Raw genomic sequence first — 121,896 nt, forward strand, 5'->3', positions numbered from 1 at the left:
CATTTGAAACCTGCATCTAAACCCTGCTTTGGAGAGGAATTCAAAGTTTTATTAAAGATCTGTTTGGTGCTCTTTGTCAGCACATACTCTAGGCAGAAGTCTGAGATTACCATCATGCTGAAGTAAGCAGACTAGTCATTTAAAAGGGACCAGATGCCTATCTTCAGAGACAAACGCTAAGGAAGTTTCCCAAATATATTTTCAGCAGAAACAAACCCAGATTACACTAGTAAAGTGATGGATTAATTTCATCTTCTTCAATTGGAATCACCGTTAAGGATAATGTCCTTTAGTTTAGTTTGTATTTTTAAAAGTCATTTTCTTGGCTAGCAATAGCTCTCTGTACTCAGAAGTAAGGAGTTTTTTTTCTGATTTTGGGGTGGGCAGGGATTTTCATGCTAACTTTAAAAGTCATCATTCTTCAAGGACATGACAAACTAGGGCCTAATTTCCTACTTCTATCTATCTAATGAGGAGGAGTTTCATTAATTAAACCCCAAATGGAAAAGTATGGGTTATCACGAGAGAGATAAATAATAATATCCAGTGACCTGGTAGTGAATAAGAAACTCTGAATGAGATTTTTTTTTATCAACTCTGTGTTTGAAGTGTCATTCTATCCTAAAGTTAAACAGAAGGCAGGAACTTACAAAAATATGGAGATAAGCTTGAATTGTGTTTCAAATGGTTTTGTTCATATGTGATGCAGTGTTCCCAAATTTCTTATTAAGCCACTGTGGCATTGTTCCATTTGTTAGATTATTTTAAATTACTCAGAATAATTAAGTTTCTGGTGGAGTTATTTGGACTTGAAAGGCACCTTTATTTACCTCATTTATCATGTATGGCAGCATTCTGCTGAAGTGTGGAGGTAAACAATTTTAAATAGCTAGTCTTTGCAGCTTGGAATGCAGTCATCTTGTCTATCTTGAGCACAAGTTTTGGGAGGAAAAGCAGATTTAAGTGGTACCAATTACAGTTTTATCTGTATTTCAATCTGAATTAATAATTTACCATTAAGATCAGCAATAGAGAAATAGGGGGAAGATAATAAATATTCATTCCTCTTCAGTGGCTTGCAGGTTTTTAGCAAAAACATTAATAGAGATTACAAAAACAGAAAACAAAAATATAAATGATCCAGCCATCAGGAATGAAAAAAGCTGCCTTCCAAGTACATCTGACAAAACTGCACCCTCATTAGGCTTGTGTATTTACAGAAATTCTTACTGTGGAGAAAAATAATTTTTCTGGTGTTAAACAATAAATGTATAGCAATGCCTTCCAGAAACAAGTGTTTGCATACTACAATATTAAAAAAAAAAAGTCCTGGTCAGGTTCCCTCACTTTGCTACTCCAGTTTTAGGCTGGGGTAATTCCATTGATTTCAGTATATAGCTTTTCCTTAAAATACAGTCTGAGTGAAATTTCACTTTCATGCAGGCAGCAAACACAAGGCCTATGTGTAATTCACTGTTCAGGCACTTAGACACTAGGGTGATGGGTGGTAGTATCCTAAGGATTTTATACCACCACCTATCACGCTAGTATGAGTGTCTAATACAGTGAATGTTGCTGGTTCCCTTCTGTATAGAGCCAAGGCCTTTAGCTCAAACTGTAGAAACTCATGCTTCTAACTCCCAAGGTCCTTGGTTTCAACTCTCATCACTAGGGCTGGGTAGGCAAAACCAGATTTTCCATTGTGCAGGAAATTGTGCAATTTAGAAAAAAAACTCCATTCCAAAAGAAAACAAAAACATTTGAAATTTCTGACAGAATTAAATTCTGAAAAAAAGTTTCATTTTGAATCAATTGAAACATTTCATTAAAATTGAGATGTTTCATTCCAATTTCCACTTTTTTAAACTTTCACATTTTATACAAAACAATGAACTTAATTTCGAAAATTCATTTTGAAACAAAGATATGGAATTGTTCCATTCTGAAAATATCAAACTGGGGAGTTACGTGATTGCATACTGCACCTGGGGGCTTGTTCGAAATGAAACTGTCCAAATCAACATGGGTTTTAAATATTTCGATTCCAACAAAAATGACATTTTCATCAAAAAATTGTGTTATCAAAACATTTCCAACCAGATCTACTGGTCACAGCCTTTATGGTATGGTATGGTATGGTACAGCCACACTGCCATTTTATAAGCCCACTGCCAGAGCCTTATGAGCCTGAGTCTGCTGACCCAGGCCAGTCACAGGTCTTTTACTGCAGCCTACACAGACCCTAAGTCCTCACCTCTGATATCCAAGAACTGCCCTGTTCCATTTCTCTGCACAGGGCTGAATTTCACCTTCTTTGCTGCAATGTAGAAGGTGCTGCTAGAAGACACAGCTTTTTAAAACAAAAAAACAAATTTCCCCCCAAATAATCCATTTAACTGCATAATTACTGTTTGTGAGAAAACTGGCATTCATGTCAGAGGAGGACTAACTGGGACTAATGTTGCTATGAGTCGGGCACAAGGCTGGCTCACCTCCTTCCCCACAGTTCTACAATGCTCCTCAATCCCTCCTAGTCCAGGTCTGCCCTCCACACACTCAATCTACAGCATTCCCTGCTTCCCAGTCCTGTCCTTCACAAGTTGCCAAGGGCTCAGTTCTGAGTCTTGTTAGAATCATAGACTTTATGGTCAGAAGGGACCATTATGATCATCTAGTCTGACCTCCTGCACAACACAGGCCACAGAATCTCACCCACCCACTCCTGTATCAAACCTGTGTCTGAGCCATTGAAGTCCTCAAATTATGGTTTAAAGACTTCAAGATGCAGAGAATCTGGACCTCTCCTTAGGAGAAACTCAATCAAGCAATAGGGCTGCTGCCACTTCCTTTGAGAAGTCTAGATGATTTCACCATTAATAGTTCTTTCCTGATATTCAGCCTCTTCCTCACTTCCTTAAGTTTTATCCCATTAGTCATCTTTATAACCCCTTGCACCACTCTAGACAAGTTCCTCACCCAGTTTCCTTTCTGTACTCCTATTGCTTTTGGCACCTCCTTTCTACTCTCCAGGTTGCCCTCCTCCACCTGCACTTTTGTTTTTTTCCCCATACATGTTCTGGACCTGGTCCTGATTCAGTGCAGTACGGCTAGTTCTGGTTTTGGTCCTGAGAAGACACATGCTTCAGATGCTTATCTGAAAGATGGTGTGTTTATCTAAGGCAATGTTTCTCAGCCAGGGGTTTGTGTACCCTCCAGGTATGCAGAGGTCTTCCAGGTGGTACAGCAACTCATCTAGACATTTGTCTAGTTTTACAACAGGCTATATACAATGCACTAATGAAGTCAGTACAAAATACAATTTCATACAGAAAACAACTTGCTTATACCGCTCTATATACTATACACTAGTGGTGGGCAACCTGCGGCCCGTCAAGGTAATCCACTGGTGGGCCACAAGACAGTTTGTTTACATTGACCGTCCGCAGGCACGACCGCCTGCAGCTCCCAGTGGCCGTGGGAAGCGGCGTGGGCCACAGGGACATGCTGGCCTCTATATAAATCCATGGTATGCCTCTATATTGCTTCTATATATATCCATGGTGTGCCCACATCTTGAATACTGAGTGCATATCTGGTTGCCTTATCTCAAAAGATGATGTACTGGAATTGGGAAAGGTACAGAGAAGGGCAACAAAAATCATTAGGGGTATCCAACAGCTTCTGTACGAAGGGAGATTTAAAAGACTGGGACTTTTAAGCTTGGAAAAGAGATGACTAAGGGGGGATATGATAGAGGTCTATAAAATCATGAGTGGTGTGGAGAAAGTACATAAAGAAGTGTTATTTACTCCTTCTCATAACACAAGAACTAGGGGCCACCAAATGAAATTAATAGGCAGCAGGTTTAAAACAAACAAAAGAAAGTATTTTTCACACAACCCACAGTCAACCTGTGGAACTTCTTGCCAGAGGATGTTGTGAAGGCCAAGACTATTACAGAGTTAAAAAAAGAACTAGATACATTCATGGAGGATAGGTCCATCAATGGCTATTAGCCAGGATGGGCAGGGATGTTGTCCCTAGCCTCTGTTTGCCAGAAGCTGGGAATGCATGACGGGATTGATCACTTGATGATTACCTGTTCTGTTCATTCCCTCTGGGGCACCTGGCATTGGCCACTGTCAGAGGACAGGATACTGGGCTAGATGGACCTTTGGTCTGACCCAGGATGGCTGTTCTTATGCTCTTATGAATTCATCACTGTTGCCCTCGGTTGCATTTTTTTACTCACACACTCACTCACAGAGACATCCATCCTGCGCTAGCTGTTCTATCCCAGCAGTATTGCTTACTTTTTCGCACAGATTAGGTGTAGCTCATATCAGCCATCCCAACTGCTAGGGATGGACAGCTATCCATCATGCCTGCATGTTAAAGCTGGTCTGTACTAGTAGATGGTGGTGTTTATAGTAAGAGTTTGCAATTATTTCTGCAAGAAATAAAAGCTGTCTCTGGAAAGAAACACAGCAGATCTATAAAGGCAACCTGTGTGGATGAGTAGGGAGAAAGGAAAAGACACCAGCTACTCAGGACCACAGCTGAAAATCAAAGATGGTTGGGATAAATGAAAAATAACCTCCACTTCACCAGGGTAAAGTTTTCATAATGCCCCCTCAAAGGTCCCTGTTTACATCACATATGTTCATTTCTTCAACAGGGACCACCATCAGCACGGCATTATAATGGCTATCAGGCACTAAACTGAAGCTCAGACTTACTGCATTGCAGTGGATTTTAGGTACCGCACCTTTTCAAGGGCAGAGACGTAGGGTCAAGAACATAAAACTCACTGAACAGAAGTCTAATTCCGGAGCCGACAAAGGCACAGATCTCTCTCCCCTGCCCCAAAATAGATTCAGAAATGGAAATGAATCCCCTATTACAGCTCAGCTTCAGTCAAAGTGGAAACTCTAACCTTTTTATTACCACCTTATCAAGTGACTTCATGGTAAAAACAAAAACACATATATTCCTCTAAAACCCATTTATCCAGCTAAGATTCAATAGTTCTATGGAGTATGCTCATTTAATTGAAACTCGTTTCCAGCATATGATTCTACGACTGTCTACTAATCTGGTATATTCACACCACCACACTCAAGTGTGTCCTTTTATTAACATTGTCTACCTCCCACATTCATAGTCTTTGGTTCAGATAATGTTCAGGCACTTTCTTTTACACTTTTACAAGCTCAGGAAATTACTTTTCAGTTTGGGTTAGCTTCAAATTTTAAACTTTATTTTTTTAGGAAATGGTTGTCATCCTGCAGCAGAATGACACATATACCTCCAGTTATGTGTCTTTGCTTTTGAATATGCTATTTAGGCCTTTTCTGTACTAGGAAAAAATGTTGTGCTAACCAATACATTGTAAAATCCTAGTATAGACAAGGCAAGTTGTGGTTGTATCCTGGGTTCACCTCAGTCAGATACACTGAGGTCAAACTACAACTTGCCCTGTCTACAGGAGGATTTTATAATGTGTTAGCTATGACACTATAAAAATGCACCTTTCTCCCTAGTGCAGACACACCCTTGGATACATTGTACCAACAATGACTAGTATTTTGTTGCACCTTCCATCTGAGAATCTCAAAACACTTTACCAATATAAATTGGCTGATTAAAGAAGACACTCGGAGGCCTTCTGAGAGATGTTAGTAAATCCATCTAGAAGCGTAAATAGAAATATTCCATCAATCAAATTCTGAGTTACACTAGTGTAAATCTGGACTATCTCATCTGATCTTTGGGACCTGTTCAGGTCTCTTTGTGATGGTGACACAGCTTTATCCCAGACCCCGTCATCCTTCTCTGCAGTGGGTTGGCTGGAGGTAAAAACAAAGGAGGCAGAGCCAGAAGATAACACGCTCCACCGCTTCTCAGTGATGGAAGAGAAGGGAAACTGGTCTAGTGGACAGGACATTGAACTGGGACTCAAAAGATGTGGATTCAATTCACAGCTCAGGCACAGACTCCCTGTATGACTGGGAGCAACTCACTAGATCTTCCCTGTGCCTCAGTTTTCTATCTGTAATATGGGGATAGTACTTCCCTACCTCAAAGGGTTTTGTGAGGCTAAATCCATTAGTGAGTGGGAGATGCTCAGACAAGGGACACTCTAAGTACCCCTGGAGATAGAACAATGCCTAGAAAACCAGCCAAACCAGCGCAAGTTACAGCAGCTTTGACTTGCACTGACCACCTTTGCCTCCCCACCCCTCACAGTGCCAAGAAGTCAGCCCACTGAGGAACTGAAAGAGAAGACAGTTACCTTTTCCGTAACTGGTGTTCTTCGAGATGTGTTTCTCATGTCTATTGTTCGCCACGTGCACCGGTGCCGGAAGTTCTTCCTCTAGCAGTACCCGTAGGGGAACGCCCCAGCGACCCCTGGAGTGGTGCCTCCATGGGACGGTATAAGGAACACTGCACACTCCCCCCACCCTCCTTCTTGACAGACAACTCCAGAGGGGAAGGAAAGCGGGATGTGGAACAGACATGAGCAACACATCTTGAAGAACGCCAGTTACGGAAAAGGTAACTGTCTTTTCTTCTTCAAGTGATTGCTTCTGTGTATTCCACAATAGGTGATTCCAAGCTGTATCTCTTGGAGGTGGGAAGGAGTTCACAAACTCTCGGGACGGGGTACAGCCCTTCCGAACCTGGTGTCATCCCTAGTCTGGGAGACGATCGCATAGTGCGAGGTGAACGTGTGAAACTGAAGACCATGTGGCAGTCCTACAAATGTCCTGAATGGGGACATGAGCCAAAAAGGCAGCCGACGAGGCCTGCACCCGAGTCGAGTGCGTCTTCACAATTGGTGGCAGAGGGATTCCCGCCAGGTCATAACAGGTACGGATGCACGAGGTGATCCAGTAGGAGAGCCACTGAGTGGAGATTGGCCGATCTTCCATGCGCTTAGCTGAGGTGATGAACAGTTGCAAGGACTTTCTAAATGACTTAGTCCACTCCAGGTAAAACGCCAGAGCCCGTCTCACATCTAGTGTGTGGAGGCAGCGCTCCACACTGGACACATGGGGCTTGGGGCAGAGGACTGGCAGAAAAATGTCCTGACCCATGTGAGAGGCGAAGACCACCTTCAGGAGGAACGAAGAGTGGGCAGAACTGGACCTTATCTTTATGAAACACTGTGTACGGGGGCTCGGAGGTCAGGGCCCTGAGCTACAAGACCTGCCTAGCTGTTGTGATCGCAACCAGGAAGGCCACCTTCCACGAGAGGTGTGACCAGAAGCACATGGCTAGCAGCTCAAACGGGGGCTCCATGAGACGGGACAACACCAGGTTTAGGTCCCACTGCGGGACTGGGGACTTAACGTACGGGAACAGACGATCCAACCCCTTACGGAATCAACCATTCATAGCATGAGAGAATACCGTGTGGCCCTGCACTGGCAGATGGAAGGCCAATATGGCCGCCAGGTGCACCTTGACTGATGAGGGTGCCAGGCCATGGGCTCTATGGTGAAGGAGGTAGTCCACAATAAGCTGGATCGGGGTGGCCTCGGGGGAAATATCCCACTTGTCTGCCTATCTGGAAAATCGAGACCACTTTGCCAAATAGGCTCAGCGCATGGAGGGCTGCCAACTTTCTAGAAGGATGCGCTGAACCCCTCGGAGCATGTCGTTTCCTCCCGACCTAACCATTGAGCAGCCATGCCATGCCATGCCATGAAGTGCTGCTAGGTTGGGGTGGAGGCAGTGGCCCTGGTTCTGGGAGAGCAGGTCCGGCAGGATGGCAATGGCAACAGCCATGGCGGGGCAAACGCCAGGCCCAAGTGGGTCCCGTACCAATGCTGCCTGGGCCATGCCAGGGCAATCAGAATGACCCAGGCCTTGTCTGTCTTTATTTTTTCCAGGACCGTGCCAATCAGCGGGAACGGAGGAAAGGCATAGATTAACTGTCCTGACGAGGACAGGAGGAAGGCATAGGAGATAGCGCCCCGTCCCAGGCCCTCCCGGAGTAGAACTGGGGGCAGCGATGGTTCTGCCAAGTCGCAAGCAGGTTCACCTGGGGAGTTCCCCACACTTTGAAAAGTCTGTGCACCACCTCTGGTGGAGAGACCACTCATGCTGAGAGGAGAAGTCCCTGCTCAAGTGATCCACCCATGCATTCCAGGCACCTGGCAAATGGAAGACCTGTAGGCTGATGTCATGGGCTATACAAAATGCCACAAAGCCCTCATGCTATAGGATGAGGGCAGAGGATCGAGCCCTGCCTTGCCTGTTGATGTAGAACATTGAGGCCATGTCATCTATGAGGACCCTGACCACCCGGCCCTCTAGGTGCGAGCAGAAGGCCATGCACACCAGCTATACAGCCCTGAACTCCTTGACGTTTATGTGAAGAGTCAGATCCTGAGTCAACCACAGACCTTGGCTCTGAATGTTCTCCACATGGGCCCCCCATCCCAGGTCTGATGCATTGGACACCAGCTCCAGCGACAGGGCCCTGCCCCTGAACGGGGCCCTTTGGAGCATGTTTCTCAGGGAGGACCACTACAGTAGAGAGGTGATCACTGGCTTGGGTACTGTGAGGACTTTGTCCATCCTTTCCCTGGCCTGGGAGAACTCTGAGGCCAACCAGAGCTGGAGGGCCCTCATCCTGAGTGTGGTGTGACGGACCACATACGTGCATGCTGACATGTGACCCAAGAGCTGGAGGCACGCTCTGGCTGTTGTCACTGGAAACTTTGTGACCACGTCAATGAGCCCCTTCAGGATCCTGAACTTGTCCAGTGTGAGAGAGGCTCTGGCCAAAGAGGCATCCAGGACCGCCCCAACAAACTCTATGCATTGTACCGTGACTAACGTGGACTTGGTTTTGTTTACCAACAGGCCCAAAGTGGCACACATGGACAGAAGGAGCACCACATGATCCTGCACCTGTGATCAGGAGCTGCTCTTGACCGACCAATCATCCAGATAGGGGAAGATCTGGACCCCCCGGTGCCTGAGGTAGGCCACCACCACCAACATACATTTCGTGAACACCCTGGAGGCAGTGGACAGGCCAAACAGGAGGGCCGTAAATTGGTAGTGTTTCTGCCCCACCATGAAACAGAGGAAGCATCTGTGCCCCTTGAATATATGAATGTGGAAGTACATGTCCTACAGTTCGAGGGCGGCATACCAGTCCCCGGGATCCAGGGACAGGATGATGGAGGCCAGGGAGAACATGCAGAGTTGAGCTTCACTATGTACTGGTTCAGGGCTCACAGGTCCAAGATGAGCCTGAGCCCCACTTCGGCCTTTAGGATAAGGAAATAGCGGGAGTAGTATCACTTGCCCTTGAACTCCCTGGGTACTGCTTCCACCACTCCTAAGCCCAGAAGCCGCCCATCTCCTGCTCGAGGAGAGCCTCATGCGAGGGGTCCCTCAGGAGGGACAGGGGCGAGGCATGTTTGGGTGGGGAGGAACTAAACTGGAGGGTGTAGCCCCAGGAGATGGTGTTGAGGACCCACTGGTCTGAGGTCAGCTGCAGCCACTCCGGGAGGAAACCCCACAACTGATTGGAGAACAGAAGCTTTATTGAGGGTGGATCCCTGATGAGAACTGGCAGGGTGCCCCCAGGCATCCCATCAAAACTGCCTTTTCCCATTTCCTTCCTTTGGAGGACCCAGACTGGGGGGCAGGCTGAGACTGCCTCTGTGGGCGCCTCTTACAGTCCCATGACTTCTTATAAGCAGTCTCGCATTTTGGGTAGGTGGCCTGAGCAGGAGTCTGCTGCAGCTTGAATGTAGGTTTAGCCGGAGCCGGAACATAGAGACCCAGAGTCTGGAGAGTCATGCGGGAGTCTTTTGGGCCAGGCACCTTTGTATCCATTTGTTCCGTAAACAGAGCTTTGCCAGCAAATGGGAGGCCCTGCAGGGAAATCTGCACCTCGCTGGACAGCCCAGAGAGCAGGAGCCATGATGCTCTTCTCATGGACACCGCGGAGGCCATGGACCATGCGGACATGTCCGCTGCATCCGAAGCCACCTGCCAGGTTGCCTTGGCAGCCGCTGCACCCTTCTCCACCAGCACTTTGAACTCCTTCCTGTCATGTTCCTGGAGGGAGTCCTCAAACTTGGGCAGGGAGCCTCACAGATTGAACTCATACCAGCCCAGGAGAGCCTGGTGGTTTGCCACCCATAACTGGAAGCTTGGGGATGAATAGAGTCCAGGCTCCTTGAATCTTTATTTTTCGGGGTAGGGGCTGGCTGGCCCTGCCATTCCCTATGGTTGACCGACTCAACCGCAAGGGAGTTAGAAGCAGGGTGGATGTATAAGTATTCATGCCTCTTGGCAGGTACAAAATACTTGCGTTCCACTCTCTGAGAGATGGGGGCCAATGAGGCCAGGGTTTGCCACAAGGCATTAGAAATTTTCGCCACCCCTTCATGGAGAGGCAAGGCCACCCTGCCTGGTGCCAAAGAGGACAGCACGTTAAACAGGGAGTCCAAGGGCTCCTCCATCTCCTCTGCTTGGAGGTGGAGGCTTGATGCCTTTTTTAAGACTTCTTGGTGGACCCTAAAGTTCTACTACGAGGAGGGTGAGGAGGTGGCTCAGTACTTTGGTTGTCCACTGGCACCGGAGGGTCCACCACCTGTTCGGTCTCGGCACGGTGCCAAGGATGTACGTCCCACCGACTCCTTCCTCGAAGGTCTGGAGAGGGAGTACAATGCGTCGGGGGCCACAGTGCCCACTGGTACCATTGGGTCGGCCACGGGGCCCAGTGCCACTGGCATCAGCAGAGCTGGCTGTTCAGCCTGGCTGGCCTAACCCATTGATGGATGACTACATAGGAAGGCCAGGCTGACATATGACCTGCCACTGTCCCTGGACCAGGAGGAGCAGTGGTGTCAGGAGTGATGCTGACCACAGGACCGCAATCCCGACATGGAGGACTGATACCATCAGTAACAGCTACTCTGTGATTGGCTCTGGCAGGCGGACCCAAGACAGCAAGATGCCAGCGATCGATGTCCAGGGCTGCGGAGCCGGTGCCGTGGTGGGATCCTGGAGCGGGATGCCGAATGGGAACGACATCAACATTTGTGCCGTGATCAGCTGCGATAGCCCCTCCGAGATGAGGACCTTTGGCGACATCTGCCTCGGTCCTGTCGGTGTTCAGTCCTTGAGTCGAAGCGGTGCTGAGAGTCTCTTTCAGACAGAACCCAATCAGACAGCCTGGTGGGCATCTAGGGCAATCCATGTGGACTTTGCCCTGAATGGACGCTGGGTGGCAAATGGCGCTGGTAACATTCCCTCGACCAAGAATGGTACCGAGCCGGGGGTGACTGCAGAGATCCCAGTGGCAGCTTGCCTCTAGAGAGCAGGGCTGACATTGGCAGTGCTCCTGGTACCAGCATGGACAAAACATCCTGGGCCACCTGCCGGGCCTCCGGTGTGGAGGGCATCCAGACACTCAGGGAGGCCTGCTCCAAATGGGCCAGGCTACTCTGCTCAACTTGAGTCGGAGGCTTTAGAGGCCAGTGGGGATCGAGGACTGTCCGACGTGGGCCTAGCTCTACCTCGGGTTTCCTCTGATGCTACGGTGAAGAAGGCCTCTTCCTAGCCTTCTTGGCATGCCCCATGGATGGGGAGCAGTGCTGACTGTGCCACACACTGACACCACGGTGGCTGGTGCCAACTTGGAGCGGCGCACCAGAGCCAGGGTCAGCGCCGACTCCATCAGAATAGCCCCGAGCCTAATGTCCCTTTCTCTCTTGGTCCAAGGCTTAAACAACTTGCAAATCTTGTAGCAAATCGCTGAGATGGGTTTCCCCCAAACAGCACAGACAGTCCGCATGCAGATCACTCACTGGCATAGATCGCCTACAAGTGCTGCACGACTTAATACGTGAGGCATGGGGCATGCCCGGCCTGGGTGCTCTAGCTAAACTAAATTAACTAAATAACTAACTAACTACAGGTACCATACACTGAACAAACAAGCAGTTTTGGGGATGAGCTACAGCAAAGCTGGACCAGAGCAGTTCCAAAGCACCTTCACTGGCAGCAAGAAGGAATTTAGGGAGGGGGGAAGTGCGCAGCACCCCATATATCATGCCATGGAGTTGCCACTCCAGGGGTTGCTAGGGCGCTCCCCTACGGGTACTGCTAGGGGAAAAACTTCTGGCACCGGTGCACATGACGAGCATATACACCTATTGTGGAATACACATGAGCAATCACTCGAAGAAGAATTTAACATGACTTGCTCAAGATCATGTAGTGAGTCGGGGGCAGAACTGAGAACAGAACGCAACAGCTGTAACTTCCAATACCTGTTCTAACCGTGTCTACCTCCCCTATCCTTGTTGTTTCAAACATCAGAAACTGCAAGACATCCAGATTTGTGACAGGAACGTATTTATTGCATGCAATCAACATGCGCTAATTAGAGATTCTAAAAATCACACAAGTTAAGAAAGATCCTAAGGTAGATAAAATGAGGTTTTTATTAAAACCAAATCACAAATAAAGTTGCTGGCGCTTGTGCAAATCACTGAGCTGCTTTCCAGAAAACACTAGTCTCCAAAACATCTAGGGCACACATTTCACTTCTGAAAGCTAAGAAGCTTTAACTTTAGTGTCTTGTTCCCACAATATATTACTACTGTAAAGGATCTGATGTTTCACATGCGTGTCTTTGTCCACTTCCAATAGCAGTGCCAAGTGCATTTATTTGAAGGACATTATTTTAATGAAGTCATTTATGCCCTTAAAATTAATATGTCAGAGCAGTTAAAGTCTAGTGACTGTAACCAAACCAAATAATGTATAATGGAGAAATGTAATGAGATAGAAAAAAATATAGCCAGAAGTCAAGGTTAAATAGCTAACTTAAAAAGGAGAGAGAGAGAGAGAGAGCAAAGACAACTTCAGTGATACGTCCCCTTGACATAACATAAAAGAAAACTACTATACTGTCATCATTATCCTATATACCACAGTCAATTAGGATTTATAGCTGTCACTATACTGCACACTGGAGGCATCCAGGAGTTACAATGATATAAGTGTAGATAAAACTTTAGCTGTTTGCTTCTAGAAGCACAGTCCCCGAATGCTTGATCTGTAGAGAATCCCCTTTAGCAATGACAATATATCACTGACTCTTGCCTAGGTCTGACATTCTCTCCAGTAACTGGACATGGAACTCATCTAAAGCCAGCATGGTGCAAAGCTCATGCTTAACACCGAGTTGTGAAGGAAGAGTACATTCTACACACAAAGTCTATCAAGGTATTAATACTGCAGAAATGTTCACTCTTTAGCCAACTCGCTAAGGCAATTAGAGAAGGAACAACTCTTAATACACAGTGAGCGGAAGAAAAATATTTCATTCATCATAAAAGTAAATTCATTTTTGTTGTAAGTCAGTGAAGACTAGTCTTGCTGCAGTTTCTTAAGCTAGAAGAGTACTGGTTGAGCCAGTGTTTCCCAGCTTCTACTAATGGACTGCGTCTTTCCCTCCCCCCTCAGAAAAAATTAAATCAGTCATGCCCCCTCCAGCCCTAAATGGCAACACGAGTAACCAAAGTACATTGTGCAGATATTCATTGTGCTGTCCTCCCTTTTGCTTTGATAGCAGTGAAATAGTTAACCATGTTGACATTTAAAATCATCATCAACAGCACCTGAGTTAATCCCCAGTGAAATGAATGAAGTATTTCATGCTTCAAAGCTAGTGTTTCAGGCACTCTGCAAACTCAGGTCATGTTCTGAAGGGCTTCTTTGCTGCTATAACAGCTAAAGACTAACAACAACAAAAAGAAATCTGGGACCCTGGAGAACAACTGAAGGAACTGTTCATGCCCCCTATCTCTGCTCCAGCAAACCATGCAGTCAGACTTCTCCTTCAATATGTACAATAATAAATATATTACTGAGCCACTAGCTGTCTCCATGTGCTATGCAGAGCTCTAGGCTCGGCATGGACCCTGGTAAATAAAAGAGACAATGCTGAGACTAAAGCTTTGTAGAAACCTGTTCAGATCTAGAGTTGTATTTGTTTGGCTTTTAATAAATGCCCACCTGTTTAAGATTGATTCCACCTATCATGCCAGGACACAGCCCGACTATAGTCTATGATTTCTGTATATGTACATGATCTACTATCTATGAAAAACATGTAATAGGATTAGGCCCTATTCCTCTGTGCAGCTTATTTCCCTCTGTTTCTTGCAATTGTTCATATTAGACGATTTCTTCACCATTAACACAGGACCATGTTCATTTCATAAGCACTTCAAATAAAGATACATGTAGGGCTGTTTGCATTTGCTGAACTGAAGGCCTGACAGATTTTCACATGGTCTGTTCCTTGGAACGTAGAGTTCACTAGTGTGATCAACCTCATCTCCAATGCAATGTTACTGACACTCTCAGAGGTCTCTCTTCAAACTGGGCTATTGGCCTCCTGAGCATTCATGAGGCAAAGAAATGTAATTTAATTTGTGATTGCATAACCCAGTCACGGAGGCCAGCAAGTAGCCTGAGTTTTCATTTCTTTCATAGTAGACATTTAATTATATGATAATTACTTACAGCTTGCTGCTCAGCTCCTACTTTTATGAAATATAAATTGCACTTCACTCAAAAGTGCAAGATGAGCATTTAAAAGGCTTCATTAAGTAAGTTTTAAGATTTTTCTTATGACTTTCTCTAAGCTCTAGAATAGAAAGTAGATGTACCTGTAAACAGAAACTTGTTTCACAGAACAACAAAGCAGAATTCCTAATGAAACACTGAGACACGTGAGCTTTACAAGACCAAAAATTAACTTTTAACATACCCTTGCTTAACAAACAAAATATTGCTGTCAATCTGGTTTATGGAAAGGACAATAAGCAGGGAAGCCAATAATGCTAAATCACAATTTTATTACTCTGCTCAATATATTTGTTATTTTTCCTGAAGTCCCAGCTCCTGGAATCACATGTTTAAATTAGCCTATGCCCTTTTATTTTACAAAACCAAATCTCACTCATGGTTGCATACAAAAGTTTGAAAATGTGAACCCAAAAGACTCAAAAACAAAAGGCAAATAGGGAGAACTCAATGTGTTTGGAGTTTTATTGTTTTGAAAAAAACTCTTCATTTTTTGTGCTTGCCTTGTGATTTTTGCATGTTCGGGGTTGGCAGTGTTAGTACAGATTCCCTGTCAGATCTCTCCAGCTACTTAGGATTAGGTCAGATCATCAGTGTGTGGATCTGCAACCTCCAAGCGCTGCAGAAAGTTGCCTTGCTGATTAGTACAGGTGACACTCTTCCCTCTTGAGCTGGTATTAACCTCAGTAGGATGCTACGCAGGCACTGTGTTGCCACAGAAGCTGGCACAGATTGACAATCAAGCCATAAATATATCCAGAACCCCCTTTTACTGAAGCATTTCAGTACTTGTTATCCCAGACAGAACTGAGAAGTCCAGAGATGTGCCAAAGGAATTTATTATGGGGGAAATCTATATACAATATTCTGAAGATCAAACAGGGAGGATTTTTTAAAATTATATTTATTGCAAACTACTGCTGCATTCACTAAACATGAAAATACAATAATAAAGCTAATGCTCACAAGCGACATACAGAGTTTTTACAGATTCTGTTCCTTGGGAAAAGAAGATACTCAAATTTGCAATGTCTTCCTTTAATTGCATCAAGCTGCCATACGAAAGGCAATTAAGCCATCCTTCTAGAGTGCCTTGTCATTCTGAAGGTTTATGACAAACAATTTGTAAATACACTGACATTTAAGCCACACTTGGAGAGAAAGGCAACAAACAACAATGGCAAGTGGGAGCACTAACTCATATTGAGTCTGCAAAACATATCAGTGAAAACCCGGCCCAGTCAGGGCCAGATTCTAGTTCCCTATAGTAACATGAGGTGAAGTGACCTGGATTCATATCAGTGTAATCGGATCATAATCTGTTCCATGGTGTCTGTGGATGGGCGCATGTACACTGCAAAGTGACCATGTGATTGGAGCGTGAGCAGGTAGACCCATGCAAGCTTTTGTCTAGCTAGTGGGGGTAACAGTAGCAGTGAAGACTCAGTGGCAGGGCTGGCGCTACCATTTAGGCAGCCTAGGCGATCGCCTAGGGCGCCAGAATAAATGGTGGGTGCCGTTTTGCCAGAGGGGGTGGCAGGCGGCTCTGGTGGAGCTGCCGCTGTGGTGCCTGCAGAGGGTCCGTTGGTCCGCGGTTCCGGTGGAGCTGCCGTAGTTGTGCCTGCGGACGATCGGCTGCTCGCGCAGCTCCAGGGGACCGCCCGCAGGCATCACTGCGGCAGCTCCACCGGAGCCACGGAGCACTGGACCTTCCGCAGGCACCACTGCGGCAGCTCCAGCGGAGCCGCGGGACCAGCGCGCGGGGCGGCGAAATTGCTGTCCACCTAGGGCGCTCAAACCCCTAGCGCCGATCCTGCTCAGTGGCACAGGGTAGTCGCCCAAGTTCATCCCCAGCAGGCTTGCACTGTGGACACTAGCCCCCGCTGAAGCCTGTGCCACTATGTCCTCACTGCTATTGTTACCCACACTAGCTAGATTACTGCTAGCATGGAGATGCCTACCAGCACTACGATCACACCTTCTCTGGCAGTGTAGATAGGGTGACCAGACAGCAAGTGTGAAAAATCAGCACAGGGGGTGGAGGGTAATAGGAGCCTTTATAAGAAAAAGACCCAAAAATCAGGACTGTCTCTATAAAATCAGGACATCTGGTCACCCTAAGTGTAGCTGTACCCTTAGTCCAAGCACTTTGCAATAAGGAGCAGTATTCGTCCATCAGCTTATACTGTTTTTCCATCTTACACTGTCTCCATCAGCTAAAACAGATTGCGAGGCAAACTGAGCCTCTTATTTAGCTGAAGAGAATCACTTTCTCACTAAACATCACTCATTAGCAGCTGTTAATGACATTAGGTCCAGGCACAGAAATTTGCATAGAAATTGTTATAGGGCATAGCCACTCCCAATGATCATATTGATTTCCCAGTGCTTTTGCAGCAAATGCTGTGCCTCTAAATTGATTCCTTTGGAGATGGCTATAGATAACACAACTGTTCAACTGTAACACCAGAATATAAACAAACAGATTGAGATTCTATTGGCTCAGTTGACTTGGGAGATCTATAAATACGTACAGTCTTTCATGGTAGCAAAGTATGATAGTAGTGCTGATATTTTAAGCTTAATATTTAATACATTCTCAAAGTCAAGGTAGTTTTGCACTTTTCTATGTTCTACAGACCAGCCTGAATAATTGCTTAAAATATGTCATCCAACTTTTTCCACCTACCCAGTACACCTGAAGTTCAAATTAAAATGAAGGTCAAACACCAGTAATTTATTTCAAGAATTGTGGCTCAGCCATTATTTGCCACCTCCCTTTGAAGCTTCTGGCCTTATGTTACAATGGAGAAGAGAGACAGCATCTATGAAACAGCAGAGCACTTATAAAACCGCCATAGATTCAGGGTTTGTGGTGTGCACTATGCAGACAAGTGTGCCCCATTCAAAAAATTAATCTGCAGCTATTGCGGAAAGAGATTTTTTTTTTGTCCTTCATCCCGCTTCCTGTGCTAGCAGCGACAAGCAGACATTTCTGGAGATCACACAACTATAACTTCTGAGGCATGCCCATCATCTCATTCCCTGAGATCTGTAGCCATCTTCAGATAGTAAGTGAATTCAATTTAGTTTTTCACCATGACAGATTGTGGAGATACATTTTTCAAGGAGTCTCTAGCCAGTGGAGTGGCTGAGTTAAGCAAAACCACTCAAGTTAATATCTGGGTACAGTACAAGCACAACTCTCCCAATTTACTGTCATTTGAGGTCAGCAGTTAATCAAATCAGAAAAACAACAGCAGTGGGTGAGAGTAAATGTGATGAAAGTTCATCTTTATTTTACTGAGTGCAGGAATGGGCATGCCACGCCCTATCACTTCATTCTGAAGAGCGTCTTTCACAGTGGTTGCAACACAGAGCCCTTAACGCAGTTCTGTAACTGCAAAGGAGGAAATTAAGAGAAGAGAGAGGAATTATATTTTCAGTTGAATTTTAAATTAATTGGGAGGAAGTCCAAGGCTGTTCTAGATGGCAGTGATAGGGGAGCAGGCAAAGGAATAAAACAATTGAGGGCCTGATCCTGAAAATCCTTAACCATCTGTATATATTCTATGGGGCCACATTCTCATACTTTTACTTATGTTGATCAGTACCTTGCTCCATCTGTGGTCCCACTGAAATCAGCCTAATACAAGAACTACAGTTCCCAGTTAGCTACAAGTTTTTATTGTAAATGAGAAATTTCTAGAGGTTCGGTTTTCTTATATAACAGTCAGCTCTTGCAACTTTATCGTCTCCTCATCTCCCCAAAACATTTAAACAATTCAGAAAGCAATAAACTGCAGTTACCCAGACAAAAAATATCCCCTAGAAATCCTAAAAGTGCCCTGACCCAGGCTCTGGGAAGCAGGAAATGAGGATATCTGAAAGCCAATGGGGCTGGTCAACATTCTTCAAATTGGCAACATGCATTTTTGGTAGTATCTTGCATTTTGACCACCACTACAAAAAAAAAAGGGAAATAGTAAGACTATTTCTGTGACTATTTCCTCCTGCTTTGCACCCACATAGAGGGCTAGTTGAAATTTGGGGAATTCTGATGAAAATTGTCATCAAAATTCTAAATTTCAACCCAAAAAATGGGGGGGTAAGGGTTTTTAAATTTTCATAAAATTCTCCCCCCTCCCATTTTTCATCAGCTCTGAAGGACACCTGGAAGTCTCCACAGAAAGTGAGATAGCTAGATGGACAATCAGGATGCTAGAAGAGTTTTTTTTTAAAACTTGACCCTTGTGTTGTAGCATGAGGCACAAAGATACAGATATAGATGACCACCGTGATCAGGACATTCTCTTATCTGAATTCTAGACACCTGCGTGTTACTTCCTTGAGTATGACATTTGGTATAACTTTATCTTTGCTGCGTCTAATCATGAGCCATTACTTCTCATTATTAACCACAGAAGACTCTTCTGCGTAATTGTTTTTCAAGCTAAGACTGTATCCATGACCTGCAACCTATTAACCACCATTAATTACTGATCTATTATTTTTCTAATCTGCCAATGATTTCTGTACCTTCTAAAATAATTTGTGTGGTACTAGCTACACCATGCCATTCACAGCAGTGATCTGACACTGAACCCACATGGAAGGGTAAACATAACAGGAATAAGAATACTCACTGGCTTGGAAGAAAGAGATGCTGGTAGCAGGAACCGCTTGCAAAATGGCCACTTTAGGGCTGCAGCTGCTTTGGACTTCCAAATGTAATCCCCGTGGCCCCCTTTAAATCTTTTTCCTGAGGGGAGAGGTGTGGATTGTTCCAGAAGGAGGAAGTGCTGTTGGAGGAGGGGGAGCAGAGAGAGAAGGGAGAGGACATGGGGGCAGGGAGAGACAGAGGGTGTCTGGAGCTGCAGACAGAAGGGCTGCAGCAAGCACGCCCTCGCAGTGTGAAGCAGCCAAGAACCTTCCTGAAGCCTGGGAGGGACAGCACGGCTGATCGGGGACACCCCAGGACAGGAGTCAGGAGGAGCACCATGCCAGGGAGCAATCGCCTGAGAAGGACAAACGAGCTGGACCCAGTATCACTGCTGCTCAGAGCTGTATGGGCTTGGGGCCGTGAATTTGCTGGTGAGTTTGCACTGGGAGTAAGGAGGGATACTGTTAGCTGGTTAAGTGGGGAGGTGGTTGCGCTGTGTGGCTTTGCAGAAAGCGGCAGAAGAGGGCACCGGAGGGATTTGCTGGGAAAAGTTTACTGGTGCCAAAGATGACCAGGAACAGCCAAGACTCACCACTGGACTGGAACTTTGCCCAGGACCCCTCAACTCTGTGTGCAGACACATTGCTGGGTGCCTGCCTTTTCAGACTGTGGTTCCACCGGGCCTGTGATGCCTTGTGTTGAATGCAACCCTGTTGTACCACACCCCCATCTTTTCCCTCGTTTTTCTCCTTTCTTCCCCATTTGGTGATAACTGCAAGATTATGTGGTCTTTTCTCTCCTGGCTTCTCTCTAGCATACTGCTTCTCAAAGAGTAGTCCATGAATGAGTGTTCTGTGGAGTCCATCCTGCTGGTGTGAGAAATGAACCTTTGAGGACCAAGTAGCAAGGATGTTCAAATAAGATGAAAATCTTGCGAAGTGCATAAAAAGGCTGGAGAGCTGTTGCTCTAATGACACATGATACTGCAGTTCTATTGAATTCAGCTGGTGTTCTGTGTCCAGAACAACAGCCCAACCAGGACCTTAGAGGATAAGCTGTAATTTAAATCTGCAATTAAAATAAAACTCCTAAACTGCAAACTTTTTTATACCTCTCAATCTGTGCTTCTACCTTTCTGTCAGGCTGAGGCATTTTTAAAGCCCATTGCAAGACATAACACTGCTGTCCTCCCAGGAAGTTAAGTGATAAGACCTCTGATAACATCTGTGATCAGACAGGTGTACTTTGTGCTCCACTGAAGAATGTCCCATTTTTCATAGGAGGATACTGCTTGGGAACCTCATTAGAAACCAAATTACAACTTGCATCAGATTTACACTAATGTATTGACATCTACAGCACTTGTTAAATGAACCGTAAATCCAATACTCTAAAGTCATTTTCGACTGAATCAAATCAGGTTCCAGTCAAAAGAATTGCAATTGTGATATACTTAATGCCTGGCACTTTCATAGTGTCTCTAGCTAGAACATTTCAGACACAGAGAGAAAATTTTAAACCTAGGAGCAGTGTAAACTAAATTGGACACACTGCGTGCATACTAAAGATGGTGCCAGGAGTCTAAGGACAATAATTGACTCTAATTGACTAGTTGGTAAAGCAATCCAAGCATCCACAGGTCTCTATAGTAATCTGCTTTCAATATACTTTATTTCCTTCTCTCTTAGTTAATTTATACCTTATTGTAAATAACATTTGTTTTCATTTCCTAGAATCCATGCTAAGGGTAGGAATAAATGGTAAATTTTCAGAATGGAGAGGAGTAACTAGTGGTATTACCCAACGGTCAGTCCTAGACCAATCCTATTCAACTTATTCATAAATGATCTGGAGAAAGGGGTAAACAGTGAGGTGGCAAAGTTTGTAGACGATACTAAACTGCTCAAGATAGTTAAGACCAAAGCATACTGTGAAGAACTTCAAAAAGATCTCACAAAACTAAGGGATTGGACAACAAAATGGCAAATGAAATTTAACGTAGATAAATGTAAAGTAATGCACATTGGAAAAAAAATAACCCTGACTATACATACAATATGATGGGGCCTAATTTAGCTCAGGGGTTGGCAACCTCTGGCACGCGGCTTGCCAGGGTAAGCACCCAGTTTGTTTACCTGCCACATCCGCAGGTTCGACCAATCGCGTCTCCCACTGGCCGCGGTTCGCCATCCCATGCCAATGGAGGCTGCGGGAAGCGGCATGGGCTGAGGGATGTGCTGGCTGCGGCTTCCCACTGCCCCCATTGGGAGCCACGATAGGCTGAACCTGTGGACACGGCAGGTAAACAAACCAGCCTTGCCTGCCAGGCGAGCCACGTGCCAGAGGTTGCCGATTCCTGATTTAGCTACAACTAATCAGGAAAGAGATCTTAGAGTTATCATGGATAGTTCTCTGAAGACGTCCACGCAGTGTGCAGCAGCGGTCAAAAAAGCAAGCAGGATGTTAGGAATCATTTAAAAAGGGACAGAGAATAAGATGGAGAATATCTTATTGCCATTATATAAATCCATGGTACCCTCGCATCTTGAATACTGCATACAGATGTGGTCTCCTCATCTCAAAAAAGATATACTGGCATTAGAAAAGGTTCAGAGAAGGGCAACTAAAATGATTAGGGGTTTGGAATGAGTCTCATATGAAGAGAGATTAAAGAGGCTAGGACTTTTCAGCCTGGAAAAGAGGAGACTAAGGGGGGGATATGATAGAGATATATAAAATCATGAGTGGTGTGGAGAAAGTGAACAAGGAAAAGTTATTTACTTGTTCCCATAATATCAGAACTAGGGGTCACCAAATGAAATTAATGGGTAGCAGGTTTAAAACAAATAAAAGGAAGTTCTTCTTCATGCAGCGCACAGTCTACCTGTGGAACTCCTTACCTGAGGAGGTTGTGAAGGCTAGGACCGTAACAGGGTTTAAAAGAGAACTAGATAAATTCATGGAGGTTAAGTCCATTAATGATGTTCCTAGCCTCTGTTTGTTAGAGAGTGGAGATGGATGGCAGGAGAGAGATCACTTGATCATTACCTGTTAGGTTCATTCCCTCTGGGCCACCTGGCATTGGCCACTGTCAGCAGACAGGATACTGGGCTGGATGGACCTTTGGTCTGACCCTGTATGGCCATTCTTATGTTCAAGCCCTTTAACTCTCTATCCCTTCAAAGAAGTAAGAAATTGTATAACAAATGCAGCTCTAGTTGTGTGACTAAAAGGAGAGGGTGGGGGTCATCACTGTGTAGGGCTTGTTTGCTTGGGGAGTTATTCCAGAATAGTTAATCCTGATTAACTCCATGTATGGATGCTTTTATTCCAAAATGAAAATGCCTTATTACAAATTATCTTAATCCACTTGAATTAAACTAATTCAGAATAAGGCACTCTTATTCTCGAATAAGAGCATCCATACATGGAGTTAATCAGGAATAGTTAATTCACTTTAAATTCATACCCTACCTTATTCTGGATTAATTTTCATGTATAGACAAGTCCATAGAGTGCTCCTTGTATTTGCTTAGGTACGGATAGGTATTAGAACACTTTCTGTGCCTCAAGAACATGATTGTGCTTGAATTTTGTTGTTTTCTCCCATTTAACTTATTTTCAACTTGGCCTACAAAACCCTGAGCATGTGTGTGAGTGAAGGCAGCATGCTGTGCTGCTCTCTCTTTCCCTCAGAGGGCAAATGATTTCCCAAGAAATCTAACGTAAAAGTTATGTCCCAGATTCTTGGCTGTGCCTAAGGAGTTGTACTAATTTTGATGGAATAAATGTGCCCCAAAAGAGTTAACGGTATTAACCTGACCCTGTCACTGTCCACCGTTAATCAGCTTTAAACAAGGTTTGTGGTTTCAGAGAGACCTCAGCCTGCTTAGTACCAGGCAAACACACAATTAAAATCTTATTAAGGATCCAGAAAAGAAGGGGTGGAAAAGGGTGGGGGGAATTTGTTGAGGTTGGCAGGAGCTGTTGCTGCCATTGTTCCTCTCTCCGAAGGCCCTATGTATTTTCCCTAAAAAATACAGGAAAATGGAAATTTAATTGGAAATCTACATGGCCCAGATCTCAGCAGGCATAAATTGGCCTATTTTTGCTGGCTTGAGTGGTGCTACACTGCTTTACAGCTGCTGAGAATCTGGAGCATTGATCATGATTTCAAAGATCATAGTTCTGGGTCTGGTAAATGAATGGAAAGATCTTTCTCAAGTCTCTAGCTTTCTAAGTCCTGGGCAGATTATCCGTGTTGACACTCCTCCTCCTGGCTTTGAGCTGTGCTGTCCCTATGGCATTTACTCTCCTAAAGAGCTGTTCATTGCAAAGGTGGCTATAAGAAGGAATGAAAGGCCATGTTAAATTTATGCAGCCTACAAAGCGGTGACGCTGATCAGAGTGAAATCAATTGGTGAGCTTCTTTTATGAGTAGAAATAGCTCAGCAAAGATGGGGGAACTATCCACTGCCATCTCCTTGCAGAGGCCACATTGTCTGAAGTGCTGAGGTATGCTGTTCAGCTGTGCTGTCACACTTCCGTGGTCATTTCCCGTTTGCGTTTGCTACTTTTCACATTGTAACATTGCTCTCTGACTGTCCATTGTTCCTCTTCCCAAAGGCCCTAACAAGAGGTCACTCAGCCGGTAGGTTTCAATATATTTTTCATCCTGCTGACATTCATCTACAATGTCTTAAATGAAATTGTGGCCATTCCACATATTGCTTCCTGTTACGCTGCTGCTGCCTGGAAATACGACCTGTCCCTTATTTCACTGGGATGTTTCTTCTGATCCTCTCGAATTGTCCCTCACCAGGGTATTCAATATGTCCACTAACCTGATGAAAACCAAGCCAAACCCAGGGGCAGATCCTCAGCTGATGGGGAGCCATGATGGTTACATGAACTAAGGATCTACCCCAGAATATTCTCCAATGAGTGTAGGATATTCCACACACCATGGAGAACATGCCAGGTACAAGTGGAATCAGGTGCTCAACTAGACTGAAGATGGATAATTACATTCACTGTGCTTTTCAACTGCATTTTCCTGATACCCTCTGAACCCTTCCCTTTCATCTTTCTCTGTCCCACTCACTTTCAGCACAGCCAGTGCCCTTGCTCTGGGCTGTTATCAGTTCTCGCCCCTTCAACTAAATTGTGTTAAGCCTTATTTAAGTTACACCCATTTTACACTTGGGTATGTACCCTGACTTCAGTGGAGTGATTCCTGATTATGGCCCTGATGGAAGCAAGATCAGAATGAGGCACTAGAAGTTCACCACTGGAGTGCCTAAAGAGTAGCAATTCTCCACAGCGATCCTATCAGATGGGGTATACGGTGGTTTTCATCCTGGGTCTGCAGATCCCTCAAGGTCTGCAGACTATGTCTAAGATTTCCAAAGGGTTCTGCACCTCCATTTGGGGCTACAAATGAAAAAAGGTTGAAAACAACTGGGGTAGTCTATGGGAAGATTGTACTGCCTAAATTACAGTGAATACATTAAGGACATCACTCGCTAGTTTTAAACATTTTACCAGCATTACATTCACTTAGAAAAAATGTTTAAGGGGAAAAAATTGGGCCTGATACTCTGTTCCCTTGCACCTCATGAAGTCAATTACATCAGAGCACAGTGGTCATACTACAGCCAAGTCAGTGTGGTACCATGACAGCCATCATCTTGGCTGGCACACCAGGGACTGTACTGGGGACCTTCTTAATTAAACCTATGAACTGCTACAGCTTGAGCTAAAGAGTCAAGGAAGGCTCTGTAGCTAGGCTGTAACAGAGTCCTCTGTGGATCGGGGATAGAGGCGACCTATCACACACATGTTCCAGTGGGTTGCAGTAGCATATTACACCCACTTAGCATTCATTTTGCACTGTGTAAAGGACCAATAAGGTGAAAGGCCGTGGAATTCCGGGAAAGCTTGTTCCATAGCACAGAGGAAAAATAGCTAGAGACTGAGCCTAGCTGTGGAGAGATGGATACAGAGAAGTTATAGAGTAGTTCTGAGCCAGATGCAAAAGAGTTAAGAACGGTTGGGGTGCAGCTATGCAAGAATTCAGAAGCCAGCAGCAGATCCAAAAACAAAGCCAATCTTAAACTGTACATGAAGGAAACACACAAAATATATAACAATGGAACAGGAAAGGAAAGTTGTTTCAGTACGGAACTCTCCAAAAATAACATCAGCAAACAGCCTAGTAGAATAATGCTCTCATGGAACAGAATGTGAATTGAATCATGGTAACACAGTATCTGTGCCCAGTTAAAGAACAAACAAAGCAAAAAATCCAGGCAGTGCTAATGTATATAGCCATTTAATCAATGCATGAGGTCATGACCCCATCTCCAAATACCTTTGAGGGAATCTTCTGCCTGTTGAACTGAAGGCTGTGCTTCCATCTACCACTTCTCCTAACAGCTTTTGGTCTTCACCCAAACTAATTATGCCCAAATCCATTGTGAGGGTGGATTTGACATTAAGAAAGTTCAAACAGTGCCCACCAATGATAAACAGGTTCCAGTGCATGCAGATAATTCCCTCAACTATCTCCTCCCTGCACATTGACATGGGGATTTATTTTATTATTTTAATGCATCCATCATCATGGACTCTGGGCATATGACAAAATAGCACAGAGATACAAGCAGCTCCCAGTTCCTATACCGCCCCCAAGATAACCCTCCTCCGCAATGTTCCACAAACAAATATTTGATTTAAAAGATATTGGATCTCAAGGTCAGTAAACTAGGGCACCATCCATAAGAGCAGGTTCTGCAGCCAAGAACACTCTACTGAATAGGATGACCAGACAGAAACTGAAACTGGGAGTTATAATGGATCACAAATTGATGTGAGTCAACAATGTGATGCAGTTGTGAACAAGGCTAGTGTTCTGGGGTAACAGCAGTGCCATTGGTAAGACACACGAGATATTTATCCCTTTCTCCTCAGCACTGGTGGAGCCTCAGCTGGAGTTGTGTGTCCAGTTCTGGGTGCCACACTTTACAAAAGCTGTGGACAAATTGGAGAGACTAAAATGATAAAAAGGTTTAGAAAATCCGGCCTAAGAAGAAAGGTTAAAAAAAAACTGTGCACATTTAGCCTTGAGAAAAGACTAAAGGGGACCTAATCAGAGTCTTCAAATGTGTTAAAGGTTGTTCCAAAAAGGAAAATGATCAATTGTTCTCCATGTTCACTGGAGGTAGAACAAGAAGTAATTGGCTTAATCTGCAGCAAGAGAGATCTAGGTTAGATATTAGGAAAAAGCTTTCTAACTGTAAGGATAGTTAAGCACAGGAGCAGGCTTCCAAGGGAGGTTGTGGAATTCCCATCACCAGAAAATTTTTAAGAACAGGTTGGACATACACCTGTCCCGGGGCTGATTAGATGACTTCTCAAGGTCTCTTCCAATCCTATGATTCTATCATTTTTAGGACTTTACCAGTGTAAGGACCAGATGTGTATCTGATATAATAAACTGATGTGGCTCCATTAATTTTAATGGCACTTTGCCAATGTATGCCAGCTGAGAATCTGACGCTTAATGCTGAATATAAGTCTTCTGCTGTTTTACAGACACTGCTCGAATCAGCTCATTGTCTCTGTTTTTCTGAACTCTTCTTGGACTGAGTACTGAATTGTGAACCAGAGATGAGCAGATCTTACAATGGTAAGGATTAGTGATGAGGCTTACTAGATTCGTTAATGTGTTTGTATAGCATCTAGCAAAATGCTAGAGGTGGTATATGTAGGTATAATTCCGTTTTCCAACTGCCACACCTTTACATATAAAAGGTCAACCTGCCTGTTTAAGGGGGCAGGTCTTTGAGGGAATTCCAGGTGAAGGGTCCTACAGAGCCAACGAGAATCCCTGCTTTCTATCTCCCAGACATAATATTTGTTATTTCTTTTTTTTGTTTTCCTTCATTTAACTTAAAGTTACCTAGGCTGACTGTACATGTTTGGATCTTTGCATATGGAAAACGTAATTGGGTAAGTGCAAAGAATTATTCTTACTATCACTTGAAATGATGGGTGCAAAAAAAGCATTCTCAAACATTCCTTCTACATTTGAAGATTGTGTTTGCTTATGAGACAGAACATTAGTCTCAGTGGAAGATTAATTTGCTCTTTGTTGAAGGAAAGTACTCTTCAAGAAGAAAGTAAATGTTCTGGAGACAGAGCTCAGGGGAAGTGGTAATGAAATATTGTATAGTGCATTTCACCTCTAGGTCACTGGTTCAAATCCAGCCTACGTTGGTAGTAACTGAAAACTGTTAACATCTAATGGCTGTTCAACAGTCTGTGTCATATGAGTTTCTGTGGTTGTGTCTACATTGCAACAGGCAACCTTATTGAGCCTCTTAGCTGTTAGGCCAAGGACTGAATAAGTAATGTGAGTGATGAATCTTCTCTATTTTAGAGATGTTCTTTCCAGGATATCACTGAGGCACGTTGGCAGGTGGGGAAACTTCCCCTTCTGCTGGCAATATTGTACCTGATCTGTGGTTAAACAATGATTTCAGGCTTCAGAGTTTGTCAACTCAGCATTTTTCACCAGCATTACATCCATTTTAAAAATGAATGTTCACATAGGCAGCTACCACTCAAGAACACCTGCCAGAAACAAAGCCTGATTTCACTGCCAACACGTCTTTTCCATCTCAAATCTCTTATATTTATCAATAACTGCGTTGTTTTAAAGAAATATGTATTGTAGACTGCAGACAAGGCTGGTCACTTTCCACATGAGATGGAAAAGACAAATTCTACCTGAAAGGGTCAGGCACAGGTAGAAACCAAAAAAAACCACCCTATGGTTTTGCTTGGCATATTCCTGCAACTAACAATAGTGCTGCATTAATGTCTGATTCTGCATCCCATTCACATATTGAGTCACATTTACTCACATAAGTAATCCCACTTACTTCAATATTTAGTATAATTTATTGTCTGAGGTTTCCCAATTTGAGCTAGAAACCATTTTTGAGGACAGAATTCATAGTTGTCCTAGCGATCCTAGAGAAAACAGTTGTTCTTTGTCTGGATCCCAGCAAGGTTCAGCTACAGCCCAAAGAAGATAAAAACACCTGAGCCAAATCCTCAGGCACAGCAATGTGAAACCCAGTGCAGCTAGGAGGAGGCAGAAAAGGACAGAGGTTGGTATCACTAAGGTAGCTAAACTCAATCTTTGTGGCTCCTTAATTCTTGGGCCACCAGATGCCAGTCTGGTCCTGAGAAGTAAGTAAGAGCAGTTCAAGGCTATTCTAATTTTTCCCTGCTGTAGGGGGTCATTCAAGCAGCTAGGGTGCCCTATACCATAGACTCTAGCAACACCCTTTTCACTGTCTAGAGGGACTGGGAAAGGAGGGTGGAGAGCCAGATTTGCACCAGAGCAGTGTAAAGCAGCCATAGCTGAGGGGAAAGGCGGGGCTGGATCTAGCCCTATGTGTGTTGATGACTTGTAAACAAACTGTGTGTGGTGGCTCCTGCCCCCATGTTTTATAAAACAGACACACACAAGTAACTAGTTGAGGAAGCGATTCTGTTCTGCACTATAGTCACATAACTTTATTTGGGAGCATTAACTTATACACACAAAATATGTCAGTTATTATTCGCTGTAAACTTGTCAGATATGGGTGGAGATATGCCCAGTAAAATTACAGAGACTGATATACTGCAGCAGTAAACAGGTCATTAAATAGAAACAGTAAACTCTACAAAATGTCCTCTATCTTGGTCAGTTTTAAAGTACCAGACGGACCCTAAACCTGGAAGATGCTCAGCTCAGTCTAAATCCCCAATTCGAAATCCATCCTCTGCAAACAGATGGTGAGAAAGTAGCCCTGTAAAAATTACACCAGAGCAACACAGCCACTATTATTTAGCAACTGCCGTACAGAGCAAGCCAGTGCTTGCCACCAAAACAATGTCTGAGCTAGAAGACACTGAGCAGAGGGGCAGGCGAATGGTTAAACTACAGTAGGAGAATACACCTGGGATGGGAGAGAGAGGTTATTATTTGTACTATATTATTAAGATGGAAGGCTGTGCTTAAAAATACTCTTCATAGCACAAGTGGTGTTCTGATTGGAGTGGACATAAAGACAGTGCTACCAGTTTAGATGGGGATGAATGTATATGGGCCAGATTCTACAGCAGCAGCGCAAAGCAGCCTGGGGTGGGGCACTTGAGGATTCCCCTGACAGGGCAATCCATGGGTGGGGAGTAGTATATATTTTTCTATTTACAGACCTCTAAAAAATTTTGAATGGACCCCTTTTGGAAATCTATTCTCGGACCCCTTAGACATAGTCCGCAGACCACCGGTTGAGAACTAGTGGTATATATAAAATATATTTGCCCAAATGAGTCGCCTGTGTTCTGCTCCTGTTCATTTTAGGAATCACAAAACACGGCTTCTGTCTCTTTAAACTGCTGATTTCTCAGCACTCCTCAGGACTCCTAATAGTTTTTTCCCTCCAGAGGTGTTATAAAAAAGTGGTCTCGCCCTTTCTGTCACAAAAAAATCTGCTCTCTCATGGCAGTGCCTGAAGGCTTTGTAAACACTGCTTCCAGCCTCTTCAGGAAGCCAGGGGAGAACACAGCAGCTGCTTTAGAGATTTTACCTGATCAAATGGACATTCACTGAGATTCTAACGACACCACCAGATTGACAGCTCAGTGTTTCTGGAAGGTGATGAACTTCTCAACAGGCCAAGTAGCCTTACTAAACTGCATAGAAATTAGGGATTAAACACACTGATTAGATCATAATTTCTGTGCTCTGCACTACCTTGTCTGCTTTGGACTAGTGTTTAGCTTTAAATGACTGAAGTAAGGGAGCCTTCACCCTCATTCCTTCAGGCCACTAATATTTGGGTTCTTCCTTGATGAATCATTACCAGCACAGATTGTTTTCCACTCACATTAAGCCGCACTGGCTGTTTCGTGTTACTTACACTTTGCTTTTTAGAGGAATTGTGACAGACGTTGTAATCAGGAGACTAAGGCTTGGTTTACACTTAAAAGTTAAATCGACATAGCTACATCATTCAGGGGTTTGAAAAATTCACACCTGTAGCATAGACATGGTTGAATCCGGCAAGGGTAACCCTGAACTCTTGACATCCTACCACAACAAATCAAGCTCCCTGGAAGCATGCACATCATTTATATGTATAATTGTTACCTAGGCCATGTCTTCTCTCAGGGCCTTTTTCTACTGGATATATTTGACACTGGGCTACGCCACCGCAGCACCATTTTACACCAGTGCAGAGTATTTACATTAGAGTTTGCACTACTGTAGTGCAGCTATACTGGTACAAATAACCAGAGCGTAGTTAGGCCAATAGATTCACTCGTGTATCTCAGATCCACGTGCATAGGGACACCAAAGTATGAGAGTCTATCTGCAGGGCCGGCTCCAGCTTTTTCACCACCCCAAGCGGTGAAGCGAGGAAAAAAAAGCTGATCGGCAGCACTTCAATTGCATCGCTTCATTCTTTCGCCATAATTTGGCAGCGGGTCCATCGCTCCCTCTCTTCCTTTCAGCGGCACTTCGGCGGCAACTCAATGAGGAGGAGAGGGACCCACCGCCAAAGACCTGGACATGCTGCCCCTCTCCATTGGCCGCCCCAAGCACCTGTTTGGTTCGCTGGTGCCTGGAGCCGGCCCTGTCTATCTGCCAGGTGAAAATGAGGGGGCGGGGTTCATTTTAAGATTGAGCCTTTGCATCTCCTGGGAGAAGAGAGTGCTCAACCCCCTGCAGAAGGCAGTCAGCACCACGCAGGATCTGGTCCTTGGTTTGTTGGACAATTTTGCTAACATCACAGCAAAACCAGATGCTGCAACTGCATTGAGATAAGTAAACCTCTGCACCAGTGTGGATGCAGTTACAGGAACGGGGCATAAGTCTTTTTTCTTCCCAAACTGAACAAAGTTCCTGTCTCACGTAGGTATTTTAAGTTCAAAACCAGCCGCAACATATAGAAACTTCCACACTGCCCAGGAGAGTAGCCACATGCTTCTTTACAGACTACAAAAGGTGATCTACTACCCTGATTGTGATAGCCTATACAGAATAAAGTAACTTTTAATAAAGTGCACCGATGGCAAAGAAAAATTGATACGATCACAGAGCTGGTATAATAGGATTTAATTCTGCTTCAGATGTGCTATTTTTAATAAAAAAGGATTGAGCAAATCTAAAATAAATTACACTGAAAGATCAGGCTTATTGCTTGTACAGTTCTGTTAACTCTTCCACAGGCATTTTTAGAGACTGTATTTATGAGACCTTATGATTTTTGGAAGAGAGGTATAAAATATACCTGCAATTTTCCCATTATTTGCAACCTTGTTTCATTTTTAAGTGTCAGTTCTCAGCACTTAAATACAGTGCTCTCTAACCGAAGTAATCTAAAATGATGAGTTGTTTATGGAGTGATTTTGTTAAGCAAATTAGTGAAACAATCTTTCCTTCCCTTTGGAAAGCTATAAAATCCAACTAAGGGCTTTTTTTTTCTTTTTTTTTTACTGGAATGAGGATTCATTTGTGTCTTTTTGTGACATTCATTAATTCTTCATTTAGATTCTAATTCACTAATAATTCTACTGACATGTTATCTATTTAACAGGAAAAACTGTTAATTACCTCCCTTGGGATTAGTACCTCAGATCCCAATCCCAATCCCAAATTGTTCAGTGCCAGGTCTGCCTGCAGATAAGCTTATTATATTAATAATATTCCAGTACAGCCTAGAGGCCCCAGTGAGATATGGGTCCCAGTGTACAAGGCACAGTACAAACACATAGTGAGACTTAGTCTCTGCCCCAAGGCACTTACACTGTAAATCAACAGGCAAGAGAAAGAGTTGGAGAGAAAACAGAGGAACAGACAGAGGAAGTAATTTATCAAGGTCATCCAGCAGCTTAGTTGCAGAGCTGGGAATACAACCTAGCTCTCCTGATTCCCAATGCAGCGTCCTGTGCACTAGAACACAGATGTGAGGGTGGTAAAAAGCAGCTTGCAGAATTAGGGCATAAGTAAAAACTGAGGGCCAAATCCCACTGTGCCATCACCAGGTGCAGCGCCACTGATTTCATTCATATAGCATCAGGGCTATGAGATTTTCCGTAACTACACCCCCAGCCAGTTGCAACAAAACCCGTTTCCTGTGCATCACCGAGGATACAGTGCCAGTCTTGACATCTGCAGCCCTATGTTCTTGGCTGCTTCCATATGGTTTTATTCAACTCGGGTGCACATGGGCCCTGGCACTGGATGATGGATTAAAATTTAAAGTTTTTATTTGAGGTCAAGCCTGACAACTGTATCATTTAGAGGTGGGCCCAGGCCATATAGGGCCAAATTCTCCACTTCAGTTAACACCAGTTTTAAAACAGCGGTACTCCACTGAACTCAGGCATAAAGCTAATACAACAGAGCAGAAACTCAGGCTCACACTGGGAATCTCTAGCTGTATCTGCACTTTCCGGGAGGTTTTGCTCCAAGGTTTTGGTTTAGTCCATCAGAAATGGGGCCAGCTGCCAAGTCTGGATTCACACACTATATCATGCCATCAGATTTTAATCAAAATACACCACTGACTTCATTGAGAGGTTCTGCTTAAAATCTCATGGTATGACAATGCTCCAGGTTTGTATCCAGTTCCAAATTTTCTCAAAGTGAGGTGTGTTAGGAACTGTGGTTTTACTTGGCTCCATCTCAGTTATAATTGTCTTAATCTCATATGCCACTACATTTGATAATGTACCTGTAGCAGCTGACCATTCTGAAGATATTGGGCCCAGCTCTCTGGACTGGCACATCTGCTATGTGCTGCTCCAGAAGTGCAAGGATGCACTCAAGCTTACTCAGCCAGGTCCTATATGGGGCTCCAGGATGATAAACAGCTACCATAGTGGAATCCACGGCACCTCCTGTGCAGGACCCATGGCCAGGATATCGCTGGGGCATCCCGTACATCTCCAGTTGTCACTATAATCTCTTGATCATTGGCAGCTGGAACAATTTACAAGAGCCTGGAGACTTCTCTAAGTTTCACTGGGAACTGCACCAGCCAGAGCCAGCTCCTGGACTGGTACACAGAAAAGAGGGTAAACTCCACTTTTGCACACACTCCTCCTGAGTTGCATCAGTCACTCCCTAGGTGCAGCACAGGATCTAGGGCTTAACTTATTCTGGGCCTACTGAACTCTCCCATAGCATTTATTATTATGTCTGCAACTTGTCCATCTTCATGGTGTGGAAGAGTCAGAAGAGCGCTGAAGACTCTTAAAATCCAGAAGCACAGCCCTGATTTCATTTTGATACAAATCTGCTGCAACATAAAACTATCTCCAGTTTTCATTATGAAGCAGGCAGAGGAATGAGCTTCCTTGCATGGTGCTGCACTATAGTGAGGGTGCAAGGAAAAACTGCACATGAACTGGCCCACATAGAATCAAGATACGGAAGTGTATATTATACAGCTCCAAGGCAGTAGCATGATCATATGTACCAATAGCAATGGGACAGTCCTGGATTTTCCTGATGTCCTATTGTTCCAGGAACTTGGTTTGAGACACCTGACACATCACAGGTTTTCATTTTTATCAACCATCATGTCTGCCTTTAATAACTTGATTTTTTTTGTTTGAGCTGGATTGCTGCACTGATTCAAATTCACAGTGTTTACCAGGTGGAAACAGCCAGTGGAACAAGAGTCAGTATGAAAAGTGATTGCAACAAAGAAAAAATTAGCTGTTAGACATGTTTATTACAGTAATGCCTAGGAACTAGCCAAGACTGGGGCCCCATGCTGGGAGGCACTGTGCAAACAGAGCAGCACACAGTCTCTGCCCCAAAGAGCTTACAGTCCCAAACTTTATTAGATTCAGAGACTATCAAAGCTGTTCTTTTGCACAAAGTGAAAGCTCACCCCCACTACTAGTGCAGTGTTTCATGACAGTGCTGCCAACGAATTTAAGTTCCTGGAGGAATTCTGTCACCAAGAAATGTGCCCGTGTTGCTGCCAAATCAGAACCTGGCAGCAACACCACCTACTCTCACTGTTTTAAGAACACTCTTGTCTTTTGTATGATTATTGTGTGACCCTAAGAGGTGTCACCACAAACTGTCACAGTTTTTCTATGTTGAAAATATGGTCACCTTCACACTGAGCCATGTTTAGCGATTCCCGTTGACCTGAATACTTTCAATGATATCGAAGGGAAAGGTGTATGTGGAATATGAATTTCTGACACACATCATGAGAGCTATCCATCTAGATCAGAGATTCAGCTGCACACATAGACATAGTGAGCAGCCTCTGTGTAGGACCTGCTATTTATAACCCGCACAGACTGCTGCTGTGATTGATGTGGAATCCTCTGATCTCCAGCAAGAACACAGTCCCCATCTGACAAAACTGACTCTTGTGCTTTGTCTTTTATTTTGATAGGTTTCCTGCCAGCTGGGCTCTCTCTCTATTTGATCAAGGGCAATATGTCTTCAATCAATGAGTTTCCTTATTTTGCTCTATTTTTAAGAGCACTGAGCCAGGCCAATGAAAATGTAAAAATACTGTAGTTCCTCAATTTTTATTACAAGTACTAATGACTAATAATAGCAATACTTTCTGCAGTAACTCTCCACTGGAGGTGTCAGAACTCTTTAAAAACTTATTTATTGGGTTTAGAAAACCCTACAAAAGTGCTGATTCCAGGTTCTAAGCACCCTCAATGCTCTAGAACCAATATATTAGATGGACAGATCAATAGATAAGAGGAAGCTACTTATCTTCCCAGCACATTATCAGTTTTAATTGGAATATATTTGAAACCAAGCTCACCATAGAACCTGTAAAAGAAATCATTCTCCACCTTGAGAGACTGCTGAGATGATTCCCAAAGGAGAGTCACCCCTCGGGCCTCCCCAGAAGCCCATTCAAATATATAGGACTTGCAACATTTTCAGGAGTCAGACGATTTAAACTGTTCGGACCAGCGGTGGGGAATCTGAATCTCAAAACTGCACTCTGTTGACAGCCTCCTCCTCCCCCCACATGAGCAATTCTGCTAGGCTCAGCTACAGCAGCATGGCACTGGGGGAGAGACAATCTCACTGGTAAGATGCTCCCAGACCACTTACAGGGTAAAATTAATTCCTTAAATTTCACCTGGAAAGTAATAGGCAGCCAATGAAGTTTCACAACCTACCACTGAAGGAGATGACAGGTATAAAATCACATCACTCATAAATGAAATGTAGCCACCTCTTGGGTGGCATATAGCAGCTGTTACATAGCTCACAGCGAAACTAAATCATGAGGTTCTGAGCAGGAAGTGCCCAAGATACCATATCCAGGTATAATGGCTGGGGGAGTTTAGAAAGAGATAATGTATCAGCTGGCTTGGAATTAAGTTATAACATCTCAATTTTTCAGAAAGTGTCCTGGGAGTTCTAATTACCACCTGTGGATCAGAACCTTAGTCACAAATACTACTTCCTGCACGTCAGGTGCACAGCTTGTGGGGCTGCTTTCCATGCTTCGTTGGCCCTAAGCCCCTGAAATCAACCTCTGCAATCAAGGCAAAGATTAGCGTTTACATACTTTCCTTACCTAGCACACTAGCTACACAGCTGTAGCGCATCTGGTGAAGATGATCTTTATGCCAAGGGCAGAGAGCTTTTCCATGAGAGGCAGAAGCTGTTGGCGGGAGAGGCTCTCCTGCCGACATAGCGCTGTCCACACTGGCACTTAGGTTGGTGTAACTTACATCACTCAAGGGGGTGGCCTTCTTCACGCTCCTGAACAACATAAGTTATACCAAAGTAAATGGTAGTGCAGACCTGGCCTAAGCCGCCTTTGTACTGCTCTGGAACCTTCTCTTTGTTATGCCTCTTACACTGGTCTAAGTAAGTGACTCTGGTAAGACAGAGTTACACTAGCGTAAAATAGGCATAAGAACCAGGCCCACAATCTTCATTTTGCTGCCTTAGCGCTAGAAAGCCAGACTAACTGGTAGGCTGTGGCTATGTTGTGCTGCTCTGGTGATGCAAAGCAGCCATAGACCTGGTTCCTCTGGCAGTGAGCTGGGCTTTACATCGGCTTTATGTAAACAGACGGGTGCCAAGCAACTGGAACACATTGTTGAAGTTGACTCTGATTCCCCACTGCCCTGCATTTCCACCCGAGCACAGTGAATACCAAATGCTACCAAATCAGAACGTTAACATTACCCACCGTGCAAACGATAGGGCCAAATCCACTAGGTTTGCGTCACTGGCATGGCCAGAGCGTGGCCCAGAGTTAAGGCCACTTTACACTAGTGTAAAGGCCTATATGCGGTGCAAGGTGCAGCTAGTCACAAAACTTTTCAATTAACGAAAGAGGACACATTTTTCACTAAAATGTTCCCATTTTTCACAGTTGTAATGCAAGACAATGTAGAATCTGGTCCCGTGTCCATATAACGAAACTTTCAGCCTTCTAGGCCCCCTCGTTTATTTTTCTAGGAGAGTTTCTAAACTCATAGGCATGCCAATGAGCAATCTAGGGAATCTTGCTTTCTAAGAAAATCTTATTACCGTTCAAGAGGTAAATAAGCTAACTTTGGCCTTGTGTTTGTATTTCTGCCTTTCAGGTTTATGAGCAAATAAACTTGCTCTGAACAGGCTTTGGTGATATGTTTTTATGCTATTAAAAAAACCAAAGTCAGGAAAGACTAATTTTTTCATTTGTTTGCCTTGTGCGACCCAAATCAATAATTATACCTATCGATCCAGGACAAATTCTGAACACTAATTTACATTGAGTACCGTAACCTAATAAAAAGGCAACAACTGTATCTGCTGAAATTGATTTCCCTTTTGTTTTCAAGAGAAAATCTGCAGACCCGTGGAATAATGCATCAATAAGTCTTAGTGCAAAAAAAGCACTTAATTATCAGCAAATATCATAAAACCTAAAAAACCTCTGTGAATATGAAAATCTAGTCTGACCAGGTTCGATGGAGTTTTTTAACACCAGAATTTCTTGTACCTCTACTAGATGTGCATTTCTGCAATGTGAATCATGGCAAGGTGAATTTAAGAGTCTAGTAAAATTGCTCTGTAAGGGAAACAGGTACAATTATTTCAGGACATAATGACAAAAATAAGTCTTACAAACCCAAAATTCTACAGGGGCTAAAACGTCTGGTGATGTTTGTGTCAGCCTCTGCTGTACAACCAGAATCCTGCCGTCAAGTGTCAGTTGAGCTGACGTGAATGTAGAGTGAGAAAAATCACTAGAGGCGGGCTGTGGAGAAGTTTGGAGCACTTTATGGAGGCGCCATATCAGCTAACAACTTGAAATTGAAACTATGCACAGATCTTTGTAACAAATTAAATGCGATGCTGATTTTTGGTATAACTGCCTAGAAGAGTCAAATGCACTCCTTATGTCACATCTATCTATTTTAGGGTTTTGCATGAGCTCTGGTAAGTAGACATTGGAAGTTACCATTCCCTAGTGAAGGCAACTTGCAGATTTTGAGGAGAAATCTGCACTGTGCCATATAGTTGCCTAGATAGAGGAATCTAGGCAAATACACAGAGCATTTTAGCATTGCTGTGATGTGATGTGGGTGTTGAACATATTCCCCTATGCCCAAATCCAGCAATGTCATGAAAACCAGCCACACCCTCAGGCCTGCACTGCTAAAAGAGAAACTACAGCAGCTTACCCAAAAAAGCAAAAAATGTATTTAATTGTCTAAACAAACCACCATGGTCTTGAAATTTAATGGCTAGATTCTGCCTTAAGATATGAACGGGGGCACCTCTGTGTCTTCAACAGTAGCTGCACTTATCTGAAGCAAAGTACTTTCGTTTTAAGTACTTTAAATTTCAGTTGAATTTAGTGCTCTTTAAAAATACAGAGTGAAGTCCTCAATCCACAGACCAACTAGAGCCCAGGCAGTCACACAGCAAGTCTCCCCATGCATGCCCCAGCCCTGATCTGGGGTGGAGTAATTGTTTCCCAGTTTCAACCTTTTGCCTTTCTGCTCAAAATGCCAACAAAGGTACCACTTGTGGTGGTTTCTGTGTAATGAATAGGATCTGCCCTGAGACCAACCCATTATTTCAGATAGGCCCCCTGCTCCTTTCGTACTTAGTATTTTTTTTTTTTTAAAAAAGAAGCTGGCATTAAGGGTCTGCTCTACAGCCTATCAAAGTAAATGGAGAGATTCCCATAGACTTTAATAGGCTAGATAGGGCTGGGCAAACTTTTTGGCCTGTGGGCCACAGCAGGGTATGGAAATTGTATGGCGGGCCATGAATGCTCCTGAAATTGGGGGTAGGGGTGTGGGAGGCGGATAAGGGCTCCGGCTGGGGGTGCGGGCAGAAATGAGGAGTTCAGGGTGCGGGAGGGGGCTCCAGGTTGGGGTGCCGGGTGCGGGGTGAGGACTGGGGATTGGGGCTAGGAATGAGGGGTTTGGGTACAGGAGGGGGCTCTAGTCTGGGACCAAGGGGTTCAGAGGATGGGAAGGGGGGATCAAGGATAGGGCAGGCGGTTGGGGCACAGGGCGGGGTGAGAGTTCTGGCTGGGGGTGCGGGCTCTGGATGAGGGGCTTGGATACAAGAGGGCGCTCTGGGCTGGAACTGAGGCGGAGGGCAGCGGGGGGGGGATCAGGACTGTGGCAGGGATTGGGGCGTGGTGGGGGGCTCAGGGGTGCAGGCTCTGGGCAGCGTTTACCGCAAGCAGCTCCCAGAAGCATGTCCCCCCTCTGGCTCTGAGGCATAGTCAGGTGGCTCTTCACACTGCCCCATCTGCAGGCGTCACTCCTGCAGCTCCCATTGGCTGGGAACCATGGCCAATGAGAGCTGCAGGGTTGGTGTCTGCAGATGGGGCAGCATGCAGAGCCACCTGGCCATGCCTCCACATACAACATAGGAGGCAGAGGGGATAGGGTGACCAGATGTCCCGATTTTATAGGGACAGTCCCGATATTTGGGGCTTTTTTTTTTTTTTTTTTTTAATATGGGCTCCTATTACCCCCCACCCCCATCCTGATTTTTCACACTTGCCGTCTTGTCATCCTAGAAGGGGGAGTCATGCCGGCTGTTTCCTGAGAACTGCGCAGAGCAGGGCAAACCCTGACCCAGCTGGAGGGCTGGAGCGGGGCAAACCCCGAACTCAGCTCCCCAGCGGGAGCTGAGGGACAGATTAAATGGTCTGATGGGCCAGATGTGTCCTGCAAGCGGTAGTTTGCCCACCGCTGGGCTAGATCATGCCCTAGGGACACAGATTTTCAAACCTGGGAGCATAAAGCCAATTTTTAGCACTTGAAAAACTGGTCTGTTTTCACAGATGCATTTTGATAACTATTCTTCACTTGCATGGATGCTAATGGGGGCTCTAAGTGTTCAACACCTCTGAAAATCTGATCACCTGTTTATCAAAATATGGATTTAGGTGCTTAAACTTAAGTATTCCACTTTGGCCTTGTGAAAGGTGCTAATCAGCAGCCCCAGTCACCAAGTATTGTCATAATTTAATGAACACAGGATACTACTAGCTAAATTGTCAAATTTTATACACAGTGCATAATGGAACTACCTATTGACATACAGATAAATATGTACAGAAAGCATACGGTTTATCAATACTAGCATTTACTGTGTTGATGACTTTACTATAAAATAAGAATGCTTTATAATCAGTCCCTCACTTTGACTGACGCCTAATTAAAAATGTACTAGATTAACATAATTTGGGGTCCTTGACAAAGTTTAAAGTCAGTGCTTCAGCAAGAGAGACTAAATTTATGATTATTTAAAACCACAGACTGATCATTTATTAAAGACATATAGATGGAGATATATCTATCTCATAGAACTGGAAGGGACCCCAAGGGGTCATTGAGTCCAGCCCCCTGCCTTCACTAGCAAGATCAAGTACTGATTTTTTTGCCCCAGATCCCTAAGTGGCCCCTGTCATGGCATAAATCCCCACTCTGAACCTTAGCGTCCAAAAGATGGGGTACCAGCATGAATCCCCCTAAGCTTAATTACCAGCTTAGATCTTGTAGTGCTGCCACGAACCAGGACTTGCAGTGCCTGGTAAACTCTGGTCCCCCCAAAACCTTCTCAGAGGACCCCAAGACCCAGACCTCCTGGATCTTACACAAGGAAAGTAAACCTTTTCCCTCACCGTTGCCTCTCTCAGGCTTTCCCTCCCTGGGTTGCCCTGGAAGATCACTGTGATTCAAACTCCTTGAATCTTAAAACAGAGAGGAATGCACCTTTCCCCCTCCTCTTTCCCTCTCCCCAAGAGGTAATACAGATTCAAGCTCCGTGAATCTAAAACAGGGATTCCACCTTTCCCCTCTCCCTTCTCTCTCCCTGTCTCCCTTCAATTCCCTGGTGAGTACAGACTCAATTCCCTTGAGTCTCAACAAGGGGAAAAAATCAATCAAGTCTTAAAAAGCAAAAACTTTTAATAAAAGAAAGAAAAAGTAAAAGTTGTCTCTGTAATTTAGATGGTAAATGTTACAGGGTCTTTCAGCTTATAGACACTAGAGAGGAGCCTTCCCCCCCAGCACAAATACACATTAAAATCATTCCAGCAAAATACACATTTGCAAATAAAGAAAACAATCAAAAAGGACTAAACCGCCTTCTACTGTTACTTACTATTTGAATAGAAAATTAGAGAGCCTGTAGGTACGTCTGGTTACTCTCTCAGAACCCAGAGAGAACAACAGACAAAGAAAACACACAAACAAAGACTTCCCTTCACCGAGATTTGAAAGTATCTTGTTTCCTGATTGGTTCTCTGGTCAGGTGTTCCAGGTTCACTGTTTGTAACCCTTTACAGGTAAAAGAGACATTAACCCTTAACTATCTGTTTATGACAGCCCCTCCCTCAAGGATTGAACTCATAACCCTGGCTTTAACAGACCAATGCTCAAACCACTGAGCTGCATGAAATCTGATGGCAATCTGTACGTGCCATATTTTGCCTCACCTGCATATATGAACTCAACAGTTCACAACTTTTGCTGTGAGGATTTAAGGCCTAAACTTTAGGCAAAACTCCCATTGCTATAAAGACTGAAAGGTCAGCACCTACATTAAATAGTGTGATGTTCTTAGGGTTACTTTCATGAATTAAAATATCCACCGATTCAAAATAAATAAGGGTATGTACAATTTATTTAGGGGAGACATTTCCAATAGTTGAACGTAGCAAAAATAAAAATATATTTGTAAATCCAAAAAGGCACCACGTAATGTGTCATCTTCTAAAATCGGAGTCCTTCATTTGGTTCAATGAGCTTTGAGATCAGACCTTGAATGAGTACGATTTGCTTTCTCCTGAAAAAGACATTAGTAGAGGCTAAACGCATTAATCACTTACTGCTCTCTAGAGGTGCACTCATTCAGAAGAGCATGAAAAGGACACAAAGGAAAGCTTGCCTTGAAATTGCCTTTGAGGAAACTGGATCTGTTCAATGAATAAAGCAGGTACTTCATTTTCAAAGGCTGGCAAACCAGCATCTATCACAAGTACTTGCATTCATGTTAATACATTAATTAAAAAAAAATTAAAATATTCAGTCATTCTTAGAACCCTGGCTGGAAGCCCCTAGTGGTATATATAGAATAACTTCAGATTTCATATAAACAAAAAATATCAGATACTATAAACATTTTAGGAGACAAACCTGAATTGGAAATACTCTGTACATATAGATTGCTGCAATGTTGACTCAGATTACTCCTCTTATTAATTCTAATATGAAAATATGGACATTATGCAAGTGTCCTGAAAGAATAGGGTGCACATCAGAACATATAAACGGAGTTCAGTGTAAGGGTTTATCTATATAGTGCAGCAGTGCACACCAGAGGGCCGTCAACTGTAGAGCACTCCTAAGTTTTGTGCTCTGGCTGCCCCACGTAGACCTTGATGCACTCTAAAAGATCCTCACTGCATATTAACATAGTACTGGACTACATCAACTTGCATGAGGTACCTTTTAATATGCCAACAGGGTCTACAATGGACAACAGAGAGTAACACTTTACAGCCCTCTAAAATTTACACCCTTCTGGTGAGCATTGCCACACCATGGAGACAAGCCTTATGTCTTTCATCAGGAATGGGTCCCTTCTTTAGAGCTTGACTCTGCAGAACACTGAACACTCTGGCCCCAATCTGTCAAAACACTTCTGTATATGCTTCCTCTTAAGCACGAGTAACTTCATTAATGTCATTGTGACTATTCACATGCTTCAGTGCTTTCCTGGATGGGGACCACAGTGCTCGGCTCCTAGCATGAACAAGCCCATAGTCTGTGGAAAGCCAGGACCAATGTCTGCACCAATATGTCGCTGTGATTTTTGCATTCTGCAGAATCTACTGCAGGCTGCAAAATGTCAGATGCCTTATCAGCATGTAAGGTCCATGTCTTTTTTATAGCTTTGGAATTATTTAGTGATCAGTGAATTTACTTAATCCCTTCATTGCACATGAACAAGCAGCATATATCTGCAGAAAGAGCCTTTGTACAATCCTGTGAATAGACACTGTCCATCTTGACAAAGCACTGCAGGAAATGAAAAATTGCCACAGCATGTTGCCCAAAGGTTACTTCCATCACAGCACTGAAGGGGAGTTCTGATTAATTTGCTTATACTGTACCACTCACTCCGCATTTCAAGGAGAACTGGATTCTTATTTGTCCCTCTATGTAGCATTAACACCAAATCAGACCAGCAATGCTAATTCATCACAAGAGAAACTTCCTAGCTGGTACATATATCTACTAATGCAAATTGGGCTAGCAAAAATTCACAATACTATAAAATAATTGTCAGTACAGAAGGAATACTAATTCTTCTCTTTGTTTTGTAGTAATACAAAAGCTTGAATTTTCACATGATGTTTGTATTGGTTGGATGACATTTTTGTTGTTGAAATCCCTAACCTAAGACCAAAAGCAAAATGAACTCAAGGATTCAGTATACTTCATTTAAAACAATAAGTCTGTTCTTTTCCCTTCCAGAAATATAAGTGCTGGACCTTTCCCTGTGCTCCACTCTCCATGTCACATGAATAACCTGAGCTGTAGAAGGTGCTAAACAATTGCAGTATTTATATTCCTTTCCCAAAGACTAGCACCTCCGTAACACACACACACTCCAGATGCCTGCTCAGTGGGAGACCTGAAGTCATTCCTGAAACTCCTCATGTGGCACTGCCTTGTTTCTCTATTACACCACTTATTTAATTTTATCTAAGGGCTCAGAATTTTCAAATGTTCCTCTTAAGAGCTGGATGTAATACAAGTTATTCACATTAAGTATTTTTTTTCTAAGAAAATACTAGTTAAAAGTAGGAAGATTCCTTTAATTCAGACCATCTAAATTCGAGTCCATGCAGCACATCATTTAGATATTGCTAGGTGCATATTGTGTACACCTCAGCAACTACAACAGAAGAAAAAAAAAAGGATCTATTTTACTTTAATCCTGACCAGCAGCTGTTAGCAATTTTCTTTAGTTATCACTGTGGGACATGATGGATGGAAGACTCAGTTTGCTGAGGAACTAGTTTATAATACACAAGTGTTCTCAAGGACTGTGGTTCAACAGCACATTTAGTCTAACCAGGAACTACAAAATACAATAGAGGACAAAGTTCCTTCCTTGGAGCAACTATCATTCTTCAGAGAAACTGTGCTGTCTGATCAGGAAGATAATCTCTAGAACAACTGCACAATCTTGTGCCATTCAGCTGGTACACCACATCAGTAAAAAAAAAAAAAATATATATATATATATATATATATATATATATATATATATGCGCATATCCTCATGTGGCAAGTGATGTCAAGACCACGATATAAAGGAGCAAGAAAAGTTCCAGATATTAGTATTATCTCAAGTACTTGACAGTTTGTCAACCAATAATGCACTGTGAAATTGGCCATGCACAAATATATATAAATGAAACAAAGCAGATCAAGAGGAATCGAGAGAATTTGCAGCCAAAGGGAACAGGGGATAGACCGGAGAATCGCACCATCACCAGGAAAAGGCAGGTTTACATGATTAGGGACTTCTTACTGAGAACAGACAGGCCTGTAATAGACAGAGCTGATCCACAGAACAGAAGGATGTGCTGGCTACCAGGTGCTAAGATACAGGATGTGGACCTGAAGCTGAAGAAAATCCTAACAGGAGCAGGAAAGAATCCACTGATTGTCCTTCATGTCGGAACAAATGATACAGCTAGATTCTTGCTGGAACGTATCAAGGGAGACTATGCCAGGCTGGGGAAGACGCTCAAGGAAATCAAGGCTCAGGTGATCTTCAGTGGGATTCTGCCTATTCCTAGAGAAGGGCAACAAAAGGTGTGAAAAGATTATGATGATCAGTAGATGGCTCAGGCAGTGGTGCTATAAGGAGGGCTTTGGGATGTATGGCCACTGGGAGGCATTCATGGACAGGAGGACTGTTCTCTTGGGATGGGCTTCATCTGAGTAGGGAGGAAAATAGACTTCTAGGAGGCAGGCTGGCACAACTGATTAAGAGACCTTTAAACTAGGAATTTAGGGGAGATGTCTAGGTAATCTCCATGCCGGATTTTAACATTGATAGGGAAGAAAATGAAGTAAGAAAGGATACAGCCGGGGGTAGGAGAATGGACATAAGGAGGAAGAGTAGTGTAGATACCAGTCTAATAGATCTGTGACTAGAGTTTTTGATTTCAAAAGAGTTAACTTTAAAAAATTAAGGAAATTAGTTAGGGAAGTGGATTGGACTGAAGAACTTGTGGATCTAAAGGCAGAGGAGGCCTGGAATTACTTCAAGTCAAAGTTGCAGAAACTATCAGAAGCCTGCATCCCAAGAAAGGGGGAAGAAAATTCATAGGCAGGAGCTGTAGACCAAGCTGGATGAGCAAGCATCTCAAAAGAGGTGATTAAGAAAAAGCAGAAAAACTACAAGTAGTGGAAGATGGGAGTGATCAGCAAGGGAAGCTACCTTATTGAGGTCAGAACATGTAGGGATAAAGCAAGAAAGGCCAAAAGCCATGTAGAGCTGGACCTTGCAAAGGGAATTAAAACCAATAGTAAAAGGTTCTACAGCCATATAAAGAAGAAGAAAACAAAGAAGAAGTGGGACTGCTAAACACCGAGGATGGAGTGGAGGTTAAGGACAATCTAGGCATGGCCCAATATCTAAACAAATACTTTGCCTCAGTCTTTAATGAGGAGCTTAGGGATAATGGCAGGATGACACATGGGAATGAGGACATGGAGGTAGATACTACCACATCCAAGGTAGAAGCCAAATTCTAACAGCTTAATGGGACTAAATCGGGGGGCCCAGATAATCTTCATCCAAGAATATTAAAAGGAACTGGCACATGAAAATGCAAGCTCATTAGCAAGAATTTTTAGTGAAACTTGTAAACTCAGGGGTTGTACTGTATGACTGGAGAATTGCTAACATAGTTCCTATTTTTAAGAAAGGGAAAAAAAGTGATCCGAGTAACTACGGGCCCGTCAGTTTGACATCGGTAGTATGCAAGGTCTTGGAAAAAAATTTGAAGGAAAAAGTAGTTAAGGACATTGAGGTCAATGGTAATGGGGACAAAATACAACATGGTTTTACAAAAGGTAGATTAAGCCAAACCAACTTGATCTCCTCCTTTGAGGAGGTAACAGAGTTTTTAGACAAAGGAAATGCAGTGGATCTAATTTACCTCAATTTCAGTAAGGCATTTGATACGGTTCCAAATCGGGAATTATTAAATTGGAAAAGATGGAGATCAATATGAAAATTGAAAGGTGGATAAGGAACTGGTTAAAGGGGAGACTACAACAGGTCATACTGAAAGGTGAACTGTCAGGCTGGAAGGAGGTTACTAGTGGAGTTCCTCGGGGATCGGTTTTGGGACCAATCTTTTTATTACTGACTTTGGCACAAAAAGTGGGTGTGTGCTAATAAAGCTGCGGATGATCCAAAGCTGGGAGGTATTGCTAATATAGAGAAGGACTGGGATATCATACAGGAAGATCTAGATGACCTTGTAAACTGGAGTAATAGTAATAGGATGAAATTTAATAGTAAAAAGTGCAAGATCATGCATTTAGGGATTAATAAGAATTTTTGTTATAAACTGGGGACTCATCAGTTAGAAGCAACAGAGGAGGAGAAGGACCTCAGAGTACTGGTTGATCACAGGATGACTATGAGCCGCCAATGTGATATGGCCATGAAAAAAGTGAATGCTGTCTTGGGATGCGTTAGGCAAGGTATTTCCAGTAGAGATAAGGAGGTGTTAGTACCGTTATACAAGGCACTGGTGAGACTTCATCTGGAATATTGTGTGCAGTTCATGTTTAAGAAGGATGAATTCAAAGTGGAACAGGTACAGAAAAGGGCTACTAGGATGATCCGAGGAATGGAAAACCTGTCTTATGAAAAGAGACTCAGGATACGTCTACACTACCTGACGGATCGGTGGGTAGCGATCGATCTATCAGAGATCGATTTATTGCGTGTAGTGTAGACGCAATAAATCGATCCCTTATCACTCTCCTGTCGACTGCTGAACTCCAGCTCGGTGAGAGGCGGAAGCAAAGTTGACAGGGGAGTCGCGGCAATTGACCCTGCGCCGTGAAGACGCCTGGTAAGTTGAACTAAGATAGCGTAGCTGAAGTCGATGTATTCTCATAGCTGAAGTTGCATATTTTAGGTCGACCTCCCCACACCAGTGTAGACCAGGCCTCAAAGAGCTCGGCTTGTTTAGCGTAGCCAAAAGAAGGCTGAGAGGAGATATGATTGCTCTCTATAAATATATTAGAGGGATAAATACCAGGGAGGGAGAGGAATTATTTAAGCTCAGTACCAATGCAGACACAAGAACAAATGGATATGAACTGGCCATCAGGAAGTTTAGACTTGAAATTAGACGAAGGTTTCTAACCAGCAGAGGAGTGAAGTTCTGGAACAGCTTTCCAAGGGGAGCAGTGGGGGCAAAAGACATATCTGGCTTCAAGACTAAGCTTGATAAATTTATGGAAAGGATGGTATATGGTAAGCCTAATTTTGGCAATGAATTGACCTTTGATTATTAGCGGTAAATACGCCCAATGGCCTGTGATGGGATGTTAGATGGGGTGGGATCTGAGTTACTACAGAGAATTCTTTCCTGGGTGTCTGGCTGTTGAGTCTTGCCCACATGCTCAGGGTTTAGCTGATCACCATATTTGGAGTCGGGAAGTATTTTTCCTCCAGGGAAGATTGGCAGAGGCCCTGGGTTTTTTTTGCCTTCCTCTGCAGCAGGGGGCACGGGTCACTTGCTGTAGGATTCTCTGCACCTTGAAGTCTTTAAACCATGATTTGAGGACTTCAGTGGCTCAGACATAGGTTAGGGGTTTGTTGCAGTAGTGGGTGGGTGAGATTCTGAGGCCTGCATTGTGCAGGAGAATCATAATGATCCCTTCTGACCTTAAAGTCTAAGACTCTATGCAATAAAATGAAGAAAAGTATATCTTTTTGTTGCAAGACTAAAAACATTAATTATTTCCCTGATTCTGTAATGTAAAAGCTATGGAATATTGGTTCAGATTTAGCCACTTAGTTCACCAAAAATTCAAATGATTCTTCAGATCATTTCCTTCCCCTCCCTCCCCATCATCTACTTGTTTTTATAGCTTGAGGCAGTAAAATTGCGACACAGGAGCTGGAGAGCTAATGTAAATGAGGTGTCTTGCTCCCTAAGACTGTTCATAGTGATGCCTCAAGATTTGTATGTTGTTACATAACCATTTTTCAGCCCACCGTGTTCATCACTGGCCTGGGGGGAAAAGAACTGGTGGAAGTAGGATGTCAGTTGCTATTCTCCTTGTCTTAGAGCCCTTATCTTAGGGGGCCCATTTGGGTTACATTAGAAATACAGACTGACAACCATCACAAAGCTGTCTTTGGTATTAACTCCTCATCACAATAGTGAGGTGATGATCTAGGCATTTTACATCAATAAACAGATTTAAAAAGTACAAATCTTACAACATACAAGACTCAGTAATTGACTCATGTCCTGCTCCCAAACATGAATGAAACCAATAAGCTTCCAAAAGCTTAACCAAAAAACAACACACATTATCCTGAATTGTCTCAAACTCAGCTTGTGGCAGAGAGAGGTTCTATGCCTTTGCTGAGAAGTCCTTGTCATCAGCCTTGGAGAGATGAACTGACAGCAAGAGCAACCCAGTTGATAGTAAATATCACAAAGGCATATGGGTGGAAAATCAATATCTTTACACAACTATGTCCTGTATCACAGAACTTCACAAACCCTGAATTTTACTCATAAACAAAACCAGTCAGTGCAGAAGTCTATCGGCTCCACCCACGCAAGAGAGAAACTGCTGCATTCTACACTAACAATTACTTAGTAGTCCTCTTAGAAAGCAGCACTGAGTAAAGTACAGTGCCTTAATCAAGACAAAGTTATAAGGGCATCTCTCACAACACTGAGGTCCATATTAGAAACCAAACTGTGACAGCCTTTGGGAAATTAAAGAAAGGCAGTAGGCCCAGATGCTCAAAGATCTTTAGGTGCTTATCTCCCATTGCTCTCTGCTAAATCTAGGAATGGCAAAGGAATCCATGATCACCAGAGACTGAGAGCCATCTTGAAAAAGGCCAGGCATATACACCACTGAAAGTGTGTTCAGGACTCTTGCCCATTCATCTAAATGGAAATGCTGAAGAGGAGTGTTACCCCTATTGTTTCCTAGTGCCTGATGTGTTGAAAGTAGGGTAGAGGGCACAAGCAACTGTTTTATCATAAACAGGATTTGTCAGCTTGATTCTGCAGCTGGACAGCGAACCAGCCCACCAACATGCAGCTGAGTTACTTCATTCTTGAACAAGTCCTTAATGTAGTAACCAGTACAGCTTAATAGAAAAGAATTACTGCAATAGACCCTGATCCAGCAACGCACATAAGCATGCCTGTAGTCCCACAAGAATCTATGGGACTACTCACATGCTTAAAGTTATGCATGCTCTTAAGTACCTTGCTGAATCAGGGCCTGAGCACACAGAAAAATATTTTTTACAGATATTTTTCTGCCATGTCTTCCCTCCTAAATATTTCAGACAATATATTGTTGACAGCAAGCACAGATGCTAGTTTTTATCATTTTTCCTGCTCCATATCTTGATCCTATCCTAATACTCTAGAAACGAGTATCTGTCTGACCAGTTGTTACAATAATGTTCACATACTACAGAGCAGATATACAACGCAAAATAAACAAACAAAAAAGGGTAAGAGTATATTTCTCCTCAAATCACTTTAATTTCCCACAGCCATATAAATTTAAAGTATGAAACAACAATACAGCTATAGAATCTAGGTTTTCTTTTAAAGCAGCAGCATATAAAACATATAAAAGCTAAAAGCTCAGCACGAGCTTCAAAGAAGAAGGACTGAGTGAATTTTGCTGAAGACATGTAATTCACAAAATACGATACACTAAAGCAGTGGTTTTCAACCGTTTTTCATTTGCAGACCCCTAAAAAATTTCAAATGGAGGTGCAGACCCCTTTGGAAATCTTAGACATAGTCTGTGTACTCCCCAAAGGTCCATGAAACACAGGTTGAAAATCACTGTTCTATGGTAATGACAACCTTTCAGAGACCCCCTTAGTCTGGAGACCCCAAGGGGCTGCGGACCACAGGTTGAAAACTACAGCACTAACGTACTGGAATGCATAAAATATAAAGCTACACATTATTTTAAGTAAAGAAAGGCATTGTATAATATACAAAATTTGCAAAAATTAAACCATGAGATTTTTCTGAGAGTACCATGAACACAGAAGCTGGCAATTAACATTTGTAGATAGAAAGAAAAAGTGGCAGTTTTATATTTAGCATTCAGTTTCTCCACTTTACGATTTCACTTTCTTAGCATCCTTCTTCCCAGAGCTCTCTGTTGCTGAATCTGCTTTTCTTTTCTGTGACTAAACAAACAAAAACAAAAAGTTTTTCAAAAGGTTGAAAAATATGAATGACATGACTGTTCAATCTGAAGACAGAGGTTCTAATTTACTATTCAATGTATATTTCAACAATTCATATTCATAGTGCACAACATAGGGCAAGAGAGAACCCCCTGGAAAAAAGGTAAAGTTAAAATAAGCACAAGGACCTGATTCTGCCACACTTTTTCATGATCAGCAGTACCTTATTCCACAAGAGTTTTATTGGTTCAGTATTAAGGTAGCAGGATTAGGGCCCTGGTTTGTGTATGTGGCTTTGCTTGTTCTATTTAATTCATCTGAAGAACTATTTAATTCATTACTTACCAAGTATCTTCCTCCAGAAACTAGTATTTTAGAGTAGTGGTTTTCAAACATTTTTTCTAGGGACCCAGCTAAAGAAAACTGTTGATGCCCAGGACCCAACAGAGCAGGGATGAAGGGTTTGGGATGTGGAAGGCGGGGGCAAGGAATGAGGTGTTCTGGGTTGGGAGTGCACACTATGGGTTGGGGTTGGGGATGAGAGGCTTGGGGTGCAGGAAGGGATTCCAGGTTTTGGGGGGGCTGAGGGCTGGGGCAAGGGATTGGGATATGGGGTTGAGGCACAGATTTGCCTCCGGCTGCTCCCGATCAGTGATGCAGAGGCAAACTTCCCGCCTGTCCTGGCACCGTGGACCGCGCTGCGCCCCGGAAGTGGCCAGCGGCAGGTCAGGCTCCTTGGCAGAGGCATGCAAGTGGCTTTGCATGACTCTTGCCCACAGGCACTGCCTCCCCTCCCCCGTGGGAGTGTGGAGTTGGTGCTCGGGACGGGAGCAGCACACCAAGCCCCATGGCCCCCTTGCCTATAAGCCAGACCCCCTGCTGGCTGCTTCCGGGCTGCAGCGCGCTGTCAAAACAGGTAGGCACTAGTCTGCCTTGGCTGGTCAGTACCGAAGATGGGACTTTTAACATCCCGGTCGGTGGTGCTCACCAGAGCAACCCAATGCCTGACATGCTGCGACCAAGGACTGGGTCGCGACCCAAAGTTTGAAAAACACTGTTTTAGAGGCCGGATAACAATGTGAGGTTAAAGTTTATTTAACACTATCTACTTACATCTTGTTGGGGTATTGGGAGAGGGAATATTTTCTCAAGAATCCATCACGCTCAGAAGACAGGTATCTCTATGCTACCTATGTGGAAACCCTTTAAAGGGAATCAGAGTTGAAGTTCTGATCTTCAAGAGTTATTACCCACATCTCCAGGGAGGCACAGATGGACACCTATAATATCTACATTATCTCTCTCTCAGCAAACTAATAGTTTTGTTTTGAAGAAATCGGCAGTTACAATTACATTACTTTGCACTTCATTTTAACTAGACAAATCAATAAATGTTGACTCATGCCCCATTAAGAGGTAAGTAAATGCTGATAAATTTACCGCTGGAACTTTTGTTCCCCTTTTCTTCTTTTCAGCTCTCTCTTTTTCCTCAATTTCCATATTTTCTTTTTCTATCAATGATATGAGAGTATTGCAGCGTCTTTGGAATTCCTAAGAAGGGTAATAATCAAACATTAAATTCCGCAGCAGAGACTGCATCACTATATACACTGAAAGTCATTAAGGATTTCAAAACATCCCGAGACATTTTCAAAGGTGCTCTATTCCAACAATATGAACTAGATTATCCAAAGTGCTCAGGTTCCATCAAAAATTATGGGAGTTGCTGGGTCCTGAGCATTCTTGAATATCTGGCCACTTCATTTAAGTGCCTAACTGGGAGTAAGCAGTTTTGATAACCTGGCCCTTTATTGATTATTTAAAAGCATCTTGATACAGGAAAATGTGCTGGTCATGGTTGTGATTTGAACAGTAGGTCTATAGATACCAAAGAAGTAACGTGTCCCTATGCGTCTCACATACATGAATTTGGCCATTTCTTGCTCTATGTTCCCATATCAGCAGTACGATGATCTGTAAGCGTTAGCACAAGGGTTATGAAATGAAAAAAATTAACTGACATTAAGCAGTGGTAGAATATCTGAGCATGAGTATTAATTATTATTGAAAAGTTTATGTAGTAAGTTTATATGACACCATGTCCCCTGCTCTTAAGGGCTTACAGTTTAAAACAAAGATAAATAGGAGACAAGAAACAGGACGTCATTTATAACAGCAAAGAGATTTCTGGTAAGAGGAGAAAAGAATGAAGGCTTCATAACAGAAATGGTTCCAAGGACGGATAAGATGGAAGATTTGATTGGAGGCTTCCAAGGTAAGCTTGGAACAGTGTCTTGCTTCCTATGAAAAATATGACATGAGCTGAAAGATGCAGGAATGAGGGAATTATGTATGTAGGTTTTTGAAGGTGAGGTGATACGGTAAAAGACAGAAAAGCCAGCTTGTTAAGTGAAGTAAGGAGGGGGCTGTTGTGGCAAGAGATTACAGTCTAAATAGCCAATGTGTGGGGAAAAGCAAGCATTATTATCCCCATTTTACAGATCAAAGTGTTAATTTCTCTTTGGCCCCTTGACCTGCGCAAACATCTGGTTCATGAGGGTTCCCCATACAAAAGATACTGGGGTTACAAGGTCAAATTGTGATCTGCTAGTGAAACTTCCTAGAGGAAGAGAGGACGACTCACACCAGAGATTTTCTGACATTCCCTGGAATGGAAAGCTAGGTTCTCCTGCAGAGCCAAGTTTTGGTTTTAGTGTGAAACTGGAGAGAAAAAGGAAAGATCCACTATGCTAGGACCAATGTACTAAATTTAGCAAAAGTAGCAATTAAGCCAAATAGCTAAAGATTTATCTGATTTAGTCTCCTGTATGTCAAAGAACATTCTGATTGTTACTGTAAATTTTCTAAAGCTTTCTGTAGACAATGCATATAGCCGTCTCCAGTACTGAACTGCGCTCCCAGATAGATCTACAGCACTCGTGAAGATCTGAGATCCTACAACAGTAAACCCAGGGAGCACACACTGAGACTCAATCTGGGCTTTCATCAGAGATTTGGATTTTACCAGCCAATTATCTAAATATAACATATCATGAACCCCTTGAATCCTTATGGATGGTAGGTGCTACTTTGGTTAGAATCTTTAAATTCACAAAGCTGTGGCAAGACTGAAAGGATGGTCTCTGTACAGAAATGCATTGGCCGTTGATCAGAACTATCAAAACACACAAAAAAGATATCAGGCATGGATATCTGGAGATGTGTCTAGATTGAAGACCTATGGATGCTAAAAAAAAGCTCCCTTTTTTACAGCTGCTACTCAGACGCAAGCTATTCTAAATGGAATTGTTTGTTCTTCTAAAAGCAGTTTAGCCACTTGAGATGTAAGACTGTCCTGAAGCCTCTTGAACACTTTGGCACTAAAAATAGACAAAAAATACCTGTCTACACTTTCTCAGAGGAGCTGGATGCTCTTGTTTATTGCATTTGTTGGGGACGGGGAAGAATCCAACAGATAAAGTGAAAACATTTCTTAAGCTTCACAGAGGAGAGAGAGAAATTCTATACTAACGATGGAAACCTATTTTCTGATGTCTCGATTTCCCACTCAAAAAAAAAAAAGGTAGGGTGAAAGGTCATTCTGCCCCCTAATGAATAAGTAGGCTAAGGGACAATCAGAGGTTTGCATGTGCTGGAATACAGGCCTCCCAAAGATCTTCCCGGCCCAATTAGTAATTAATGTAATACATAGACCCACAAGAATTAGATTTTAAAAAGTATGTATGATCTTCTTACAAAGCCTAAGAGAGTCTTGCGTGGCTTTACTTTTAGTTTTAATATTTACTGTGGGGGGGTTTTCATATCACCACCAGGAAATCTGCCTCCCTGAATGGGAGACTGATAACCCAATGTTCAGAACAGAGTTCCTGAAGGCAGAGACTCCATGGAAAGAGAGAAGGCAGTCCGTCAAGTTTCTTAACATAAGAACAGGGCATTTCCCATGGTGAATAATTATTTTTTGTCCTTCCTGTGTCTACAGGGGAACTGACTTCCGTGGTTAGGCTGAGCAGAAGGGGGCTGAAGCCAATAGCAACTGCAGAGGAAACGGCTTCACTGAAGATCTTGTTGAGGTAGTTTGCCAGCTCCAGATACAAGGCAACAAGGGACACTGTCAGATGGCAGAAGAGAGGCCAAAAACATTTGAGCATATGTGTGGTATTAGAATGGGAAGCAGCCAACACTGAGGGTTTTATCTTTTTCCTGTGGCTACTGTCAGAAGTTTGTGGAAGCCTGCTGATTTCATGAAAAAGGGAGGGAAACCCCCCATTTTAGCCTCTGCAGCAGCGTCCTGGCTCCCAGCACTTCCCAAGGCCTTCTGTATCCAATGGATGGCCATTTCAGACAGAGCAATTTTAACAACCCTCCTATTTTTCTGATAGAGGAAGGTTCTCTGTACTTGGTGGTATCTTCTGAAGCAAAAAGATTCTCCTAAGAAGAGTGCTGCTGGTCAGCTTTCGTTCCTCACAGAAGAGCAGTGAATGGATTCTGTGTTCACCAAAAGTAGTTACTGCTTATTCGTCTGGTTTATCATTTGGTGGAGTGGGGGAGAGGAATCTCATTACCTCCTGCAGAAACTAGTACTTACTCAAAGTCCTCATATATAGCAACACAAATTACCTCCAGTGGTTTATACAATTGAAAAGAAGCTGCAGGTTATTGTGCCAACTATTCTAAACATAGAAAAACAACCCAACTCTTAAGGGACATGGGGCTGGGTGGATACCACTATCCTACAATTCCAACTACAGAGAATGTCAATTTCTCTATGATGATATAGCCTCCATTGATTCAAACCTCTTGGGGACTATAGAATTAAACAGATGTCTTCCTAAAAAGGACTTTTTGGTTTTTATCTCTGACTAAAGCCTGAACCTATAATATGAATGAAAAAATGCACCCCCATCAATGAACTTATGAAATCCAGTAAAAGACAATTTTAAAGTGGCAAATGATCACAAAACATTTTATCATTAAAATAATATAAAATAGTTTCTAAATAACTTAGACTGAATAAAATAGATAACATGGCAATATTCAATACTACATACACAGATAAAAAAGATTAAGAAAAAGCAAAGGAGCTACAGGGCACTATACATTAGACCACTAACCCTTCACATCTGAGGACCTGGATTCAAGTCTGAACTTAGATCAAGAGTGAAAGCTTATTAGTCAAATCTCTGGACGTTCATATCACTAAACTACCAGATTTTACCTGACTGGCACAGGAGTGGAATTGCAATGGTATGGTATATCTGGGGTGTGGGGATATTAGCTATGGGTAATTATGCACAAGTCCTGCCCATGCTATGCCTGCCTCAAACCAGCATGATGAATCCCTCATTTTGAGGGCATTACATTCATTCACAATTTTTAAATACAAAACAAGAAAAAATCGGAAAAGAACTGGATCCTCATCTTCGAAATAATGTACACAAAACAGATCTACCGATCTGGGACTCTTTCTGCAATGCAGTATCTATGTAGATATTTTGAGTTATTTTTAAAAGTATGCCATGACACTACATTGCCTTACTGCTCTCGTATGGCAGAACTAACTGGAGTCTGCAAACCTGCGCACATGGCTTTTATTGAACAAACTCAATTATCAAGTAGGAAATACATGAAGATAAGCGTTTGGGAAGGGGTTTGGACCACTTATAGTACTTTTTCTGTTACATAGCCTCTTTTGCAGTTTCTTCAGTCTACCTAGAAAAGGCAGCTAAATAATCTTTAAACATGTACAGACAATAGGAAACTTAAAGACTATGACAACTTCATTATGCTTGGACTGAGCACTACTTTTTGAACTAAATGTTTGTAGTAGATGGGTCACTATTAATATAAGCAATACCCCCTTTCTACATCAATCAGTAGTCATAAAGCTGCAATACAAGCAGCACAGAAAATATCACTAAACTTGGGAGACTTATTCAAAGAGATTAAAGACTCCACATCACATTTCCTGTGCACTGAAAATCCTAGACACTAAGACTGCCTAAGTCTGAGTGACAGAAGGTCTGAATAACTTCTCTATGAAAGTCAGGGTCAGTTGAATGACAAAGGGCAAAGGAATTGCATACCACATTTGTGTGCCTCAACCTGACTTTAACAGACGGTACAACCTCAATGTCAGACACTGAATCAAGCTCCTGCTAAGAACTGCATTGAAGTGAGATACTTCAAAGCAATGCTCATAATCCCAAGGGGGAATCACTTCATTTGGAGTACTACCCTCCTTTGATACTGCAATGGAAAGTTACATTCTACTGAGCTGCCAACATTAAATTGCTACCCACAAAGTAGAAGTGATCAAATGGTATCTTAAACACAAACATTTACTTAATATAAACTGGTCATATATAAAGGCTACAAGGGGCGCAAATTAAATATTTGACTAGAAAGATATGTTAAAAAAAACAGCAGAATTCATGCAATCAGAAGAAAAATCTTCTGACCACCAGTTCGTTGCATGCTATCTTTGGGCTACATTGTGCCATAGCTGCAACTGTGAGTAAATGTTCAACACTGGGCTATGCTGCCCCATAGGGAGCTTCTAGAACCTTTACATTCAAATAGGCATAAATCCCTCCTAGAGTTTCCAGATGTGCACGTAAGGCAGGGTGAGCTGCCTCTCACTTCTATCGATAAAACAAACACCCTCAGCACAACTGGGGGTGTGGCTTACGGCACCTTTACGGCTCCAGAATCCTGTTATTTATAGCAATCTCATAGATGGTCTAAGTTATGTATAATCGTCCCTGGCTCCAAGGAGGTGGGTCTGTTGAGACGGTCATGTTAAAATGCTAAAGGAGAGAGGGAGACTTTAAAAACAGCATTCAGCACTATTTTCCCAACTCAACACCACTGTAATCAGTGGCAGGTTGGCCAGTAGCATCAGGCCCTACCACGGATTCAAAATACTGAGGTTGGGAGCCTGTACCCTCCCACCCAATCTGTGCAGGGAAGGTATCCTTCCATGTGTGCATCTTATAGACTCATAGATTCTAGGACTGGAAGGGACATCGAGAGGTCATCGAGTCCAGTCCCCTGCCCTCATGGCAGGACCAAATATTGTCTAGACCATCCCTAATAGACATTTATCTAACCTACTCTTAAATATCTCCAGAGATGGAGATTCCACAACTTCCCTAGGCAATCTATTCCAGTGTTTAACTACCCTGACAGTTAGAAACTTTCTCCTGATGTCCAACCTAAATCTCCCCTGCTGCAGTTTAAGCCCATTGCTTCTTGTTCTATCATTGGAGGCTAAGGTGAACAAGTTTTCTCCCTCCTCCTGATGACACCATTTTAGATACCTGAAAACTGCTATCATGTCCCCTCTCAGTCTTCTCTTTTCCAAACTAAACAAACCCAATTCCTTCAGCCTTCCTTCATAGGTCATGTTCTCAAGACCTTTAATCATTCTTGTTGCTCTTCTCTGGACCCTCTCCAATTTCTCCACATCTTTCTTGAAATGCGGTGCCCAGAACTGGACACAATACTCCAGTTGAGGCCTAACCAGCGCAGAGTAAAGCAGAAGAATGACTTCTCGTGTCTTGTTTACAACACACCTGTTAATGCATCCCAGAATCACATTTGCTTTTTTTGCAACAGTGTCACACTGTTGACTCATATTAAGCTTGTGGTCTACTATGACCCCTAGATCTCTTTCTGCCATTCTCTTCCACCTATTCAAGAGAAGAAAAGGCACTCAGCTGCCTCCACTGCTTCACACCCACCCAACAGGCCCTGTGGGAAGGACAGAATGAAGGGTATAAGTTGCTGCCCTCTCAGCTACTGGAGGCAGGTGGCCAAGTAGGGGCACAGGAACACATGGGGACGGGGGCAGGAGGATGGCTGAGTGGGGGCACCAAGCCACATGAAGACAGGGTGGTGCAGGGACACATGGGGATGGGGGCAGATGTGCCAGACTAAATGAGAGAGGCTAGGGGTCAGCCAGGGTCTGGATAGGGCAGGCTCCCTAACCAACTGCCATGCCCACCAAAAAAAACACCATCTGTTCCATACCTTTCCCACCCAACAACCCTCCAAGTTCACATCCAGTCTCCTTCCCAGCAATTACTTCCCTCTCCCTCAGCTCCTCCATTACCCTGAGTCCCCAAAAGCCTTTGCACTGCTTCTGAGGGGTGCAGGAAATAAGTTTCTGTACTGTAGTTTAAATGAATTATTACTTAAAGTTCTGTATTAAGATGCCTAGTAAGGAATCTATTTGTCAAAACACATTTCCTGAATCTTTTTTGTTGTCTATGTCATTACAGACCTACTTGCTGACAGGGTATTTTGAAATAAATTACCAAAATAATTAAAATTGGTGTGATTATACTGTGTTATTTTGAAAAAATATGCAGAATTTTAAAATACAATGCACAGAATTTTCAAACTTTTTGGCACAGAATTCCCCCAGAAGTAATACACTGACCTGTGAAAGCCACAGGTTCGGTATGTGTATGTAAAATGTACATAAGAGTTCTTTTCCCTTGTTAAGTTCTGTTCCAGTCATTAAGTTTTTAAACTGCACAGATTTTTCTTTGCACTCATTTTGTTACCGAATAAAATTCTATTTGGAAAATCATTCATCTTTATTAATTCACAACAGATGCTGCAGGGTGCCTAGCAGTTTTGAAAGCATCCACTGACTCCTTATTATATATTGTGACAACTCATAGGATCAGTGACAATGTAATAATCGTGTGTCGCAAACACCACAAAATTAATAGATGCACTGACAGTGTTATATTCATACATAGCCCCACACAAATTCCTAAGAGGCCCCAAAATAGCTGGGCCAGGTAGAGCACAGTCCATCAGAACACATTACTGTGGCTCACTGTTAAAGAGCTCTTTCAAAGCCTACCTGAGACAGATAGCTCTGTGTTAGTGCTTCTAATAGCCCTTGTGTCTGGCTTTTCAAAATCAGTAGACAGCCACTCCATCTCCACTCCTGCAGCAGCTTTTTCCCCTTTGCTTCAGGGATATTATAACAGGCAGTTACAACTATTGGGATTTTTTTCCCCCCACTGAGAGCCAGTCTTGTGAGTAAACAACACCAGCATCTACCAAAAAGCACATTTAACTGTCATTCTGCCTTTGGTGAGAGGGTAGCTGAATCTTTCCTTGGTGCTGTTTAGGCGTCTGGTGTATAGCTTCATGAGCCAGGGGAGCAAGTGTACCAACGCCTGCATAACCATAGAAAAGTAGCCCTTTCTGTTGATGGACTACGTGGAGCAAGGTTGTCTAATGCCAAAATAGGGATATGTATGCCATCTATTGCTCCACCACAATTCAGGAACCCACTACTGCAAATCCAACCACTACATCCTGCACATTGCTGAGTCACAGTCCTCCATAGCAGGAGACACACTTGCATGGCAATGGCCCCAGCAGTAGAATATCCAACTCCAGTTCCACTGACCAGTAGCAATCTAGTATTGCAAGTTTCCACTGTGCAATTGTTACTCGCTTCTCCACTGTCAGTGCAGCTCTCATCCTGGTGTCCCTGTGCTGAAGGGATGGGGTGAGCTCAGCAGACAGATCCAGGAATGTAGCCTTGCACATCTGAAAGTTCTGCAGCCACTGCTAGTCATCCCAAGCCTGCATCACAATACAATCCCAATAGTCAGCACTCGTTTCTCAGGCTCAGAAGCAGCACTCCATCTGCAGCTGCTCTGTGAATCCCACCAATCAACCTTGAATTGACTCTCACTATGTCCCACAGCAATCTGCCCTCCAAGAAATCCTCAGGTTCCCCACTGAGTCAGTTCTTCTTATGCCTCTTCAAATACTGGAGGATCGTGTGTCCCGTGATTGCAACGTTTATGACAATAGTGCCGAGCTGTAGAGGCTGTTTCTGACAGCAAAGAAGGCCATTCAGAATTTTTATTTAAAGGCAAGAAAATTCTGGGATATAGATGACATTATGGGATGGACATAGTTGCATTTGTGGAAGTTAATCCCTTGTTCCCAGTCACCCCCTGCGTGACTCATTTCTCCCCCACCATATGTTGCCAAAACTTTGCAAAAGACAGTGCACCGCATGATGGCAAGTTGAAAATTGAGATACTTACTCATGGTGCACTGCATTGTTCTGTGCATCATTACAGCACTCCTGGTGAGTGCATGCAGTGCCAATACAAGGAGACAAGTATGCAGGTACAAAAGAGATATACTAACTGCAACAGCTTTATGCCGATGTAACTAGCACTGACCAAAGTATGTAGTGTAGACATAGCCTTAGAAATTGCTGATGGGAGAATCTGATTGGCCCATGCAGATTAGCTTCTGCCAGGATATTAGATGCTTCTACTAGAAGCTAGATTCTCCTTCATGAATTTTCTCTTCAACCTCATGCGCTCTAATATGGAATAATCCATATACTGTATTCTTCTTACAAGGAGTCAAGTCTTGAGGGAAAGGCTCTACTGCCCCTTGGTCATTTCTTTCAAGGTCATTTGACATTTCTTGTCCAGGTTGGAAAGAGGAAAAAGAATTTTGTTCGCCCTTGTCATAGCTACAAAAGCTAGGATTGCAACAGAGAAAGGAGGAGCACTGAACCATCACTGTTTTCATCACCGAAAACAGAGAATCTATCATGAGAGTAAAAGGGCATAATGAAGCCAGAAGATGTGGGGACAAGTCTGGACTATCTCCTATATTTACAAAAAACAGGCTCTCTGTCAGTCCAAAGATCTTGGACTGGCAGAGAGTTCTTCCTCAGGAGTAATGCAGAAAAAAAGATTCGGAGAACAGGCACAAATTATGGCTTGGTGAGAATAACTATAATTCAGTGGGTCATGGTATTTTCCATTCCTGAAGCATCAACACAAATAAAATAAAGAGGAAGATAATAATTACTAATCCTGAACACTTATATAAGTCTTTGTGCAGTTAAGAAAAACTATTGTTTTTTAGAAGCTCTCACTCTGTTTGTGAGCTTAACCTCGGTAGGCCATCTGCTTTGGGAATAAAGAAATGCAGCAGAATTTATATTTGTTTTCTGAAGAGAAATCTTCAGAAGGAAATGAATAGGAAAGAGAAGATGGAGGAAAATTAGGCTGTTTATATGGAATTCAAGAGACATCTAGTGGCTGGTAAGATGCAGTGAAGTTTTTCTTGGACCGATATATAACAAGTCCTTTTCGGAATTAAACTGCCTTGCCTACCCTATTTAACGCAAGTTTGGCTATGAAATGCAAAATAAAACCACCACAACCACCACCACTTCAACAAAAAAAATCAGGATTTTCATTTGCAAACAGAAACTACATCACTAATGAAACCCTAAGCATATCATCATGAGTCTGACAGTTTTGAGAGATGAAGAAAAGTGAAAGTAATAAACGTTAAAAATAATAATTACCTCTAAGAAGGTTTAGTTTAAAAAATATTAGAAGATTATGAATTGTCTGTAACTGGAAGGGGGCCTGCAGACCAAACATTATCTCTAATTTTATCTGTGTTCACTATGTATTGTTACTACTCCTTTATAGCCTGTATACTCATGCATTACTGTAAGTATTATAATAGTAGAATAATCAGTTTAATAAATAAACTAATTTTAATAGATTAAATTTGAAAAAGACTACTTAAACCAAAATATTCACTACATTTTGGGCCCCTCAATTTCTAACAGACACCACTCACCACAGTTTCACTCCCTTGTGTGATGACTTACTCCTCTCCCCTTGAGGAGGAGAACAACTATATAATAAAACTTGTGAAGTTCTGGCCTCATGCTTTACCCTGATAAATTTACCCACGGGAGATTAACAGGCACTTAGAAATAATTTAGCTGAATTAGATACCATAGATGTGACCCTGTATGTTTATAGTTTTAAAATCCAACACTACCTGAAAAGGAAATTTAAGTTAGTAAAAATGGTAGCTTCCAGTAGTTAATAAGGGCAGATTTGGAAGGTAATCAAAGGGTGAGGGGGATGGTTGAGGGGATGGGGAATACAGGGATAAAAAATGTTGCTAGTAGTTGGTATGTCAAGCAGACCAGCTTTGCTGTGTAATTATAAGCAGCCGTGGGAGTAATCAGGGGGCATAGCCTTTTTCCTGTTCAAACGTACTGCTCAAAGCAGTGTTCAAAGCCCTGGATGGGTATTTTATAAATAAACCCTGATGGTGCTGCATGAACATGGGAGGCTGGGTTTGTGATCACTAGAACAGGTTAAAAAAATAAAGAAAGAAAGAAATATCCAGGTTTCCATATGGAATGGTACCAACCTCATTTGGCCATCTTGTAGCACCTACTCACTGATCTGCTTTGGACGACAGGGTATGGTGGCCAGGCATGGACTGTGTGATGTGCTCCTTTCTCAGTTATCAAGCAGCTCTGCTCCCTGTCCCCCTCTTTTTGGGCAGGGCAAGGGTTCAATTCAAGGAGCCTTTGTTAGGGGATAGATACCAGTGATCCCTTACTTCTTCCTCCCTCCCTCCCAATAACTACACTAATGCCAAGGACAATATGGCCTGTTACAAAGGAACTGTTGTGTCCAAACTTCCCAAGCTCTTTTTGCAAACAACTATAATGATATAAAAATTATTTTAGAAGTTGTGTCCTCGTCTTTGTAACAAACACTTTTTCACTAAAATGTTATGTTTTCTCTTTATATTGGGCCCTGTCCTGCAATGCTTACTCAGATAAACCTCTCACTGAAGTCATTGCCGTTGTGCCCAAGTGAAGACTGCAGGACTGAGACCACAGTTGCACAAGAAGATTATATTGTCCTACTCTGAGGTTGATGAGTATTTTAATATTTGTACTCAGCAAGTCTTCCCCTAGCATTGCTACTAGTTAGTCAGTGGATAAATTCCATTACAATGGCTATATTCTCCAGACTGAAGAAAGAATGCAGCTGAAATTCAGGGTATTAATTTGATTGATACCTTATTCAAACCGGTACTGTGTCTTATTTATGATCCAACTGTTCACAAAATAGTCTACTGTAATATGATCTAGGTAAAGTGTCATGACTTTTTTTAAATGGCTACTATAACATACACTAAGTCACCTGCAACAGTAACTGGTTTTTGTAAAAACACTCAGCTACTAGACTTCTCATTTTAGTCCTGAAATATAAATACAAGAGATAAAGTATTGTAAAAGAAAATTTAAATGTTATTTTATATTTCATCAAATTCTCTTCATCTTTTGATAGCCTGTCAGCTAATTCTGAAAAGTGATTAAATTTAAGATCAGTTACAGACACACTGTTTGGATTATTTATTTTTAGTGTGGAGTGAGCAAACAACAGATTTGTAAGGGCAGTCTATCTTTGCATTAATCTCTTTGGCTGACATGAGACTCAGATCTGCCAGGTTTTGTAATCTGTTTGTTTCAATTTCATTGTAAAGCATTGTTTAGCTGTTCTGAGAAAAAGCCCACCACATCTTATGCTAGGAACTGATGGTGAGAACATAGACCAAAATGACCATTCTCATACTAATTGTTTCCCTCGCTCCAGTGTTCTGGTACAGGTCCAAATTCCACATAATTCTGCTTAAAGAAACATACAACATTACCTACAAAATCTAAGCTTCATGTAATTGATGCTTGAACATACCATAGCAGTTCTAGATTTGATAAACCAGTCAAATCTGAACTGGGGAGCATTGCGCACACACTGCCTTAGTTCTTCATAGACATTTTCTTTGTCAAAGCCCATCTTGTGTAACATGCATATCAAGAATCTATCTTCTTCTTCTGTGTAGTTTTTCCCTTTGTTTGTTCCATACTGAATACGCAGCTGATGAAAAGGAGCTTTATACCTTGCAATCTGAATGCAAAACAAAAATAAGACTTTTTATTGGTGGATGTACAACACTAAATTAAGGCTTTACCACTTCATTGTTACAAGCAGTATGAGTTGTTTATGACAAACAATATTTTTATTCTGCTTTTCAACCAAAAGGGTCTATAAATTTAAACCATTATTCGAACTATACACAGGGATCACTCCCTCTCCCACTGACAAGTTGTCAACTTCGGTGTGGAAAATACCAACACTACCCAACTGCTTTCTTTCTAAGGGGAACTGAAAGACACTTCATCCAACTTTAACGGCAGGCAGAATTTAGTACTAGAAAATTAATGGTAAGACTAATTAAAAGAACAAAAATTTCAACTGTTACTTTGGCATCCAGAGCTTTCTTGATACTGATTCTTCGTTGGATTCTTGCCTCTCCTCGTTCAATCTGAGCCATAATCCTCTCAATGTCCTGCAGCTCATTGCAACGTTCCCAAAAAACAGCTAAAGGAACAAAACATTAAATCTGTAAAATAATATTTTCATTATGTCCTTGTTTGAAAAATTCTATAGCAAAACAGTGTAATATTAAACAGTGCCAATTTTCTATTCCGTGATATCTGAAGATTTACCAAACACTATTTCACTAGGCTATGAGAAAAACAAATTAAGACATGTTCGTGTTTATCAGTATCTTTAGAGGGGAGCTACAAATAACTCAAATTACACTGACTTCAGTTTATTTACTTTAATGAGGTCTGTGTGGATAAAATCCTGCACAACTCTGTATATTTAAAGGGAGTACATATTTCACCAATAATAGTGGAGACAAGTCAAGACTTGTAGTCTAGTGACAGTGCAACATTCTGCCATGTGAAGGAACCCACGTTTGGTCTTTCACTTGTCCTCTGTCTTAGGTCAGCAGAGTCTAAGCATACCAACTCATTCTTGGGAGTCCTCTAAGTGACATCCGCAGACCCAAAACCAATTTAAATAAGCTCTGGAGAGACTCGAGTCCAGCCTTCTTTGACTATGGGAAGAACACTCAAACAAAAGATGTTAGGAGAGTTTGCCTGGTGAAGTAAAATAGAGGGATGCTCAAGGAAATAAAAGTAAAAACTTATTGACCTCCCAGTTGGTAAGGCAACTCCCATCTTTTCATATGCTGTGTATTTATACTTCACTATTGTATGTTCTACTCCATGCATCTGATGAAGTGGGTTTTAGCCCACAAAAGCTTATGCCCAAATAAATTTGTTAATCTCTAAAATGCCACAAGGACTCATCGTTTTTGCTGATACAGACTAACACAGCTACCACTCTTGAAAAACTATTGTGTACTTCGCCACAAGCACAGGGCCTAATTTAGTACATCAATTTATGTGATATTGCCATTTTGAGGAAAAATTTCACAGAGCCATTGACCTGCATTTATATTTTTCTCAAAGCACTCAGTTTGCTTACTGATACTGATATTTACTCAGGTTCTGATGTTAATACCACAAATATTTATTGTTACTAATGGCTATTCTAGAAGTCCAGAAAGCTACTTCAAGTTACGGCCCCAATCCTGCAAACAATTGTGCATATGCTTAACTTTACACAAAATAAAGCATGTTTCTTTGCAGGATCAGGATGTAAAACCAGCAAAAATCCTGGAATAGAATAAAAAAGAAATCACATCCATCTATATTAGTATTGGACTAAACTGAGATGTGAAAGTTGATGTGTTAAATTCATCCCTGGTCTAACCCAGTGACTTCAAGAGATTTACACTAGGGATGGATCTGGCCCTCAGATTATTTTGAGATTTCATAATATGGGTGTTTTTGCTCATTGAATATTTGCATCATAGTTTGGTTTAGTCATATGTATTATATGGGTTGAGTGATTATACTAATAGTATCAGAGGGGTAGCCATGTTTGCTGCTTCTATAGATCCAGACTAAGAGTCCTGTGGCACCTTATAGACTAACAGACGTTTTGGAGCATGAGCTGTGATACATCCGATGAAGTGGGTATTCACCCACGAAAGCTCATGCTCCAAAACGTCTGTTAGTCTATAAGGTGCCACAGGACTCTTTGCTGCTTATACTAATAGTATAAATTAAATAATCTCTTCTTTTTGGTTTGTTTCATCCATTTCTGATATGTGCACCTACTTTGCTTACACCAGTGTTGAAAATGTCCTGACTGTGGGCCAAGTTCAACCTTGAAGTAAATTTAATTTACTTCAACAGAACAGCCTTTATTTACATTAGAGCTGTATTTGGCTGTCTATTATGTCCATATACCCACAGTAGGCAATGTCAGCTCTATAATCACTACCAAGAAAACTGGAGTCCCATACTGAAAAATAAACAAGTCAGCCCCTCGTACAATGACACTGTCAAATGTAGATGAAGCAAGTCATGAACTAAAGATCAGCTAGTACAGAATAAGAATACATAAATCACAGCATAATCCCCCCCCAGGACTTCATGTTTTCTTTTAACCTTTCACATTCTTCCAAACTCCCAACTTTGTAATTCCAAAAGTCACATGATAAAACAGAATTGTTACATCGATATGATTGTTAAAAGATATATTTGAATTTAACCAACCTGAATACTCTATGACTTCCTCTGGTGACTTTCCTTCCACCTCACGGGCAATATTATCTATATCATCACGTCCATATTTCTCATTAGCTTTAATAAACTGATTAAAGTCTCTTTTGTTCCAGTTTGTAAAACCCTGAAAGCAGAGAGATAAAGACATCACTATCAGGTGCAGGTGGAAATATTTTGCTAGAACTTTTGTCCTAGAATGTACCATTTGCTCCAATTGTTAATGCTTCAGTACAGTGTCATATAATAATAATTAGAGTGGTTAATGGTCTTTTAGGATTTCCATACACTTCTATTATCCAGTGTTTATTACTCAGTCATAAAAATCTCTAGTGAGTTATTTTTGTGCATAACCCCTCATGCATCAGTAAGAACAATTTTTTTCTTACCTGTAAATGGTATTTCTCCAAAGGAACGAGCTCAATCCACATCCTAATGGATTTTCATTTAGCTCACACTTCAACAGGCACAAGCAACAAACAAAATGACAGGAGTTTGGGGAGCACTAGTCCTGGTACCCTTGAAAGTCACCTAACCAACCAAACACTAAACCCAATAGCACTTATTTAGAATACTTACAACCTATGAATAAGACACACCTGGATGGAAACAAAAGTGTACCAAGGAAAGATCTCTGTTCTGACGTGATGCAATCAAATGGAAACTCTCCATAGCACTGTCAAATAGCAAGCCAGCTATGCATTGTAGAAATGGAACCAAAACTACAAAACAGCTAAATGAGATACAGTGCACAAGATCATCCGCCAAGATGATTAACTGGTTCTTAGGACAGGGGGCAACTAAAAGAATCAAGAATAAGCAAAAAAACACAAACTTGAAGAGTGGTTTGTACTGCACTGCACTTGTTTAATCAGAGAAATACCATTCACAAGTAATAAAAATTGTGGATTCTCCAAGAGAACAGGCTCAGCCTGCAAACTTAACGGTACCTGCATAAAAACAGTCCTATGATCATAATACAGGATTCTTTTTTAATCAATGAAGCTAGTACTGATGGCTACATCAGCAGAGGCGTAAGTTTTTACCCAGCTGTACCTGATGAAGTTGTGAATAGTAAACAAAAACTGTGGCCTTGCAAATCTTTTCCAAAAAAAGGTAAAAGATAAATAAAAGATATTACCTCTCCCACCTTGTCTCTCTAATATTCCAGGACCAACACAGCTACACACTGCAAACAACTAAAGAAGCATGGTTTCTCTGTCTATTAGACTGCTGCACCTTTGGTACAATATGTACATTTCTCTACAGAGGAAGGGTTTCTAGATTATACAACTACAACTCTTTCAGACAAGTTCTCCTCCTCAATAATTAATTGTTAATACGCCAAATCATCAGGACCAGCATTCAGATATCAGGGAATTGGTCTCATCCAATGACAGTGTCAGGTACCTGCAGAAGCCAAACCTATCCACTGACATTTGGTTAAGATGAATGAGATTTTAGACCATGTCTTATCTGGCTATGTGATAACATTTGCCTGTCCTGTGTGACTTTTTTTAAAAATATTGCTGGTAATAGTGAGTAGGGTAGAACCATACGGGAAACCTGCAGGACTGGGAATGCGTACACTATGTAAGTTGTGGTACCACTTGCAGACATTCAAGAGAATGGCAGTTGGATAAGAGAATCCACTGAGACCCGAGGACCCAAAAACCTTGGGGAAAATACACCTCACAGTTTGTGGGATTGTGATCAAAGATCACAGTGCAGTATTTTCAGAGATAGTATATATGACAGTATCTGTATAACAGCATGGTTCAAGTATGTTAATAACTAATCTTGGTCTATTACATAGTTTTTAAAAGAATGTTACACTTTCTACCTTAAATGTAATAAAGAAAAAAAAGTATCTTGTTTAAAAAATAAAATAAATAAATAAAAAACAACCAAAAAAACAGAAGTGGGTAAAATAAGTTAACCTCTAGCTTCTTTTACTCACACAAATAGTTCCACTGATTTCATCAAGCGCACTGACATGAATTAGACAAGCAGGATGGCCTTAATTTAATACATAATATATCACAGGCAAATTCAATTTGAGAATGGGATAACCAAGGGAGACAACAGCTAACGCCTCTAACTCAAACACAGCCCCTTCACACACATTTGAGGTTGTCAGAAGTATATACATAATGGGGGAAAACAGAAATTTGATCAACAGCTCTTCAATCCAGCAGACAAAGGTATAACAATATTCAATGGCTGTAAATTGAAGATAGACAAATGCAGACTAGAAATAAAGTGCAATTATTTTTTCTTTTAATAGTGAGGGTAATTAACCATTGGAACAACTTGCAAGGGTTGGGGTGGATTCTTCATCACTGAACATTATAAAATCAAGATTGGATGCTTTACTATAAAATATACTCTAATTCAATCTCAGCTACTGGACTTTAAACAGTAATTAATTCGTGGATTCATGAAAGTCCTATAGCTTGTGTTATGTAGGAAGTCAACAAGATCATCAGAATGGTCCCTTCTGACCTTAATATATGACTACATCAAGAAATCCCAGGGAAGAGAACCAAAGGCCATCTTTTCCAAAACACAGGCATCTCCCTGATTCTAAGAGAGATCACAAAAATCCCATGGTATTTAGTCATGTGCAGAACTTAGAAAGTATCTAAAGATATTGTATATCGTGCTGAAACTCAGATATTAACTCATGGCATCACTACTGCATACTACCTAACACACAGATCAAAAGCTAGAAACCTCTGCATCGAATTCCTTAAGCACTTTCCTGGTATTTAATCAAGCAAAACTAAAACACATTTTAATGACACGTTTGCTTCAGTAAGGACTAAAGATGCACTGAGTAAGGCAGATTTGGCCCCTGACAGGAACACAAAAGCTACAATATGAAAGGATTCTGACTTTATTGATACCACCAGACACCCAAGTTGGAATTGCAGATAAACAGCACACACACTTTGGAAGTGTATTACTTGTTTAAAAGAAATATAAAACATGCTAAAAATGTCCTTACATTGCTTAATCTGATGATCAGTTTGGACTCTCTCTCCTCACTCTTTACCCTGTTTCTCTTATCCTCTCGCCTCTTCCCTATTCTGTGGATTTGGTCTCCTTTCCCTCTCCCACACCTGATGAATTTCTAGTCAAACACAACTGACAAGATGGCTGGATAAAGCAAAGCATCATTTAAATGTCTTTAGGTTAAAGCATCACTGCATTTAGACTGGAGGGATATTTTTCATTACACCTAAACATTTTGTGCATGTGTTTTGTTTTGTTTTAACTTTCATAACCTTTTAGTAGTTTTGTTTTACTGCATACAATACTGAATGAAAAATGTGAACTGCCATTTTTATAAACACACTGCAGTCTTCCATGTATATTTTAATAGTCATCTTTTGATGAAACGCCATGCACTAAATACTTCAGCTACTTTTATCATTTTACTTGTGTGAGCAGCTTCTCTTTTTCTTCAGTTTCTTCTGGAGTATGAGGTGCAGACTCATCAATCTTCTTTTGTTCCTCTTTTTGTACCTGAGCTGCATTTGGGAGGTCAGGATTCCTAGGGACCTAAGATCAGAATAAAAGGATGAGCAAGGAGTAAAAGAACAGTGTTAAGGGTACTGTACATACTCATATCAATCTCACTTTACAATTTACTCTATAAACACAAGTTAAATTTGACAGGACTGATGCAGTCCTCACCACTGAGCATTTGTTACAAAAGGAAATGTTTCTGATGCCTTGATATACTGGTAGGAAAAAAAAATAAAAACATGCCACATAGCTACTGGAACATTTTTTTGCAGCTGGATTTATAGTTTACAGAAATGTTGAGGTTGAAAATATTATCCTTTCAGGCAAGGTGTATATATCAAAATCATAAGTCATTCACTGACATTTGCTTTTTCTTGGTTTACAGGCTCCTGTTTCACTGAAGTGTAATGTTAAACGTCACTGGTAAGCAACCAAAGATCTAAGTTCCTTAAGGGTGAAGCAATTCCTCTTTATGATAGAGCCCATAAAAATGATAAAGGTACATTTCTCCAGTGATTAGGAACTAAAGCAGACAATGACTTTTATAACTATTATCTTTCCCCTGTGATCAGAACAATTTAAATGTTATTTTCTCCCTCATTGTTGCTTAAGAGACAAATGTTTTTTAAAAAATGTTACTGCTCAACCCTCTCACACAAGAGGGCCTGATCCTGAAAAATATTAGTTCTGCTTTGCACAGTGCCAGGTCCTGTGCCAAGCACATCTTGGGCCTGACCTGCAAACAATGAAAGGAACAGATCTCAGCTGGTTTAAACTGTCACACTTCCATTCAAGGCAGTGGAACTATGACAATGTAAACCAGCTGCGTGTCTGCCCCACTGTGTATAACAGAAGTGTACTCAATATAAATGTACACTGCATCCTGTTTACAAAAAGAAGTTTTACTGATTTAAATATAGGAGATTACAGTATTAGGTAGAGCAAGGCAGGTATCTTTTTATGTCCCTGCCCAGACTGCAGCAGGTTTTGGATTTTGTGACCTCTCTATTGTGTATTACATTCTGAAGCACATACTTTAAATCTGATTTGAATGTGACTGTTGAACATGCAAGCAAGAGTTTCTTCCCTTCATACTCATTAGTATCAAAAAGGAGTTCTACATGGATGCAGGTGAAGTTCTTAAACATGCCTATGTGGTGGAACAGCATCTACTACCCTGCTGACCTATTAAAAAGTTCCCACCTATTGGATCCACGCATGTGAATTCAGGGGCTTGTTCCCTTCTCACTGCAACACTCCAATGTGCCCGAGTGCATCTGAAGCCAGCAAAAAAATCTCCTCCTGACACAAGGAAGATCCTTCACCCCTCCTCTGCAGCCACTCTACCCATGTCTTTCCTGCACAGGGTACTGCTGGAGATCTATGGCACACAGAACTTTGTTCTGGGCCCTTCCCTCATTGCTAAGTCTTGCTCATTGCTCAGTGTTCTGTGATGGCAAGGCACAAAGGGAAAAATAAAGAATGAAATTTAAGCCTTAGCTAAGAATTCTCTCTTTTGTTGTTTTTAAGTTGAGACATAACCTCTATAGTTCGTTGTGATTTAATATGAACTATAATATGTTCAGCACAAATTCACCACTCTGACATTTGTTTTTTTAAATAGATCTCAGTTTTAATATTAGTTTTGCCTTAAACTGAGAGAATGCATCTTTATAATAAAAAGATTTTACATCAAACATCTTCAAGAAAATCTCAAGTTGTCAAGCACACTGCATCACCTGCGTAGCAATATCAAAGAGATGAGCCTTGATATACTGCTCTGTTACACTGATAGACAAATGATACAAATCAATGGAGTCACGCTGGCATAATACTGGAGTAAATGCATGGTGATTTGAGGCTTTAATATGAAAACAGTTTCTTTACAGGAGTTCAGTGTGACTGGCACAATTTAGGACTATCAAAATAATCTGCAAGAGAAAACATAACTGATTTTATGGCTTGTAATATATAGGATTATGTAGAAATGCCGGCTACTGAACATCTCCATTTGAACTTCAAGAGTCACAAAAGCAAAGTTAAGAAACAGTGATTTTAAATTTCCCTTTACTTCAAATTATGAAAATATAAAATGCATTCTTCATTTCTTTTCCAAGCAGAACACAGTTACAATCAATGTCATATTTGTTACTCTTATTCTCATTAATAATTGCACTACATTTGGAATTAACAAATTCACGGGTTTAACTTACGTGAACTGATGGTTATTCCATAGTGAATAGGTAAATTTAAAAAAAAAGTATGTGCCACATTCTGCTTCTACTCATAATCCACATCCCAAAACTTTGGTCCCCAAGTAAAACAATGAAGTAATGACATATATACAAAAGTAACTTTCATAAGAAAACTTTTGAAGAGTTACTTTTTATATTTGAAAAATGTAGTAATACTCTGCAATAACCACCAGTCTGTAAAAGAGTGGAAAGAGGGCACATTTTGTCCTTATTCCTGGCTGAGATTTTAGCAGGCTTTTTACAGAAATATAGAGTGGCGTGTTGAATGTGATGGTGAGTTCATCACACACAAATTTAGTTCTTCTGCTGCAGAGTTAGTTGCCTACAATGCTGCATTACCAAAATTTAAGCTTAACAAGCCACCTGTATTTATCAGCTTATTTTTCTCCTTAATAGACAGTTAATATTTCAAAAAGCCAGGAAGCTTTTGTATTTTCCTCAGCCATGTAGAAAGCAAACCCTTCTCACTTAAGACCCCAAGTTAGACATACTGGAAGTTCTATGCTATAGCACACAGGAGTTTCAAAGAACATGCTTGGGTTTAACAGGTTAGAATTTGGCCCCCTACTAATAACCGAGGACACAAGGTACCACACTATTTCCTTAGAAACCTAGATCCAGGACTACATTTATGATCAGAGATCAATCCAGTTGACAAAATGTCTTTGAAAATGATGTAACCTGAAATAAAGCAACAGTTACGAGACTCATTATTAAAATACCATAAATGAACCTGTTTGAAAGAGAACAAACTTAGAACCCAAGTCTCAATTCCAGCCAAGTTCAGAAAGGGGATGGCAAAAGGTGGCTTTATGCCATCTTTGCGCTCCTTCAATTCTGTGGCTGACCAGATGGTCAGACCCCTGAAAGCTGCTAATTACCCCTACGGGCTGTTATAGCAACAAGGGATCAGCTGGGTGCAAGCATGTCCTGGTCACACCTTCTTTTCTCTATCTAACATCTAGGCAGAAGGCTATGGCATATGAGCAATTATGCCAGCTCTATGTCACCAAAAGGGCACCCTCAATGACGATTCAGTGGTCAGCTAAGCCAAGTATTGCCTCATATTAAGGCTGCCCAACACTTCCCTATTTTCTGTTGCTTATAACTTTGCCAAACTTAACCATTCATGTTCAAATCCTCCATGCCAGGGGTCTGCCTCGGGCTAGATTTTTTTGGGAAAACTTCAACCAAAACAATTTAGCCTTGTTCTGAAAAACTGCTGTTTTAAAAAATATACATTTTAGCTGTGTGAAATTCTGGTGACCTTGTCTTTGAAAAGCTCTAGTGTCCACATACTCTGGACCAGGGACTTGAAGTTTGGCAGGAGGTGGGTTTTGTGTCAAGGACGTGCTTTTCTGCTGCCTCCATGAAAACCTGGTCAAATTATAAGCCTTTGAAAAATTGCATTTTGCACATGCCCGTTTGTAGATTTCAGTAGCTGAATTCCCCCAAGGTTCCATTTACACTAGACATGCTCCAGCTCATGGCTAAGCAGATCTTTCCCTACAGTTGCAGCTCTGGGCTGCAAAAAGTTTGGTTGTAAATAGATGGTGTGCAGTGGCAGAGAGAAAAATCACAGGGAGAGAAAGGACAGTCTCACGGCTAAGGCAACTGAATGCTTCTTTGGAGAACTGGATTCTAACCCTGCTTTTACCACAGAGTTCCTATGTGATGCTAGGCAAGGTATCATGGAGGTAAATTCTTGAATATCCATGAAGCATTCAAATATTGCAGTGCTGAGCATCATAGAAAAGCCTCGAAGGAAATTAATAATTCTGCCCACTGAATTCCCACATCCGAGTTTATTAGATCAAAAGAACAAAAGGAATAAAAAAACTTAAGAGGAGATATGATAAAGATGTCTTAAATTAAGAATGACATACTAATCAAATGGGCCACTCCTTTCTGCCCTCTCTTATAATTCAAAGTAGAACTATGAAATTAAAGACAATCAAGTTGAATGGACAAAAGGCAATTTTTTTTCTTTTTTAATTACACAAAATACATAAATATCTAAGTCATTTCTATAGGATATTATTCAACTATAGCATTGAAAGAGTCAAAATGTGGTTGCACTTACATAAGAAACTAAGAAACAGCAGTTGCACAATCTATGACAAAATTACAGACTGTATCTCCTCATACTTCTGGGCATATGGTGAGGTAATAACCAGCTGAAGTCAGCAAGACATTTCTTGCTGTGGCATATTACAGTATTACAAGTGGCAAATTGCAGTGCATGCTGGGAGTTTTCCCACCTTACTCTGAAGAGTCCAGCATAGGCTGCTAAATCTGAAGACAGGATAAAGGACTATACCTATTTTCACTGACCTGTTCCAGTAAGGTCTGTTATTAAATAAAGAAAGCTGACAATGCATTTCCCTCCCATTCAAGCAACCAACACTATAGTTATACCATTGTGCTCAAGGTGCTTAGTGTCTCAAACTGTGAGGTCTGCTAATCTTGAGAGATATCAATCAGGCTTAGTAAAGTGAAAAGATACACTGATTTTTACCTACAATGCAATTGAAGCTGACTATATAATGAGCACATTGTTAGGAAGTTTCTAATTTTCTAAAATTTCTAAGCTCATTTTAGCTTAGAACTCTGCAAACTGTCCTCTGTCAATAGTAAAAAAAAAAAAAACCAAAAAAAAAAAACCAAAAAAAAAAACAAAAAACAAACACTTTCATTATTGCTATATATTTTATACTGTTTATAACTGTGGTAGGTACTTAACAAGGATGCGATAACATGGTCACTGCCCCAAAAGAGTTTACAATCTATGCCACCTAATGTATTTTTAATTTCATTTAAACTCTAGAGGAGAATCCCACCGTATCCTCTTTTCTAAATCATACACTCAGGGGAGATACAATATTACAGGTCCTCTTTACCTTGTAAGTGGAATGTTAGGGCAAATTTTACTACATTAAAGGTGTTAAGGTTAATATATAAAACTCCTTAAAGTCTTTGTATTTTCCTGGAGCATTATTTTTCTTTAAGAACTGCTGCTACATTTGCCTTTCACCTGTTCTCCATGAGTTCTCAAAAATGATTGCCAATGGCTGTGGTATTACCTCCTTCCTTTAGAACTCAGACAAATTTAATCTAGTCCTATTGATTTCAATACCTTTAATTTACCTATGTGTTCTTTTACCTGCCTCTAGTTGATATTCTAGTTCTAGTTTATATTTATATCACTAAGCCTCTTTGCTTCTTTCATTCTTTTTGCTGAAAGCGTTAAGCACGGGCATTGGGAAATTACCTTGTCCTCCTCTAATTGTGCTCACTCCTTATTTAACAGTAGTCCTACATTTTCCTCCATACTTTTTGCTCCTAAGTAGCTACCCCTCTCCCGTCAAACATTTCCTGCATTTTTTTTTTAAATTAAAACCAAATTTTGGTAATACTACATCATTTTGCCCTTGTCATTTCAACACCGTATTTGTTGCCATGTAATCCCATCTTCTGACTTCTCCTGCATTACATTTTTAGATCACTTTATAATTTCATATTTCAACTATATCTTTTCCTGGACAAATCTCTTTCCTGTCTCTCTCATTTTGTCACAATAGGCCTGATTTCTGCACTAAGTTATACCTGTATAAATAAATGAGTAACTCCACTGAAGTCAATGGAGTCACATCAGTATAAAACTAGTTAGTGCAAGTGCAAGCGAGAAGAGAATTCAGCAGCTGAATAGGGGAGACGCAAGTCCTAAGGCCTGCATTAGGCATGAATCCAGTTGCTAGGGCTCAATAAGGGGAACCAAACATTGTTGGTGTCTGTTTTAGTCTTTTCTTAGTGTTAATGAAGTAAGATTGTTATTTTGTAAAACATCAGGCTCTTCTCTTGGTTATATTTCCTGGATCTTGTTAACTCCACATCGTCCAAGAAAATACCGAGTAATCAAACCTACAGCAAGTCAACAAAAATACAAGATTGCTAGAAAGCCTCTAAATTACCTATTAACATGACTTTAGTACTTTCATTTGCCTTAAGAATTTAGCAATTCTCACTATTCCAACAAATCTGGATACACTGGTGCTAATACATTTCATTCATTTGAAATAAAGAAAAGTCATTATTACCTTATAGCCTATAGTCTTGCGATAATAAAGAATTTCTTTTTCCAGAAGCTCAAATAATCTTGGTGGAAAAAACTGGAAATCTTGAATATTTGGCTGTTTGGGGGGTCGTGGAGCCTTTAAAAATACACATATATGACCATTACATAATTTATTATTACTTTCAGTTGCCATAGCCCAGACAGTAGCAACATTTTACACTGTAAAACACATATTGATTTTACTACAAGTTGAAAAGAGAGTGGTACAGATTAAAAATTTATATTCTTTTACCTTGGGAACTTTCGGTTCACTAACACGCAGGGCTTCTCTAAAATATGCATCCACTGCGTAGTTTGCTTTGCGCTCTCGTTTTGGAGGCTCTATCCATTCCATCATACTCATCTACACACAAACAAACAGAACAGTTTAAATAACTCCAAATATCTTCTTGAAATCACAAAATAGCAATTATAGTAGTCAGTTTGGATTGAACTAATTAAGATAGTTTCCACCAATAGTATTTTTATTGTGAGCACTAGTTAAAGCTTCCACCAATAGTATTTTTATTGTGAGCACTAGTTAAAGCTTATGTTTCAACAGAATTCATGGTACTACAAGGTTCATCACTAAGAGGCAAATTCTGATGAAAGCATTTTAAACAAACATACAAAGAGGATCTTAAAGGGGTATGGAGGTGGGGCCAAATAGGTAAGTAGTCATGTGGAGAAGACAAGGGATGGGGCCCTTCATTCCACCACTACCTCTGCCAAGACATGCTAGAAAATCTACATGGAGGGTTGTACATATGCCCTACTTCCGGGCTACTCCTACTTCTGGCAGCATTACTCACGCACATGCTATATTCTAATCAATATTAGCTATTGAATGGAAATCTGCCAGAAACACCACAGATATCCAGGGGATAGTGCCATATACTCAGGCTACAGATCAACTCCATCCACTATTATCTGATACACCACCAAACACAGAAGAGAGGTGACACTGTTGTGCTGGCTTTGCTCCCCTCCCTGTGCTTTTTAAGGGACTTTCCAGAAGAAACTGTTCTTTATCCCCACTGCACATGCAACTAAGAGCATGGTTAATTAGCAAGGTGCATTTTTCTACCATATTTTCAAAAAGTTGTGAACACAGCTTCAAAGAGATCTGAAATATCAATTACCATTTTAGGCTCTGAACCTTCAATGACATCTGCATGGATACACTCCTGCAGTTTTACAAAGCTCCACCATCATCATTCTCACAATGATTCTATCCGTACCAATATTTTTGCAGTACCAGAGCCCTCAGGCTGCATTCAAGAATTTGTTAGTGTATATCTCCAAATATGTATCATGGCCAAGCTCTTCAGTACTCACCAGTGTTGGTATAACAAATGTATTTGACAATGGTGAATTAACCGTAAACATACAAACATGTTCTACAAGATCAATACCACTATTAGTGCTGGTTAAGCTGGCTTGTTCCAACACAGAATAGAAGATACTAGCAGGAGGGAAATATAATGCTGAAAAGATTTCCAAAATGGTTTCCCCTACCCCCACTGTCTGATTGGTAGGTAAACAAGGAAGTTTAAGGTGAGAATAAATATATGACATTCTTCCCGTGGTGCCTTGCTATAAAAGGTACTTGCTTTGAAGTGTAATTTTAAAAAGTCAAGGGCCTTTATTTTTGGTTCCTGCTAAGGAGCACTCAACAAAATTCAGTAAGGGCCACAAAGGTGGCACAAAGCCACCTTAGTCTCATACCCAACCTACAATGGATGCCTAAGAAGCTGTTAACAACAGATGGGAATTGTGGAGGTGCAGGGAAACCTTTGGTCACGTCTCCTGCACCAGCCACAAAGAGGGAAATGACATCAGAGCTGCTACGGTGGCTCCACACATCACTGGACAACACTATTACACTGGGGTGATCCTCCCGTGGCCAGCTAAGCAGTTGTAGGAAACCTATACACTACTGGAGTGGTACAAAACCACCCTAATGCCAAAGAATATTTGACCCGTGTTCTTTTGAAGTCAGTGAGTGTAATTTTTATCTCAGTTACACAGGAATAAAACTAGTGTAACTCCAAAGACTTCCAAGAAGAATGAGGCATAATGGAAGTTTTGCCTCGGTTAAAACTATAAGATCTGTGCAATAGCAGCTTTCATCTTTGAAATGGATTTATCAACTCTTTTGAAGAGTATGTTTTTTGATAGATGAACCTGATCAATTTTTTTTTTTAAAAAAATAGTACCATAGATAAAGCAAAATTTTAGAAGAGCAAAATAAAAATTGTTCAGTGAATTCCTAGCCTCTTATTTACAGCTATGGCATTCCTAATGAAATGTTTTTATACGTGTGAAAATCTGATTAATTCCAGTCATAAGATGAGTGAAAGTAAAACACATTGTTATAGGTCTGAGAAAACAAAGTTACCTTTTGTTTTTCTCTATAATCTTCACCTTCAAAGTTGTATAAACTCATCTCTGTGTCCATAGTGAAGTTCCTTAAAGAGCTCTCTCCCATTTTTTGCAAACGTTCATTCATTTCAGCTGTCTAAAAATAAGGCACAGAGGTAATAAAAGTTACCTTTATCAACACATCTGAGATGTTTTAAATTCTGTATTAAGTTTCTAAAAATAAATTAGCATCGCTCAATTAAGTTTTCTCCCTTCTTTTTTACTTTCACGTGTATTAGTACCCATCTCCTTTATTAAGAACTGAAGTACACCTTTTATTCCAGTCCTTTGGTCTCGTGCACTGAGACTTCCTATTAAGCTAAGTTTAGTATGCTGTTACAATGTGGCACAACATCTCCTATACATTATGCTGGTACCAAATAATTTCAACAAAATTTATGTACAACTCTGAGTTGAAAAGGTAGTTCATTAGCCCACTAAGCTACCTATTGCCATATATAGTTTCAGAAAGATCTTACGTCTATTTAAAAAAAAAAAAAAAAGAAAAAAAAACTGTCATAGGATTTCTGACCAATAGTTTAACAATACACACTTCTAAAAGTTTATTTAATGAAACAACAGTGCTAAAACTAACATTTTATTAATTTTTTTAGACTTGAGAAAAATAACTGCTGCTTTTGGGAGACCTTAAAAAACTCTTATGAAAAATTAGATTGTAACATTCAGGTAACTTACTGAGAAGCAGGAAATGAGAGCACAACTAAACAGATCTACAACTTTTTCCCTTCAAAGATGTTTCCTATTCTATAGAGAAATGGCAGATAGCTGCTAGTACAATAAATACAAATTCTGTCTGTCTTTTTTTTTTTGTGGATGAGCAACAAAACAAGATTTACAATTTAAAAAGAACTGGTGATTTGTAACTCTTTTCTTTTACAATTGCGTTCCAAATGAAACTATGCTCTCACCTTCTTTTCACCTCTTTCTAAAATAGTGGTAATATCTTCCTCTGTCAGTTCACTGTCCTTGGAAGCAAAAACATGTGTGGCTCCATGCCGGATCATCTGCAGCATTTCATCTTTTGCTAGTTTGTTAGACTGCTGATCTATGAGTCTTCCTAGCATTAGAAATACATTGAAGGCTTTAAATCAAAATGGTCAACTTTTCCCATGCCAAGCCCAACCTGAAAAGCCCTTTCCATCTAGTGAGGACCAGCTTCCCATTTAGCAACACAGGAAGGACAGGGGAGTCGCACACTGAGCTTCATCTGAAATTGCAATGCAATTTTGCAGTTCAATATATTACAGAAATGTAAATAAATGCAATACCTATTGAACTGTAACTGTCATGGAACACGTCTTCTTTTTTTATAGCATGCATATTCAGAGAAGCACCATTCAACAGCTACTTTGCTTTTACTAATTCAGTTTCTTAGGAGTAGGTGCTCTGTCCTGCACTCTTTACTCAGGTAAAACTCCAATTAATGTCAAAGAAAGCTCCATCTGAGTAAGAAGTCAAGAATCAGGCCTTTAAATGGATGCTTGCTGTTTTAGATTCAATTAACATTCCACTATTACAGACATCAGGCCTAAATTCTTCAGAGCCTTGCCCTTGGTATGGTTATTTAATCCTGTGCAAAGTGAATGAACCAAATTCTGTCCTCAAAGGTGTATACAGTATTTAATACCTTGCTGTATAACTATAGAGTCCAGTCTCAGTTTTATCTCAGCTCTTTCTACAATCCTGTCTTCAACAGTATTGTCAGTGATAAGTCGGAATACACGAACTGGCTTCTTTTGACCAATACGGTGTGCACGATCCTAAATAAAATAAAATTTAAGAAAACCTTTTAGGTAACAGCAACATAGCAGCAATTTGGCTGAAATATCTTAGCACAAGCATCAGAAGAAACTGTCCAACTTCAAATTATTCTAGATTATTTTCTTGGTTTCCCACTTACTATTGAATAAGTATTACATCTACAAAACTGATTTTTTTTTTTAAATCACTGTTAGTGTAATATTTATACATACTGGGAATGATTGACTTATCTTAGCTACACCAGTGTAAATCTAGAGCAAATGAACTGAAATCAGAATTACTCTGGATTTACATCAGTGAAACTGAGTATTGCATTGCAGCTAATCTAGCAAATATTGTGGTGATTCAGTACAGAGAATTTACACAAATTACAAACAGATATGACAAGAAAACAAATATGAAGGAATTTGTTCTTCTGTTCGATTTACAAAAAAAAATCTGCTTTCTAGTGGTCCATAAATCATTGAATCAAGACTTCTAAATGATGTTACACTAAACCCTGGATACTCAGAGCTGGTCAATATTTTTTAGGGTCAGGCCCCAAATGCAGAAAAGGATTGTAATAAATAATAAATTAGAGCTTCATACAGTAGAAAAATGACAAATCCCAACTTCCAACGCGAGAGAGATTTAGACGTGGTTTTTCTACTTGTGGTTAAATAGTAGAGTGATTAGACGATTTAGAAATACCTAAGAAAGAATTATTATGTTAGTCTATGTTGTATTGTAATATTTTACATTTGATTAGGCTAGGGTAGTTTATTCAGAAAGAAGGCTGCTATTTTAGTATTATGCAGGAGAGCATAAGAGCTCTCCTGCATAATACTAAACGCTCTCCTCCATAATACTAAAATAGCAGCCTTTTTTCTGAATAATCTCAAAATACCTCACAAACTATGCACACATTGCACCACAGAAATCTAGCCTACATCTGCAGCACAATGTAGTAGTCAACATGCTTAACAACAGCATGGTGAAAAGATATTTTCACTAAGGCCACCAAACAAAATGATATCAGTAGCGCTATATGATCTTTAACTTCTATGTGAAACCAACTAGAGGCCTTGGTTGTAATGTATCATCCAACAGAAGATAAGTTTTTTTTTAGCTTAGAGTTGATCTTTTTTCCAATGGTAAGATTATTCCTGGATCTCTGTGTTCCTATATAGGAGCTGGGCACAATCCAATTGGGCAATAGCCCTAGCCTAATGCACTTATAGTACTAGGCTCCAAGTAAGGGCAAAAAGAGGCCGTGCTGTCCTTGCACTGAGGTAAATGCTTCACTGCACCCTGTAAAAAGGTGGCGGAGATGTTGGTCCAGCATGTGATTTTCCTAGAATCCAAGTCAGAATTCTGGCTACGCCTCTTCTGATGTGTCTCAAAGCCAATCTGCCCCTAAAACCTGTATGTGCCTTTCATCATTTATTGCAATGCGTTTTTACAGTCATTGAATTTTGCAATTGACCATTGTCAATGTTTGTGTGACAGAACAATACTGCTGGACTGTGGTGAGGAACGTAATAATTTATGAGAGACAATTTCAGTGTTTTTTCTTAGATCGATATTTTTGGGGGGCAAGAGATTTGCCATTTCTTCCATAATTTAGGTTACAACTTTTTCCATCAAATTACACCCTTTTTGGAATTATCTATAAATACTAAAGTGGAAAACTCTTTGCAACTAGCCATTCTTACAGGAGAAGACTCTTTTTCCAAAACTGCACTTTCAAACCAGAACAAGGATTTAAGGGTTCCCCCCTCCCTTTTGTTAATAGGTACTTGAAAATGGCATAACTCAACATGGAAGCTGCTTTTCTTTTTCCCCCCTTTAATCCACACTACCACTTTAACAAAGCTGTAACGCTGGAAAAGTACTACCACTATATTCCTTCATAAGCCTTTGAGTTCTATCATATGTATTATTTTATATGGATACTCACCATAGCCTGCAGATCCACTTGTGGATTCCAGTCTGAATCATAGAGAATAACCACATCAGCAGTTGCCAGATTAATCCCCAGACCTCCCGCCCTGGTACTGAGCATAAAAATGAATTTGCTACTGTTGGGAGCATTAAAGGTGTCTATTGCTTCCTAAAAGAAAATAGAAACTCATTAAGATAACAGAATCCTCAAATAAATGATTTTATTAGTGACTTTCTTTGGTGTTCATATACCATACTAACAACTTTAAAAGGCCAGGTTTGCGTAGGCAAACCAAATAATTTCTCAGTCACTATAATGTAATGTTTCATCATAAAAAAAGTAAAGCGCCACAAGTTCTACACTGTGGCCCAGACCTTGCAATTTACAATACAAGCACACCACTACACAAAGATGGAGCCCCAAAGTCAGCAGGGCTCTGCATAGTCACAATAAACTACTGCATACTGTAAAATTATAGGATTTGGACCTACATTCCCAACCAATTACTGTAAGTATGTACCTCAGGTTACTTACTCAATTTCAGCCCACTTTTCTAAATTTCTAAAAGTTAAACATATTCAGGGTATATTAATATTGCCTCAGATTTTCCAAGAATGAGTTAGTAGTACTGTAGCAGACCGTACGTTTGTCCTTAGGCAAATCTAGAGACTTTACTTTCAAACTGCATGCAGGTATCCAATGGCAGAGTTTGTCCAACTCTAAATAACCAGCTTAAATAATGAAGCAGTCCTTGCTAACACATCTCTCACCTCTCTTTCTTCATGAGGCGTCTGTCCATCTAGTCGGCAGTACTCATAACCACGCCACATGCAATAATCCTCCAGAATATCCAGTAAGCGGGTCATCTGACTAAAAATGAGAACTCTGGAGCCTGACAGATTGGTACAGAAAACAAAAGTAATTTTAATATAAACCTTATCACAGAACCAAACAGGAACAGGTTAAGTGCACAGAGAGAATTCATGTGAAATACAGTACCACCTTTACATAATATTCCTCCCTAACTGATGATCAGTTTATTCAAACAGTTCTATTTTTTTTGTTAAGTTTATTTTTCAGTAATTGATTTCAAACTCCTATTCTGCAATTTTTTCCAATAAGGGTCATTTTTTCTATTTATACAACAGTATCCGGATATCAACCAAATAAATAAAAGAATATTCTTAAAGACAGTAACAGAAACACTAGATTTCCCCCCTTTCCCTCCTCCCCACCACAAGAACCATTTTTCAAAAAGATGGAGATCACTAGTCCCCCCAGTTCATGCATTGTGGGGAATTATAGTTTGTTTGGGTTTTTTTAAATAGGGCTTCAACCAAACTTAATATCCATTAAATTCTACATTCTCTGCCCCACATATTGTATTGACATTCCATCATTTAAGTGATGTATTTTTAATCACAAAAATCATGTGGCAAAAACACAGCACACAAAATTCCATTGTCAATATATGTAAAAGCAGTGGTGGAAGAGACCCAAAATATTTGGAGCTTGAACAAACAAATGATCTAATATACAGAAGTTTATTCAAATCTACTATGGCTCCAGCCAGTCCGTGCAACCACAAACACCAGTACTCTGAACAGGACCTGGCTCTCCAATTCTTGTCCTCAACTCCCATGGAAGCCTATTGGCCTACAAGCCATATCAAACATCAACCTGACAAGTGGTCAGGTCTGGTCTCTCCTGACATATCCCCTTCTCACCTCCCAAACTTCTTCTTAATGGCTTCCTATTCCACTCTTATTTTTCTTAACTCTTCTCATTTTTTTCCCTCTCACCTTACCCTTCTTCGTCATTATGAAGTTCTCCCTTCCTGTATGCCTTGCCTGCCACGTAGAAATTCCACAAAAAACTTTTAGTTTGTAACAAATAAGACTTTGTAGATGGGAATGATTTTTAAACTGGGCCATTTTATTTGTTATTAATACTCTTCTTATAGCTATTGTCCTATTGCTTCCACTCACCCTGTTCTTTGAGTTTTGCTAGCAGTTTATCCAGAGCTACCATTTTACCACTGTTATTGACAAGATGCATGTCCGTAGTATAAGGAGGTCCAGGTTCAGCACCATCAAATAGGTATGGATGGTTACAGCATTTTCGCAACTGCATCAAAATATTCAACAGCCGCATCTTATCCATTTTCCCAGCGGAATTTAGAATGTCAATATCTTTCATCAAGATCCTTGTATACCTGAAGTTTTACAGGCAATAAATAAGGAGTTTACAGCATCTAGTTTGTGCACATTTAAAACACAAGTAAGTCTCTAAAATGTCCTGGGGTTACTGTGCTTTTTTGTTTGTTTTTTAAGCCATTACATTACGCAGGATTTGACAAAAATTAGAAGGGACATAAATTCTTATGTTCCGGTATGTAAGTCAACATCTGACTAAAAAAAAGTTTCCCTTAGAAACAGGTTATTCCATAATTATTAGCCATTGAGTTTCTTGCATTTCTTCTGAAGCATCCAGTTAAGGCCACCGTCTGTCAGCTTTGGGATTAGATGGACTGCTAGGTCTGATCTTGAGAAATTCCTGTTTTCCCATCACTATGTTTGATAGCTACATAAAAAGAGATGGATGAAAAACTTCTTTTTTAAAAAGAAAAACAAAAAAACCCAAAATAATCAAAACCCTTTTTCCATTTCACACCTCTGCACAATTGCACCAGGCTTCTGTTTTAGATTTAGTTCTACTCCTGTTACTGTAAATACACTTTTGGCAGGTACTGGGGAAAAACATCCACGTAAGCCACCCCCTAAAAGCAGGGCAGGAGAATCAAGTCAGCATGTTAGCCCATAATTCAGATGGTCCCACTGTGCATCAACAAAAGAATGAAACTGACTAGACACATTTATTAAATGCACAAGTTTAAAAAAAAACTTGACAATTTTTCTCTAGTTCCTTTTAGTTTCAGTAATATTGTGTTTTTAAACTAGCAGATACAAATATTTCAGGTGGAAATGTGCTTTTCTAATTAACCACGTCCCTTCATATGCCGACCATACCTATCGTAGAGACATGGCTACAAAAATAGAAGAAAAATATACTGAGTCTAATATAAAATACTCTATTATTAGTTATAATTTAGAGCAATTTTACATTAAATGTAAATAACTTACCATTCTCTCTGCATTTTACTGAGCCCAAGGTAAATCTTTACTTCCTTTTTCGGAGGCAAGCTCTTTTCCACTTCAGCTTTTATACGACGTAACAAAAAAGGCTTCAAAACCTACAAAATAAGATGTCTGTGTAAACTATTTATAAATACAAGACTGCTTCAAATATGAGATTAGTTGGCTTGATCCTGCAGCATTTGCTCAGCTCAAATTCTGAGCAACTCATATTGCTCACATAGTGACCTCATCAGACCAGCTCTGCTGCAGCCACCATCTGAGTGAAAAAATTAAGCTGTCCACTGGTTCCAACAGTTCATGCAGGGCATGGGAAGGACTTTAGAAAGGCTGCTGTAGAGTTTCTCAGGGGTACCTCTTCAGAAAGAGGCGACCTACATGCTCCCTATGACATTTAGGCCAGCTGATGTGGAGCAGATGGCTGTCCTATCTCTCCACAGAACAGCAAAGTGGGAACTACCCCTCCTATCTCTTCAGAGATAAACTTAATCACCAAGTGATAATGGTCTTAAGAAATGCTGTTGAGCAGAAGAGAGGACAAAGTCATTTCTCTAGGCCTCTCTGGATCAAGTTGTTTGTTAGATAGTTCCTCTTTACTCCCATAGCCACAGTGGGAATCTGGCTCCACATCCATCCATGTAGCCACAGGCAGAAGAAAGAATAGCAGCAATTTAAGTAGCCTTTTCTCATGGCTTAAGCAGTGAGAGAGACAGGGCCAAGAGCAGATTGGCTCATGTGGTCAATGTTTCCCCACAGTGATCACTCCAACATTCACAGACATGCTGATGTGACTAACTTATTCTGCTCGTTCCCTTCAAGTGCTGACAGGTGAGGCTCTATTTTATTCGGAATTTGGTATCTAAGGAGTGCATAAAATGTAACAAGCGGCTTCTCTTTTCAACTAGAGAGGTACATCCAAAAATACACTATTCTAAATCAGAAATACACAACAGGCCATGTGTTGCACTGGAACCTATGCTCCCTAACGTATCAGTTCAGATCATCCACACAGATCAACACTGCAGATGCCTCTTTCTGGATTCATGGTCTACATTTAGGGACAGAGCGGGAACCGAACAAGAGAGGGAGAAGAGTGGGTGGGATGAGGACAAGAACAGAGGTGAGGGAAGATTAACACGGTCCTCCTCATTTTGGCTCCCAAGAGACCTCTCGAGTTATATTACTTCCCCTTCAGATCTTCCCCTACAGACTTTTGGGCCAACTGCAACTAGAGTGAGTCTTTGGTAACACAGCTCCAACATTGGAGGGGGGAGAAGAGGAAGGGGCACCAAGGCCTTGAGCCAAAGAAGTAGCACAAGGTCTTCGAGTGGATGACCCTACCTTCAATGACCTGAGCCATGGGTTTTTAAACATCTAGTTACTCAGATCCAATAAAATAAAAATACCATTATAATTGTATTAGAGCCGAAAAGCAAGATTTCTTCCCACAGAATTTCAAAAATAAATAAGTGTTGTGAACTTTTCCTCTTTTTGACATCCTCTATTAATACACTGAAGAAAACGTTAAAAATGTTGATTCTAAACTAACCTCAGTAAAACGGATATTCACAGATAAATCTGAAATTCTGTCCTGACTTCACCCCAGTGTCAGTGCAGCACAACAATAATTCGATATAATTAATAGTTTCAAAACTCCTTGCAATTCTTAGTTTATTTATGGATAAATAAGTTTTGATGTTTCTATTGCAGACAGTGATGTTATAAAAGAAAAATTTGGAAAAAGTAACAAATGCTGACAGATATTTGACCAATATATATTATGGCGGATACTACCCTAAAAACAATATAAATATATTGTAATTCTAAAATTAATGAGAATACAAACATTTATATACATTTGCCACATTTGCTACATTTTATCGTAATTTGAGGAGAAACAACAGACAAGCATTAGATTTTTGTTTTAAAGTTATTTTATAGCAATAATATATTACCATCGCTGCTATTACTTACTGCATGAAGTCGTTCTACAAGCTTTTGATCACCAAGACAATTTTTAGTATCAAACCATGAGTCAAAGTCCTGTAGGAAAAACAAAATGTTAGTATGCAGTTTCATCTTTACTTTCAAAAACAGACACACATGTGAACATAATCGCAGCCATACTCAGTCAGACCAATGTTCATATAGACCAGCCTCCTCTCTGACAGCGGCAAGATGCTGCCGAGACTCAGCAGAACAAGGACAATTTCAGCGATCCATCCCGGCGTCTAGTCCTAGCAGTTGTAGGTTTTGGGACACCCAGAGTCTGGGGATGCATCCCTGACCAGCTTAGCTAATAGCCACTGATGGATCTATCATCCATGAACTTATCCAATTTTTTTTTTTTTAACCCAGTTCGGTTTTTGGTTTTCACAACATCCAATGGCCACAAGTTCCACAGATTGACTATGTGTTGAATGAAGAAGTACTTCCTTATGTTCACTTTAAACCTGCTATTAATTTCATTGGGTGACACCTATTTCCTGTGTTACGTGAAGGGCCAAACAATACACTTCCCTATTCACTTTCTTCACATCATTCATGTTTTATAGACCTCTATCATACCTGCCCTCCCAAATCTCTTTTTAAGCAAATATGTCCTCACATGGAAGCTGTTCCACACCCCTAATAATTTTTGTTGCCCTTCTCTGCACCTTTTCCAATGTTAATAGCCTTTATGAGATAAGCCCACCAGCACTGCATGCGGTATTCAAGGTATGGACATACCAGGGATTTATATAGGGGTATTATATTTTCTGTTTTATTATCTATCCCTTTCTTAATGGTTCCTAACATTCTGTTAGCTTTTTTGACAGCTGCTGGACATTGAACAGATGTTTTCAGGGAAGTATACATGAGGACTCCAGTATCTGTCTTGAGTGGTAACAGCTAATTTAGATCTCATCATTTTGTACATATAGTCAGGAACACGATTTTCCAGTGTGCATTACTTGGTTTGCCAGAGTTTATGCTCCTTTCTATTTTCCTCATTAGGATCTGACTTCCAATTTTTAAAAATACTTTTCTACCTCTCATCACCTGTTTTATTCTGCTGTTTAGCTATGGTGGCATTTTTGAGTCCTCTTGCTGTTTTTTTTGTGTTTTTTTTAATTTGGGGTATATGTTTAATTTGAGCATCTATTATGGTGTTCTTAAATAGTCTCCTTGCAGTTTGCAGGCATTTCGCCCCTGTGACGGTCTTTTAAATTTTTGTTTAACCAGCTTCCTCATTTTTGTGTAGTTCCCCTTTTTGAAGTTTGGTGCTACTGGTGGGAGAGAGGGTTCCTTTTGGCATTTTTTCCCTACAAGGGTGTTAAATCTCATTACATTATGGTTGATATTCTCTCACCGTGATGTAAAAATGAAGTCAATGGAGTTACACCAGTGAGAAGACACAGGCCATTGTTCTCGGCAAGTTTAACAGCATCCATAAACTTTCAAGCCAACTGAATAACTCCACTGGTAACAAGTAGAACCTCTTTTTAATAGAAATGCCTACTCTGTTCCATCTAGGCTTTTATACCAGGCCTACCACTGTAACATCTGAGTGCCTATCACAGTGCTACAAGTCAGGTTGCATAATGAAAAGCAGGGGGAGACACAAGGAAATGGAACCATAAAAAGTGAGATCAGATAAAGACATGAAGCAAGAAGAACAGAAGTAACTGAACCAATGCAACAGGAAGATGAGTAGAGTGACAGGAAAAAAGCAAAGGGAAAGGATGGTGAAAGCAAAATCCTAAGAAAACGGGCCCTAAAGGCTTATCTAGACTACAATGTAAAGGTGTTAGCTAACACATGCTAACTGAAACATCTTACAAGTCTAGTGTAGACAAGGCTGTTTTAAAATGTGCTGGTTCACATGTGTTCATAAAGCCAACACCATGCCTTTAAATCCTAGTCTAGCCAACAGCTGAGCATTTGCAGAATTTGGCCCTCAGTTTGTAAGTGAGCCACCAAAACGTGGATTTTGACAGTATTAAGCTGGCATGAAAAATTCAGTTTATTCCCTCTAACGATAAGGCGGGAACTGTATTTTACCATATGAACACTTTCTGCGTGGAAGAATTCAACTGGCTCTACCCAGAATTAAAATGATAGGCAGAAGAGATGCGTGGTATCCATGATTTTAAAAAATATTTATCTTATATATTTATATGGCACCCATTACGACAGTGTCTGAGCACCTCGTAATCTTTAACGTATTTATCTTCCTAACACCACTGAGAATTAGGGAACTGAGTCACAAAATGACTAAGATTTGCCCGTGGTTACACAGGAAGCCTATGATGAAATGAAGGTTTGAATCTGCATATCTCAAGTCCAAGGCCACTCTAATCACTGGGTAATCCATCCTCTCTGCAGAATATATCATCAGAATTAAGCTAGCAAAAATATATATCAGGCACCATCTTACATCTGCAGAATTGAAGACATCAGGTAAAAGAAAGTTGAGTAATGCCCATAGCTCATGGAGGTTGTTCTGTAAAGGAGTTCCTGTCAGCAGCAACCGATTTGTCGTCTTGAACTCACGTACAATCTCAGAGAGCTAGGAAAAATAACGAACAGCATTTGTTATCTGTGGCTTAAACATAAAGGGCCAGATTTTCAAAAAACCTGAGCACAAATCACTTCAACTGAAGCCACTGAGAGCTCCATGTGCTCAGTACCTCTGAAATTCAAGCCCCAAAAGATCAAGCTATTGTTTTCAAAAGATGACCTTCAGGAACTTTTTGAATATCACTACAATATAAGCTAACATTCAAAATCAGAAAATATTTTTCTGCAAAATGCTCAAGCAAAGGTTAGGAAAACAAACTGAAATGGAAGTTTACCTTAGATTTTTCATTCTTTATTCTGTGGGCTTCATCTATCACCAAATATCTCCAGTTAAACTTTTTGAAAACAGATTTCTCCTTAATTACCATTTCATATGAAGTAACGCAAACATCCCACTCTCCAGGCATCATAACATCACGGATAAAAGCAGCCTAATGTAAAATAAGTATCTATTAATTAACAGATATTAAGTAACAACATTATATGTAACTTATTTGGAGCTCTCTGTCACTTATGTCTGCCAATATTATTGAAACAAAAGGTTAACAAGATTTAAAAAAATAAAAGATTAAGCACATATGAAAAAGAATACCTGGAATTACACTAATTCAAGTTAAACAACAAAGGCTTTCAATCTTGTAAAAGCAGCAAGGAAACCTGTGGCACCTTATAGACTAACAAACGTTTTGGAGCATGAGCTTTCACAGGTGAATACCCACACATGCATCTGATGAAGTGGGTATTCACTGTTAGTCTATAAGGTGCCACAGGATTCCTTGCTGCTTATACAGATCCAGACTAACACAGCTACCTCTCTGATGCTTTCAATCTTGGTTTTCAGGGCATAAACTGGTCAACAGCTGGAGGTAAGATGAAGGACATACATTGTCCCCATTCACCTCAGTGGATGTTTCTTCTTAAGCAGAACTATGTATTTTTCAAAGAAATATTTCCTGTTAAGTGATCAGCAGTGAAATAGTTAAATGAGACACATCCAACTATTCAGTGTGCTTTGACATTATAGAAAGACATTATGGACTGAGGTGGAGATGGACATAGGAGACGAAGTGTTGAGAGTCTCTGGGTTAGGCTAAAAGGGGTAAAAAACACAGGTGATGTCGTGCTGGGAGTCTACTACAGGCCACCTAATCAGGTGGAAGAGGTGGATGAGGCTTTTTTCAAACAACTAACAAAATCATCCAAAGCCCAAGATTTGGTGGTGATGGGGGACTTCAACTATCCAGATATATGTTGGGAAAATAACACTGCGGGGAACAGACTCTCCAATAAGTTCCTGGACTGCATTGCAGACAACTTTTTATTTCAAAAAGTTGAAAAAGCTACTAGGGGGGAAGCTGATCTAGGCTTGATTTTAACAAATAGGGAGGAACTTGTTGAGAATTTGAAAGTAGAAGGAAGCTTGGGTGAAAGTGATCATGAAATCATAGAGTTTGCAATTCTAAGGAAGGGTAGAAGGGAGTACAGCAGAATAGAGACAATGGATTTCAGGAAGGCAGATTTTGGTAAGCTCAGAGAGCTGATAGGTAAGGTCCCATGGGAATCAAGACTGAGGGGAAAAACAACTGAGGAGAGTTGGCAGTTTTTCAAAGGAACACTACTAAGGGCCCAAAAGCAAGCTATTCCGATGGTTAGGAAAGATAGAAAATGTGGCAAAAGACCACCTTGGCTTAACCACAAGATCTTGCGTGACCTACAAAATAAAAAGGCGTCATATAAAAAATGGAAACTAGGTCAGATTATAAAAGGATGAATATAGGCAAATAACACAGGAATGCAGAGGCAAGATTAGAAAGGCAAAGGCACAAAATGAGCTCAAACTAGCTGTAGGAATAAAGGGAAACAAGAAGACTTTTTATCAATACATTAGAAGCAAGACGAAGACCAAGGACAGGGTAGGCCCACTGCTCAGTGAGGAGGGGGAAACAGTAACGGGAGACTTGGAAATGGCAGAGATGCTTAATGACTTCTTTGTTTCGGTCTTCACTGAGAAGTCTGAAGGAATGTCTAATATAGTGAATGCTTACGGGAAGAGGGTAGGTTTAGAAGATAAAATAAAAAAAGAGCAAGTAAAAAAATCACTTAGAAAAGTGAGATGCCTGCAAGTCACCAGGGCCTGATGAAATGCATCCTAGAATACTCAAGGAGTTAATAGAAGAGGTATCTGAGCCTCTAGCTATTATCTTTGGGAAATCATGGGAGACGGGGGATATTCCAGAAGACTGGAAGGGGGCAAATATAGTGCCCATCTATAAAAAGGGAAATAAAAACAACCCAGGAAACTACAGACCAGTTAGTTTAACTTCCGTGCCAGGGAAGATAATGGAGCAGGTAATTAAAGAAATCATCTGCAAACACTTGGAAGGTGGTAAGGAGATAGGGAATAGCCAGCATGGATTTGTAAAGAACAAATCGTGTCAAACTAATCTGATAGCATTATTTGATAGGATAACGAGCCTTGTGGATAAGGGAGAAGCAGTGGATGTGATATACCTAGACTTTAGTAAGGCATTTGATACGGTCTCGCATGATATTCTTATAGATAAACTAGGAAAGTACAATTTAGATGGGGCTACTATAAGGTGAGTGCATAACTGGCTGGATAACCGTACTCAGAGAGTAGTTGTTAATGGCTCCCAATCCGGCTGGAAAGGTATAACAAGTGGGGTTCCGCAAGGGTCTGTTTTGGGACCGGTTCTGTTCAATATCTTCATCAACGATTTAGATGTTGGCATAGAAAGTACGCTTAAGTTTGCGGACAATACCAAACTGGGAGGGACTGCAACTGCTTCGGAGGACAGGGTCAAAATTCAAAATGATCTGGACAAATTGGAGAAATGGTCTGAGGTAAACAGGATGAAGTTCAATAAAGATAAATGCAAAGTACCCCACTTAGGAAGGAACAATCAGTTTCACACATACAGAATGGGAAGAGACTGTCTAGGAAGGAGTATGGCAGAAAGAGATCTAGGGGTCATAGTAGACCACAAGCTTAATATGAGTCAACAGTGTGATACTGTTGCAAAAAAAGCAAACGTGATTCTGGGATGCATTAACAGGTGTGTTGTAAACAAGACACGAGAAGTCATTCTTCCGCTTTACTCTGCGCTGGTCAGGCCTCAGCTGGAGTATTGTGTCCAGTTCTGGGCACCGCATTTCAAGAAAGATGTGGAGAAATTGGAGAGGGTCCAGAGAAGAGCAACAAGAATGATTAAAGGTCTTGAGAACATGACCTATGAAGGAAGACTGAAGGAATTGGGTTTGTTTAGTTTGGAAAAGAGAAGACTGAGAGGGGACATGATAGCAGTTTTCAGGTATCTAAAAGGGTGTCATCAGGAGGAGGGAGAAAACTTGTTCACCTTAGCCTCCAATGATAGAACAAGAAGCAATGGGCTTAAACTGCAGCAAGGGAGATTTAGGTTGGACATTAGGAAAAAGTTCCTAACTGTCAGGGTAGTTAAACACTGGAATAGATTGCCTAGGGAAGTTGTGGAATCTCCATCTCTGGAGATATTTAAGAGTAGGTTAGATAAATGTCTATTAGGGATGGTCTAGACAATATTTGGTCCTGCCATGAAGGCAGGGGACTGGACTCGATGACCTCTCGAGGTCCCTTCCAGTCCTAGAGTCTATGAATCTATAAAAGGAAAACCTGCTAGGTCATCCTGTCCCTCCCCTCGGTGGCACATGAAGGAGTGTTTTCTACAACGCTGTATATTAAATGCCCAAATATTGGGTTAATGTAGAGCTAAGGTTACCCAGTGATGCTTTGTGCAGTTCTAGAAGGTGGAAACTAAACTTAAGCCCCTGAAAACCAGGAAATAAAAAGAGGTAAGGCAACACAAATGTAAGCCAGGACACACACATGCTACCCTGCAATGCAACCTTAGCTACCTGCAGTTTTAACTCTACCCCTTGCCCTGATGCACGCACTTGAAGGCTGGCAATAGTCATGGTTCCATTATGGTGGTGCAAAGATTTACAAATTGCCAAGGCAAATGGGGATTCTCTATCTCTTGCAGTCTTCAGATCAAGACTGGATGCCTTTCTGGAAGATCCGCTTTAGTCAAGTAAATTATTGGGCTCAATATAGAATTTCATCCAGCTCTTTCTATGGCCTATGTTAATAAGGTCAGACTAGAACAGGGGTTCTCAAACTGGGGGTCGGGTTGGAGCTAGTATGCAAAGCTGTGAGTGGTTCATGACAAGAGCCACATGTGTATCTTGAGACACCAAGCATGCCCCACTGAATTTTGGAGGTTGTATCCACAGAAGTACATAGGGTCTTCTTGTCATGGGGACTGCCAGCAGCCTGGTAGCATACAGTGGTCTCCAGGGTTTAGGCAGAGTTAAGTGAAAGCAAGGCAAAATGTAGATACTGTCTCAAAAGCAAACTGCAGGACAAGAGCAAAATGGTGGTAATATTGTATAAGCATGGGGTAACTTGTGCGGAGTAGACTTAGTATTTGAGCGTAGGCAGCTCCCAACTAATGTCAGGCATAGCAAACTTTGCCCTGCAACGCTCATGGGCTCTATTCCCAAGGTTTTCCATGACATTTGTAAAGGTAGGAGTGCCAGCATGTGCATTAGTGGCATGTGGGGCACTGCACAAAGAGGTTGCACTACAGGAGTGACATGTACCTTATCTTTGTACTTCCAGGCTTTCAGAGAATTAAGTTTAGTCACACTCCATATTCTGGAAGGGCACCAGGTTCCACTGGGCAACCTTAATACTGCATTAGTGAAACTATGGAACATTTAATTTCTCAGCAGCCTCCGCCCACCCATAATTCCTCCCCTCCCCCCAGTCTGGCTCCTTAGCCACCATTAACCCTGCCACAGAATGCACTGGCTGCATGATAGTTCCTTTACTGCCCCTGCATCATCTCATCTTTTTGCCTCTCCGGCATAGCTCAGTTCTTCCTCCTCAGCCCTCTTCCCCTCAGAGTCAGGTGTCCACAGGGGATTTGCCGGCTGAAGAGCTAGGGAAGGATGCAGGTACAGTGCGGGGACATTAGCATGAATCCATGAAGACATTTTTTAGAAAGGAAGGATAGATACAGGAGGGCACAGAGGCAGTTCCCCTCCCTCTGATGAGCTAAGACCCCCTCCTTCCTACCCCTCTACTCTGTGCTGCTACAACAACACTCCACCACCACCACACACACACACACACACTACTACAACTCTACACATCCCTCCCAATTCCTCAGATTCTCCTAACACTACTCTGATGCTGCCCCAAGTCCTACATCATATCCATTGCTCTGACCTCCTGCTGTTCTGAGCTCCCTATTCCAAGACCCCACCCCTAAACACACAAATGCTCTGCCCTCCTGCTCACCATTCTAGGTCCCTAGTAAGCCTGGAGGGGTGATGGGGAAGTGGTATGGTGGCGGGGCTGTGAAGAGTGCCTGCAGCAGCTGGAGGCAGGAAGGAGCCAAAAAGTGGAGATGCGGAGTCCCTACCCCAAATCTGGGCTTAATGTATGGGGAAGGGGCTGACCACACACATCTGCAGCACAGGAGGCTAAGGGTATGGCTACACTTGAAATTTCAGAGCGCTGCCGCGGCAGCGCTTTGAAGTGTGAGTGTAGTCGGAGCGCCAGCGCTGGGAGAGAGTTCTCCCAGCGCTGCACGTAAACCACATCTCTTACAGGTGTAGCTGCGCTCCCAGAGCTGCAGCACTGATTATACTGAGGCTTTACAGCGCTGTATCTTCAGCGCTCAGAGGGGTGTTTTTTCACACTCCTGAGCGCGAAAGTTGCAGCGCTGTAAAGTGCCAGTGTAGCCATGGCCTAAGAGAGATATGAAACAGTCCTTTCATTCACTGAAACGTTCTCAGCTGAATAAGAATTTCCCATAGAAGTGAATATAACCTGCAACAATAGTGTTAGAAGTATGAATTGCTCCAATTCATGAGAGTGGGTATTCTCATCCCCTTTTTCCCCAGTTTCAGCACTCGTGGGCCTGTGGCATGCAGCAAGTTTGCCTAGTCTCAGCTCCCAAGTCCTGACTCTGGTTTTAGCAGTGCATGCTGGGAGCATGTTCAAGCATGCCTGTTCTCAGCTCCCCATTCCACCTCAGTACTGATCACATGCCATGCACTCAACATGATTGTTCTCAGATCCCCATTCCAGTCTAAACTCTGTGGGTCATGTTTTGAAAAGGGACAGAAATAGGTGGTATGAATGTGGGAAGGGTTGAGAGATACCCTATACCCAGATTTAAACTGTCTTTTCTGCACGGCTCTGGCCTGCCCTTTTTCCCTAGAGGCAATGGCACTGGGGGAAGGATGACACCGATGTCCCTTCCCCACTGCTGGAAGCAGCATAGAGAAGATAATTTCTGGGTTAATTTGCAAGTCAGGATGCAGTAGAGAAAAGGGGAGCCATAGAGCACCCCGGAGGAATTGTGGGGGAGGGACCAGGTGGCTCCACCTCTCTTCCCCTTCAGTCACTACAGGAGAAAGTGCTTAAGTTCCCCCCTTATGGATCTACTTTGTCACTGCTTCTGAGCTTCCACAGACCAAGGGTCCTTCTTGGAGAACAATCCTCTATTCATCAATGGACCTTTTAAAAAAACACCACACACACACACAAAATCTCCTTTTTTAGAAATCCAATTCTTTATCAAAGCTCTGTCATAAGCACAATGGTTGTGAAGCGTCATTGTCTGGTGATGTCCTGAATCCTCAGCAGCTGTGCCAGAGAACAACCCTAAGGAGCAAGGGTCGGCAATGACACAAAGCCTCCACTCTGCAGGCTGCCAAACCCTACATCCCCTGCACCACTCCAACAGCACCTCCACAGCTTCAACTACCCATATTACTTAGGCTCTCAGCCAAAAAACTTACAAAACTATGGAAGTATTATGAACAGCTCAAGTTAGGGGGCTATATTTCTGGAACAAGTGACCCAGGCCTTACCTCACCCACCTTGTCTCTCAGAGGAAAGAATTAGCTTTAATAGACCCACTTCTGTTGGTGGAAAAGAAGCTTTCGAGATGCACAGAGCTCTTCCACCAGCAGAAACTGATCCATTAAAAGCTATTACCTCACCCACTTTGTCTCTCATATACCCTGGAACCAGTACAGCTAAAACACTGCAAGCAACTTGTTTTTCTTGGTTCTTGCTCAAAATGTTTATATTATCCCAATTACTTCCCAGTCTTTCATTTTCACTCTGGTTAATTTCTTTGAAAATACTTCAAGTAAATTCCGAGTCTGCATATAGATTTTAGAGCACTTTAAAATATTGCATTTATCGAGTACATGTGGGCGAGTGGGCAACACCTACTGTCACATGCACACATCCTGGGGATGGGCAGAGGGGGTTCAAAAATCAAGAGTGACCAAAAAACACAATATTATCTTTTTTTTATAATTTCACAGTTCGCTCTCCCTTACAAACCCAGGAGGCTCTCAGAGTGTGCTCGCAGATCAGAGCTCAAAGGAAAATGGGCTGACCTGAGCAGCTGCAGTTTTCGGGGGGGTTGGGGGGGGGCACTTCTATTTTCAACAGAGTGGACTGAAATTGCTGGGATAGAGAGGACTAAAAGTGGTCACATGGAATTGTGAGATACTTCCAGATGACTCTCAGGACCTGAACCAAGCAGGGCTGTGCCTATATGCAAAGCAACAAGGTCTCAGACTCTCGGTCCCTGCTTAACTCAAGCTCAGACCTCTAGCCCTTCAGGTTACTTAGATCCTGGGTTAGTACAATTGCAGTGTAGACACAAGGGGAGTTAGGCTTGAGCCTGGGCTCCAGCACAGGTTACGCCGAAGTGCACACATACCTGTAGTCGCTGTGGGGACAGACTGCCTGGAAACCCTTTAGGTGTTAACAGAGCCTGAGTCTAGCTGAACATGGGCATTTCATGCCCCTTGGCTTGAGCTATTAACATGCTGACCTGTAGTTTTAAACTTATTTTGAATAATTTCTTCAGCATAATCACCCCCCATGCCCAGAGGCAGAGTGGAGTGGCTGCCATGCAATAGCTAAAATAAATCCCAAGTAGCTGAGATCCATGTCGGGAAGACAAGAGCTATAGCTTGAGCCCCAGGTATTTGTCTGTGCGCACATTAGAAGAACCAGATAATTTGATAAAATGGTAGTTTTTAGAGTGATTCTATCTTGGGAACCCCTTGCTCAAATGTCTGCAAATTTGGAGCATTAACTAAGCCACGCTGCATGAAGCACAGTGGATTTCAAGACCATCTAAGTCAGCATGTGGCTTTTAGAGCACTTATTTGTCTTTTAAACGGTAAGCAAGCTTTCAACCTCAACTATAGCAGAGCTGCTGCTGTTATAATTCACCCAATTCACTCTGTCCAGTATAGGTTTTAAATTACACAAATAATGGCTCTTCCACCAGCTCCCTTCAGAGATTCTATAATCAAGTATTTCTATTGCGCCCATCACCATGTGTTGAGTACCAGTCAAACTGGAATAAGACATCTTTCCATCTTCATTAGCCAAAGTTTTCCTTTTAATGTCATCCCATTACAATTAGAATCAAGGAATAATGGAAGCCCAGAAAAGGTGAGGAGAGCAACCAGTAGAGAAAGGAGACAAAGGGAAGGTGACTACAAGGCTGAGAAGTAAAAAATATAATCAGTAGAAGGGACAAAGGAAATACAAAAGTGTGGCAGTCACCAGAGAAAGGTGAAACTAAAGGGCTGGTCTAACCCGGGGTGGGGGTCAATGTAAGATACGCAACTTCAGCTACAAGAATAGTATAGCTGAAGTCAACGTATCTTATCTCCTGTCCTCATGGGGCGGGACTGACAGCCACAGCTCCCCCATCGACTTCACTTCCAACTCTCGCCCTGGTGGAGTTCCGGAGTCAACGAGGAGCGCGACAGGGATCAATTTATCACATCTAGACAAGACGCAATAAATCAATCCCCGATAGGTCCATCGCTACCCACCGATCCAGCGGGTAGTGTGGACGTACCCCAACAGAGGAAGGAGTTTAGCAGGTGGGGTACATTGTTCATCAATTTCTTTACAGTTAAATCCCTGTCTGTTATTCTACTTTAGCATTTCCTATAGTACTTATTGGCATAGTGTCTAAACACTAAGAAAGTTAAAAGCTACAATATTTTTGCCTCCAGCCAAGGAAACTACTTCAAACAACTATATTTCCTGGAACACCAGTTTCTGACATGCAAAGCATAATACCTTTCAGTTGTTCACTTACTCTGGCATCCTTGTCTCCAATAAGACAAACCGCACGCAAAGATGGAACCCAGCGTTTAAATTCGTTCATCCAATTGTGTAAAGTTGATTTTGGAACCAGGACCATGTGTGGTCCAGGAATATTTCGGTAATGCTTCAGATAGCCTAGCAATGCTATTGTTTGCAAAGTTTTACCAAGACCCTACATTAGTAAAGAAAAAAATTGAAATGAAATGCCATCATAACATTAAGGATATCAAAACTATTTTCCAGCTATTTAATGCTGCTGCTGAAACCTCTTATAGTGAAATGCATAACATGCAGGTCTACAATGGAGATGAATTAAAAACCCATGTATTATAATATTCAAATTACAATTCTGAATACAGCCATTTTGTGCAAAGAAAAAATTATAAGAGAGTTCCACTGTATATAAATGAATTATAGGGACTTCACTGTTAAATTACAGGATGACTCAGAGCAAAGTTTAATAAAAATTGAAGCCCCTATAATATTATGCATCTCTTGTTTGAGTAACACAAAACTGTTATTTCACCATTAATGAAACTGCATCTATTTGATCTTTTTATTTACACAGAAAGGGTGGAGAGAGTAAAAAGTGACCTCATTTGCTGAAGCTAGAACATAACATACCCTCTCCTACAGCCCAATCCAATTGTCATTTAAGTCAATGGAAAGACTCATTGACTTTAATGGGAGTCAGATCAGCACAAGAGAAATCTATTCTTTCTTCTATACACATGTGTAACACTAACTTTAGTAACTTATGCACATGTTAATGAGAAAGCAGATCACTGGGACAGATGGCAAACTCCTAGAGGACCTACCCGGGAAAAATGTTTGCCTCTGTAATCAATATCCAAAATGAAGCAACAACCAAAACAGGCATATTACAGCTCAGATCCTGTTTGCCCTAATCACAGAAGAAACGCAGCTAATAGGGACATTCATGCGATTAAAATGAGTTGGATTTGGCCCTATATTGGGGTGGGCAAACTTCTGCCAGGCCCCTGAGCTCCTGGCTCAGGAGGCTAGCCCCCGGCCCCTCCCCTGCTGTCTTCCCCTCCCCTTCAGCTGCAGCTCACAGCAGGGCTGTGAGCTCCTGGGGCAGTGCAGCTGCAGAGCTGGGGCCTGACACAGTGCTCTGTGCCACGCAGTGGCAGCGTGTCCCAGATCCAGCCACTGGTGCTCCAGGCACTGCGGTAAGGGGGCATGAGCAGTGGGGGTTGAACAGAGGGCAGGGAAGTTTAGGGCGGTGGTGGTGAGGGAGCAAGGGTGTGGATAGGGGTCAGGCAGTCGTGGGGGAAATAGGGGGTTGAATGGAGGTGGTCCCGGGGGTCGTCGGGGGACAAGGAGAAGGGGTGGTTGGATGGGAAGGGGTCCCGGAGAGCGGGCATCAAGAATAAGAGGAGGGGTTGGATGGAGTAGCAGGGGTCCGGGGGTGGTCAGGGAGCAGGGGAATGTGTGGATGAGGCGGGGGGGGGGAGGGGAAGAGGCGGGGGATTGGATGGGGCAGGAGTCCCGGGGGGAGGAAGGCAGATAGGAGGTGGGGGCCAGGCCACGGCCCCTCCCCTACCTGGCTCTCCATACAATTTCTGAAACCCGATGCAGCCCTCAGGCCAAAAAAAAGGTTTGCCCACCCCTGCCCTATATTATACATAGACTTCTGTGGTATTAAATGTTTTCATAGAAATTGACAACAACTTCAATGAGAACTTGTTTTTTTAAAGTTTAGTATAAAAAAGTTAATTCCATTCCACAAAATAAAATATATCAAGCATAACAATTTTTCAGTATTGAAATAGAGCATCAGAAATGCCAGATGCAAAGAAAAGAAGATGTATTTATTTAGCAGCAACAGCAGCATCCTAAGTTAGCTAACAAATCCTGTCTGGCTCTTTCTGGAAAGCATCATGAGAGAATAATTCCCATTTTTATTGTTTTAAGACATATTAACTGTATATAGCAGTGGTTCTCAAACTGGGGCCACTGCTTTTGTAGGGAAAGCCCCTGGTGGGCCCAGCCGGTTTGTTTACCTGTCAGGTCTGTGGATTCAGCCGATTGCAGCTCCCACTGGCTGCTGTTTGCCGCTCTAGGCCAATGGGAGCTGCGGGAAGCAGTGGCCAGCAAATCCCTTGTCCCATGCCGCTTCCCCCAGCCCCCACTGGCCTGGAGCGGCGAACCGCGTCCAGTGGGAGCTGTAATTGGCCAAATCTGTGGACCGGGCAGGTAAACAAGTCAGCCCGGCAAACCAAGGGTTTTCCCTACACAAGCGGTGGTCCCAGTTTGAGAACCACTGGTATATAGAATAAGAACCAGTGTCAACTATGCATGTGTTGTGCTCAAATATAGGCACCAGCTTATAACTATGTACGCAATAACTAGTCAAAAGGCTACAAAGCGATATCCTGCTTCAGTAAGTTTATCGTTCCATGTATTTCTCCTATTAGAGTAAAATAGTGCACAGAGCATGCAATTTAAATCCATGAAGTCAGTCCTTGGACTAACTTGTACATACATGTACACAAAAAAGATCAAAATAGAATGATTACTCTACATAAATTCCAAAAGCTTGCTGCTTACCATTTCATCTGCCAGAATTCCATTAACACCATTCTCATACAAGGAGATCATCCAGTTCAACCCTCTAACCTGGTAATCTCTTAGCGTTCCTCCTTTCACATCTGCAAATGTAAGATTCCTCTAACTAGAACATTTTTAATTTTATTATGATCTACTTATGAGATCTTACTTAAACCAATCAAAACAAATAGAAAACTTCCAACATGGATACTCACATGAAGGCGACTCCTCGAATCGAACACACACATTAGATGTTTTTCGACTCTCAGACAGCAGCTCTTCATCTTCCTCTTGCTCGGTGCGTCTGTGACGATAACTGAAGAAGGAAGTAAGTTTGCATATGAGTTTGGATTCTAAATCTTTTCATCAACAAAGCTAATGGAATATACCCTGACTACATTTTTGAGAAAACAGTAAATTAGAATAGTAATCACCATTGATCCAGCTAATCTATATTCTATCACCTGCTCTTCCACAGAACCAGTTTACCGTTAAGTAATTATTCCCAGATATTCATTCCAGCTCTGAATTACTTAAGCTAAAATCCAGCCCTTTCCTCCTCAGCCATGGTTATACTGTGCAAGCAGGAAGCAAAAATTCTGCAGGTGGCAGTGTGGGGAGTGAGGCAGAGGGGAATAAGGTACACACGGACGATGGACACACAATCTGCCATTTGATCAGTATATACCATTCAGAAGGATAAGAGAATAATTTCAGTTGAATGTTCAATTCTAAGACTATTTGCTTGAATGATTACTAAGAATGATTCCAATTTAAAAAAAAAATAATTTCCAAAAATAGTATTTAAGTGCCTCATATAAAAAAAAAACAAACACCCAAATTAGGGGGAAAAGTTTCTCTCTCTCACACTCACACATACACACACACACACACACACTCTTTCTCCTGCTTAGTACTACAACATTACTTTTTCAAGGAGTTCTGGCATACTTAAGCCACAATTTTTCAACTGCAATTTAAAGATAGATAATAAAAATACATAATTATGTTGAAAAAATAAAAGCTTTGAATTTTGACATAAGAATAGAGACACGAAAACATACTCCCCAGCTGAAAGTAAACTCTGTTTTTCATCTTTCTTTATCCGTGGTCGTCCCAATTTGACTTTCAGTGGTGATGTTGGAGATTTCTGTGCTGCAGGCTGAATAAAATGTGCAAAAAGTTCCGTCTGCTTCAGGAGAAATTCAAATCTTTTTGCCCGATCTGTTTTCTAAGTTACAAAACAAAAAAGACAAAATGTGCATCTTTTCCCCACCAATAATAATGTTATGTTAAAACAAGCTCCTTACATACTATAGTATTGATCCTGCAGAGCAATCTGAGCAGGTGAACTTTGCAGGAAAACTCCATACAAATGTTACATACATGAGATTGTGAATAAAAAAAAAAAGATAATTTTTGTCAGTGAGGGATGAAATCCTGGCCCCACTAAAGTCAATGGTAAAACTCCCCATTTAAGTTATTGTGGCCAAGATTCCACCTGAGAAGTCTTTGCACTGACTAGTAATATGTTGCTGTTTCAAAAACTAAAGCAACTAATACACAGTCCTGCTCCCACTGAAGTTAATGAATTTTTCTGTTGGACTTCAACTGGAGCAGGGTCAGGCTCTAAATGTTTCTTAAGTCCATGAGTCATACCTGCTACACTGTATTTAATAGACTATAAACAAACAGTTATAAAACAGTTTTTAAAGAAGACAGCAACTAAAACCATATTATTTTCCTGTCGGTTCTTGAACAGTGTTTACAAAAACTTATGCAATATTATATAACTTAAAACAATTTCTTTGTGAAATCCTTTAACCTCTCAATACGTGCTTGTTTCAAACACTGAAGTAAAAACATAAATTAGTATCATAACTTTCTTAAGCAATATGTAGAAGATTCCTCTAAAGAAGAGCTGGGTAGCTGTTAGATGCAAACAACAGTAGTCCATCCGTGGCAAGATAGCAAGATTCAAAAATTAAGCTGAAAAGATGTTGATACATCCTTTTTGCCACATGAGGGCAATATAAGTTTCACACAAAAACTCTTCAAATCTTGATGGCAAGCACAGTTTAACAATCAGATAAGAACAAGTCTTTCTAAAAAGCTCAATACAGATACCATTATAGTCAGTTATTATTCCCCCTTGAATTTATAGCTACTGAACTGTTTTTGTATGAAGGTCTTTATTATTGCTGGCCTATACAATTTTAGTACTTTTCATATGCATATGGTTTCTTTTTTTTAAAACGAGGTTATATATAAAAACACGTACAATATTATTCTGCACTGCATGAAAAATGTGCAAATAGCAATAACGCCAGTTTATAACTAACCACAAGTATTCGTTCCCAACAAATAAAAAAAATCAAATTAAGGTTTTTAGATGTTTGTTCCTACAGTTTCTCTTACTCACTTTATGATTTCTTTCTAAAGAGATGTGTTCTATAAACAGTACATGACACACAAAAGGCATATAAATGTACTGACCCCAAATGTATGCTTCCATTCTCCTCTCCCCAATTCAATGAAACATCACATTAGTGGGAGACTGGACAACTCAGAGGATGAAAAATGGGATACAGAGTATTGGCTGGTTCAAATCCAGCCCAGGTCTGCAGTGATATTAGCATGGACATTTGGGATATGCCTACACAGCCTGGGGCAACAAGCCTCCCAGCATGGGTCAATAGACTTGCGTTTGCAGGGCTCACAAGAGCGTTCTTAAAAATAGCCATGCAGTTAGTGCTTTGAAGTCGTGGCTTGGGGTGATGCTCAGGCTTCAAGACCAAAACCCTGCCTAAGCTTCAGGGACTTAGCTCCAGCCCAAGCCACAACTTCAACATGCAGTCAAAGTGATTCAGCCCCATCTCAGCTGTTTTGAGACCAACAGGAAGAGCCCCACTAATCCAATGGATCCAGGCTGGGAGGCTTGCTACTGCGGGCTGTGTGGACATACCCTTGGTGGCTTTGGAAAAAAGAGCTGGTAACAAAAGCAATCAGCTGCCTTTTATAACTAAAACAACTCTTGGCCTCTTTGTTGACAGTCTCAGAGAACAGGGCAGCACAACACAACAACTGCAGAGCAGATGACAGCAGAGAAGAGCAGGGCAGTGGGGCTCATGGACCAAGGGGCGGCAACAGCAGCAGCAACTTCTGTGCATACTGCAAGTGAAGGCTGGTCTATACTACCGGGGGAAATCGATCTTAGATACGCAACTTCAGCTACGTGAATAACGTAGCTGAAGTCAAATATCTAAGATCGGATTACTCACCCGTCCTCACCGCGCAGGATCGATGTCCGCGGCTCCCCGTCGATTCCGCAACTCCGTTGGGGTTGGTGGAGTTCCGGAATCGATATAAGCGCGCTCGGGGATCGATATATCGCGTCTACATGAGACGCGATATATCGATCCCAGAGCAATCGATTTTAACCCGCCAATACGGTGGATAGTCTAGACGTAGCCAGAGACACTGACAGCACTCTCAGTGCAAGTGAGTCACTGACAGAGGGCGTGGCCAGCAGCAACAGGGCAGCGAAATAGCCCAAAATACTGCAACCCACAACTGCAAAAATAATCTGAAACTGCCTGTTAGAAATAGCCCAACTGGGCTCGGAAACTGCATACTTGACAACCAAATCAAGCTAAAACCTGGAGAGAGATTATACACCTCTACCCCGATATAACGTGGTCCTTGGGAATAAAATATCTTGCCGCGTTATAGGTGAGACCGCATTATATCAAACTTGCTTTGGCCCCTACGGCGGGAAGCGGAACGCCACGGCTGGGAGGTGGCAGAGTGGAGCTGGCTGGGACTGGGCTGCTCCTCTTCCCACCACTGGCGAGTGGGGGAGGGAAAGGATGCCCCCGTACTCACCTGCGGCGGGAAGCGGCGCGACACGGCCCCAGCCTACTCCACTCTGCCATCTCCCAGCCGTGGCACTCTGCTTCCCACCACAGGTGAGTGCGGGGAAGTTGGGAAAAGGACGGCCCCTGTACTCACCTGCGGCGGGAAGCAGAGTGCTACGGCTGGGAGCTGACACAGTGGAGCGGGCTAGGGATGGGCTGCTCCACTTCCGCTGCTGCTGGTGAGTGGGGAGGAGGGATCCTTTCCACCAAACCTCCTCCCCTAGGAGTTACAGCTGGGGCAAGGGAAGGGGAGCAGACTTCTCCTGGCCCCCCCACTAATCTCTGGGCCACTCTGGGACTGCAGGGACCCCAAAAGTGCCCTCCCACAGCCCCTGCCCCCCAGACCCTTGGGGGGAGCCCCTGACTGCCCCCAAGATCCTCTTCCCCTTATTGAATCCCTCGGCCCCGGCCTAGCCGGCACCCTTAACATGCTGCTCAGAGCAGCGTGTCAGAGCTTTACCGCCTTGTATGTGAACCCGCGATAGACTGGTGTAGCAGTGTATTATCATCTCAACCTCTAGAGGTGGTCTCTCTAAAACAGGATTGGGACTCTCTGTGGGAATGATGTAGATAATCTTGTATTACTGCTACCCATGCCTGCCTGTGAGTAAATAGAGGCATAAACTTCTAACATGCCTGAAAATGTTGCCTAAGTAGAGATGAGACAATATATTACTCAGGGCTACATTCTGCCTGCCTCTTACACAGGGGAGGAGGGCACAAGGATATTCCTCCCCAGCTCGTGCAGCCTACACAAAAGCCAATCAGAATGCCTGCCTGAGTTCAGGGATCTGACACTGCTTCCTCCCTGTTGTCTTTGGGGGAGCTGTAACATGGTGACCCAATGTGTGTTGGGGGGGAAGGGGGAGCAGGAAAAGAGATAGGGCCATGGCTATGCACGTTCAGCCTAACACTGACTAGAAGAGCTGGTCAGACAGGCAGAGGGAAGTAAGCTGCACCATACTACCACCTCCAGTGGAGTACCCTTGCCTGAGGGGCAAAATGAACCTCCAATGAACTCAGATAACACCTCCGACAGAGGAGAGGGAAATAAAGCAGTCCAGGGTCAAGAGATATAAAACAAACTGACAGATGACGATGCTGACTGGGAACAAAGCCAACCACACCTGATTTTTAGCCAACAATTTTACAGGTTAGACGATATTAAGGGGTGAACCCTGGAAATAATATCCCAGTTCTATTGCTTTATTGCCTGACTGCTGAAAATACAGGCTATTTGATGCCTATTCCCTCTCTGCTTCCAAGCAGCACAAGCGTACTATTTAGGGAAGACTGAATCCAGGCCACATATCCTTGCAAAACACAGGTGGTACTTTTGGGGATCAGTTATTTGTATAACCATAGCACACTGATTTTCTTTCTAACCATTGACCTGTGCTTAGCACTTAAAATGAAGTATTCACTCAGCCAAGCAAGCATTTCCTTAGGCCTCCCTGGAAGTGGATCTCTGTCCCTGTTCCTATGTCATCTGGCATTTCCGTCGGATTCCACCACTCTCTAGAAGAGCATTAATGAAAATGTTGCAGGCATCCACCAAAATCTGACCCTGTGAGTGACATTCAAGAGTGGGCCTTATATGTTCTGCTATGGGTTTCCTCCCTTAATGTCCTGATTATCTCTATTTTCCTGTCCAGCATTCTCCGTTCCCGAAATCTGATCTGGTGGATCAGTTTGCAGTGGTATGTTGTGGAGGCTGCGCAGATTTAGAATTATTTGGTGTTTTCAGAGATGTAGTGTGCGAACACCAGCTTCTTGTTTTTCTCCTATTTAAGAAGTGAAAACTCTCAATTTGTGTATACAGAATGCAGAGCTATGAAGTTATTTGCTTTGCATTCTGAAAGCAGTACAAAATTCCTGCACGGACTCAGGCCACACAAAATCAAAAAATAAATAAATATATATTATATATGCTGCTAATATCTTTTCTCTCTCTCTCCCAAACCTAACTCCCCTTTGTCATGTGCATTTTAGATTCTGGCCCTAGTTTAAAAGTGTGCCAAGCATTTCATCTCTTTTCCATCCTCCATGTGCCCTTGTTAGACTCTGGATGTTCACATCAGTGTGAGTGAGCTGTGCCCATGTGTCTCCCTAGGTCACAACACACTCTGGCTGCCATCTCATGTATCCTACCTTTCTTTCAAAAATCCTTAAGGGCTGCATACATGTCCACATATATAGGGGTAACCAAAGTATACAGAAAGGGCAATATGTTGGATGGATTTGTGAAAAGTTAAACTCCACCCACTTAGGCTTTCAAAGTGTATACCACAACCCTCGGCAAACAAGTCAGTTTCATGATTCACTATCTCCCAGCTTTGAAAATTCCCCTGCACATAGAGATGTACTTTGAGAGCAAGAATTGTATTTAATTAATATTGTTATCCTGATTCTATTTTCCTTCCCTCCCACTGACATCCTGTCTGCAATTTCTTGTTTCCTCCCATTGTCTCTGCTTAGCTCAGTCAAACAAAAAGTTAGCCATCTGTTATGCTATGAAACTACACTTACCATCTTCTCTTCATACTCTGGGTCAATTTCTTTTTCAGGTCTAGATGCCTTGGGCGGAAGTTTGAGTTGAAATGGAGGATCATTTTTCTGAAATTCAAATTTTAAACATTAATATCAATACGGTGAGCTACTGAAGCAAGAGAGTTGCCAAATTAAAGAGTGTGCAGACTTCAAAAACAGTATCAGAATTCTTTGTTGTTTTTTTTTTAAATTCCCAAACGCCAAACATAAAGGAAAATAAGCACTGAAAGAAAATTCACCATCTCACCCTAATCAGAGCCTGAAATCCATGACGAAATAGTCAATGAAGGGCTGATATGACCAAATAAAAACCTAGGATTAGCCTTATCACTTCCTATGTATCACCTCACAAATAATCCCTCAATTCATCCTGGGAGTGGGAGGTTTGTTTACCCATTGGAAAGGCCACGGCTTTCAAAATTGTCAGCCTGATTCCTAAATATAAAATTCCTAACTGTTTACATTTTTAGCAGCTGGACCCTGATCTCCTCCCCTCCCCTGCAAGAGAACAGTGCAAGGTCTGAGATAAAGGCTTAACTTGTCTCTACCATACACATCAAAAAACACAAATTAAATTTCATAGATCCCCTCCATGGGACACACTCAGCCACGTAAGGAAAAAAAAGTCTGTAATTCAGGGCAAATAGTTTAAGACATTGTGATCGCAACTGCTCATTTTCATGCTTTACATACTTTGCAGACATTCACAAAAATACTGTACAATCCTTATACACACAAAACTTCTACTAACTTCAATGAGAGTTTTGCCTGAGTAAAGATTGCAGGTTTAGGAACTTGTATGGCCTTTCAATCTATTATTTAAAAAGATACAAAAACTCTTATTTGGCAGGTTTTTTCCAATTGAATAGTTTTAAAAATATGTCTTTTGCTCCTGCAAAAAAAAGTTTAAGTACTAGCCTTTCTGATGTCTTAACATTAGAAAAGGTGTTTCTGAAAGGGTGTGCATCATTTTGAATAGTTGCTCAAAAAAGGCTTTTTAAAACATTATCTAAGATATTCAAATTTGATGCAGTATGTCCTCCATGCACAGTGAGCCCATTAATCATATGTTGTACAGCTCTTAGCACAACAGAGTTCTGACTTGAATGGCCTCAAAGCACTATTGCAATATAAACATTAAACAATATACCTGAAGGTTTTTTTTTTTTTGTTTTGTTTTGTTTTTTTTTAAAGGCTCTCAAGATGTTCCCGGCAATTACAGACCAGCAAGCCTAACTTCAGTACCGGACAACTTGGTTGAAACAATACTAAAGGACAGAATTATCAGACACATGGATGAACACGATTTGTTGGGGAAGAGACAATACAGCTTTTGTAAAGGGAAATTATGCCTCACCAATCTATTATAATTTTTCAGGGGGGGTCAAATAAACATGTGGACAAGGGTGATTCAGTGGTTTGGACTTTCAGAAAGCCTTGGACAAGGTCCCTCACCAAAGGCTCTTAAGCAAAATAAGCGGTCATGGGGTAAGAGGAAAGGTCCTCTCATGGATTGTTAACCGGTTAAAACATGGGAAACAAAGGATGGGAATAAATGGTCGGTTTTCAGAATGGAAAGAGGTAAACAATGATGTCCCCCAAGAATCTGTACTTGGACCAGTGCTGTTCAATCTTTCTTAAATGATCTGGAAAAAGGTGCACACAGTGAGGTGGCAAAACTTCCAGATGACACAAAATTAATCACTATAGTTAAGTCCAAAGCTGTCTGTGAAGAGTTACAAAGGGATCTCAAAATTGGGTGACTGGTCAACAAAATGGCAGATGAAATTCCATGTTAATAAATGCAAAGTAATGCATATTGGAAAACATAATCCCAACTATCCAAACAAAATAACGGACTCTAAATCAGATGTTCCACTCAAGAAAGATCTTAGTGTCATTGTGGACAATTCTCTGAAAACATCTCAATGTGCAGCAGCAGTCAAAAAGCTAACAGAATGTTAGGAACCATTAGGAAAGGGATCGGTAATAAGACAGAAAATATCATAACACCTCTATATAAATCCATGGTAAATTCACATCTTGAATACTGAGTGTATATCTGGTTGCCTCATCTCAAAAGATGATGTATTGGAATTGGGAAAGGTACAGAGAAGGGCAACAAAAATGATTAGGTGTATAGAACAGCTTCTGTATGAAGAGCGATTTAAAAGACTGGAACTTTTCAGCTTGGAAAAGTGATGACTAGCGGGGGGAACATGATAGAGGTCTGTAAAATTATGACAGGTGTGAGAGAAAGTGAATAAGGAAATGTTATTTACTCCTTCACGTAACACAGGAACTAGAGGTCACCCAATTAATAGGCAACATCTTTAAAAAACAAACAAAAGGAAGTATTTCTTCTCACAACACACAGTCAATCTGCGGAACTCTTTGCCAGGAGATGTTGTGAAGGCCAAAACTATAACAAGGCTCCAAAAAGAACTAGATAAGTTAATGGAGGATAAGTCCATCAATTGCTATTAGCCAGGATGGCCAGGGATGCAACCCCATGCTCTTAAAAAGCAGCAAAGAATCCTGTGGCACCTTATAGACTAACAGAGGTTTTGGAGCATGAGCTTTCGTGGGTGAATACCCACTTCCTCAGATGCATGTAATGGAAATATCCAGGGGCAGGTATATATATGTGTGCTAGCAAGCAAGCTAGAGATAACGAGGTCAGTTCAATCAGGGAGGATGAGGCCCTGTTCTAGCAGTTGAGGTGTGAAAACCAAGAGAGGAGAAACTGGTTCTGTAATTGGCAAGCCATTCACAGTCTTTGTTCAATCCTGAGCTGATGGTGTCAAATTTGCAGATGAACTGAAGCTCAGCAGTTTCTCTTTGAAGTCTGGTCCTGAAGTTTTTTTGCTGCAGGATGGCCACCTTAAGGTCTGCTATAGTGTGGCCAGGGAGGTTGAAGTGCTCTCCTACAGGTTTTTGTATATTGCCATTCCTAATGTCTGATTTGTGTCCATTTATCCTTTTCCGTAGAGACTGTCCAGTTTGGCCGATGTACATAGCAGAGGGGCATTGCTGGCATATGATGGCGTATATTACATTGGTGGATGTGCAGGTGAATGAACCAGTGATGGTGTGGCTGATCTGGTTAGGTCCTGTGATGGTGTCGCTGGTGTAGATATGTGGGCAGAGTTGGCATCGAGGTTTGTTGCATGGATTGGTTCCTGAGCAAGAGTTATTATGGTGTGGTGTGCAGTTGCTGGTGAGAATATGTTTCAGGTTGGCAGGTTGTCTGTGGGCAAGGATTGGCCTGCCACCCAAGGCCTGTGAAAGTGTGGGATCATTGTCCAGGATGGGTTGTAGATCCTTGATGATGCGTCGGAGGTGTTTTAGCTGGGGGCTGTATGTGATGGCCAGTGGAGTCCTGTTGGTTTCTCTCTTGGGTTTGTCTTGCAGTAGGAGGCTTCTGGGTACACGTCTGGCTCTGTTGATCTGTTTCCTTATTTCCTCGTGCGGGTATTGTAGTTTAGAGAATGCTTGGTGGAGCTTTTGTAGGTGTTGGTCTCTGTCTGAGGGGTTAGAGCAGATGCGGTTGTACCTCAGTGCTTGGCTGTAGACAATGGATCGTGTGATGTGCCCGGGATGGAAGCTGGAGGCATGAAGGTAGGCATAGCGGTCGGTGGGTTTTCGATATAGGGTGGTGGTAATGTGACCATCACTTATTTGCACCGTGGTGTCAAGAAAGTGGACCTCCCGTGTAGATTGGTCCAGGCTGAGGTTGATGGTGGGGTGGAAGCTGTTGAAATCATGGTGGAATTTTTCCAGAGTCTCCTTCCCATGGGTCCAGATGATGAAGATGTCATCAATGTAGCGTAGATAGAGAAGGGGTGTGAGTGGACGAGAGCTGAGGAAGCGTTGTTCCAGGTCGGCCATGAAGATATTGGCATATTGTGGGGCCATGCGGGTGCCCATAGCAGTGCCACTGATCTGGAGATATATATTGTCATCAAATTTGAAATAGTTGTGTGTAAGTATAAAGGCACAGAGCTCAGCAGCCAGTTGTGCTGTGGCATCATCAGGGATAGTGTTCCTGACAGCTTGTATTCCATCTGTGTGTGGGATGTTTGTGTAGAGAGCCTCTACATCCATGGTGGCTAGGATGGTGTTTTCTGGGAGGTCACCAATGCATTGTAGTTTCCTCAGGAAATCAGTGGTGTCGCGGAGATAGCTGGGAGTGCTGGTGGCATAGGGTCTGAGTAGAGAGTCCATATATCCAGATAGTCCTTCAGTGAGAGTGCCAATGCCCGAGATGATGGGGCGTCCAGGATTTCCGGGTTTGTGGATCTTGGGTAGTAGATAGAATAACCCTGGTCGGGGCTCTAGAGGTATGTTGATTTCTTCTGGTGTTAGTGTAGGGAGTGTCCTGAGTAGATGCTGTAGTTTCTTAGTGTATTCCTCAGTGGGATCTGAGGGAAGTGGCCTGTAGAATTTGGTATTGGAGAGTTGTCTGGCCGCCTCCTTTTGATAGTCAGACCTGTTCATGATGACAACGGCACCTCCTTTATCAGCCTCTTTGATGATAATGTCAGGGTGGTTTCTGAGGCTGTGGATGGCATTGCGTTCTGCACGACTTAGGTTGTGAGGCAAGCGATGTTGTTGTTCCACGATTTCTGCCTGTGCACGCCGGCGGAAGCATTCAATGTATAGGTCCAGGCTGTCATTTCGACCCTCAGGAGGAGTCCATGTGGAGTTCTTTTTCTTGTGCTGTTGGTGGGAGGGCACCCGTGTATCAGTGCACTGTTCAGTGTTGTCCTGGAAGTATTCTTTGAGTCGGAGACGGCGAAAGTAGGCTTCCAGATCGCCACAGAACTGTATCATGTTGGTGGGGGTGGCAGGGCAGAAAGAGTGTCCCCGAGATAGGACAGACTTTTCTTCTGGGCTGAGTGTGTAGTTGGATAGATTGACGATATTGCTGGGTGGGTTAGGTGTACCACTGTTGTGGCCCCATGTGGCAGGTAGGAGTTTAGACAGCTTACAGTCCTTTTTCCTTTGAAGAGAGGTGAAGTGAGTAATGTAGATCTCCTGTCTTATTCTAGTGAAGTCCGTTTGTATAGAAGTTTGGTTATTAATGAGAGTCTCCAGGTTGGAGAGCTCTTTTCTGATGTTTTCCTGTTTGCTGTATAGGATGCTGATCAGGTGGTTCCTCAGTTTTTTTGATAGAGTATGACATAATCTCTCACTGTGGTCTGTGTAGTATGTAGATAGCAGTGGATTTTTTACCTTTAGTCCATTTGGTATGATGTCCATCCGTTTGCATTTGGAAAGGAAGATGATATCTGTCTGTATTTGTGCAAGTTTCTTCATGAGGTTGATGGATTTCCATTCCATACGGCTAAATGCAGTATGCTCTTAGTGTCCCTAGCCTCTGTTTGCCAGAAGCTGGGAGTGGACAACAGGGGATGGATCACTCAATGATTGCTTGTTCTGTTCATTTTCTCTGAAGTACCTGGCATTGGCCACCGTCAGAAAAAGGATACTGGGCTAGATGGACCACTGGTCAGATCTTGTATAGCCATTCTTATAAGTTCGGGTACTTAAAATTAGACAAAACTATGCTGACAGTTTAAAAAACCCTAAAACTTGTGAATGGAACCAATTTAATACTGAAATCTAAGAGATGATGAAACATTGAATTCAATGAGCCATTTTCACTTGCTTTTCAGGTAGCCTGGTAATTTATTCAGTTCTTGAAAAAGCTTAGCTAGCTAAACATGCCCATCTGTTTTTAGGGACACAAACCAGAGAATCAGAATATTTATGCTAGAGGATGTGTTTTTTTGGTTTGGGCATGAATGTAGGACTGCTTTGCCTTACTTCATTATGCTTGAGTTCAGTATATCAGCTACAGTACTTGAGAGGGTATATTATTGTTTTACTAAATTTACAAAAAATCCCATGAGTGCAGCATGCCATAAGTATGTGCAGAGGGTGGCTAAGGAAGAGTTTAAATGCTGCTTCATAAACCACTAACACTTGACTTCTGCGCTGCAGGGCCCAGATAAGTATTGAATGCTAGCCATTTGTAATATGTTATCTACCATAAAAGACCTAAGGTTTTTGTCAGTCTCATAGAATGGTGGTTCTAAATCAGGGGCCCAGGGCCCTGGGGGGGGGGGGGGCTGTGAGCAGGTTTCAAGGGGGCTGCCAAGCAGGGTCAGCATTAGATTCGCTGGGGCCCAGGGTAGAAAGCCAAAGCCCCATTACATGCCCCTGAGCCCTGCCATGCACGGCTGAAGTCGAAGCCTGAGCAATGTGGCTTTGCAGGAGCCCATGTGGCATGGGGCCTTGGGCAATTTGACTGCTTGCTACCCCCAAACGCCGGCCCTGGCTTTTATATGCAGAAAACTAGTTATTGTGGCACAGGTGGCCTGTGGAGTTTTAATAGCATGTTGGGGGGGGCCTCAGAAAGAAAAAGGTTGAGAACCCCTGTCATAGATAACACAGTCGAACATCACGACAGCTCACTTAGGGAAAAGGAAATTAAAATAGAATTATTAGTATTAAAACACTAAGTGTAAATACAACATTACTCAACTCTACTTTGGAGAGAAGACTACTGTCAACACTAATATTGGACACACTCTTCTTGTTACAGAAGACAAGTACTCCTAACAGACAAAAGTGAAAATGACAGCATCAAATGTCAGATGCTTCCTGCAATTCTTCTAGGAACAAATGAAATGGGTAAATACAAGTGACTCGTCTATCTACCTGCAGTGAGCAGGATACTTCTCCTGGAAAGGGAAGAATTCTAGATCTTTGTTAGAAATAGCTTGTAGCCTATATGGCTGTGAAAGAAAACCCCACAAATGAAAACTAATGCAACACTGCCTTCCCAAATCTGAAGACAGATGGCTCCAGTACCTGCCTCTGCTACTCATAACTTTTCCACCAGCAGAGTGAAATTTGCCAAACTCATTTCAGTGTCACTTTGGATCCTTATAGGCAACAGTGAAAGTAGGCTTCAAAACAAGAGCTGTGAGTCGCAAGTGTAACAGACAAGAAATAATGGGGAGAACATATAAGAAGTGTAATCTGGGAAACAAGTGCCCAGCACATTATGCCTTCCAGAAGCTGATGTGGAAGATAGAGAACCCAAGCAGACTCATGGGACAAGTACCTGCTAACATTCCAACACCCTTTTCTCCCTGGAAGTTTAAAAGGGTGCAGAGAGTGCTATACCTCTCATAAGGATATTGCTCCTTGTTTGTTGAGACAAATGGAGAGTGGAGATAAGGATCATGTTTGTACTTGCCTCTGGGTAACAGTTACTAGTTTATATTTTGCTGTTTTCTGGAATACCAAGTAAAATACTTCTTCTTATATCACCAAGCACATACCCTAATCAGTCACAAACACATGAGCTTATATTCTTAAGTATAGAATGTATTCTTACAGGTCTACACAGAAACTTTTGTTGGTACAGTAATGTAAATTACAGGTTTGATTTATTTAAAAAAAAAAATGTTTCTATACCAGGAGAAGTCCTAACCTAGACACAATTATATGAGCAAACAAGTGCTGTTCATTCAGGGAACTGGTATAAGCTATAGCAGAAAAAGAATACCAATACAAGCAAGCACCTTTTACAAAGAGGGTTTGCTATATAGCATACTAGTAAGCTTTGTCTTGAAGACTAGCCTTAGGGTATGTCTACATCTACAATTTTGCAGCACTGGTTGTTACAGCTGTATTAGTACAGCTGTATAGGGCCAGCGCTGCAGAGTGGCCACACTTACAGCAACCAGCGCTGCAAGTGGTGTTAGATGTGGCCACACTGCAGCGCTGTTGGGCGGCTTCAAGGGGGGTTCGGGGAACGCGAGAGCAAACCGGGGAAGGAGACCAGCTTCCCCGAAGTTTGCTCTCGCGTTCCCCGAACCCCCCTGCAAACCCCAGGGAAGGAGACCTGCTTGCACGGGGGTTCGGGGAACGCGAGAGCAAACCGGGGAAGGAGACCAGCTTCCCCGCGGTTTGCTCTCGCGTTCCCCGAACCCCCCTGCAAACCACAGGGAAGGAGACCTGCTTGCACGGGGGTTCGGGGAACGCGAGAGCAAACCGCAGGGAAGGAGACCTGCTTGCACGGGGGTTCGGGGAACGCGAGAGCAAACCAGGGAAGGAGACCAGCTTCCCCGCGGTTTGCTCTCGCGTTCCCCGAACCCCCCTGCAAACCGCAGGGAAGGAGACCTGCTTGCTCAGGGGTTCGGGGAACGCGAGAGCAAACCGGGGAAGGAGACCTGTTTGATTACCAGAGAGGCTTCCTCAGGTATGCTGGGATACCTGCTTATTCCACGGAGGTCAAGAAAAGCGCTGGTAAGTGTCTACACTTGATTACCAGCGCTGGATCACCAGCACTGGATCCTCTACACCCGAGACAAAACGGGAGTACGGCCAGTGCTGCAAACAGGGAGTTGCAGCGCTGGTGATGCCCTGCAGATGTGTACACCTCCTAAGTTGCAGTGCTGTAACCCCCTCACCAGCGCTGCAACTTTGTGATGTAGACAAGCCCTTAGAGCATTTGTTCTCAATCCACAGGCCACTTTTGGCCCAATCAGCACACAGCTGCAGCCCATGTGCTATCCTCAGGACCATTCAGGCAGTATATATATTGTGTGCATGTGGCCCCACATAACAGAGAGAGCTGCATATGCAGGCCACAATGGTAAATAGGTTAAAAACACCGCCTCAGAGAATATATTCAAAGCCTGTGTAGTTTAAGCATCCAGTAACAGGGAGGACTATCCAAGTATGTCACAATTTTAACATTATAACTTGAGTAACCCCAGGGATCCAAAACATTTTCTCTGACAATCTCTGCTCACTAATTAAGCGAAGATGCTAACTTTAGGCTATGGGAAAGCATTCCAGCTAATGGGAAAGTGCAACAGTGCATCCTAAACTGAATCAGTCATATGTCTGGCCACGCAATGGGTGGGAGTAAGTAGTACTGCTGCTTTTGTTGTTTTTTACTTTGTCTTTCCTATGTTGAGCTTTTGTATGTACATATGTAAAGAGCATCTATCTAGGTGCCCTTTGGTAGAGAGTTCATATACAAGAAAAAAAATCTATTTCAAGCAACTAATGAAAACCATATCAAATTAATACAAGCATTCAACTGGCTGTTTACAAGTAACACAAGGTGTAAATAGTATAGTGACACAGTTTATCATTATCTAGGATTTCCAAACACCAACATGTACCTGTGCATTGTATAACGTCACTTGTGCACCTGAATTGCAACCCAGCCCTGGGGGCACTCTGCTAAAGTGAAATCTGTATGAGATGTAGCTTTGAATTTCTCAGCTATTCGTGATTCCAGCTGAACTAGTACTAAAAAGCAGCAACCAACTTTGTTTTGTTAGACATGTGTGACATTCTGACATATACACAATGCTAATACAATATTTAATCCGACCTCTACATATGTCAACTTCTCCTGTTCGGTCTAGACATTGTGTCAGGTGTTTTTGCCAGTTGACAGATGGAAAACTTTATAGCACAAATTGTACCCTGCAGGGAATTCTTGCTCACCCTTCTAACTCTTTTACTGCTCCTTAGTCTTAATGTTACAATTACACATTGCACAATTCACAGCCAACTAAATAATTTTTTCACATCTTCGCATACTACTACATCATGTTTTTTCCACTTCTCTCCAATAGCCTAATTCTTTCACCCAATACATCCAGAGGTGAAATTTCATCATTTGGAGCTAAGTTCTGGTCACAGTGAAATCAAAACTGCTACCATTCAGTGGAACAGAGATTTGGTCCTTCAGGGTTAATCTTAAAAGACTTTTGAAGGGATTCATTCTTATGACTAAATCTTGTTTTCCAAATGACACCTGAAAATGTCACTTTTGACATTCCTAATGATCGCTCAAGAGTCCTGGTTTAGTATCTCTTCAGAAAACTGAAGGGAAGAGGAGCAAGACAGTCACACATGCTCTCTTGAGCATCTTGCTTTGGATCATGGAAGCAATTTAAACTGCATGTGCAGAAGAGAGCAGCTCTGAGTAGAAGGAACAACAGAAAAACCTGAAAGCACCAAGACACCAGCAAACAAACTCCCACCAGTCAAAGCAGCAAAGAATCCTGTGGCACCTTATAGACTAACAGACGTTTTGGAGCACAAACTTTTGTGGGTGAATACCCACTTTGTCAGATGCATGTAGTGGAAATTTCCAGGGGCGGGTATATATATGCAAGCAAACTAGAGATAATGAAGTTAGTTCAATCAGGGAGGATGAGGCCCTGCTCTAGCAGTTGAGGTGTGAAAACCAAGGGAGGAGAAACTTTCACACCTCAACTGCTAGAACATGGCCTCATCCTCCCTGATTGAACAAACCTCATTATCTCTAGCTTGCTTGCATATATATACCCGCCCCTGGAAATTTCCACTACATGCATCTGATGAAGTGGGTATTCATCCACGAAAGCTCATGCTCCAAAATGTCTGTTAGTCTATAAGGTGCCACAGGATTCTTTGCTGCTTTTACAGATCCAGACTAACACGGCTACCGCTCTGATAGTTCCCACCAGTCAGTTATTGCTATTTTCACCCCTCCAAACAGCACTTAGCCACTGACAATCCACCCTCTACCCCTTGGAGCCAGATACATTAAGCAGTTAGCGGGAGAGGACTGAAGTATCATACACTTTTGAAGGGGAGTGGGAAGTGTATCCCAAGAGCTCAAATCTCCGCACATCCCTGGCACTAACTGTTTACACAAGTTTAGCTAAATGGCCAGCTAGGTCCCTTCTCCCTCGCACCCACTGAGTGCCTCCAATTAAACCCAATTGTGCAATTCACTCTCCTAGCCACAACCCATGCACTCTCCAAGGGTATGTCTACATCTACAATTTTTAAGCACTGGTTGTTACAGCTGTATTAGTACAGCTGTATAGGGCCAGCGCTGCAGAGTGGCCACACTTACAGCAACCAGCGCTGCAAGTGGTGTTAGATGTGGCCACACTGTAGCGCTGTTGGGCGGCTTGCAGGGGGGTTCGGGGAACGCGAGAGCAAACCGCGGGGAAGGAGACTTGTTGCGGGGGGGGGGGGGTTCGGGGAATGCGAGAGCACACCACGGGGAAGGAGACCTGCTTGCGGGGGGGTTCGGGGAACGCGAGAGCAAACCGCGGGGAAGGAGACCTGCTTGATTACCAGAGAGGCTTCCTCAGGTATGCTGGGATACCTGCTTATTCCACGGAGATCAAGAAAAATGCTGGTGAGTGTCTACACCTGATGACCAGCGCTGGATCACCTGCGCTGGATCCTCTACACCCGAGGTTCAACCGGGTGTACGGCCAGCGCTGCAAACAGGGAGTTGCAGCGCTGGTAACGCCCTGCAGATGTGTACACCTCCTAAGTTGCAGCGCTGTAACCTCCTCACCAGCGCTGCAACTTTGTGGTGTAGACAAGGCCCAAATGTCCAGCTTTTGGTTATGCCACACAGCACTCTGTCATTGCTCCCCTCCCACATAGGCAGACAGGACCCCTCCCCAACTGCAGTTCTTCACCCAGCAATAAAGCGGGGGGGGGGCTATAGATGGGACTGGTAGTACCCAAGGGGAAGGCTGACAGACAGGGAGGGGCTGTAGGGATCCATGGATGGACTGTGAACAGGGGTATATGGAAAGGGCTGATGGGCTGTGTGCAGAGGTAACATATAGGTTGGGTGGGATGGCACAGAGGTGGTTGCCAGGGTTAGCAAATAGGCTGGGTCGTAGGGGATGGATAGGGCTGAAGGTACAAGGGATGCACATAGACTAGGGGCACAACCAGAGCTGGTGGTACAGGGGGCTACGGATAGGCTGGGGTGTAGATGCAGCTGCCAGGTTATAGATGGGCTGGGAACAGGGAGTCGATAGGGCTGGCAGTATTGGGGGAAGGGGGTGTAGATGGGTGAGGGATATCTGGATAGGGCTGAGGGATGCAGATGGGCTGGGGGCACAGGAGGGTACAGACAGATTGGTGCGTAGATAGGGCTGCAGGGTTGCAGCTGGGCTGGGGGCAGGCAGTACCGGGGAGAAGGGGTGTAGATGGGTGGGGGATATCTGGATAGGGCCGAGGACACAGCCAGGGCTAGCGGGGGAAGGCAGGCAGGCAGATCTGTAGACAGACTCAGGTTACAGGGAGGTTGAGGTGGGCAGGGGCCCAAGGAGTCTGTGGCAGGTGTAGTGCAGTAAAGTAGCATCTTCTTACAAAACCTGCTTCTTACAATCTATCCGTATCAATAACTGGCACAGACAGCACATTTCTACACGCAGCAATTGCACATACACGACGGTGCACGGAGCTGCTACCTGCAGGCATTTCCCACATCAGGCAGCAGTTTGCGACCATGGCAGCGTCTTACAACCCATTCTGTACCGGGAACCGCTCCCGGGCTTAGCACGCTACACCGCCCGGGCTGGGGGCGAGAAGGGCCGGGGGCAGCGCGGCGCAGGGGGCGGCAGCAGCCGGCCGGGGTATCGGGATGGGGCTGGCAGAGGAGCAGGGCTCGGGCGCCCCCGCCCCCAGGGCTCCGACTCCCGCCCCCCCAGGCGGTACCTCCTCGGCGCCGGGCTCCCGCGAGGCGGCGGTGGAGGTGGATGGCTCCTCGCCGTCCGAGCTGGCGGAGCCGGGGTCCATCTTGTGTCGGTACCGGCTCGGGGTGGGGGCCCCTCCGCCCCCAAAACACTGCACAGCACGGCCCCGCCCCCTTCTCCCGCTCCCTGCAGAGATCGCGAGATTTCCGAGGCAGAGGGTCTGCGAGAGCGGCGGACAGCCCGGGAAAGGGAATCCGGCTAATCGGCCATTACTGGGCATGCGCGGCAACGCTGAGCGTGCGCAGTGGCGCTTCCTGAAGCCGCTGCCCTCACCCGCTGTGCCCTGCGGGATGAGGGGAGCGGGATGGAGCGGAAGGGTCGAAATACCGGGAATGGAGGAGGGGAGCGAGGCGGAGAACGGGGCAGAACCGCGGCCAGGGCGAGAAGCGGGAGGAGCAGGTCCCGCTAACCAGTCCTGGCCTTTCAGAAAAGGAGAGTCGGGGAAGATCTGTTTTGTCCGTGTTCAAAAACAACCTTGCAC

The 121,896-nt window shown here is 42.2% G+C and overlaps 1 protein-coding gene across 1 annotated transcript; it reads right to left on the reverse strand.

The window, feature by feature from the left end:
• Positions 1-49,686: 49,686 nt before the first annotated feature.
• Positions 49,687-121,627, reverse strand: SMARCA1 (SWI/SNF related, matrix associated, actin dependent regulator of chromatin, subfamily a, member 1). The gene is made up of 24 exons (XM_050964469.1): positions 121,378-121,627; positions 108,790-108,876; positions 103,408-103,574; positions 102,559-102,659; positions 102,344-102,444; positions 99,762-99,941; positions 90,816-90,971; positions 90,398-90,529; positions 87,952-88,020; positions 85,966-86,075; positions 84,811-85,037; positions 83,593-83,714; positions 82,838-82,990; positions 80,765-80,897; positions 80,046-80,194; positions 79,094-79,213; positions 76,946-77,056; positions 76,676-76,789; positions 70,234-70,356; positions 66,784-66,916; positions 64,566-64,684; positions 63,998-64,210; positions 51,825-51,935; positions 49,687-50,384 (listed from the first exon to the last, which is right to left on the reverse strand). Exons 1-24 carry the CDS (start codon positions 121,456-121,458, stop codon positions 50,313-50,315), a joined length of 3,084 nt encoding a protein of 1,027 aa, XP_050820426.1. The 5' UTR covers positions 121,459-121,627; the 3' UTR covers positions 49,687-50,312.
• Positions 121,628-121,896: the final 269 nt, after the last annotated feature.

The sequence above is a fragment of the Gopherus flavomarginatus genome, chromosome 8, assembly GCF_025201925.1.
Source record: "Gopherus flavomarginatus isolate rGopFla2 chromosome 8, rGopFla2.mat.asm, whole genome shotgun sequence".
NCBI lineage: Eukaryota > Metazoa > Chordata > Testudines > Testudinidae > Gopherus > Gopherus flavomarginatus.

Coding starts and splice junctions, on each gene's coding strand:
- SMARCA1 (XM_050964469.1), bottom strand. CDS start 121,458: ATGGACCCCGGCTCCGCCAGCTCGGACGGCGAGGAGCCATCCACCTCC. Junction 82,991..83,592: donor CGCCTCATGAAGAAAGAGAG/GTGAGAGATGTG, acceptor ATTTTCTTTTAG/GAAGCAATAGACACCTTTAA. Junction 76,790..76,945: donor GTGAACCGAAAGTTCCCAAG/GTAAAAGAATAT, acceptor GTATTTTTAAAG/GCTCCACGACCCCCCAAACA.